Source organism: Cinclus cinclus, chromosome 12 (genome assembly GCF_963662255.1).
Source record: "Cinclus cinclus chromosome 12, bCinCin1.1, whole genome shotgun sequence".
Classification (NCBI taxonomy): domain Eukaryota; kingdom Metazoa; phylum Chordata; class Aves; order Passeriformes; family Cinclidae; genus Cinclus; species Cinclus cinclus.
Genome location: NC_085057.1, coordinates 15,719,857 through 15,857,036, shown reverse-complemented (window position 1 = coordinate 15,857,036; position 137,180 = coordinate 15,719,857). Strand labels below are relative to the sequence as shown.

Here is a 137,180-nt window from a genome sequence, read left to right as displayed (position 1 = left end):
AAGGGCCTTATCCGGCGGCTCCAGAAATATCCTGTCAAGGTGGCCCGGGATGAGCGGAGCCACCCAGCCCGGCTTTACACGGGCTGCCACAGCTACGACGAGATCTGCTGCAAGACTGGTATGGATCCGTAGGACCCATAGGATCCTCTGCTCCGTGTGGGCCCCAGGGCTGGAGGGAGAATGGGAATGTCTGCCTACCCACAGCTGTGCACTGGTCCTGGGTTCTTGCCCCTTCGGGAGCCTTCAGATTGCAGGGGAATAGGAGTGTCGGCCAGGCTCTTCTCCAAGTGAGGCTGCCGAGCCCATGCGGCCGGGGGCAGGGCTCGGAGACCACACCCAGCCCTTGGACAGTGCTGCCATGCACCACGCTGATACCCTACTAACACTCCACTGTCTTATTCTCCAGGCATGAGTTACAAGGAGCTGGATGAGCGCCTGGAGAATGACCCCAACATCATCGTGTGCTGGAAGTGACGCAGCGACAGCCCTTTCTAGAGCCGTGTCCCCCCACGCGTCCCCTGTGCGTGTCCCCGTTGTCCCCTCCACGTGTCCCCGGCGCGCCCCGCTGGCTGCGGCCACTCCTCCGCGCCGCCAGGGGGCACCACAGGCCGCCCCTCTCCGCTGCTGCGGCCGGCCCGCGGCGGGTCCTCCGCGCCGCCAGGAGGCGGTAGCGACGGCGGCGTTGCCACAGCGACGCCGACGCCATGGCCGCCGTGCCCGGGCCGCTGCAGCCCGCCGAGGCTGAGGCGCTGGTGCGGGCCCTGCAGGGCTCCGAACTGAGGGACATCGGCAGTCAGGGGTGCGGGGACACAGCGATGGGGTGTCTGTGGGGGGAGAACCTGAAAAAGGGACTTCAAATTTGGGGGGGTACCCTGTGGGAGGACAGGAAGGGTCCTAGTTTTGCGGCTTTCCCTGGGGTTACAGTAGGGGTAAGGGGGTTTACGAGAGGTTTTGGGTAGACAGGAGTCTTGTTTTTGAGGTGACCCGAGGGACTTGGGGTGGGGTGAGAGAAAGGGCTGCAGTTCTGGAGCATTCCTGGAAAGACTGGGAGAGATTGGAGGGCCCAGGGTGAAGGGGGTGAGGAGGGGTCCCAGATCTGAGGGTCTGTGTAGGTAAGGGTGATGGAGAGGCTCCCTCGGTTCTGTGGCGATCTCAGTGAGAGTGTTGCTGCAGGCAGGAGGGCAGGGCTGTCCCAGGGGAGCTGCAGCCCCAGGCTCAGAGCACAGCGTGGGGTTGGGGGTTACAGGAGCAGGTTTCCCTGCACTAGGGACCCTCACCGATCCAGTGGCCACACGTCTGTGGCACTGATGTCCTCGCCGGCTGCCCCACAGATGGCTTCGGCAGCACGAGTATGTGGAGAAGCTCAACATGCACGGCATCCTGAGCGCCTCAGCGGGCCAGGAGCAGCTCCTCACCGAGCTGCTGGTCACCCATGCCAAGGTGAGCCTCCCTGAGTGCAGGAGCGATACCCATGCTGGGCCTTCAGCCTCAAGCTAGGCTTATCCTGTGGGCAGCGTGCAGTTTTGGAATTAAAATGCCGAAGAATCTGTTGTGTCTCTGGAAAAGATGTTGGACTGGTGGTGTGCCAGTTTTGTTTTTTAAAAAAATTAAAGGTCAAGCTGTGGTATTTCTATTTGCTGGTGTCTGGTTTCTGTCTTGGAAGTTGTTTTGGTCTGCTTCATGCACCAGCCCCTCTGGCTGCAGATCTCTGCCCTGTGCCTGAGGTGTCCCAGCCCCAGGGTGTGAGATTGCCTGGACCTGCCCAGCTCCTTGGGGTCACCTTTCCTCTCTGCAGCCCAGGAGCTCTGCCCTGTTGTGAGAAGCTGCTCACTTCTATTCTGGAAGAATACAGAGTGTGCCGCAAGGCCACCCTCCTCCCTGGGCAGCTCTGGTGTGAGTGATCATTAGCAACAAACTGGTTCCCTCTGCACCGGTGGTCTGAAAGGCTTCACTTCCCCATCCCTTCCCTGTCTAGATTCCTGTTCTCATTGGGGAGCTGATCTCTGTGGAGATCTGGAAGCACAAGATCTTTCCCGTGCTGTGCCGGCTGGAGGACTTCAAGCCAAGAAGCACCTTCCCCATCTATGTGGTGGTGAGTAGATGGGGTGGTGGGAATGAGCCTGCAAAGGGGTCAGGTAGTTGTGCTTGAAAATAAATGTCACCCTGAAGACCTCAGAGCTGAGGTTTTGTATCTCACCAGGCTGAAGTGGGTAGTGGGATACAGTGGGAAGTGCCTGGTTTCCCAAAGCCTATGCAAGCCTGTGCCCTTGCCCCCAGGAAGGACAGGGACTCACTCCCAGGGAAGCTTGGCTTTGTGGAGAGCTGTCCCCTCTAATCCCACACAGGGGCTTGCAGGAGCTGCTGGGGGGAGCAAAAGCCATTCCTAGAGGCAGCTATGTTCCTGGCTTATGGCTCCCAGCACTGCCCCTGCTCCCAGGCAGTGATATCCCTGGGGTATTTCCCCCCTCTGAGCACTGTTTTTCTCTAGCCAGAAACTCTCTTGGGTTACATGCCTCTGGACTAACAAAAATGTAGCTTTTTCTTACTGAGCTCCTGGGACCAGTGGTCCCTTGGGCCATTCTTGGCAAGGGAATGATCTCCACATGTGGGCTTCCTTGCAGAGGGATGCGGCCCTTAAGGGAAGAGTTAAGGGAAATCTGCCTGAGGCTTGTAAGTTTTAACCCATTTTCGGTCCAGGGTAACACCTTGCTGGGGCAAGGTGGTGTCTTCCCTGAGCAACCGATTGCCTCAGGGCAGGTATCCCATAGTTCCCAGTCTCAGACAAGGCTGTCTGCCCCAGTCCCAGGGCCTGGGAGAAGCACAGCCATGCAGAGCACTGTCCCAGCTCAGGCACTGGTTCTGTGCTGGTGCCAGAGCCTGCAGCTTGCCTGAGGGCAGTGGTTGTCCTGTCCCTGCAGCCCAGGCAGAGCCCTGAAGAGCTTTGCCTGCTGGGAAGTGTGGCTCCCCATCGGCATGTTGGAGTGTCACGGACATGTCAGCATAAATATTAATATGAACTGCATGTACTGGAGTTGTTTTGAAGGTTGCATTACTTGTATTTTTCTCTTGGACTAGTTTTTGGGCACAGCTACATAGGCAGCTTCTCAGAAGAGCCCTTTTCCCTGTCCCAGTGGCCATGGCCTTGGTGCTACTCCACTGTTACCTCACTCTTGCCATTCTCCTCCCACAGCTGCACCATGAAGCCTCCATCATCAACCTCCTGGAGACAGTGTTCTTTTACAAGGTGAGGGACAGGTTCAGCTTTCCTCAAGTGGAAGGCCGCTGGGGGTGGAAGACTGTGGGGACTGACCCTGTGTGAAACCCTTGTTGTGAAGGAGATCTGTGAGTCAGCAGAGGACAGCATTCTGGATTTGATTGATTATTGCCACCGCAAGCTGACCCTGCTGGCAGCTCGGAGCACCAAGGCACAAGCAGTGACCTCAGCAGAGCTTCGTGCTGAGCGTCTGGCCAGCCCCTCATCCATGCAGGTGAGGAGTATGTCCTGTAGTTCCCTGAGGATATGTGTGGTGGAGAATGTGGGCAGCCTGCAGAGGCACAGGGTTGCAACCCTGGCACCTCCTGCCTGCCTCAGAGGGTGTCTGGTGCTTCTCTATGCCTGTGACTGCATCCACCCCCCTCCATTCTGCGGCCTGGCTTCTGCCCTGTCTGGTACCAGTGCCTGGTACTGAGGCTTCCTGCAGGACATGCTCAGAGCCCTTGGGTGGGACATGCTGTAGAGTCAATGGGTAAAATATTCAGTAGAGAGGTTTGGCCATTTGCTGTTGCTCTTGGAAGCTGTGTGGATATCTCTCCCTGAAGTTTGGGAAGCCACCCTGGGCTAGGCTGCCACTATAGCCAGCCAGGGTTAACCACGAGAGAGTTCTCCTAACAATCGGGACTTGTCCTCATGTGCTTCCCCCATTTTCATTTATTCTCTGAGAAATACCTCGTCTGGGCCAGCAGTGACCCCAGAACTCTCTCAGCCAGGTGTTCCCAGGCTGACACACACACACACCTTCCCCGAGCAGGAGCTGTCTTTGCCTCTGGTGCTTCTCAGCACCTGGAACTGCACATCAGGAGGAGTATCTGGAAGAGCAGGGTTAAAGGGAGAGCCTGAACCTCCCTTGCCTCCATCCTTTGGCTTGTTGCCCAAGCACATACTTCTCTTTCAGAAAAGGGAAGGAAATGGAGGGATCTGGAGCACAATAGGGATGTTTTCCAGGAAATGTTTTCCCAGCTGGGGAGGGGAAGGGGGTGTCTGTTACTGCTTTGACACGAACTTAAAAACCCAGACCTTTTCTAGCCAATGGGGTTCTGAAAAGCTCTCATCTCCCAGGGAGCCTAGTTTCCTCTGATTCATTCCAGCCTCTCTTGACTCTGTGTACAATAACCCCTGTGAAAAAGCTGTTCCTGCCATCTCCTGTGCTGTGGACCCTGTTGTCCTTTGGAACTGTGTATGGTGGTAGCCCCTGTTCTCTTGGCCCCTCGAAGCACAGGCAAAAGATAGTCCCTGTCTCAAGGCAGCAGAGATGAGGTCTGGATACAAGGAGGAGCTGTAGGACAAACCTCAGCAGGGCTGTTTGGAGAGGGAGGAGGCAGGGAAGAGCCCACAAAACTCTCTGAGTAACTTGTGGGGCACCAGGACAGGGAGCACACAGCTGCTTACCACGGAAATCTGGAAGGCAACTGTTGCAGTGGCTCTTTGGAGAAATACAACAAGCTGAGGTCAGTGATCTGCACACCAAGTGTGAGCTGCATCTGGGACTGGAGAGAAGCTCTGCCTGAGCCAGGGAGAAGGACTTGGCACCTCTCAGAATGGCCCTCGCCATGGTCTCGAAGGAGGCTGAGTCAGAGGATGGTCATAGGGGATGAGTGGGGTGTCCATGCTGTCTGCAAAGGGAAGGAGGCTGTGTGGCTGGAGAGCATGGCACAGCTCTGAGCTGGGATAACCACAGGCAGATATTCTAGTGGCTGTTCCCAAACTGGAGGGAAGAGGCAGATGCAGGAGGGCTGGACACAGGACTGCAGGCGCACCAGGGCCAAGTTTCTCCCTACTCTTCTTCCTCCTCTGCTGATCATGCAGCTCCCCTGTGCACAGGGCCATGAGCCACAAGATGGTCCCAGAAAAGGAGAGAGGTGAAATTGGGGACCAGCCTCTTTCAGGGGGTGATCTTGTGCAGGACCACTGCAGCCAGTTACCACCCATGATCTGTTAGGGGCAGGGACATGAGGTTAGAGCAGCTGTGAGCTGCAAGCACTTCAGTGACTGTGCTGGCAAACAGGCAGTGCTGGCACAGTTGAGACAAGACACTGTTCTTCAGGGTTCTGTTTTCCTACCCAGATTGTGGTTACCAATGCAGTCAACATCCTGCCTCCCTGTAGCTCCTGGAAAATGGGGCCTGAAATCCCAAGGCTGATCCTGTCCCTCCACAGGAGCTGCAGAAGCAGGCAGAGATGATGGAGTTTGAGATTTCCCTGAAGGCCCTGTCCGTGCTGCGGTTCATCACTGACCAGGTGGGCAGGTAGGTGCCCAGGACCAGCAGAGGACGTGGCCAGCTCTCTGGATGGGATTCCTGTGGGGCCACAGTGGGTGCCTGGACTCCTTTCAGCAGCTGGCTGTGTCTACAGTGGCAGTGGCACTGTGCCCTGGGAGGCAAACACAGCAGCACTCCACCCTGCTCCATGGTACCCCTGGGAACTCGGATCATTGTTTCTTTCCTGCCTCTCCCAGTTGCCTCAAGGAGCATTAATAGACACAAATTCTGGCATTAATCTGCGAGTGCCTTTTCTCCCTTTCTGTCGTATCTCTAGTCTGCCCCTGAGTGCACTGACACGGATGCTGAATACCCACAACCTGCCGTGCATCCTTGTCGAGCTGGTGGAGCACTGCCCCTGGAGCTGTTGGGAAGCAGGTATGGATCATGCCTCATGGTCTCTGGGGAACCGTGGGACTGTGCTGGGAGGTGCATCCACTGAGGGATCTGCTGTAGGAGCCCTTGCAGAGCTGTTCCCCCTCTACCCTCCCCTCCAACTCCTCAGTGCCCCCGCCTTAATCTGTTCATGTTGAGAGCAGATGCAGCACAGCTGGGCTGGGGACCCAGCAGTGTTCCCAAAAGCTGATCCTCACACAGGACTCGGCCTTTTCTGAGTGATCACAGCCAGCACTGAAGTGTAGCACCTCTGCCAGCCCCACATGCTCCTCTGAGGAGGCTTCTGGGCACAGAAAAACCAGAGTGCCCGTCCCAGCTTCTCTGCACCTTTTGGGGCAGCACTCACTAGAGCCAGACATAGTCTGTCCCAGGCAGCAAACACTGCCCTGATTCTGCTGCTGATCCCTGAGCTTCACTCTTGCCAAAGGCCCCTGATTAGGCTGTGCCCCTTGGCCATCCTACCCCACCTCTGCAGCCAGGCAGGGCTCCCACAGCCTCCTACTGCCTGCCCTGTGGTGGGGCACAGCCTGGGCCGTGGGAACCCGCCCTGCCCCAGCCCTGCACGGCGGTCACAGCGGGGGCAGGGCAGGAAGAGCTCTGGGAAGCACGTGGCTGTTCCTGCCGAGAGCAGCCCGCTGGATGCAGGAGCTTTCCTCCTTCCTCCAGCCACGAAACACATCCCTTCTCCCTGCCTGTGTACTCGGAGCGTGAGAGGGAGCTTTGATCCAGGGCCCTGAGGGAGGGACTGGGAAGAGACAAGCACGAAGGCATTTCCAGGCTGTGCAGATGCACGGCCACATCCTGCTCCATCCCCTAGAGCCACACAGTAGCTGTTGGAACTTGTTTTGTCATATCTGTTCTATTTATGCTGCTTCTGGCATTGCCTGGCAGAGGAAACTCAAGAAGAGTGGCCATGCTGGTACCCTAAAACGGGTCTCTCCAGCCCCTCTGTTGTTGCAGCATGGGCTGCTCCACTACCTACCAGTGCTCTACACTCCTGGCCAGGTACAGAGGGAGATGTCTCAGGGATCTTTCTGTTCCTGTCACAGCACTATTTGTTTAATATATGTCCTTTCTACTTTTCATGCTAACATTTTGCCTCGGTACCAAGCAGGGCGCTGTATGGAGCAAGGGGTGGGGAAAATGAGGCAGGCAGAATCAGAGGGTGAAGTGAGGCAGTGAGCACAGGCCAGCATGTCCCCTCTGAGCTGTCTTCCCTAAGGCAGTAGTGTGCCTCCCTGGTTCTTCTGTCCCTCAGGCAAGCTCAAGAAGTTTGAGAATGGCACATGGCACGTGGTGCCCCCTGAGGACCAGGTGAAGATGACCAAACTTGATGGGCAGGTGTGGCTTGCCCTCCTCAACCTGCTGCTCAGTCCTGAGTGCCAGCACAAATACCGCTTCGATGGCTTCAACAAGAGCCAGCTCCTCAAGGTAGGACCCTGCAGCACAAAGGCCCTGGGCCCTTTCCAGCACTGGGCACCTCCGGATGTCTGTTCCCATCCTCACTGTGGGCTCCAGGGAGCCAGTGGTGGGAGAACAGCAAGTCTGTCACTGCAGCAGCAGCAGCAGCAAAGCTTGTCTTTGTGAGTGCCCCTCATGAGACCCTCATTTGTCTCTCTGCTACTGCCCCTAAATCCGTGCTCTTGCCCTGCTGCATCCCCAGCTCTGGCTCCCTTGTCGTGACTTCTGTCCCTTCACTCTTCTCTCCCCCTCCATGGCCACAGCTCCGTGCATTCCTGACAGACATCCTCATTGACCAGCTGCCCAACCTGGTGGAGATGCAGAGATTTCTGAGTTACCTTGCAGTGACGGACCCTGCTCCCCCCAAAAAGGATCTCATCCTAGAGCAGGTATCCTGTGGCTTTTCCTTCACCTCTACAACCACTCTGGTTTAAGCCTGATAGCTCCCTACTCCTTTTTTCTTCCACCAAGCTCAGCTCTGGAATGATGGTGCCCTGGAAAAGCAGCCAAGTACCCATTTCAGTTACACCCTTATTGCCAGCAAAGCTGCCTGTGGTTGACGTGAGAGCCTTGTCCTGCCCTGCAGTGGCCAAGCAATCACATCTAAAGGCATAAATACTGTGTTATAAACAGCTCTCCAGGTCACACTGAGCCCCTGGCATGGCAGCTGCATGGGGAAGATACAGACATTGACTTGTTGTGACAATTAACTCTTCATTTGACACATCATTGTTTTCCTGTTGAATTCTGGACTCTCCAGGGAAGTCCCCTTTTACAGCCATGATCTGAGGCTGTTTGTCACACTGTGTACAGTGTGTCACACACACAGAAGGACATCATGATCTGGTGATACAGTCTTGAGTTAAACTGGTCCCAGATGGTGCCTGGGCCTTTGGGAGTTAGGCCATGAAAGTTTTTAAACAGCCAAGAGGTTCCTGTGGGTTTTAATCCATGCAGTGGTAATCTCTGGAGAAAAGTGGTCTTGTGTGTTTCTACTGCCTTCTTGTGAACTGAGGGGAGAAACTGAGTCTGAGGGCAGATCTGCAAAGAGGCTGCTGAGAAGAACTGGGAGCACAGAGCCTCTTCACCACTGCCAGAGGCTCCTACACCTCTTCCTGGAGAAGATGGGTATGTTTGGCAGTGGCTGTCTGGGCTGTCCCCAGTGGGAGCATGCTGTCCCCATCACAGCTGGCTGTATGGCCTGGGAAGAGGGGGATGTACCCTGTCAGAGGTGGCTGTAGCTGAGCTGGAGGCATGCCCCAGGCTGGGAGCTGGGGAAGCTGCAGACTGGCAAGCTGAGCTGTTGGGGCTGGGGATGGCAGCAGGGCAGAGGTGGACATGGATTCACACCACATGCCTTGACTGCCAGCATGTTGGTGGTGCAGTGACAAGCAGCTACCATGCTGGGGACCTCCTCCAGCCTCACCCAAGTTGCTGCCCATCTCCATAGCTCTGCTTTTGTGCCAGTGCTGCTCCTGCCCCTGCTTTTACTAAGGGCTAGGGCTGAGCCCAGGGGTAGGCATGGGGAGCCAGCGGAAAGCACAGACACGGGCTCCCTGCTCTGCCCAGAGAGGGGTGAACTCACTCCTTGTTGCTCAGCCAAGCTAAGGAAAGGCCTTTTTCCATTTGGCTGCTCTCAGAGCAACCTCCTCCCCTTCCTCAGCTATTTTTACTCTGCTGGAGAAGACAGAGCTGTTTGAAGCGGCATCATCCACTCCAGAGCCTGAACTCAGATACACATGCTCTTGGCTCCCTTTGTGCTGGCCGGCCCTTCCCTGGGTGTTCATCTTCAGGGAAGTGACGAGCGGAAAAATCTGCTCAGACAAACGGCTCTGGAGCATGGGGTTCACGCCACTGCCACACACTGGGTGCTGAGGTCCCAGGGCTTTCTTTTCAGCAGCCCAGGCCTTGAGGCTGAACACTCATTCCCAACTGGACCCCAAAGGTTGTGCCTTGTTTCATCTCAGTGCCCATTGGCAAATGGATTCTTCCCCTCCATGTACCTGAAAGCACACCCAGACACCCTCTGCACTTCTGCCACTGCTTGCCCTCCTGGAGGGCCATGCTTCTTGTGCCCAGGGCTGGCTGCCTTCTCCCCAAACCACAGCACCTTTTTTAGGCTGTTAGTATTCTTCTTCCTTCCTTTTCTTCCCACGAGGTTCCTGTTATCCGGGACCATGTCCTCAAGAAAAACTCAGGGAAGTGGGAGGCCATTGCCAAGCACCAGGTGAAGCATGCCTTCAGCCCCACTGAGGAGGAGCTGAAGCTCCAGGCACGCAGGTGAGGCTCTGGTACAGGTATGCAGAGTGCCCAGTGGGGCCAATATCCCCATTAGCAGGGGTGGAGCTCAGCACTGGGAGGACAGAAGGGTCAGTGGCACTGGCTGGAGATGTCCCCTCAGTGGCAGGGTGGAAGAGGGACAGCTCACTGCCAGACAGCAGTTCCCTGTAAGCAGCCTCACCCCTCTCTGCCTGCACAGGTGGGCACAGACCTACAGCCTGGACATGATGGAGGCTCTGGCCCCTGACAAGCCCCGCTGCAGGGTGTGTGGTGTGGAAGCAGCCAAGCGCTGCTCTCGCTGCCGGAACGAGTGGTACTGCACACGGTAAGGGAGTCCTGCCACCCCCTTGGGGCCAATGCAGCCCCTCAGTGCTCCTCAGAGCACCACAGATCTCACTGGAGAACGCAATGAGAGGGCCAAGGAAAGCCAGGGGTCCCACTACTGCTCAGCACCACTAGCTCTCTGCTGGCTACGTACTTCTCCAAATCTTGTGGGGAGGCTGATGTGCTGGGCTGCTGGTGGAGGAGGCGCTGGTGGGGGCTGTGTTGCAGCTGTGAGGTGCTGAGCTGCCTCTACCCACAGTGACAGTAGTGACAGGTTGGGTTTTCCGTGGTGACACTCTCCCTCCTCTCCACCGTGGTGGGACAGGAGTAGGAAAGCACCTGTGACCCTGTGGGTGCAGGTGACAGGCTGGAATGTGGCAGCTGGGATGGTGGCAGTAAATTAAATCTCTGGTCCTGAACCATCTGGCAAGGTCTGGCATTAAACCTTCTTAACCCCCAGGACTGGGGCTGCATCCATCCCCCTCTTGGTCTAATGCTGGCCTGTATCAGCTCTCCCACAGCTCCCAGAGGAGTGTGGTGGTGGAGTTTGTCCTTCTTGCTACTTTGCCCCCAGGGATGGATGGATGGATGGATGGATGGATGGATGGATGGATGTGGCTCCACTGCCCCTGATAGCAGCTTCTCCCTCTGCAGGGCCTGCCAGGTCCAGCACTGGCAGAAGCACAAACCTGCCTGCAACCTGATGGCTGAGGTGTCAAGGAGTGTGGATGACCTGTAAGTGAAGTCGTGTATGGCATGTGGCCCGTGGCTCAGAGAGGCAGAGATTCCCCCAATGTGGAGCCCACAGCTGGAAAGAAGCTGGCAAAGGCCCCTTCCACCTGCTCCCTGCCGCAGGGAGCACTAGCCAGGGTCAGCCTCTCCTCTCCCACCACCCCACCATGCTGCTTTCCCCAATAAACCTCCTTGTGCATCCCAGAGCTGCTTTCCTTCTGCTTTTTCTCTCCTAGCTGAAGATAACAACTGCATCCTCCCCTCCCTTCCACACAGTAAGAGGCATGTGTCTATTTTCCCCTCTGCAACAAATTAATCCCAGATAATCCAAAAAAGCCTGTAAGGTTGTGGTTACCTTTACTGCAGCTGGAGAGGGAAGGGAGTGAGAAGGCCTCTGTGCTGCCTTGTACCATTGTTAGAGCAGTGGGGGGAGGAGAGGATGTGGTTTGCACAAGCACCTTGCTGTGAGAAAGAGTTTCTTGAGTATTTGTCATCTCCCACCTTGCAGGGACGATTCACCCCATTTCCCCTCCCTTGATGTGATATTAGCACCCAGGACTTCAACCCACCAGCATTGCCAGTAAACGGGTTTTACTGGTGGGGATGCCTTGGGGTGCATGCCCACCTCTCACTGGTCAGCAGCTGCTGCCAAAGGGCTGGAGCCTTGGTCTGAGCACAGCTGGGAAAGGTCGGCTATGTCCTCTTTCGGATGAGGTACCAGAGAATCCCTGCAAAGCTCTGGCTTTGCACCAGAGCTGCTGCTGCAGCAGCCACGGCAGCAGGCAGGAACCATCTCGGTCTAGCTGCAGCCCCGGCTGAGCAGCCCGTGCCCAGAGCTCAATTAACTCAGCCCAAATCCAGGCTGCAGGTCCCGGGCTGCAGCCAGCGGGAGCAGAAATACTCTCCGTAGCTCTCCCTCTGCTTCTCACCCGCTGCCAGAGGTGCCTCCAGTCCCTTCCCCACTGGGAAACTGATGCAGGGATTGCAGTTTGTCCTGCTCCTGCGAGAAGAGGCAGAGAAAGTGGAGCGGCTGCAGCGAGCCCCCCCTTCCCCCGCGGAGGCTCCGGGAGCCTCATCCCCGCCTTCAGCCCGCCCCGCCGGGCTCGCCGGGACCGGAGTTGGAGATTGCTCCGGGATATTGCTCCGTCCCCCCCACCTCTCCTGCCTCAGTTTCCCCGCGGTTCCCCACCGGGGCGGCTCCTCCCGGTCCCCGCCCCGGCCCCGGCCCGATGCCGGCCCCCGCCCCACCGCCGAGCAGCGGCCGCCGGGCCATGGAGCTTATCGAGCTGCGGGAGCTGCAGCCGGAGGCGCGGCCGGGCCGGGGCCGCCTGGAAAGAGCTAACGCGCTGCGCATCAGCCCGGCCCGCCGGCCCGGCCCCGGGGCGCATCCTGACCCGCGGCTGACGGCGGCACCGGGCGCCGGGCACCGCTTCGAGCCGCGGCGCCGCGGGCTGCACACCTGGTGCGATCTCTGCGGGGACTTCGTCTGGGGCGGCGGCAGGAAGAGCCTCCAGTGCCGCCGTGAGTACCCCGCCGCGCCCCGGGCCCCCCGCACCCCGCCGCCGGGCATCCCGGCACCTAGCACCCCCGCCAAGCACCGGGCGTCCTGCCACTCGGCTTCCTCAGCACTGGGCGCCCCCGGCGAGCACCGGATATCCCGCCACCGGGCATCCCCTCCACTGGGCATTCCCACCGGGCATCCCACCAACTGGGCACCCCTACAGGACACCGAGCATCCTGGTACTAGGCAGCCCCGCGGAGCACCGGGTGTCCCACCACTGGGCGTGGGTTTCCCAGCACCAGGCATGCTGCCGTGCACCCCCACCACCAGCGGGTACAAAGCATCCTGCCATCGGGCACCCCCACGGGCCCACAGCCATCCTGATAGTGGGCCCCATCACTGAGCACCAGCTCTCCCACCACTGGGCATCCCAACACCAGGCACCACCACCAGGCACCGAACATCCCAGCACCGGACTGGGTACGGGCATCTCAATACTGATTACCCCCACCAGGCAGTCTGGTGCCAGGCACTTCCATTAAGTTGAGCATCAGCATTCTGGGCAGCTGCACCAGGCACTGGGCCTCTGGGCACCAGGAACTGCCACCAAATACTGGACACCCTGGTATTGGGCACCTACATCAGGTACTGGGCAGCCCCATACAGAATATCCTCACCCAGCAATACATATCTCTGTATTGGGTGCCTGTACCAGGTACCAGGTATTCTAGCACTGGGTACTCACACTGGTCACTGCGCATCCCAGTACCAGGCACTGAGCATACCATGCTGGCCAGCCCAGCAGGGAGTACAGGCACAGTGGCACCAGCCAGGATGTGGCACAGTGCTATGTCCCATGTTGATGCTACCCCTGAGCCCCTGGGCACAGCATGACACAGCTGACACTGTCACCACGTGCCAGCGCTTGTTCCACCATGCTCTGGTGCCCTGACCCTGACAGCCATGCTTGTGCACAGTAGTGACACTGCTCCTATCTCTGTCCCCAGACTGCAGCTTCACCTGCCACTACCGGTGCCGGGCCCTGGTGCGGCTGGACTGCAATGGCCCCCCAGGTGCTGGTGATGAGGACAATGGCAACGAGCACGTGTTGGAGAAAGACACCAATGTGGTAGGGCCTGGGCCTATCTGTGAGAGAGAGCTTGGGCAGGGGGTGGCAAACCTGGGGCTATGCTGGGCTGTGGGGGCTATGCTGGGCTGTGCAATGTGAAGCCATGTTGTGGCATGCCAGGTTATGCCATGCCAGGCTGTGCCAAACCTTGCTCCGCTGGGCCTAGCTGAGCTGAACTGTGTAAGGCTGACATGCCAGGCTCTGCCATGCCATGATGGGCTGCATCAAGCCTTGACGGACTGCGCTGGGCTGGGCTGAATGAGGTCGTGCCATGTCGTGCCATGTGCTGTGCCAAGCCAGGCCGTGGCCGTACTCGTGGCGAGCTGTGCTGTGTTGTGCCCGTGCCGCGCTGCCCGTACCTCACCGCGCCCGTGCCCAGCTGAGCCGAGCCGAGCTCAGCCGAGGCAAAGCCGTGTCCGGGCGCGGGTGAAGTCACCGCCGGAAGCGGGGCCGCCGCGCCGCCCCCGGCCCGCGTCACCCTACGGCCGGGGCGGGGCAGGGACGGGCACCGCGCCGAGCCGGCAACGGTGCAGGGCGCGGTAGACGCCGCGCCGAACCGAGCCGCGACGGGAGCGCGATAGCGACCGGGCTGAGGCGAAGCGGGACCGGGACCGCGATCGCGATAGGGACCGGCCTGAGCCGAGCGGAACGGCGATAGGGACCGGGCGAAGCTGGGCCGGGACTGAGACCGGGACCGGGCGGAGCCGAGTCGGGACTGAGACCGGGACCGGGCAGAGCCGATCCGCGATAGGGACCGGGAGCGAGGGGAGCCGAGCCGGGCCGAGGGCCGGGTTGGGCGGAGCTGGGCCAAGGACCGGGAGCGGGCTGAGCCGAGCCGGGAGCGGACCGAGCCGGGCCCCGGCCCGGGGGCCGGCCGGGCTGGCGCGGGGCCGAGCGTGCCCATGTGCCCGCCGGTCCGGCGGGGTTGCGGGGCGGGCGGGCCGGGCCGTGCCCTCCGCCACCGCCGCCGTGGCCGGGGGGGAGGCCGGCGGGGCCGGGGGCTGCGGGGCGGCGGCGCTGGCGCTGCGGAGGGGCGGCGCGGGGGGCACGGGGGGCAGCACGGCCAGCAGCGGCTACTGCAGCCAAGAGGACTCCGACTCCGAGCCTGAACTCTTCTACACCGCCCGCACCTCCCTCGGCCGCCGCCCGCGCCGCCGCCAGGTCGGTCCCGGACCGTGACGCCATGGGGGACGCGGGTGACGTCATCGGAACGCATTTTCCCCGGGCTGGGTGCTGGGGAGCAGGCGAGGGTGGGCTTGGTGCGTGGGGAAAACTAGAGGTGTGGGTGGTCTTTTCATGGAGGTGAGCTTGGTCCTGCTGTGGGCAAGAGTGGGGTCAAGCATGACACGGTGGCCCTATGCGGTTGAATGTGGGGTGAGCCATGCACCGTGAGGTTTTTCTGCCTGGCACGGGCACCCCAAGGTCCCTCAGGGCTGGAGCTGTCCCCAGCTTTGGGGGTGCCGGGACAAACTCTCCGGGCAGCTTCAGAACTGTCCCCATCCTGCAGGGACCCCCGCAGGGTCCGGCAGTGCCTGCATGCTATGGGGTGGCTGTCGGGGCTGGGAACCCCTCAGTGCCGTGGGGACACGTGCAGCATTGTGTGGCAGCTCCACGGCCCGTGTAAATACTCATTAGTGGGTGCCGGTGGCAGGGACGCCGAGCCAGGACGCTCGGTCCCCCGCGTGTGGGGCCAGCACTTTGAAGTCGGGTGCCGGCGGCAAGGGCGGGCTGCACCTCCAGCCCGGCTCTCCTGCCTCAAATCTCAGGGCGTCCCCGCGGGCGCAGAGCCTGCCCAGACGCCCTGGTGCCGGGCTGGCGGCTGCCGGCGCTCTGCCTTGGGGACGCCTCTCTGATCTGGGGCGCCGGGAGGGGACGCTCGGCTCCGGGTGTCCTCGCAGTGCGTTCACACAGCCCGGCTGCCCCACGGACGGGCGCTTGGGGGGCGGTCGGTGCAGGTGTCCCCGGAGCAGGGCTGGTGCCGCGGTGACCTCAGCTGTGCGTCCCCGGCACAGCCTAGCTCAGCGCCAGCCGGGCTGATGCAACCCCGTGCAACCGTCCGCGCATCTGCCGGTGCTTCGGGGTGGGCTGGGACCCGGCGGGACACCGAGACAGGCGGGACGGTCTCTCCCGGTCTCAGTGCCGCTCAGCCCGGCTGCTGTCACGCAGGATGAGCCCAGCGAGTGGGAGAAGACAGAGCTGGACCAGGCGCAGGTGGAGCAGCGGATCAAGGAGTACAACAGCCAGATCAACAGCAACCTCTTCATGAGCCTGGTACGGGGTTGGCACAGGGCCGGGGGGATCACGGTGCCCTGCCCTGACCCCGCTCACCGCCCCACCGGTGTCTCGTAGAACAAGGACGGCTCCTACACCGGCTTCATCAAGGTGCAGCTGAAGCTGGTTCGCCCTGTCTCGGTGCCGGCCACCAAGCGGGTCCCCTCCCTGCAGGCGGGGCGGCCGCACCCTCAAGGGGTGAAGCGCCGAACGTCCTTCTACCTGCCCAAAGGAACCGTCAAGCACCTGCACATCCTCTCACACACACGTGTCAGCGAGGTCATCGATGCCCTCCTCCGCAAGTTCACCGTCATCGACAACCCCCGCAAGTTTGCCCTCTTCGAGAGGTCTGAAAAGGATGAACAAGGTAGTGCCCCTGTCACCCTGTCCTTACAGTGGTGGCTGTGTCCCCATATTGTCAGTTTCCCCTGGGTGGTGGCAGTTCCATGGTGGCGATGTCCGCAAGATCTCTCATGGTGGTGGCAGCATCTCCGTGGCAGTGGTGTCCCCATTGTGGCATTGTCCCCTGTGGTGGCAATATTACGGCAGTGGTGTCCCAATAGTGACAGCCTGCTTTAGGTAGCGGCATCCCCTTGGTGGCAGCATCCCTGTAGCAGTGATATCCCCCTTTAGTGACAGTGTCCCTTGTCACCATGACTGTGTCCCCCATGGCAGCAGTTGGTGTTTGTATGGTGCTGATGTCCCCATAGCAGCAGCAGCCCAGCAGCAGCAGTGCTGTCCCATCGCGGCAGTGTCCCCGTGGCCCTGTCTCCACGGTGACGCCTGGCCGCCGTTGCAGTGTACTTGCGGAAACTGGGTGATGACGAGCAACCCCTGCGGCTGCGGCTGCTGGCCGGCCCTAGCGAGAAGGTGCTGAGCTTCATCCTGAAGGAGAACGAGACCGGAGAGGTGAACGTGAGTGCAGGGACGGGGAGGGGGCTGACACCCGCATTGCCCGGGGAGGTAGCCACGGGGGCACGCTGCAGATCCCCGTTGTGATGGCAGCCCTTGTGCCTGCAGTGGGATGCCTTCACACTGCCGGAGCTGCACAACTTCCTGCTGATCCTGCAGCGGGAGGAGGAGGAGCACGTGCGCCGGCTGCGGCACCGCTACGCACGCTGCCGCCAGAAGATGCAGGAGGCGCTGGCCACGCGCACCCCTGGGTGACCACGACGCTTGCACTCGATGCCAGCCAGTGCAACAGGAGCCTCGCCCGCCGGCGGGTGGGGGCACCAGGGAGGGGGGTGGAACGGGGCACCACGGACCCACCGGGCTGTCACAGCCCCCACGGGGCTGGCCCAGCGAGTGAGGGTTCCTGGTGGGAGTTAGAGTGAGTGTCACCCGGGAGTGGGTGTCCCCAGGGAGCATGTGTCCTGGGGGAAACGAGTGTCACCTGGGGGATTGGGTGTCCCCAGAGGAGTGGGTGTCCCCAAGAGAGCGTGTGTCACGTGGGGGGAGCAAGTGTCACCTGGGGGATTGGGTGTCCCCAGGGGAGTGGGTGTCTCTAAGAGAGTGAGTGTCACCTGGGGGATTGGATGTCCCCTGGGGAGTGGGTGTCTCCAAGAGAGCATGTGTCCTGCAGGGAGCGAGTGTCACCTGGGGGACTTAGTGTACCCGAGAGAGCATGTGTCGCCTGGGGGATTGTGCATCTCCAAGGGAGTGTGTGTCATGGGGGAGCAAGTGTCACCTGGTAGATTGGGTGTCCCCAGGGAGTGGGTGTCTCCAAGGGAGTGTGTGTCATGGGGGAGCAAGTGTCACCTGGGGGATTGGGTGTCCCCAGGAGTATGGGTGATATGGGGGGAGCGAGTGTCCCCGGAGAAGTGAGTGTCCCTGGGGAGAAGCAGGGCATCAAACACCAATAAAGGCATCTTGGTGACGAGGCCTGGCCTGCGGAGTGTCCTTGGCAGGGCGGGCTGGGAGGGGACGGGAGAGGACGGGATAAGAAGTGTGTCGCGCAGGTGTCTGCGGGCCGTGGGTGCCTACGCGTGGTGCGGGGTGGCGGCGGCGGGACTCGAACGCGCGGCTCCCGCGCAGCCGGCGGGGAGGCGGGCGCGCCCCGCGCCTGTGTCACGTGATGCGGGCGCCGGAAGTGGCGCGGGCGGCGGCGCAGGCGGCGCTCGGTCGGTGTCGCCGGGCGGCTCCGGGCCGCCCCCGTCCCTTAACCCTCCCGGCCCCGCTCCCGCCGCCGCCGCCCCCGCCCGCCATGGGCGCCAGCGGCTCCAAGTCGCGGGGGCTGTGGCCCTTCGCCACCCCGGCGGCGGGCGGCGGCGGCCCCGAGGGCCCCGGCGGGCAGCAGGCCCTGGCCCGGGCGCGGGCCGCGCGCGCCGCCACCCCCTTCGTGTTCACACGCCGCGGGTGAGACGCGGGCGCGGGGAGCGACTGCCATGGGGTGGGGGGGGCTCTGCTGCTGGGCCGGCCCCAGCACAAGCACAGCGCGGGGGTCGGGAAGAGCCGCCGGCAGCGGGTGGTCGCTGCAGCTCCGCAGAGGAGCGGGAACCGGCCTGCCCCAGCCCGCGGCCCGTCTCGGGGCGCAGAGGACCGGCAGGATCTCACCCCAACGCCTCCCCTCTCCTCTCGACAGCTCCATGTACTACGATGAGGACGGGGATCTTGCTCACGAGTTCTACGAGGAGACAATCGTCACCAAGAACGGGAGGAAACGCGCCAAGCTGAAGAGGATCCACAAGAACCTGATACCTCAGGTAATGTGCGGAGAAGGGTGGGGGAAAGCGAGTGCAAAGCGCCGCGGTGACACTTAAGTCCGGACTTTACTGGAGCCCTCTCCCTCAGGGCATCTTCTTGCTGCAAAAGTGGAGGCTCTCTCCTCCCCCCAGTTTCTGCCTCTGAGCCAGGATTCCTGTGTGTCCTGGCTCACGCCTGTGTCGCCTGAGGCTGTGACAGGGAAGGGAGAGCTGGTGGCACCCTCCAGCTGCCCTTTTTTGGAGAGAAGCAGTGCCTGAGCTTTTCAGATCTGCCAGGAAGGGGAAGATAGCTCAACTGGGTGTATGTTGTGGGGCTCAGAGTGCTAGGCAGCCTTGCATGGCCACAGTGTCTCATTACCAAGCGCCTTCCACAAGGTGTAGGGTGCTGTGCTGCCTCAGCCAGTGTCATGTCAGTGTGGCGGGCCAGGCCTTGTGTTGGGGAGCAACAGCCAGAGCCCATCAACTCCTGACATGAGTATGCACGTCCCCTGCAGCTCTTCAGCAGTGTTGACAGCTCTGTGCTTTGCTCTTCTATGGAAAAGTCTCCTCTTTAAATAAGCAAGGGGTGTGGAGCTGTGCAGGGGCTGGGATGTCAAGTGAGGATCATGGTGCAGGGGCAGGAGAGCCTGCGTGTAGGAAATCTTTTGGGGGCATAAATAGAGGAAAGGGCAAATCAAACCAGGGCTGAAGAGGGCCCCTAATTAAGTCTTCCCCAATTAAGCAGAAAGGCATGGCTGTAGTGAGCAGCTGGGGTGAGCTGTCAGTGTGCTCTGAGGAGTGGGCAGCCTCTCAGCAGAATGGGACCCCTCTGAGTGCTGAGCAGGAAGTTATGGACAGAAGGATTTGGTGCTGCTTCCTGGGCTGGCATTCTGGCAGAGGCAGGCTTGGCCTGTGGAACTGACTTCTCGTTGATGTGAGTTGAAACTCGCCCAGTTGGAAAGCTTAGCTGAACTGGAGAGAGCAGGTACCAGCACTGAATAGTCCTTTGCTAGTGCAGGCTTTACTCTGGTTCTGTGGGTGCAGGCCCAGCCCCGAGCCCCTGCTCCCCACTCTGCCCCAGCCCCCCACCTGCCAGCGGCTCCTCGTGGTGCTGTAACAGGAGAAGGCTTGGATGGGGCATGGGAACGGTTCCTGTGACTGGTGTGGAGGGAGCGTGCATTCAGCAGCCTCCCCTCTGCACAGAAAGCCGCTTTTCTTGTGCGCCAGCTGCCCCGGCTGCATTCTCTCAGAGAGCTCTTTTCATTCTTCTAAATCCCGTGAATGAAAGGTGCCAGATGAAAAGCCCAGACAGCCAATATCTGCCAGTCACGCACCAGCTGCTGCACGGGTAGTGCCTGGCAGAGCAGCTCCCTCCTTTCTCGCCCTGCCATGTGTGGCAGCCAGCCATGCCGTCCTCGGCTCTCCGGGGACAAGTGCGAAGGGCAAAGTGCTGGTGCTTTGCGTGCTGCTGCTCAGGCATACCTGGTATCGCAGGCGATTTATGGACCCTGGTCCCTCCGGTTCCTGGAGGGCACAGTGTTCTCTGTCCCTGGGTGACTGGCAGGACTCAGGGATGTCGATTGGCTGTCCTTTCTGCTCACCACTCTGACGCTTCTTTCAGGGCATAGTGAAGCTAGAGCATCCTCGAATTCACGTGGATTTTCCGGTGATTATCTGTGAAGTGTGAGTCCCAGAAATCGATGCCCGCGAGCAGAAGGCCCTGCCCCAGCACCCCCAGCCTTGCCGGGCCAGGCTGCATCGTGTTCCCACCGAGGAGGACTCCAGGTGTTTGGTGGGACAGTGACTCTCCCCTCGCCTGGAGGTGAGGCAGGATGGAGCAGGCCCTTGCAGGAGATGGGTGACTCTGTGCAACGACTGCTTAAAAACATCCTCGCTTGAGTCAGAAGACTAAAATACCTTTTGTAGCCTCTAGCCGACACTTGATGGATAACTGGAACTGCAAACAAGCTGCTGTGATTGAGCTGTGAAAGGGAGAGCAAGCGTGCACTTCTCACCAGAGAGAATCCCCCGCTTCTCAGGTATGCGGCCCAGGGAGAGCCAGGGCACAGTAAGGGCCTGCCCTGCACCCTGAGGTCCCTGGAGCCCGCAGGTTAGATGGCCAGTGTTGCAGCATGTCCCTTTGACACCGGTGTGATGTGACGCTCCCATGTGTGGGTTTGTTGATGGAGGACAAACAGGGCAGGCTGAGGGTTCTCAAAGCACATCAGGCTGGCTGCTGCTCTCCTCTCGGGAAGGGGATGGAAATCAGATGCCGCTCTCTGAGATCTCGGTCTCTTCCCCCACTGCGTTTCCCCACGCTGGGGAGGTTGGCTTTGCTGCTGCCTGCTGGAGATCTCTGCAGCTCCTTGGGCACTGCTGGTGGCAGAAAGGTCCCAGCTCCGCAGCAGACTTGCCTCCCCCATTGTCTCACTGGCTCCTGCTGAACGCCGTCCCTCACCTGCTGCGGGGCTGGGCTGCCGGGCAGCTTCCTCAGCCCTGCTGCTGTTTGAACTTACCTCCCTGTAGACTGGGCCTCGACTGACCCAAGCAGGAAAGGAATCCTCTCTTCCTTCCCTGTGCCCCTGAAACAATCAATTGGCATATCTGCCCTGGCTTGGAAGTCTCCCTGGCGATGTGAACTGTGGTTCCTCCCGCATCCCAGCTGGTGGCAGGAGGAGAAATGCAATGCACTTTAAATGGAGGCTTTCTGCCCCACCTCGGAAGGTCCTGCTCTTTTCTCCTCTTTCCTCCCGCCTGAGAAGGTCCAGGTCTTGGCGGCACCGAAGAAACCTCTCACCCCTGCGTGTGTCCAGCTGCTGGGGGAAAGGCCTGACCCCAAATGCCCCTTGGCAGCATGAGGAGCCCCTGCCTTCCTGCTCGGCTCTGCCCAGACTGGGCAGGCAGAGGAGGACCGGCAGCAGGCACAGCTTTAAAGTGGGTCAGAGCCTACTCCCCACAGCAGCCAGCTCGGCTTTCCTCCTCTTTCATTCCAGAACTTGATTTACTTTCTAAGCACTTCAGATGTTTGCTACCTCGATTTTTAATTTAAGCTGCTGGCACTTGGCTGCCAGCCCTGTCAATGTCTATGTTGGATGTATCCATCTCCGCGCCCACTGAGAGCCACCCGGGCGCGGGGCCACATTCCCGGCCTCGGGGAGATAACAGCGACGTGGCTGTTGCTGTCTTCCTGTCACCACCTCTTCCCTTCACGTCCCTCTACCCGTGGTTCCCATCAACAGGAGTGAGCACACAGGGTAAAATGGATGTGCTGGCTGCCACCAGGCAGGAAAGCAGGAGGGCAGGACTCATCTACACTGTGATGCTGGGCGCTTCTTTCGACATATTTTGTTCTGCTTGCTTGAAAGTCTTGTCTTAAAACAATCCCTCACTGAAGTGTTTCTTATTTACACCACCTGCTCTCAAGTTTCTCCCTGGCTGGAGCAAGCTGGGAAGGGCCTCCCGTGGGCTCCACAGGAGAGCAGGAGCTGCTGTCCCCAGGAAGAGGAGAGAAAACCGTGGCCACGCTGTCTGTGCTGCCTTGCCCCACTGATGTTTGAGAGCACGGGAAACTGCACCGACCCTGCCTTGGGCATGGGGGAAGGAGGAGGAGGAGTGGGAAGGGGGTTGGCACTGTTTGCCTGTCCCTCACCTGGCTACCAGCCAAAAATCTGCTGGCAAGGCATGGCCCAAACCTGGGGGAGGGGGTAGAGACTGTGACCAGCTTAGGAAGGATGCTTTTGTCCTTTCTGATAGGCTGTCCATCCTCCCAGTGTATTAAACATGCTTCCCCAAAACCCATGTCTTCTCCCACCCTTCTACCTGCTCAGTGTCCACCAGAGTGGCAGCGAACCTTTGCAGGCTGCCAACAAGCTGCATCCTGCCCTGCTTAATCCCAGGCTGGTCCCCACAGCAACCAGTCCCCAGGACCCCAGCAATCCTGCAGCAGCAGGGCCTTGGGAGCACCTGGAGGGATCTTAAAAATGTGAAGGTCACTGTAAATAGTATCTGTGTCCACTGTGGTGTTGGAGCAAGCAAAAAAAAAAAAAAAAGTTTTCCTTTTGATTTTTTTTTTTTTTCATTTTCTGTGCAACATTGTGCTTTCCCCTGTGGATGTGTAGCTGAATCGTACTCACCAACACTAGGCTCCTTGCTCCTCTAGTGTGTGGGTAGGACTCATGGGTTTGGGAAATGTACACTACTTATGGTCCTTCCTCCCAGTGCATCTGTCCACTTTTGTTAAATTTCAATAAAATTATTTGTAGAGCCCACAAGTCCCAGAGCTGTCTTACTTTGGAAGGCAGCTGCACTTGAAGGGAGATTGGACTTTGCTGCCGGCGTTTCAAGCCCCGCGTTTTTTTGGGAAAGGCGTGTTTGTGCACATGTGGCTGAGCTGATGGTGAAGGACCCCTGAGTCACAGCCATTTCCAGGTTCTCCAGTTGGCACACGGGACTGGCAGGAGTTGGTGGCTTTGTCAGGCTGTGACTACTTGTAGCTGCTGTGACATCTTTTAAATATATAACTGATGTGAAATATATGTATTTTCTTTGTTCATTCCCGAGGGCTGGAGCTTAGGCCTCTCTCCCCTCCTGTGTGGGGACGGAGGTCTGAGGCCCCGGGTTTTGCAAGCAGCCCAGCCTCGAGCTGACTTCCCATGGCTCCGCCAGAGCCCCGCGGGAGGGAGGATCCACCTGTCTGTCCGCTCCTTCCTCGCCTGCCCTGCCAAATCAGTGCCTCATTAATCACGGGGCCTGACGGCTCTGGAGCCGGCGTGACCCTGTGCCGGGATGCCGCCCGTCCCTCGAGCATTGCCGGCTGTCCGTGGGGCAAGTGTGATCTCACTGCTCCGCGCGTCCTGTCCCCGACAGCCCTGCAAGTGTTTTCCTGCAGCCACCGTCACCTCTCATCATTTCCTCCACACAAGCCGGCTCGGAAATGAGCCGCTGATGAAAGCTGTCATGAGAGTGAGTGGTGTGGTGTGTCCTGCCAGCCCTCCAGTCTCGGGGGAATGAGGCTCTGCTCCATTCATCCATAGGGACCCCAGCTCCAACAGGGACGAATGGATCCTGTCTTGGACAGGGTGTCAGCGCAGGGTGGTACAGCCCAGCGAGGTTACACGAGGTGATGGCTTTGGCCCTCTGTGTCTGCCAGGGCCACCACAGTCCCCTCCTGCTGCTCATGGGGCAGGGCCATGCTAGGAATGCCCAGCCCAGGGTGAAGGCAGGTGCTGATGTCCCCTCCTGGCTTCATGGCTGCTCCATCTCCAAGCTGACCTCTCGCACCTTGCCGGACCTGTCTGGTGCGAGTGGCTGTGACTCATGCCCCGTTGTCTTTATCTGCCATCCATGAGGGATTCCCATCCTCCTGCTGCCTGCCTGGAGCAGTTCACCTCGGCAGGGCAAGGGGAGGCTGGGTCTACCCAGGTGCCCCTTCCCAAAAGCAAGTCCACCCTGTGGGAAGGAAGGAGGGAAACCGAGTCAGGTGATGAGGGGACAGCAGTGAGAATCTGCGTCACACTTAGCACTTCCAGCCCTCCCAGAAGTGGAAATCTGTGACCCCTCTGGCCAGCCCACTGCCGGTGGGGCTGGATACCTTCGAATGAGGAGGATGGAAAATTTTAGCTGCTGGCCGAGGGAGCCTGTTTACTGCCCAGAGGGGAAGGGCAGCGCCTGCAGCGCTGGGATTTCTTGGCTCCCCACAATCTCTCCCAAGGGTTTTGGCAGCCAACGCCCAGCCAGCAGCTGACCTTCCCAGCCCCTCTCCCAGCCAGTGCCTGGCATTGCCTGCAGGCCAGGCCAAGGTGTGGGGTGCAGCCAGGATTTGGAGTGGCTGGCCTGGATGCAGTGCCGATCCCTAGCAGGGCTGTCACCCTCTCGGTGGGGGCTTCACCACAAAAGCTGACACCCAAGTGGTACCACTAACTGGAGGCAGCTGCAGGTGCTTGGGGCCAGGGTTTGACACTGGCGGCACCAGGAGCTGACACGGAACAATGCTGGGCTTGGTGCTCCCGCCTGATCCTTAGGGAGCTGGCGGGTGGCTGGGGAGCACTTCCGTAGATTCAATCCTGCTTCCTTCCCCTGTCGGCCCCGACACACCCTCGCAGTCTGGCGCTTCCTGCGCGGGGGCACCCCGATGGCCCTCAGCCCAATGGGGCCAGCCTGGCCAGAGGAGGCAGGGGACAGGCAGCACATGGGGGACTGCCACACGGCTGGTCCCTGAGCCCTGCCTGCCCTGTCGCCTGCCAGAGGGACCAGCTGGAGCCTCAACAGCGCTCTGGAAAGGAAGCCCCCCCAGCCCTGTTACACCCATGGCCCCCTTTGTAATCTCCAGGCAGGAAACCCACGGGGCCATGGCTGAGTCAGCAGCACCGATTGCCCTAGCCCTGCACAGGATGTCCTGCCCGGCACAGTACCACCCTGGGGTCACCACTGTCCTGGGGACACTGCTCTTCTGGTGTCACCACCACCTTGAGGACACCACCACTGTAGGATCACCAACTGTTTAGGGACAACATCGTCCTGGTATACCATCCTGGGGTCACCGGAATTCCTGAGTTCCTATTTTGCAGTGATGATGATGTCGTGGACGCCGCCCTGGGGTCACCACCACCTGGGGACAGTGTCCTGATGTCACCACCAATCTGGGGTCACTATGGTTTTTGAAGTGACCACCCCCCAGGGGACAGCACCAGCCCTGAGACCACCCCCAACCCCGGGAACAGTCCCGCGGTCACCGTGGTTCATGGAGCCCCGGCCCCCTCAGCCCCGCCACCCGTGGCGCCCCCTGCCGGCCTAAACCGCGGCCCCACCCGGCCCCCTTCCGCCGCGTGGGGGGGGCGGGTCCTCCCGGGCCGTACCAATCGCGGCGGGACAGGGGGAGGACTCCCGGTGCCCGGTGGCCGGTACCGAGGCCCCACGGAGGTGTGTGTGTGCGGCGCGGCTTCGCCACCGGCTCGGACCCCGGGGCCCCGCGATGGTCGGTGCCACCAGCCTGGCGCCGCGCGGGCGGGGCGCGGGGGCGGGGCCGGCACCCCCGCGGGTGGTGCGTGCCGGAAGGTTTAAAAGCGGCGGCGGGGGGGGGAGGCGGCGGTGCTGGAGGAGCCCGCGGCGGGGGATGGCCTGAGGCGCGGTGCGAGCCGCGCGGGGAGCGGGAGCGGGAGCGGAGCGGGGCCGCCGGGGGCCGCGCCCCGGCGCTTTGTCTGCCCGGCTCGAACAAAGGCGGCGCCGCCGCGCCGGCACCCGGGGGAGAACGAGCGGGCGAAGCCGCTTGGGATCGGGATTCCCGAAAACCAGCCCCCACCCGGAGCTCTGCCCGCACCCCCCGGGAGCTCTCTGCCCCGGGAGGGGACTAGGATCAGGGTCTGCCTTGGGGGGTGCGGGCAGATCGACATCTACCTGCACCCCCTCTAGCCAGCTCCCCCTTTTGACTCTCCTCTCCCGCTGCCCCCAGGTCCTGCCGGGCAGGATGCGCGGGGGCTGCGCGGCCGCGGTGGCTGTGCCCTGGCTGGCCCTGCTGGCCTTGGCCCGGCAGCCCCCCGAGAAGCCGTCGGCCACCCCCCATCTTACCCGCCGGCCCTTCCTGGTGGCCTGGAATGTGCCCACCCAGGACTGCAAGCCCCGCTTCCAGGTGTCCTTTGACTTCAGCATCTTCGACCTGTACGCCTCCCCCAATGAGGGCTTCGTGGGGCAAAACCTCACCATCTTCTACAAGGAACGCCTGGGGCTGTACCCGTACTACACCCATCAACGTGTGGCCGTCAATGGTGGTGTTCCCCAAAACAGCAGCCTGTCCGAGCACCTCGCTCGCCTCCAGGAGGGCATCAACAAGTACATCCGCTCACCCAACAAAGAAGGGCTGGCCGTCATCGACTGGGAGGAGTGGCGGCCTGTCTGGGCTCGCAACTGGAAGCCCAAGGATATCTACCGGGAGGCATCACAGGAACTGGTGTTACAGCGTCAGCCCACCTGGCCTCCTGAAAAGGTGAACAAGCAGGCAGCATTTGAGTTCGAGTCTGCTGCCCAGGAGTTCATGGTGAGAACCCTGCGCAAGGCCAAGAGCTTCCGACCCAAACAGCTCTGGGGGTTCTACCTCTTCCCTGACTGCTACAACCATGACTACAGCAAGAACAAGGAGAGCTACACCGGGCAGTGCCCAGATGTGGAGAAGTCTCGCAATGACCAGCTGAAGTGGCTCTGGAATGAGAGCATGGCGCTCTACCCCTCCATCTACCTCGACCCACTCCTGGACTCCACTCCCAACAGCCGCAAGTTTGTGCGGGCGCGGGTGATGGAGGCCATGCGCATCTCACAGAAGCACCACGACGATTACTCCCTACCTGTCTTCGTCTACACCCGACCCACCTACATCCGCAAGCTGAATGTGCTCAGCCAGGTAGGGCTGCACCACTGGGACATCCTCATTCCAAGCCCTGGGCATGTGGGCTTTGGGGTCTGCTGAGGTGGTTCCTCTGCCTGTGTATTGCACCTTGGTCCCATGGAGCAGGGTGGCTCTGGAGGCTGCTGTCTGCACTCATGGTGTTGTGTTACCTGGCACCCCATGGTTTGACTTTTTCCATGTGGTGGGAAGGGCACCATTTGGCACGGGGCTAGTGGCTGGCCCCAGGGAGCAGGAAGGGTGCTTCTTTTCCTAGGACCCCAGCTCAGCCCCTCTCTGGGCTGGATGATGGGGTGCCACAAACTGTTTCCCTTATGGATGGTATGTCTGGCAGGAGGACTGGCACCAATGGTGACTGTCACCAGGGAGGTGCCTGGGAAGTACTGCAGGACTCGGGTCCTGGCAGCTGCAACCCTGGGATGTGTGAGCCCACAGCCCTTGTGCTATGCTGGCTTAGCCCCTGAGGAGGAGGGCAGTTTTGGGAAGCCTTGTCCGCAAGTTGTTGGGACAGTCCCTTTTCCCTGGAGCAGGGATTGGGTCTTGCCCCCCTGATCCTGCAAGGGGCGCTTGGGAGCACACTGTGCTGGGGCTGTGGGTGCTGCATGGGGTCTGTGGGCACTAACCGGCCCTGTCCCTACAGCCGGACCTGATCTCCACCATCGGAGAGAGCGCAGCACTGGGTGCAGCTGGGGCCATTTTGTGGGGTGATGCAGTTGACACCAAAAACCGGGTAAGTTTGGGGTCGGTATGGGAGGTAGATGGGTGGAGGGATCACCTGCCCCTAGGGGAGGACCAGTGGCTGAGCTGTCCTCACTGTCTGAGGTGCTTCTCCCTGGGTCACACCCTGGTGCCTCCCCTTCCCTAGGAGTTGTGCCAGTTGATGAAAAATTACCTGGAGGGGGACCTGGGACGCTACATTGTGAATGTCACGACAGCAGCAGAGCTCTGCAGCACGACGCTGTGCCAGGGCCGGGGACGCTGCCTGCGCCAGGACAGCCATGCTGATGTCTTCCTCCACCTCAACTCTACCAACTTCCAGCTGCGGCGCCGGGATGCTGACCACCCCGAGCGCCCCCTCTTCTGGGCCGAGGGCCAGCTCTCCTCTGCTGACATACTCTTCTTACGGACCCACTTTCACTGCCACTGCTACCAGGGCTGGCAGGGCAGTGGCTGCCAGACACGCGCTGGCCCCCGCAGTGATGCCCCTGGCCCTTTGGCACCACTGGGACTTGGGGTGCTATTGCTGCTTGCAAGCTGGTGCTACCCGCCCCTGGACTGAGCTGCCCCTTTGTGATGGTGTAGGAGGAGCCTATTTAAGATATCCCTACCCTGCCTGAGAGGCAGCTAATTACGGAGGGCTGTCCCTCACTGTGGTGGTGTGGGGAGAGAGCTATGTGGTTGTCCCAGCTCTACCGCCCTGCTGCAGTGCAGGTGCCCTTCACAGGGTTGGGGGGAAGAGGGGGACCCCTCTCCTGTTGTAAGGAGAGGGATGGGGGGGCAAGAGGGACACGGGGGTGGGGAGCGGGTGCTGCGTGGTGCTGATCCCCCCGTGTGCTGCCCCACACTGAAGTGCTTTACCTCGAATAAAGCTGGTCAGACTGAGAGGTGTGGGCTGATTTGAGCCGAGGCGGGCCCAAATCCACGAGTCGTGTCCAAGCGGCGGGAAGCGGTGTGCGTTGGTATGGAGCTCGGGGAAAGCTCTGCGGTGTTGGGAACTGCCCCGCTCGGGGAAAGGGCTGGAGGGGCGGGAGCGGCCCCGCGGAGCCGGAGCCGCAGCCGCGTGGGCAGCCACGGCCGGGCCACCCACGTGGAGGCGGCGTGCGGCCCCTCCCCGGCCCGCCCCCAGAGGGATTCCCCGCGTGGCCCTGCCCCCAGCCCTGGGCAGTGCCCGGAAAGCGGGGCTGGAGCCCCCGGTCCGGGATCACCCTCTGGGGACACCGTGCTACGCGCCACGGCCGGGGGGTAGGTTTAGACGCGCGGGGCCGGGGACACCCGTGTGCGGCGAGTGTCCCTGAGCTCCGCTGCCCCTTGCCTCGAGTGTCCCCCAGCGGTACCCTCGCGTGGCTCCTGTCCCCGACACTTCCCTGCTCTGCCTGTTCCCGTGCAGCCTCTCCGGCCGCTGCGCCGTCCTGAGGGCTGCCCCTGGTCGTGGAGCGGCGCCCTGTGGCACGGCCACCTCCCTGCCCACGCCCCTCGGCTGCTGTGAGAGTCCCCGTGCCGTGCTCTCTGTGGCTGCTGTCCTGTGCTGTGGGTGTCCTCAGGCCGTGCTTTCCTCTGCCCCCCGGCCCCGCGCGGGAGCGTCCCGTGCCACCGCGGGCCGTGAGGTGCCGGGTCCTGCCCGGCTCCGTGAGCTCCCTGCCGGCAGTGCCCTCCTCCCTCCAGGGAATGGCCGTCGTTCTCCACTTCCCGAGCGGCGCCCGTCCGGCGCAGCCCGCGTCCATCACCGTGACCTTCCTCCCCCCGCCCCGTCCGTGTCTGTTTGTCTTTCCAGCCCACTCATCGCCGGCCAGTCATGGGGTGTTGACTCTGCGCATTCCTTCCCAGCCGAGCTCGCCGCCGCCGCTCATTACGCGGGGCTGACGCTGCTGTCCCACTCCGGGGCCGCTCTTGCTGGGCTGCAGCTGCTGATAAATTTGGAGACTTTGAGGAGGTGGAAGAGGTGACCGACCCTGGGTGACTGCACCGCTTGGGAACAGAGGTGTGGATTAATGCCGATCCTGACCTGGGGATAAAAGCATCGAGATCTGCCCAGGTCTCAGCTCCAGGACTCACCCTAAGCACAGCAGCACCATGGCATCAGCGTGGTCCTGCTGGGTCCTCCTTCTGGTCCTGCCTGCCCTGACCCATGCTGGGGGACCCGGTCCTGTCCTCGTCAGCCGCCCCTTTGTCACCATCTGGAACATCCCCACCGAGCGCTGCACCAAGAAGTACAATGTCACCCTCAGCCTGGAGGTCTTTGATGTGTTGGCCAATGACGAGCAGTCCTTCATTGGGGAGGACATCACCCTCTTCTACAGCAACAAGATAGGACTCTTCGCCTACTACACATCTGAGGGGGTGCCAGTGAATGGGGGGCTCCCCCAAAATGCCAGCCTGGAGGCTCACATCCACCAGGCCACCCAGGACATCAAGGTGACCCTGCCCAGCCCTGACTACCGTGGGCTGGCTGTCATCGACTGGGAGAAATGGCGCCCACTGTGGAGCCACAACTGGGACTCCATGGAGATCTACCGGCAGAAGTCGGAGGAGCTGGTGCAGCAGCAGCACCCACAGTGGCCTCCCAAGGAGGTGGAGGAGATGGCCAAGCAGCAGTTTGAGAGGAGTGCCTGTGATTTCATGAACAAGACCCTGTGGCTGGGCGAGAGCCTCCGTCCCAGTGCCTACTGGGGCTTCTATGGTTTTCCTGACTGCTACAACAATGACTTTGATAGGCTGCCCTACAATGGGACATGCCCAGATGTGGAGCAGCAGAGGAATAAGAATCTGTCCTGGCTCTGGAGGGGCAGCCGGGCGCTCTACCCCAGCATCTACCTGCCCCTCCGCCTCAAAGGCACCAACAAGGTGCTCCCCTTCGTGCGGCACCGTGTGGCCGAGGCTTTCGCAGTCCAGCATGGAATCCTTGACAGTGGCATCCCTGTCCTGCCCTACTCCCAGATCACCTTTGAGAACACTCTGGACTTCCTTTCCCAGGTGATAGGGATGTGGGAATAGTGGGAACCTCTTGGGTTGATGGGTTGGCACGAGGGTGTCTTTGTCTCTGCTGGGGCTGTGTGAGGGCTTTGGGCACTGCTGACTTCTCTCCCCATGGGTGCAGGAGGACCTGATGAACACCATCGGGGAGAGCGTGGCTCAGGGTGCTGCTGGCATCATTCTCTGGGGCAGCCTGGACTACAGCACCTCCAAGGTGAGTGCAGACAGTGACATCAGGTCCCTGTCAGCAGGTACCCCCAGTTCCTCAGCTGGGCAGGGCTGTGACACCAAATGCCATTGCAGGAGATGTGCCTAAGGCTGAAGGACTACGTGGAGGGACCCCTGGGCCACTACATTGTCAATGTGACAGCCAGCGCTGACCTGTGCAGCCAGACCCTGTGCTCCGGCCAGGGCCGCTGCGTGCGCCAGGACAAGCAGCAGGGCTACCTCCACCTCGACCCCTCCCGCTTCACCATCCACCTGCATGCTGGCAAGCCCTGGCTGGTGGGTCAGAGCCTGGAGCCTGGGGAGGACATCTCCAAACTGGCCAAGGAGTTCAGCTGCCAGTGCTATGACAAGTGGCAGGGACCCCGCTGTGACACCCAGGACTCTGCCAAGTGACCCCCCCCCCCCCCCCCCAGTTTTCCCACTCCAGGGACTCTGGGGCAGACAGGGTGACACTACTTCAGCACCTTTGCCATGGGGTTGAGAACCTGACTGTGGGGCTCTTAATAAAACCAGAAATGATCAGCAAGTGTCTCCTTGTCTTCTGCTGCAGCACATTTTGGGGTGGCAGACCTGCAGCACCACTGCTGCCTTGTGATGCTGCCAAGGGCTGTCCTTTGGGCTGGGGGCTTGGGATGTAATGCCTCGGAAAAACCACAAGGAAGAAAGAAAATTTATGGGAAAATACATAGGAAGAGGGGATGATGGGGGAAGAGGATAAGAAATAAAAGAATGATGCAGAATGGTCAAAGAGTGGATGCAAAGGGGGAGAAAAGGTCTGATTGTGAGGCTGTAGTTGAGGGAGTGTGTTCTTCAATCCCTCACTGTGCACAGAGGAGTGGACTGAAACCAATGTCCCCACTTGGATTTTCCCCTGGCTAACGATGTGCAAAGTGGTTAAGCCCATAAATAATATGCCAAAGCATTGATTTCTGTAACCCAGGCTACAGACTTAACTGTACCTGTTTCAAAGCAGTTGGGAGAAGGCATGAAATTTTGGCCCAGCTGAGATAAAGATGTTGGCATCTTCATCTGGGTGTTCATCTTGGGGTGGGGGAATCACATATTCAATTCTCTGATTTTAGGTTCTAATTCAGGTAATCTCTCCTTGTTGGGACTGCACTGCATGGCACTGTATGTGTACTGGGGACTTACAAAGCTGCACTCCTGATTTTTAAGCTGGTTGGTGTAAACCATTGCAGAGCTACTACATTTCTTATGTTCATTTCTTATTATTACATTAAGGAGGATCTGAGAATATACCACTGGAAACATAATTAAGCCTTTGAATTCCCCAGTCACAGCTTTCAGAAACATACACTTTGCTATTACCAAGCTCTTTGACAAACTGGGAGCCCCTGAAAAAATTAGTCATAATTGGATTTTGGCCCAGAATTAATAGTTGTATCTAATTCTTATAGAGATAGCTTGCTAAGTGTTGTATGTAAATGTTGGAAACAATATTAACTTAGTATTTTTTGTATGTGAAATGTAATTTAACTTAAATGAACACTTAAACACGTTCCTCCCAAGCTGCAGGGAATCTGATATTTGCCCTGTATTAAACACTGAAACTGAAAGCAAAGTTCACCTCCCTATTCACACAAAGAAAATTACCATGAATTTCAAGTCCTCCTTATGCCTTTAAGGGATCAGAGCTGTGTGCTTGTAACTTCAAGTAATTTAATATGCTTCAAGTGTTCAGCTACTGGTGCCTAACTGGGGGCTGGTCTGAGGTTCTCCTGGACAGTATTATCTCAATCCATTAACCAAACTAAGCATTGAGGTGGGCATCAGGAAAAAGACACTTCCTTAGGAGTTGCAGAGGCTCTGGCACTGTCAGAAACCACAGAAGCCCTGCAGAAACCCTGTCTCTGGGTGTGGGTTTGTGGCTTTTCTCAAAGAAAAGTGAGGCTGGGAAGTGACTGACTTCCCTTATTTCTTGAAACTCCTTTTCTTGTTATTGAAATATTACAAACTTAGGCATGAATGCAGTTTGCCACTTTCAAATAATAGCTTTGAATGTGTAAGAGGATTTGCTTTATTCATCCTACTTACTGTAACTATTCTTCTGTCCCTGCCCCTTAGACTGTATCTAAAGACACCCAAGACACAGGATTTCATGTAATTTAGCTTGTCTTGCTCCAGACTGAGGAATGGAGACTAGAAAGACACTGCATGTGGTGCCAGCAGACAATGTGGAAGCACTGAACATCTGCTGGCTTGTTTTTTCCAGCTCTGCAAACCTGTACATGTGTCGAGCTGCACAAACCCAGCGCTGCTGGAGCCGGCCCACGCTCGGCAGGAGTGTGCTGGAGAGCAGCCAGCAGTAATCCAGGCACAGGCCTTTGAGTGGGTCACATTTCTGGCCCTTGGGTGGGATGTGCTCATGGTGGGGTCACAGCAGCTCCTGTTTTCCATGCTCAGGACGCCTGAGGAACCCGCTGTGTGCAGAGCTTGCTTGTCCACTGCACTACACTACATCAGTTTCTAGGCTTTTCCCATGTGCTGCTGCAAGAAATGAGGGAAGAATGTCGCTTAGAACTGTCCCTACATTGCCAGGTTTTTCATTTCAATGACTCATTATTTTTGTCTATGTTGCTTAAGCCTTATATCTCCACAAATAATCCTAAGTATTTACCATGGTTAACTATCCCAAACAGAGAAAATTGAGCTGCTGAGGACTCTGAAGATAGAATGATTATTTTACAATCTAGAATGAAGATACGTGTAGTGAGGAGCCTTTAAATGCTTTGATATAACCAGTATATAAGTAGTTCAGATGAAGGGTAAGGTGTAGATTAAGTCTTGCATAAAACAGATGGAAGGAAGCCCTTCCAAGCAATTCACAGGCTTTTCAGATACAAGCAGGAAATTAGTGGCCTGTTATTTATCTAGTAAGAAAAGTTTTTGTCTGCCTTGTTCCCCTGACTAAAAAACTCAGAATCTGTATAGAGAGAGGTATTTCCCACGTTGTTAGAAATCAGCTTAGTCAGACAGTAAGGCATTGTTTTCAGTTTTGTCTTGCACTAACACCCCACACCTATGGTTAGATGACCAAAGGGGTGATGGTATTTTGAGACCCCAGTAGTTGTTTTAGGACCCCACTAGCTGTCATTTGCTGTTGCATTTCACTTCATCGAAAGATCTGGACTGAAGCCATAAAACCTAAATCAGGAATATGTGAAGCAGATCCTTCCAGACCACTTCTCCTGCAGCTCTTGCAGCTGGATGCTGAGCTTCTCCAGATATACAAGTACAAACCTCTCTTGGAAGAAATAAATCTTTCCCAAAAGCAGATCACAGCAACTATATGGCTTGAAATGAAAGAGATGGCATGTGGGTGTTAAAAATGCCTTTTATTCCACTGACATTGCAGTGGAGGCTTGAGGCACACAGGGCTGGTCACTCAGAGCTCAGGTTGCTTCGTGGGCAAGCAAACACATGGCAGTTTAAAGGGAGAGGAGGGCCGGGTGCTCTGCCAGCCTGGGGCACGTTTTGGTCACTCTGTGTAGCTGCAGTTACAGAAAGCTCCCCCAGCTCCCAAACACACACAGTGCTCTGCTGTGCCCAAGGCTTCCAAGTGAGCACCTCACCCAGCAGGAGCAGCTAAGAGGACTCAAAGGTACCTCAGCGAAACATGAGACCGAGGAGGAGGAGGAGGCAGCAGGACAGAAACTGCCCCCAATGACACCTGAGCCTGTGAGCAGCTTGAGGTGCGACCCAGAGCAGCAGGGCTTTCACTGGCTTTGAATAAAGCACACTCCCCTACACGCCAAGGGCATGGAGGGTGTGCACAAGCTTCATTGCTTTCCTCTTAATGCCTTTAACTAAAACTTGCCACTTCTTTTTCACGTGCAATGTCACAGTTCACATCTGATTATTGTTTCAAAAGTGAAACATCAGCTCCTACAGAAACAATTTCCAGAGCTTGAATGCAAGATTCTGTATACCAACCCCCCCCAGTGTCACTCAGAGCAACACCGACTTGAACACTGCATTTTCAAGCTACCAGTTACCTAAAATGAAATGGCTCTTTCTTACAATATCTTTCTAGCTCTGTATCTGTTTTGTGTTTGAAAATCATCCAAACCTTTTCCCTTGCTCAGGCATTTCTAGAAAAGATGTGAAAAGATTCATAAAAAATAAACCATATTTAAGGAAGGTCTAAAGTGGTCTTCAGGGGCCACAGACTCTGCTACTGCCCTGGACCTGACATCCCTTGTTTCCAAGAACTAGCAGGAATATCAGCCTTCATTCCTCTGATTCATCAGATTGCCATTTCAGAAGTTACTAAAGAAAAATAAAACACTAAGCCCCGAAGCACTGTTTGTGAGCTCTCAGCGAGTACTTAAACATCCATCACAAACAGCAGACCTTGCTTTATGTTATATAAACAAAAAATGCCTCTGCACTTGAGAACTTGTCCCGCTTTGTTCCATAACTTTTTTTATTCTGCCATTACTGGGGCTGGGCAGCAGAGCAGGACTTTCACCACAAGAATGTGGGCGCAGCAGCAGCTCCTTTGTTGCCAGTGCTCCAGGCCAGCTTCAGGCAGGGCTGCTGTGTGGGGTGCAAGGGCTTCCATGTTTTCTGCTTGAGAAAAATGTAGTTTGTGTTTTCCACTGCTGAAGGGACTGTCAGAGGCAGAACATTTGTCCCATTTGCAGCATCTCCGCTGCTCTGATTTGGCAGCAACTTCCCTCCTAGTTATTTTCCACCCTGGGGCTTTAAAATTGGCTAATTAGTGTCCTGTGCTGGCATTAGTAAATTAGTAGGAGTGTTATCAACAGCCTGAGGAGGGTCAGAGTGAGGCCTTGGGAGTGCTTCGAGTGAAGCTGCTGGCTTGCACTGTATAAAACACCTTGTAAACTCATTTTCCTCCAGTTGCATGTTAAGCACAGAACCATATAGTGTTCCAAACTCTGCTCTAATCTGCTGGTGCAGACTTCAAGCAAACACCAAATAATATAGCAAAACATTTTGTGGGAACTGTCCTGCATTTGACTGTAATTTCTCAGGAGGAAAAATCTGATTTGACAGGTCACTGGTCCTATTCCCCAATTAAGACATAAACAGTTGTAATCCTCTGTTCTGTTGGGCAGAGTTCAAGGTTAGTTTTAAGAAAAACAAACCAAATTAGAATTGAAGCAGGGCAAAAAAAAGCAACCCAAAATTTGGAGGCAGAACCTGCCCACAGTGCAAAGCATGTATTTTTTATTATCTTATTTGTTTTAACACACACCACCCGATACCTGCACACGGCAGATACCAGCTGAGATAACAGGGAGTTCAATATTTAAGGCTTGGCTTTTCTCACCATAGCAACAAATCTGTAAGGAAGTAAGGACATGGATAACAGGCAGCATCCAGCACAGCAAGGGCAGTGGTGCTGTGTCTGAATCTCTCGTGGTGCCCGATGCAGAACCACTGTGGATGTCTGAACACAAGCACCCAGCGTGCCCTGGGGAGTGTGTGCTGTGCAAAGCATCAGCAGAATAAACACACGGGTAGGTGTTTGCTTCCTTGTCTTCAAGGCAGCTGGGAAAGAGGGTGGTCTCTATTTAATCTCATTTTCCTTTTCTAAAATAGTGGAGGTGGTGACCCTCGAATGCGGGTCTGTTCTCCCTGACTGCATAAACCAGCTCCTGGGGCGCAAGTGACTCTTCATAGTCACTGGCCTAGAAAAGAAGAGCCCTCCAAAGTCATCCTTTTCTCTCTGCACCTCTGCTATCCTACCAAAATTAGTTGGATGAAACAGATTCTCCGTCATAAATCCGTGCTGCATTTATTCACGTGGGCAAACATCTATGTTGCTTTTTATTTCATGGATTAACACTTGTTCATCCAGGCACAGAATTGGTTGAATCAGTAATTACATTCAAATTGAACAAAATAACTTGAAAATGTGTCATCAGTGTCCCATCAGTGTCTGAAACCAGGTGAGGTCAAGAATTGCTACCAAAATCTACTTGGAGCTAATCTCCAGCATGTTGATCAGAAGGGTCATGAAACCTTTTCCACTTCAGTTGTGACTGGAAAGCATAGTATGAATACAAATACCTACCAATAACCAAGAGCAAGGGGATTCATCTTTAAAATGCCCTGATCTGGGTTCTTGGTAGATAAAGAGATGTTACAGTTATTTTAACAAGGCAGTTAATTGATGAGGAATCCCCAAGTTAGAAAAGGCACGCTCCAGAGTATTCATTTCCATTATGGTCCAAGCTTATAATTTATTTCTTCTATCACCCAGACACACTGGTGGAAAGAAATGCAGCACCAATGCAAGCAATTTGCCAAAATATGTGCTTAATATAATATTTATATAATCTTCTTACATGCTGCCTGTTGTGAAGGGGAGCTGTGATTAAAGATACATTTTTTCTTAGTCAAAAGTCATGGAAAATCTCAGTTGTCTGGGATCAAGAAGCAACACTTGACTACAGCTGCACACACAAAAACTGAGCAGTGCAAAAATAGCACAAGCACTCCAGCAATGCACATAACAAGATTTCCCTCTTCCAAAGAGCCTGAGAAAGGCCAGACAAGCTCTTAGGGTCTGACCAAACTGAAGATGAGAATTCCCACTCAAAAATATAAGGCTTTACCAAACAAATCTCCAATCTTGAGGTATCTTAACATGTTCCTATGCTTCAGGACAAGGATACACCTGATTTTTAAAGATTTATAGTCTAGACAAAAGAAACAGCTCAGAGGATGGAAAAAAAAAGGTACAGCATGAGCAGTGACTACAAAGTGACTACATGAATAATTGTATAAATTTTTGCTTGCTGGTTCACTTCTTGGTGTCTGCCTTTTATTCTTCTCCTGCACACTTACAATTTGGGTAAAGGCTGCAAATATATCTTTAAGAAAGAAGTGTGTTATCTGGCTGAACTGAATGCAGTGCGATCCTTCACGTGGCAAATTTCCAAGGAATTTAGCAAAGCACCCAGCAGCCTAAACCTTCCAATGAAGCTGAGGAACAAAAAATCCAGTTGATTTACTCATCTTTAAATTATTGCCATCCAGAGGTAAAAATTATTGTCTCACGCTAGAGCAGGAGGAATGTGACTTGTGTAAAACACAGTCCATAGGATTGGTGTCCCCAGGCAGTCCAGACCTGCCCTAGCCACGTTGCTCTGATAAACCTGATCAGATGCTTTTCCTTGCCAAGCAGCTGAAGGAAAAATGTATTTTTGTGGCCTTCTCTTCAGTTCTTTGAAACCACAAAGCCACATGTAGGGAAAAATATTTTCCAAAGCCTGTAAGTGCAGCAATTTTTCCAATTTAACTATTTTTGAGGAAGGCACAGGACTAAGTCAAACATTTTCCAAATGGATGACCCTGCTTGCTCAGTTTATCCAAGCACAAGCTAGGGTCAAACATTGCAGGCAAGAAACTGTATTTACCTTGAACACTCTTCTCTCCTGCTGAGTTCTCCTAAATGCAAATAAATGATCAGATTTATTTTTTTCCCCTCATGAGTCTGTTCCTAGTTCCACTCGCCAAATTAACTACACCTCACCAACTTGGACAAAATCTCAACAACCTCATCGGTGGTTGGCCACACAGATCTTGAGCAAAACCCAAGATTTCTAGCAAGTTTTGCTCTTAATACTTGCACTGGTTTATCAGTGATCTAATGTGTTTTGCTTTTAAGAACACCGAAGTCCTCTGCACAGTTAGGATCCTTCAGTGCAGCTTTTGGAAGGGGCAGCTGCTGCACACAAAGGACAAGGTGTGCCTTCCCACCTTGAAAAAAAAAACGCTGTGGAGAAGGATAAACATGGTTAAGCAGAAGGGAAAAACCACTGAAAGAAAAGTCTGTTTGATGCCCAGTGAGGCTCTGCCCACCAGCCCGTGCAGGGTTACAGGCTGCCTTCACCACTGTGCTCTGCACCTTTTGTTCTGCCAAAAGGACTGCAAGTTTCTGGCTGGCACTGAGCCACATCTCGCTGGCCAGTGGGACAGGGGGCTCACTCTGAACCTTTTTTACCAGCATCAGGAAGAAATCCTTGCAGATGGGTGGTTTTGTTTGGTTTTCTTTTTTTTTTTTTTAAGGCCAAGGACAGGAGGGTGAACTGCTGCAGTGAGCTCCATTTCTGGCTGTGCTTCACTACCTGCTGCTTGAAAACCTCTTTTCTTTTCTTCTTGATTTTTTTTGTTTTTTAAGAAAACATGGGGATAAGGTTTCACTAAGCCCAGAAACTGTGACTAAGAGATGTTTCAAGGGGAGAACAGATGAAACCAAGGGCCTCTCTCCTATCCCAGGGCTCAGAATTATATGATATTTCTTTCAGAGAAACAACTCCAGTGGCCCTTGCTTCAAGCTGGAAGCAGTTAGTGACCAAAACCAGAGTTAACTAAATCAAGTTTTGAGCTATGCCATCTGTGCCAGTGACATCTCTGCTCCAGAGCAGCACAGGGACTTGGTGGCTCTGAGTACCAGCCATATCATCCCTCTCCTTCACACTCTTAGCAGTGGGCAACAAAGCTTGCTAATGTAGAAAAGTTATGGAAAGTCACCTGAGCTCCTTAAGAAGATAAAGCAAACTAATCATTAATGCTTCAGATGAAATCACAGAGAGTTAATAAGGATTAAGTATTGTCCAGAAGGTGGACACAGGTGACTTCCACCTCCACAGAGCCCAACACTTGCACTACAGCACCTCGAGAAGCCGTTCAGCTCTAGGGGCTGCACAAGGAGTTCCATCTTACTTGGACAGTTCCCCAAAAGAAAGAGAAGCATTCCTCAGCATTGCATCAACAGTGAAACACTTTTCTCTTGTGTCTGCTCTCAGTTCCTAGAAAAACAGACTTCCAGAGGGGCTGTTACAGCCTAGGATTGGAGAAGCAGTAGGGGCTGGTCTCTCAGACCAAAGTAACTCCAAGTAACTTGCTCTGAGTCACCACACACACACTTGAAGGAAGGGATACCAGGAATCCTGCTGATCTCAGCTGCTGAGTTTCCTCATTGCAGGAGGCATCATCAGCTGGACATAAGCATGCAATACTCCTTGTCTAAAAAATCCACACCAACAAACCACCCTTGCTCTCATGTGGCTTAATTTCTCTGAGCAATTCAGAAGTTATACTTTATTAACTAAAGTTTTAAAATGTCAGGTGATGCCCAGGCAGAGCCAGCATAGTTACAACGCTTATGTTGCCAGTGGGGGTCTGAAACCAGGTGCTCTGACAATGAACTTAAACTTGATATCACTTGGAGACAACTTGGGAAGAACGATGGAGGTGTGTAGGTATATGAAAAGACACCCTAAGAAGCTGAAGAAAATTTGCATGTGAATTTTATGCAAAACAAATCAAACCAAAACAAATCTTAACTCCATTGCTTATGTTGACCATTTTCCATCTTAAAAAGAAATTATTCTGATTTTTCACTACTAAGTGGCTTTGGACTGATGTTTCCTTAGTCTCCTTTCATTTTCTGTTTGGCCCCTCTCTCATCTGCAGTGGTGTTTTCCCCCTCCCCAAACTTGTGTTAGCCTATCTCTGCAGGCCAAAGGCACAAAAGTCAGATAACTCTCCTGAGCAGAGTGCTGCCTCTCCAGCTCCTCACCCTAGTGCAGGACACATAGTGAGATAACAGCTCTGAAGTTCTACACACACCCATTTAGTTCATGCCTGCCTCGGGGGGACAGCTTTACAAAATTGCAAAGCTGTGAGGAAAGGCAACCACAAAAATAACCTGCCCCAACCTGAACAAAATAACGAACACGCTTCAGCATCACCCCAAGGAGGGTATAAAGACGTAGAGGATTTTTGTCATTAAGCTCGAGCTTGTGCTGGGGGGATGCTGTATGGCAAGGGCAGCAAAAAGCTTTAGCCCAAAGCAGGCTGTGCCCTGAGCGCACGTAGAGGCCGTGTTTGTCCAGGCTGGCTTCACCTGGGACCGGTCTGGCTCCCTGGGAGGGGATCCCAGCCTGGCCTGGGGCTGTTGGTGGGGTGAGCTCTGCTGGGTCACCCCTGGGGTCACCCCTGGCTCCACGGGTGCCCCTGAGCCTGGCTGACGGCTGGCTGCTGACCTGACCAGACCAGACCCCCATCCCATCCCATCCCATCCCATCCCATCCCATCCCATCCCATCCCATCCCATCCCATCCCATCCCATCCCATCCCATCCCATCCCCACCTCCTGTCCCCCCCGGCTGCCTTCACACCCCGCACTCTGAAATGGCTGTAGTGGCCCCGCCTCCCTTGTGTCCACTTCATTTTTACTTATTAATTTATTTGTTTATTTTAAATTTTGACTCGTTTTAACAAAACACGAAGACCATGGAGAGCAGAGAGCAAAGGGACGGCTGCGGTCCCGGCAGGGAGAGAGTGATGAGGTATGCAGGGGTGCGGTGTGCTGTGCTATGCAGTGCTATGCAGTGCTGTGCAGTGCTGTGCAGTGCTATGCAGTGCTGTGCAGTGCTGTGCAGTGCTATGCAGTGCTATGGCAGTGCTGTGCAGTGCTATGCAGTGCTATGCAGTGCTGTGCAGTGCTGTGCAGTGCTATGCAGTGCTGTGCAGTGCTGTGCAGTGCTGTGCAGTGCTATGCAGTGCTGTGCAGTGCTGTGCAGTGCTGTGCAGTGCTATGCAGTGCTGTGCTGTGCTATGCAGTGCTGTGCAGTGCTATGCAGTGTGGTGTGCTATGCAGTGCTGTGCAGTGCTATGCAGTGTGGTGTGCTATGCAGTGCTGTGCAGTGCTGTGCAGTGCTATGCAGTGCTATGGCAGTGCTGTGCAGTGCTATGCAGTGCTATGCAGTGCTGTGCAGTGCTGTGCAGTGCTATGCAGTGCTGTGCAGTGCTGTGCAGTGCTGTGCAGTGCTATGCAGTGCTATGCAGTGCTGTGCAGTGCTGTGCAGTGCTGTGCAGTGCTATGCAGTGCTATGCAGTGCTATGCAGTGCGGTGTGCTATGCAGTGCTGTGCAGTGCTGTGCAGTGCTGTGCAGTGCTGTGCAGTGCTATGCAGTGCTGTGCAGTGCGGTGTGCTATGCAGTGCTGTGCAGTGCTGTGCAGTGCTGTGCAGTGCTATGCAGTGTGGTGTGCTATGCAGTGCTGTGCAGTGCTGTGCAGTGCTGTGCAGTGCTATGCAGTGCTATGCAGTGCTGTGCAGTGCTATGCAGTGTGGTGTGCTATGCAGTGCTGTGCAGTGCTGTGCAGTGCTATGCAGTGCTGTGCAGTGCTGTGCAGTGCTATGGCAGTGCGGTGTGCTATGCAGTACGGCGGTTCCTCCGCCCTGTGCTCGCACAGAGGTGCAGCAGCCGCTCCCCCCAAACCCCTCCCGCCCGGCCGGGGCTGCGCGGGGCGGAGCGGAGCGGGGCTCCCGGCGGGGCGGGGTCTGCCCGGGGCCGGTCCCTCCGCCCCGCGCGGGGCGCGCACACCGCGGGCGGCTCCGCGGGGTCCCCGGGGCCGTGCGCTCCGTGCGCTCCGTGCCAGCCTCCGCCGGAGCGGAGCCCAGCCCGCCGCCGATGTGGGGCTGCCGCCGCCGAGGCCGCTGCCCGCAGGGTCGGCGCTGCCGAGGTAGGACCCCCCGGGCCCCCCGGGCCCCCCGGGCCCCCCGCCCGAGCGGGGCCGCGCCGCCGCTTCGCCCCTCCCGCCCCCGGCTTCCACCCGCGGGGCAGCCCCCGAGAGACCCACGCGCGTTCAGGGCAGGGCGGAAAGGGGAAGGTGGTGTTTTTCCTGGACCTCTCGGTCGAGGTTTCCCCTCCCGGCTGCACCGAGGTGTGAGAGGGTGCCCGGCATCCCAGAAAGCTCGGCCGGTGGAAAATGGGAATTGCGGCTTCTGCTGGAACAGCCCTGGGTGAAGGAAGGTCGGGGAGATGTGGCGTGGAAGGAGGGAATCGTAGTGTACCAGCAGCTGTTTGCTTGTTGAGTTATTTTTGGAGATTGCTTTGCTGTGATGGACTTTTTTATTTTTTTTTTTTTAGCTGTCTGTAGGAAGGCGGGTTTACATCTCACTCCTCCAAGCCTTGGTGCTCTCCATTTGCCGAGGAACGGTGTAAAACCACTGCTCTGGCAAATACTGATCTAACTGGGTAGCTCTTCTTCCTTTACTCCTAGGGGCAACTCCATAAAAAGCACATAATCTGCGCCTTTTTTATCTTCCTTCGTGAGATTTGGCTGCTGGCTCGTCGGGGCCCTTCCTTGGAAAGGGCTGGCTCTCCCTGGGGACCGAGGTCTGGCGTGTGTGTGAGGCACTTTGTGTAATACAGGGTGACAGCTGTGACGCAAGTGCACCAAAACTTCAGAACTTATCCTCAGTCGTGGTTACGTTTGGATATCTTTTCCCCACTTTCTAGGAAAATTGTGCTATGTAGGCTGGGAGATAAACCAGGCGCTGCTGCTGCTGTGGGGCAGGACGGAGAGGCAGAGATGGATGTGGCAGTGAGGGGTGTTGTCCTCAGCTTTCCTAACGGGACCTGGACCTTGAGCTGCCTGGTGCCACACAGAGCTGGTGTCACCCGGTGCAGAGTGGCTGTGGCTCTTGCCCAGTGAGTCACAGACTTGCTCTTGTTTACAGCCATCACTTTGCTTCTGCCAGCATTATAGTAGGCAGCTGCCTGCTTCCACCACACTTGAGCCCAGCCCAGGGCATGGAAAGGGATTTCGGTGAGGCTGGTGTTTCAGAACCTCTTAGACTAGGAGGGGGACCCCCATTCAGCTGTTGAAACGTGGTGATGGTCATTGCTTTGTGGCTGAACTGAAACCCCTTCACTGCCCCTTTGGTCATTCCCACGAGGCTCGTCCTGGTGTCTTCCATGAGCAGGGATTTGTTGGCTGAGCCTGGGGAATTGGATGCTGCCCTTGCTGCTCTTGTCAACACCTGGCGCTCCTTGTTGGCTCTGTAGCAGGTTCCATGGTGCTCGTGTGGCTCTTGGAGATGTGAGGAGGATAAATAAAGACGTTAATGCCAAAAAAGCATGAAGACTCTTTAAGATTTTTCCATTCTTAAATACATTAATTCTGAATTAAAATTTTTATGTTGGCAAATGCCAGAGAAACTACTTCATTTGAGGCAAAAACATACTAAACCAACTACAACTTGGAGCAATCCCGTATAGGGTTGATTGATTTTGTAGTGCTTTGAGTAGAGCTGAAGATGGGACTGAATAAATGCCTGTTGTGGGACTCCTTGTGCTCCTCCAGTGTGTTGCAGAGCAGTTTGCAAAGTTTCCAATAAGTTTGCTTAATGTGACCTTACTCAGTTCCGAGGCACTCCCATAATTATGGCTGCCATTAAAGGCAGTAACATCCATTTACATAAGATGCCAGTCCTTTTAAATCAGTGCATCATCTAATGAGAGCATTCATGAAAGGATAGCTGTGCAGGATGAGGACCCAAAGCTGAGAGCATTCTGCGGAGGATCTGGTTTCAGAACTTTCTTGAGGTCATTCGAAGGAAGGATCTTCTATGAAATAGGACATTTTGTTATGAAAATGTACTGATTTATAAATACAACCCTTACCAGTAGCAGGATGTTGATGAACTGAGTGATCGTAGACTTTATTTTTTTTATGTATCATCCATCCAATTAAAAAAAAAAATCAGCCTGGTTGCACCAGTATTTTCCTTAATTTGTTTGCGTCAATGTTCCTTCTGCTCTTATGAGTAAGAGATTTGGTTAATCCAACTTGTGGACAGTATTTAATTGCTGGTGAAGCACTATGGATGTGTTCTGAATGGCTCATTGGACTTGAATGATTTCCTTGGGGCTTAGCCTCTGCATATGATGCCCACAGATTTCCCCTTGAGATAAATGTAGGTCTTAGACTCGAGGTGCTGGAAAAGATAATGTATTTGGGGAATTCTTTGGCATTTTTCTGAAAGAAATTACCTGCTGGCGTATTCCCACCTTCTCACTCTATGTGTTTTGTTCTGTTTTTTAATTTGTTTGCTTTAATTTACTGAATATGGTGTAACCTTGTGGCCCCACACCCTGGGTGGGGCTTCTTGGGAAAGAGTCACAAAGGTAGTGTAGTAGAAAGGGTAAAATTTCTCAAAATACAAGTGAGGAGGTACCAGCTGTGAGTCTGAGAAGTGCAGGGTTCCTTGGGTCTGCACTGGTTTCCCCCAGAAGCCATTTTTTCCCATTATGAGAGAAATAATTAGTCTGCTAACCTTTAGCTGCTTGGCTTTTGGTGTCGGAGACCATAAGAGGTTAAATAATTAAATTGTAAAAGGGAGTAAAAGAGAATAATCAACTCCAAACTCCCTAGTCTGTCTAGCTGGGCTCTCCAGCATCTAAAATTAAGTAATTGAGGTTGATTCCTGATTTCACTAGATTTTTAGCAGCAGCAGCAGAGAGCCCCACGTTGCTTCACACAGTGTTATTTCCAGTGGTGTGGATTGGTTTTGGGCACAGTTTGGTCATGCAGAGGGGCAGTGTCAGGGGCAGCACTGGCCTGGGGTGCTCTGACAAGGTTCCAGCGTGGGGCCAGGGTGGTTTATAAGCCAGGCTTGTTCCTGGGTGCCTGCCAAAACCTGGCCCTAAGTATTGTAAACACTCACTGATTATGAATCCTAATCTCCGGACGTACTGAACCTGTTGCCTGCTGAGGTGCTGACCTGGTGAAGTAAAATCACAGGATGCCTTAGGTTGGAAGGGACCTTAAAGTTCATCCCATCCCACCCCTGCCGCGGGCAGGGGCACCTTCCACTATCCCAGGGTGCTCAGGTCCCATCCCAGCTGGCCTTGGACATTTCCAGGGATGGGGCAGCCCCAGCTTCTCTAGGCAGCTTGTGCCAGGAACTCACCACCCTCATGGGGAAGAATTTATTCCTAATATCCCATCTAGCCTCTGTCAGTTTAAAGCCGTTCCCCTTGTCCTGCCACTGCGTGCTCTTGTCAAAAGGCCCTCTGCAGCTCTCTTGGAGCTCCTTTAGGCACTGGAAGTTGCTGTAATATCTCCCAGAGCCTTCTCTTCAAAATCACTCTGATGTGCTGAGCCTGTGGATTGGCATCCATGCAAAGAGAAGAAAGAAGAAAACTTGGCGATTTTTTTTCTGTAAAATGTGTCAACTAACCCGTGCTATTACAACAGTGCAGTTTTAAGTGCCTTTGGGGTTGTGTTTTGATTCTGCCAAACTTAACTCTCATTTGAGAAGCTGCTGAATGAGGGGCTGCCATGAATACAAATGATGAATCTCTTAATTGCAACTGACTTGTATCCATGTGATGGATAAAAAAGATGTTTTCAAATGTTTTATTAATAAAATGGGATGGATTTGTCATGAGTCCACTTGCAGAAATAATGTGCCTGTTACACTGAAACATGGAATTTAAAGCTGTAATTTCTGCACTTGGATGTCTGAAATGCCTGTATGGCATTAGTTTCCATGTGCTTCAGTATGTATATTCAGTGTATTGTTTACAGGCAATGCATGAATAGAAAAATGTAGGAAAAGTTTTTTAAAAATAGGTTAATAAAGGGTTTTAAGTTCTTGCCTCTCTTTTTGACTCTGAAGGTGAGCTACAGTTGCCTGAACTCCTTCCTGAGTACTTTAAAAAACTTCTCTTCTGTTTCTGCATCACACTCTGTCTTTGTGTGGAGTTGGCTTGACACATGTTGAGCCTTGGCCCTGGGCACTGCCAGGGGAGCTGTGTGATCCTCCAGGGGAGCTGTGTGATCCTCCAGGGGAGCTGTGTGATCATCCAGGGGAGCTGTGTGATAATCCAAGGGAGCTGTGTGATCCTCCAGGGGAGCTGTGTGATCATCCATGGGAGCTGTGTGATCCTCCAGGGGAGCTGTGTGATCATCCAGGGGAGCTGTGTGGTCCATCCAGGGGAGCTGTGTGATCATCCATGGGAGCTGTGTGATCTTCCAAGGGGAGCTGTGTGATCTTCCAAGGGGAGCTGTGTGATCATCCATGGGAGCTGTGTGGTCCATCCAGGGGAGCTGTGTGGTCCATCCAAGGGAGTTGTGTGGTCCATCCAGGGGAGCTCTGTGATCATCCAAGTGAGCTGTGTGATCATTCAGGGGAGCTGTGTGGTCCATCTAGGGGAGCTGTGTGATCACCCAGGGGAGCTGTGTGGTCCAGGCTCCCTGGCAGTGCTCTCCTCCAAGGCAGAGTTCCAACAGCCCCTGCCAGCCCTGGATCTGCTGTGGGCTTGGTGCCTGTGACCAGAGGGACACCTAAAAATGGCTTGGATGTGCTGTTGTGCTATTCCTGCCTCACTGGGAAAAGCCAGTCGTGGTGCTGCTTCTCTGGCAGTGGATTCCCATGTGACAGATTCCTCAATGTGCAGACAGCAGCACACTTGGTGAGTTGTCTCAGTCTGAGCTGGTGCTGCAGAGACTGGGTTTGATCCTGCATGTTTTAGGTGCCTAAATGGGGAGGTTTCCCTAAGCAGCAAGAAATCTTCATGTCTGGGTTAGGTACAGTTTGCCAGTGGGTTTAAATCAAAACACGCAAAGACAAAATATTTCTGTTGATTTATTATTGCTAAATCTTCTGGATGACTACACCCCCTGTTTTGACTTAAGGAGCACAATCACCATGAGTGGTTTTAATACATCTGAAACTGCTTCTGACCAATGACCACTGACACTCTTTGGATTTAAGCCTGGCTTTTCCTTCCTTTTAAGTTTCCTTTTATGGTCATATATCTCTGGAAATCTAATTGATGTTTGTTAATAACAAGTAACATTTGTTTGTGGGAACCCTGTTGATATCCTTGAGCTGTGCAGCATTTACCTTAAGAAGAGCTTTGTATTTTTTTCTGCTGCCCATGTGCAACTGGTTTCCCCAAAACAGTGAGGAGATTTCAGGGGTTCGTGACCTCTTGCAATTAGAAAATGTCAGATGGCTTGTGAGAGGTGGACTGATGGAGCAAAAGAGAAGAGGGAGCAGCCCTGTTACTGCTGAAGTCATTATTCATTTTTGGTGGGAGATTCATCTAGCAGATTCTTCTTTATTTTTCCCTGAAAAATGCTCCATCTGGGGATTAGAGTAGAGGAGGTTAAAAATCCAAGCAGTTCTGGAAGAGGTATCTCCCACGGATCTGGGGCTTTAACTGATAATTCTTCCCCAGGCTGGGCCAGTTCCAGGGATTTGGGCTGGTCTGGTGCCAGTCCCAGGTAGCTCAAAGCACTGTGTGTCCTGGGAGCATTGGTAGGGCACCTCTTCACTCCTGCTAGCCAGTTTTCATTAAAATGTGGAAGACTGATGTTTCTGAGACCTCTGTCCTGTGTGAAAGCAAGTTCAGATGTCCCTGGTGGTGCTGGGGGACCCGAGCAGGCACAGAGCAGCCCAGGGTGGGGTGTCTGGAGCCAGCAGTCTGGACAGCTGGTGTTTCACTGGAGGTGGTGAGTGGGAGGGCTGGTGTGCTCATTTGCTTCTGATTCCCTTGCTTTGTTTTCTATTTTTGTATCCTTTTTGGTTTTCAACTGGTATTTAAATTTTGGAATGTGTTTTTACACATTCTGGTGCCAAAGGCTGTCCCTTATGCCTTATGTGGTGGAGTATTGCCTTCTGTGCACCTGAATAATTTTTTTTTTCATTTTCTCTAGGGACACACTCGTGCTGAACCAAAGTTATTTTTTCAAAATATAAAGAGAATTCAGGTGGGCTACTTTTTCTTTTTTTGTCTGCTTGTTTTAAAGAGAAGGCTTCTTTACTGATATTATGCTGTAGCCTAACTTGGTGAATGTTTCCCCTTGAAAGAGTTTAACGTGCAGCATGCTGTTTAGCTTGTCTGCATTCTGTAAATTTGATTATTTTGGCTGTCATAATTTTATTACTCTTATTAAGCTTCCTCATTTGCACATTGATCCTGTTAGTCTCAGGAAGCTGATAAGCCATCTAGGTCTACTTGCAAAATGCACAGAAAATGAGAAATCTGCCCTGGAGGCTCTGAATACTGAGATTCACTGTGATTTAGATCTGAGTGTCTGGCCTGCATTTTTTCCCCTTCGGTGCTGTTTTAGACTACCTGTCTTCATTGTAGTTTGCCAAATTAAGATTAATTTTTGATTTTATTATAAATTCTGTCACTGGTGGCTTCTGAGAAGCTTTGCTCTGGTTTGCTTGTATTTTTATTTGGATGAATAGCCTCCTTTTTCACAGAGCTTAAGAATATTTCCAGCAGCAGCTGGCGTCGCATATGCTGTGAGTTGTTTTCCTCCTTGTGTCAGTGTCAGTTTTCCATGCTGGTTTTCCAGATGGATTTATTCTTTACTTTTACAAAACCTGCTTTGCCGTTGCCTATGGGACATGCAGGAGCCCACGTGTAACTGAGAGGACTTGGGGCACATTTCTCTTTGCTCTTGCTTCCATTGCCATGGCTTTTTCCCTCAGTGACCTGTTCTGTAAGGTAGGCTGGACTATCCTCTGTTGGACCTTTAACTCCTGTCTCCATTTTTAAATTTGTTCTGTCTCTCAGTGAAGTCTAGTCCCTCTTACAAGGTGAGGTTGTACCTCCTCTCCCTCAGCCTCTCCTGTCCCAGGTCTGCTTTGGGTGCTTTTCTTTATTTACACGTTATTTATGTCACTGAAATATTTGCAGACCCTGTTTTGCTCCTATTCCGCACGACCTCTCTGCACTTGCAGTGAGCTGTTCTTTCTTTGGTGATGTTCTTCCCCCATCCTGGTCCAGCGTTTCCTCCTCCTCCCAGGGTTTGACCTTGCCTTGCTCTTGTCCCCCTGTGCCCTTTTCCAGGCGTTCGCATGGCTTCAACTTCTATTAAGTGCTGATGACTCAGAGATTCACTCTACACCTCCGAGGGTTTGTCACCCAGCCCTGTGGCTGTTTGCCTCCTTGCTTTTTCCCCTTTGTGTTCCCCATCGAGTCATTCAGTATTTCACACCCCAAACCCCGGGTGGTGCTTCCCAAACTCTCTTATCTCTTGTCTTTTAAAGTGCTGCCATCTGATAGGTAGCTCTGTCCCGAAGCCTTCAAGATTTTTAAAAAATTAATTTGGTGTACTTCATGCATTTGGATCGCATGCAAATTTTGTGTACTCTTTGTTGTCAGTATATTCTCCTTTTTCATCTCATCAGACAACTTCCCTGATGCATGTAGTAAGTCTTTGCAGATGTTTTCCTTTGAAGTGACAGCTCTTGTGGAATTGTACTTCTGAAGTCATTTGATAGCGTTTGGTTTTAAAAGTGTTTCAGTTCTACTCTGAGAAGGCAGCTGCCCTTGTTTAATCTTTTTTTTTCCCTTAGCAGCCTAGACCTACTGTTATGAGCAAGTGGAATTCATAGGATCCTAGCTGAATGACAGGAGAAAAGATGTGTATACACCAGAAATGTTCAAATATCTAATATAAAAGTAGCTGAGCATAATTCATAAGCCTGTCAGCCTGGATAAGGGCTGTCTGTTGTACTTAAAACTGTCAGTCCTTTCCTTGTGCTCCCTTTAATTGCGTTACTACTCATACCTGCAAACTCAGACTTGGAACTGGGGAGGTTTTCTAATATGTCTGGTGATTGAAAAGGAATAGAGAGCTTGGAGGTGATGGAGGCACTTTCAGACTGCTTAGCACAGGTCGCTTGTAAGCAGATTCAAGAGGCACAAAGACAGACATCCCCATGGATGCTGTTGTGGTTTTGTTTTTCCTTCTCTTTCAAACACTACAGATTGATCCAGCCTTTGTTTTCCACGGTTAAATCAGGGATATCAGGGGACTGGAGTGGACTTGCTGCTGTATGACCCTTGCAGGGAGGTGGGGAGTGTCTGAGGTGCACCCACCATGCAGGGCTGTGCCAGGCTGTTCGTGCTGTTGCTGTAGAAACAACATCAGGTTCTACCAGAACAGTGTGCAGGAATGACTCTTCTCAGTGCACTTGCCATCTTGGAAACTCGGGATTTTCAATTAACCCCTGGACATGTGAATGTAAATAGGCAATTTGTGCAAATGCTGTGTGTTTTAATGTCCTCTTTCTGCACTTCTTATGAGCATGGGCCCCCTCATGTACATAGTTTGAAGTCCCTAGTGTACAGCAGGAGGGTTTGTCTACAAAGGGCTTTTTAACGTGGGGTTGCACTCAGAAAACATGAATAATGGATGTAATCTTTCCTTTATGTTGCATCATAACAGGAAGATTTAGAATGTTGCTCAACTTTGTGATGATGAGAATAGTTTTAAGCAATACCTGGAAGCACCACTTGAGGATCTTGCCTGTTTTTCAGGGAAGTGATTTCAGTGTTCTCTCTGAGGTAAAGATGGGAGAGGACTGCTTGGACTGAAGGTATAAAGATTTAGTGATTTGTTAATGCAGGCTAGCCTTAAATCTACCCCTAATGCCAGATTTATCACAGGAAACTTCCTTGTGTGAAAACAACAGCATCTCTTCCAAAGGGTTTATCTCCAGACATTAATTTTCTCCCACTTTTAAAAGAGATCAGTTATTTCTTCTGAAACGTGATAAACATCTAGACTAATGTATTTATATACTTAGAAATAAGGAAAATACTCAGAGTGTCCATGCATTGAGGAGCGGTTCACATAAAGATAACAAAGAGCAGAGTGACAGTGTGTCAAGATATATATTTTTTTTAGTTGATACTGCTGTGTCTGTGTGTCTCTGTTTGCTCCGGGGTTCTCATGGAGTCCTTGTGTTGGTGAGATGATGTTCTGCTGATAAGCTGTGTCCCCCCAAGTAATCTTAGATATCTCTTCTGATACAGTTTATATTCCTGCAATGTAAGGAGTGAGTTCTGTAGAAGGCAATCCAAGAGTTTATTGGTACAGTTCTTAAAATAAAATCTCTGTGTGGCTGGTGCTTGTTTCCTGATGGTTGGGTCGTCATGGTTTGGAAAACAAAACCATGCTGGAATCCAGCCACACATGAACACTGCTGTCAGGGGTACCTCATTGCTTTGCATGCACACTGAATAGCTGTGGTGATGTTTCAGTAGACAATGAGGAAAATACCATAAATGCAAATTGCTGGGGGAATTATCTGTCTCTCCAGTTAAACAAGTGTGGTGTGAGGCTCCTGAGTGCCTGAACCCTGTCAGATCTTCCCCTGTATCAGACATGTCAATGGTTGTTGGAATAGATAGGAACTTGTTTTCTTGTTGATTTACCTGACACAAACATTTTCTGTTTGAATGAATTATTTTCTTTATCTATGCTAAGGAATATTTTGTTTCTGCTCAAGGAGTCTCTGTAGTATCTGTAATTTATATGGCTTTGTCTGTGTGGGATCTTGGGTGTTGTTTAAATCTATTCCCCAGTTAGCACTGAAGAATTTTCTTGTTCTTAGTAGTAGCTTATTCTCATCTAAAGCATGATTACATCTGGGCATTTGTTATCAATCTCTTTAATAGATTGATCTGTAGCCATGAAGTCTGCTAGTAAAATGAACTCTTACAAAGTGATTTCTGAAGGTGTGTCTTGCTGAGGGCAGATTCTTGTTTTACTTCTGAATTCTTAATAGCTTTTTGCTTGTCTTTGGGGTAGCAGGGAACATTTTCCCTTTAGGCAGTGATAGGAAATAAGATCTGGAGTGGATGGTGCTGCTAATAAAACTTACTTGTTGCTCAGAAGAAATGAAGGAAGTGCTAGGGCTGTGTATCACAAGGCCTGGCCCTTGTGATTTCAGTTGCTTTGGAATCAAGTGCCAAATGGAAGGACCTGTGGGGATGGTCTGGGAGACCTGCTGAACCTGTCATGTGGAATTCTTCAAATTTCTGGGGGCTTAGTGGGCTATTTGTCATTTTTGGTGGGTTGATTGCTGGGACATTGGACTGTGGGAAAGCAAAAAGGAGGATGGCACTTTGGGTTGAGAAGGGAACCATAGGTGGCCTTGATGTGATGGGAAGTCTTCATTTAAGAAGCTGATGTAACAAAATATCCTGAGAGCCTGAACTGAGAAGGTGTGAGTCAGGGTATGTCACTCTGCTAACCCAGCAGTGCAGCTCTCTGCCTTGATTGCTCATTGTGCTTGCTAAGCTCTGAATGGGAAAGAACTTTGTTCTCTGTGGGAAGCTTTTAGCTCCTGAGGGATCTCTTGTGGAGGATGACTGTTCCCAAGGCATACTCCGTGTCATCATCCAGGAGCTCAGGAAGAGAGGTGCATTTTTTGGTGCAGCTTCTTTCCTCTCTGGGTTTCTTTTTGGAAATTGAAGAGCAAGGCTGGGTTAGTGCCTGGCTTACAGGGGTCTCAACATACTGAGCAGAAGGGCATTGTGTTTTAGGCAGGTTGTTAGGGACTTCTCTTAGGAAAAACCTGCCAGGCTTGATCTGCACTTCAGGAATATGGGAATTACCTGTAGGAGAGAGCAGTTTGTTCCCTGCTGAGGCCTTAGTGCAACAAGGGATGGGACACAACAGGCCAAGTGTCCCAGCTGCTCTGCAGTAGCTTTGGTCATTACAGCAGAAACTGGGTGCATTTACAAGTCTTTTCACCGTGTAAGAGCACTCCAACAAATACTTGGTTAAAAAAACCTGTCAGCAGTGTGCCTCATATCAGCTGAGCAGGGAGAAATCTCTCCCATTCCACCTGAAACCCAGTTTTGAAATGCTGGGCTGTTGTTACTTGTGAACAGAAAGGGTGAAGCATAGCTGTGTGTTTGGTCACTGACTCCTCTCATTGGCTTGCAGTGTTGTAACAGCCTTATATAAATTAGATAGCTGCTGTCCTGGAGTGATGCTTCCAGCTGCATAGATTTTGGCCAATGAAGGACTGCCACCAGCCTGCTGAAGGTACATTTGAAATCTTTTCTGTTGCTTTCTTTTCATTGGAAGAGAAAATCAATTACCAGTTCAACAGGAATTATCCTGTCTGCTTTATACAAACGCTGTGATGCAGTGTGGCAGGCTGACTGTTAGCTGAGCCAACCAGTCCAGGTGAAACTGGGGAGCTTTGGATTGGTGTCAAAGGTGGATATGTAAGATGTGAGTGGCTGAAGGCTGTGCTGGTGTGTGTCTGTTTTTTTTTGAATAACAGCCATATGTAATGATCATTGCAAGGTCTGTGTTCCTCTGTGTCTCCTCAATTTGTGCTGAAACAAAACTGGTGCTGTGCTAGGGGCGATGTCTTTTGGAGTACTTATGAGTGGGGAGCCTCACAGCCCTGTCTCTGCATCTTCTTAAATGGGAATAAGAACTTAAACTCTGATCCCTCCCCCTCTCACTGTTGCCAGATGTAGAAAATGCAGAATGCCAATCTTGAGATGGGATCATTTAAACTAGTTCCTGTTTGTCGCTTCGAGCTGGAGCAGTAACCTGCCACTTGCAATAGAGGGGGTTTGGATTTAGGTTTTTCCCTGCTGATTATTGCCAGCTGTGTGTGTAGAGGTCTGGGACTGTGGGTTTTGTCAGTGTAGGTAGCTGAGAATGTGGGACTGCAAAGTATGTCCCATGACTTATGGGAAGGAGAAATACTTTAGGGAAATTGAAGTCATAGATTAATGATTAAATATAATTCATTCACGTTTAATATCTAGAAAGAAATGCAGGTATTTAGTTCTGCGTGTGGGCTCACTCCTCCCATTTTTTTTTTTCATTTGGGTTAAGAAATAATTCAGGGCTGGTAGATGAGCTTTCCTCCTTTGTAGCTTTCTGTAAACTCTGACTCTACCACGTATGCTTCAAAGCCAAGTCCTGATGTATTTTACTTCAGCGGAGCTTCGCTATCTCCTGGCGCGGCGATCCCGGTGTCACTCGGCTGTGACAATGCCTTTCTCAAGGGTGACAGGGAATTCATTTTTCCAGAAGAGCTGTTTGGGCTCGGGCGGCTCTGCGGGCCTGGAGCAGTTCTCGGCTCAGGGATGGCCCCGACGCGCGCCCCCCCCCCCCCCCCCCCCGACGCGCGCGCCCCCCCCCCCCGACGCGCGCCCCCCCCCCCCCCCAAGCGCGCGCCCCCCCCCCCCGACGCGCGCGCCGCCTTTGCTCGCCGCAGCCACCAGGGGGCGCCCGCGGAGGGTCCAGGGCGCCGCCTGGCGGTGCCGGGATCCCGAGGGATGAGCCCGGGATGTCCCCGGGATGTCCCCGCAATGTCCCCGGGCCATGCGGGAGAGCTGCCGGAACGCTCCAGAAGCCCGTGAGTCACCGCTGGCTGTGCCGACGTCTCGCTGTGGTGCCGCAGAGCCCTCCTGGCTCTCAGCTCTCGCACACAAGGCCCTGTGCGCGGGGCTGTGGGGAGCGGAGCGCGCTCGGGGTGCTGAGGGCGTGGGCCCCTGCGAGACTGGAAAATCCTCTTTCCTTGTTCCAAATGTGCTGCCGGAGAGATGGTGGAAGGACGGGAGGAAGAGATGTGTGGTTTGTGCATGTTTTATGGGCTGTAAGACTAAAAAGTGGTATCTTTACTAGGGAAATGAGATACATGGAAGTTACTTGCACGTATTGTGAAACTGGGATTATATGGCTGCCGTATGATACAGCGTGATCACAGATACTAGTTGGCTTTCTATAGGATCAAGCAGATACCTTGTTTCAGTCTCTTTTTTTTTTTTTTCTCCCTGTCTCTATATAATTACCATTTGCAGTTGGCATTAAACCCCAAGTTTCCTGTCTTGTCAGTCGGTTGTTTGGAGAGTGAGTGTAACTTTGTCACTTGGCTCACATTATTTCCATGCTGCAGCTCATTTTCCAAGGCTGCCCTTCCCCCTGATGTTTTGCCCCTGGAGAGAGGTGGTTCCTCAGGTAAGCTCTCTGCTCACCAGGGACCTGAGAGCAGATTCTTTGTGTAAAAGCCTTCCCAGGAGGAAAGGCTTGTTCATGGTTTCCCTGTAGCAAACAAAATTCTTCACCTTCAGGCATCAGCTCTGCTCCTCGAGCCTTTGCGTTAAGACAGCAGCTGATGACAATGAGATCATGCAGAATAAATCTTCATTTATTGGGAATCCAACCAGCAACACTAGTTCTGTCATTTTCCCCGGAACTGAATGTAGTGCCCTTGTAAACTATGTTTTGAAATGAAACCTCAGGAGTAGCACGAGATTTCTGTATTTGTTTTCCCTCTGTCCTTGATCAAATAGCTCATTACTGCGCTGAGGTTTAAAAACAAACCATGACACACCTAACCCTTGAATACAACATAATAACATAAGCTTGTCATCAGCCAAGCTGAACTCTTTGCCTTGCAAAAACAAAGGCTAGCAGGTGTCTCTGAACACCTCTAATGTTATTGCAGTCACCTGAACAAACCCTTAACTGAAGTTTTGTGCAGGTGCCACTAGTTTGAATCTGCCTGAGCAGAAGGGCATTGATTAACTGGCCCTGTGCCTGGTGCTTTGAGGAGCAGCTGTAGAAAGATGGTCATTCACTTCACAGACCTCTGAAAAACGGCTGTTCTTGTGTGAACAACTTCAGGTGAGTGTTCTTGGCTCGAGGCAGGTGTGTGACCAGACTTCCAGGTCTTGTGCAGGGTGTGGATTTGCAGAAGGGAAGTACAAATGTTGTTTCTAGAGGCTGGAAGGATTTAATAAGTTTTCTACTTATTGTGTGTAAAACAAACCTGAGAAGTGTGGTTTATAAACTGGCATTCATGTTAATCTCCTGTTTCTGTTAATATTGCATCTGTTGTGGACTGTCCTGGCTTTACTGGAGGCATTGTTAGGAAAGCTGGAGGCTCTTGGTGTTGGCCTTGCTGTGATCACAGGAGGGAGAGATGGGGACATCCTGGCTCTGGACTCTACCCTGGAGTCCCCCATCTGTGTATGCACAGGAGACAGACTTCTGGGATAAACCTGAGACAGATTGAATTGTTCCTGCTCACACCTCTTTGGACAACTGTTGGAAGTAAGCACACAGTTGACAGAAGAAACCAAGAAGCTTTTACGCATTCAAAACCTCCTTCTCTTTGCTCCTTGTCTTCTGACCCTTGCAATAGAACTCTTGTAGCACCTCTGCCCATCCCCATGTCAGCTATTGACCCAAAACAAAATCGGGAAGAAAATCTTGGGTAAAAATATAATGTCGGGCACCTACAGTGGAAAACTAATCGGTCTTGGAGAGAATGAAATAAGTTGGAACAGAAGGAAAAGCTGGTCAAGCAAACATGGTTCTGGAAAAACAGTACTGACCGTCCCAGAGGTCAAAATGTCTTGCCAAATGCCTCTGAGAACTGATTTTTTTGTTGTTTAGAAAGGTACATTTTAGTTTGTAATAGAGCAGAAAAACTAAAAGTAATCCTCAGGTGATCAGAGTCTGGTTAGTATTAAAAAAGAAACTATGTACTGGCCTTCACTTGTGTTTAGGTCAGTGTCATAATAATGGAGTGATTAATAATGAAAGTGTGTATTGCACTTCACTACCATATTTTCATTGTGTTGCATTTATTTTCTGTAAAATATATAGAGAGCTGTATATATGTGAAATACTGAGCTTTTTTTAGGGCTTTGCTCAGGCCAGTTAATGAACTGGGTATCCTCAAGCTGTAAAGCTGATAAAGGTGATGTAGAAAGGTAACAGCCAGGAGTTGTGTTCAGTCAAACCACTGCTCCCACTTCAGGTTCCCCGGGCCATTTGTAACAGCGGCTTTTTTTGGGGACCCAAATAGGATGTAGGACACCTACGATTTGCTTATGTTTTTCTGCATTGCTATTATTTTAGGCTTCAGGCCGCAACAGAGTGTAATTGGACAAGTGTATCACTCAATGCATGACTTAAAACACACTGCACGCTCCCTGGGCGTTCTATATTTAGTGGTTTTTTTTTTGTTTGTTTGTTTTATTTATTTATTTATTTATTTTAAAAAAAAGCTTTTCGGTGCAGCGCGGCGTTCCCTGCAGCCAGAGCAGCGCAGCAGCAGCAGCACGGAGCGGAGTCACCTGCTGCCGGCACGAACCTTGCCAGGGCCTGAACCTTCCCGCGGGGGTCTCGGTGATCCCGGCTCGGCTTCCCCGTGCCCGGGACACCGCGGGGCTGCGGCTTCCCCCGCCGGCCCTGCCCCGGGGGCGGCCCCGGCGCGCCCCGCCCGCCGCCGCTGCGGTGGGAGCCGGGAGCGGCCGAGGATGGCGGCGGCACCGGCGGCGCGGGAGCTCACGCAGAACCCTCTGCAGAAGACGTGGGAGCCCTACGATAACGGGCTGCCCGCGGGGCACAGCGCGCAGCGCGGCGGTGAGCGGCACCCGCACGGGCCGGCCGGGGGGGCGAGGGGATGATGGAGCCCGGCCCCGGCGCTTTGGGTCGGTCACTGCCGGGTCTGCGTCCCCCGGGCAGGGTCCAGCCCCGAAGCTGCTGGCCCTGTGCCCAGCGGAAGGCAGGGAAAATGAGCTGGGACGAATGTGTTCTCTGGTTGCTCTTGGTGTTTTGCGGGTTTGTTTGGATTTTTTTATTTATTAGACGCTTTGGTGTCAGGGAGGGTTTATATTCAGTATATTCGTCTCGGACAAAGGCCTAAAAATGTCACAGTGTTCTTGTTTTGGTTGTTGTGTTCCTTTGTGGGTTTGTTCTTTTTTTTTTTTTTTTTTTTTTTTTTTTTTTTTTTTTCCTTTAAGGCCCATGCTGTATCAGTCCATCTGTTCTATGAGTTAATGACTTCCCATATTTTGAGGTGCAGCCAAACAAGTCATCAGCCTCCTGAGCCTTTGGCTGTGGCGTTTGTAAGCCATAGTTCATTAACAAACTTTGCATCACAGGTTGTTTTTTCCCCCTCTTCCTTTCATTTTCCCCCCCTGACTTAAGTGACTGAGGTCCGGTACGCGGCAGTTTTGCAGACAAAAGGAGCTTTGTCGTGTGGAATTGTTTGTATTTGTCATGCAGAGAGGTTGTGCTGACAGAGCTGAGGCTCTGCCGGTGTGGCAGGAGTCCATGGGCTGCAGTCTTGTTGGCTGTCTCTGCTCATGCTTTGGTCCAGACCTTGATAAAAAAGAAAACCAAATACATCTCCCCCTCCCCCCTGCGAAATAGAACCGAAATAAAAAAATCCTCAAAAAACCCGAACCACCCCTAACTCTCTTGTTGTGTGCTGGGCAAGCAGACAGGAGTGCTTTTCTTTGGGAGCTGAATTACTGCAGCATCTGACTGGACCACGGTAGGTTGAGATGAATGCTGAAATAGGAAGAGGGTCAGAAAATGTGTATAAGTGCTTTATAAACATGCTAAGAAGACTTTCATTTTAGCCTTAATGTGGCATCTCTTTTCCAAACAGAGTAATATCTGTTATAACTCTGACACAGATACTGTTTTACAAAAAAAAAAAATCCTCCAAACCCAAGAACAAAATTGCATGTGAGTCATGTGTAATCTGATGATGTACATTATCTTTCTGGCAGAATTATTTTGCTTCACTTGACTATAAATTAAAAAGTATTTCACATGCCTGTGGGGTTTTTTGTATGGCTCTATAAGTTTAATGTCTAAGATCCCTTATAAATGAAAAAAACCTTTTGCTCAAAAGAGAGATGGCCTTTTTTTTTAAAATCCTTTTGCAGCCCTACCCATAAAAAGTCTGCAGTCATTTATGATATGTAAGAATTACAAACAGCCTTCAAATGAACACAAGTTGCTTTTCCTTGATAAAATTATTTATCTTGTTTCAGCAAACTGAGAACACTTCATAACTTTTCCCATGCAAGGGTGTTGCAGACTCCTTTTCCCTAAGATTTCCATATATCTTGTGTTGCCCTGTGTTCTGGTGAGGCAATTTGACCTGTGGCTGCTGTAGCTGTGCTGTGGCAGCTCAGGATGGACTGCCCAGATGGGTGTTTTGGGACTGTGTTGGGCTGAGCAGTTCCAGTTCTTTGCTGCTTCAGGTAGCTGTGTTGGATGTTACTGGTCCAAAAATACCATCTCAAGGTGGAAGTGGTTTTCTTGTCCTCAAGTGTAGCTTTGCAGTGGGAAAAGTGAAGTTAGTCACTCTGTGTTCTGAGTTTCTTGGCCAAACAAGATGAACTCTTTTAGCCCCCTGTGGTTGGTGGTTTTTTTAATTTTCTGCTCCGTGCTGCTGGCCTTTATCTGCACTACCTTTAGTCTTTATCCTTTTAGAAGGTGGATGAGCAGAATTGTGCACTCTTCCAGTTGAAGACTCAGCTTTTTGTCTACAAAAGAACTTCCCTGTATTTAGCTGTTTTTAGTGTGATTTTCTAAAAGTTGTAGCAACTGCAGTTGTCTTGGAAGGAAGAAATCTGTTGAGCTGTGCCAGGGTTTAGCTGTCACAAGGCTTTGAAGAGCCAGTTCTTTCAGTCTGTGGGGTACAAGGTCTGTAAGGAGGAGCTGTATCCATTTACAGCCTACTGAGCAGGTAGCTTTTACAGCTGGTGGCACAGGTGCAGTTGAGGTAACTGTTCTGGTGTGACCTTCCAAAGTCATACCTGTGAAGGCACTGGATGTTATTGTTATTTTATTTTTATTAATAGCTGTGGCTTGCCTTTTGCGGTCACTTGTGAAAAGAGTTGTCTGTGAATAGGTTGAATTAAAGCTGTTCTTGGCATTGGATGTTCAGATTGCTTTAACCTGTGAATCAAGCAGTTGGCTGTAAACATGGACATAAAAAACCAATAGCTGAGTAGGCCCCAGTGAAAGTTGTTTGGGGAGGCCAGCAGAGGATGTTTATAGTGAGAGATAAATAGTGAACTTCCTGTGGTTAAACATTCCCCCCACTACAGATAAATGCTTTGTTTCCCTACAGCTGCTGGAATTTGGTCATTCTAACAATTGTCATTTGCTGTTGGTACAACAGTAAAAATGTACATCCAAAAAAAAAAAAAAATGGAATTGTTATCTCTGCTCTGAAGAACTTTACCCTTTGAGCACATGCTGCTTGTGTGTATTTATTATCCTAATCCTAGAAACTGAAAATAGGAGAATGAATGAGGTGAGGATGGTGCCTGAGGAGCAGGATGTGTGATGGGATCATTGCTCTTGGCATCAAAGCTGTAGGAAGCTAAAGGTGACCCTGAGGAAGTGAATGACAGAGTGGCTGGAACAGCTGGTGGCACAAGGCTGGCCAGGGAACAAATGTGAATTCTTAATCCCAAGTACCACTGTGATGTTAAAAAGTGGTGGTTTGGACAAGAAGAGGAGAGACAAATTAGGAGATAATGGGCTTCTTCAGGTCTAGGAACAGATGCTTTTCAGGAAGAACTGCAGGATGGGGAACACATCCCCCTGGGATGTAAAGAAGGGAGACTGGTTGTCATCACTGAACAAGAGGATATGATGGATTAGCAATGGTTAACTTGGATAAGTGATGGGTAAAACATGTAGAGCTAACCTTACTTGGAAGGATGGTTGTGTTGGCTTAAAGTCAGAGATATTTCTGTGTGAGCCTCTAAATAGTACAGGATTTTTGGAGAGCAGGCCTTGTACTGAAGGCCATAGAAACTGCAAGAACACTCTGTGAACTTCACATCTCTAGCAGTAACAGCTTGATACAAAAAACATCTGTCCTTAACACATATAAGGAAAAAACAAAATCTAATTCTGGGTCAAAGGAAAGGACAGCTGATGATTTGTTTGGTAGTAAGTGAATCTGGAAAATATCAGCTCTTCACTCTGATTTCACAAGATGCAAGAGACTTTTGAGGGCTGATGAATTGCAGCACAGCTAATCTAGATTGTTCCATGTCCCAGTTTGGTTTCTCAACCTTCCTTTGCATTATTTCACAATAGAGTCTAAGAGGCAAGAAATAAGCATGTAATTTCTTTTTCCTTGACTGTTAATTATTAAACCTTAGAAGGGTAGGCAGCCATAATTTTACTCTTGCACTGCAACTTGCTGTGTTCTAATGTTTTAGAAATATTAAACTGGGGTGATGACTTGGCTTCAGTTGCAGCATTTCGTCACTTGTCCATTTTCCCTCACTGATTGGTATTTTGGGTGTGTTCTTTTTCTGTGTTCTCTCTCTTTGCCAATGCTGTTTATGAACATGCACTCTTAAATGCATGTATTACAAGAATCTGTTTCAAAGAAAAAACTGACTAAAGTCTTAGAGCATCTTTACCAAATGATGGTGTACAACCTATCAACCTAAGTTTTGTTTTACTGTTCTCAGTGCTTGCGTTCCTCTAACAAAATTAGTGTTGATGGCACATCCACAGGTTGGGGCTGTCAGAAACCCTTAGGAGTTAGATATATGAAGCAGTAGTGAAAAATAAGTTTGTTTTTTGGACACTAGACTGTGTAGATATATTTCTGGAGGTAAACTGGACAATCCAGTGGGTAGGGAGTGGAGAGAAAGCTGCCCTTAGGAGCCTGCCTTGGCTCTAACTCACACATCTATAACTCACACTGGGATTTTTTTTTTTTTTAATATAAATTGGATGATGGTGTGGTGCTGTGAAAAGGGGGATTGAACACTGTGCCATTGGGAAACCAGGAGTTACATATATGTAACTTGTGGTATGTTTGGCTATTTTTATCAGCCTACTTCCTCATGTCAAGATTACACTTCTTCAAGGGAGAATGTAAGCCATGAAACACTGCTGTTGAAAATACCTTTGTGGGAATGACTATTCCTCCCTGCTTGCAGTGAGTGTTGGCAATAATCTGTTGAGAAAGCTGTGGTTTAAAGTGAAAGATAATTTTGGCGGTATTTGATACATCCTCAGAACTTTGCATTCTGTTCAGGTCTTAACTTTTTATTCTGCTAATGAACAAAATTAAGCCTTGTTAATTACACAGGATCATAAGGGAGGAAATAAAGTGTGCTGTGCTGAGTCTTTATGTGTTGATAATGCTACACTGAGGTACAGAAGAAGTGAAATGGCTGTTTTGTGTGCTTTTATTTTTAGACTTGCTATTTAGCGGTGAATGGGCTGTTTTGGCCTGCACAGGTGCCTTTGGCTTCTACTTGCCAATGCACAGGTGTGTTTGTCACTAAGTGCCACCTGTGTAGGTGGCATGAGGCTGCAGCCACTGGTGGCCATCTAATCCAGAACACCAAACATTTTTTTAGGGCCCTGAATTTTAGACTAGGAGCTGCCACCCTCTTGTTAAAGACAAGCACTGAGGGATGGCATGTGCTGTAGTACCATGTCCTGTGTAGTATTGTTCACAGGGCTGTGGCGTTTTGTAAGAGCAGAGTATTTGGGATCATTGGCATCAGTGGTGTTCCTCCTCACAAAGATGGGGCATCTGTCTTCATAGAGTAAAAGCACTCTTGATCAGCCTGCCACCTAATGAGACTAGGATTGCCACTTGTTTAATTGGGATATTTCTCTTGGTTTCTGCTCTGTGGTTACTCACCAGAGTGATTGGAATAACAGGTGAGATGTGCCTGTTAAACTGAACACCTGGGTTTCTGACAAAGGCAGATTTGCTAATGTTGTACTTTGTTTGAGGAAATACATGTAAAAATGCAGGTGGTGGCAGACTGGCACACTGAATGTCCCTTGTGCATGTTGTAGTTGTGTTGATCTAGTTTGCTGCTTGGTTAGAAAACCTATTACAAACCCATGCAGGCAGTAGGACTTCATTTAGAAATTTAGCTGTTGGTATAATCTGTGAAGCAACCATTTAAGTGGTTTGCAGCTCTCTTCATGGAAACTTCCCAGCCTTTAGTTTTACTCCAATATAGGTTTATTGTTGCATTACCAAAAGACAAATGTTCTGTGAGAAGGTGAAATTCGTGTGGCTGACCCCAGCAATGGAAAAAAAAAAGGGGGGGGGGGAAGGGAAGGAATAAGAATAGAAGGCTGTTAAATTCTGCTTGGAATGGGTAGAAAAACCTGTTACAGCACAGTTTCTTGCAGAGCAGAAGGAGTTGGGCTGTGTATGGAGCCTCTCTGTACAGATCCTGCTTTGTCTTTTACAGCTCTTACTTCACTGCTTGTACTGAAAAATTCAAAACTTGAGCTAGGTGTTCCAGGTGAAGGACCTTTTGAACAGGCTTTGAAGAAAAATGTCTTCTCTTAAAATTTCTGAGGTCCCAGGGGGTTTCTCTCATGTCAGTATTTTATTGTACTGTCCTTAAAGCTGGAAGCAAGGCTGTTAAGTTTAATAAGCACTGTGCTTTTGGCACTCCACAGACTTTGTTGCTTCCCTAGAGACTTCCCTCACCCTCTTGGGGCAGGGGCTCACAGCCTAAACTTATGACAAAGAGGAAAAGAAATGACTACCTTTCTTGTTTATAGGCTTCTGCACAGAGGAACTTACTCTGAGGGCTTTTATCAGTGTCCTTCAAGAGACTTGGTCGTGGTTGGATGGATCTGTTTTGCTTTGTGTTTAGTTCCCTGTAGCTTTCATTACAGGCAGTAGTTGTTTCATGAATTTGAGGTTGGGTGCCATTTTGCCTCCTCTCCCTCATGAAAAGTGGTGTGTTGTTAATTTTTTTATGTCTTTCAATGTGCGTTTTAAAACAGCACATCTGCTTTTGCTAATCTGCTTGTTCTTTTTTGGTCTGTTATGTGAACTATCTGCACCAGATTTGTGCAAGTGACTTTGTGGGATGGGACTTTGGGAATCCAAAGTTTGGGAATCTTGAGCAATCACAGTCCTTTGTACCACAGTTCAGTTATGCCTTACAGCTAATCACTGATATTTGATCTTTTGGAGTGAATTGATGTCTCATCTGTCAGGGCACTGAGGAAATTGATATGTGTGTGGATTTTATGGAAATCAGTTTCCTTAAAAGTAGAGGGTGGATGGAACTGGTGGTATCTGCATGACTTTAATATCTTCTTTCTTTTTAGGCAGTTCCTTGTAGCTGTGATAGATTAATGCAAGGTATCCTTAAATTTGTGGCATTAAAATGTTCAAAAACTTGTGATTTGAAAGGAAATGCCTCAAGGTTTTCAGATTATATTTACAATTCATTCAGGCTACTACACTGTTAAGTTTTTTTAAAAATTAAATGCTCTGGCTTTGATTAAAAGAGTGTACATACATCAGATTATTGTACTTGATTGTATGGAATACGTATCTTATTCTTAGTAACAGCCAAAATGAGCTGTGCTCAGGAGAGATTTTAGTGTTAATTATACTTAAAGGACAAATAATCAGTAGTGAGCAGCATATCTTACTATAATGCATTAAGCTGCATCTGTCATGCTTCTTTTGCTCAAAATCAAGAAAAGATTGAGCAGTGTGTACGCATTTGTCTTAAAAATGTAAAAATTATTTAGAAAACTGTATATACCTGCTTGGTTTTTTTTTTTCCAATGCAAGCACTGAACCAAAGTACACAGGGGCATAAGATGTCAGTTTCCTTTTTTTTTTTTTTTTTTTTTTACAGTTTCTGTGTACAAATATGCAGGTTTTTTTTTTTCTGCCTGTTTACACCTCACATGTGCATCATTACACTACCGCTGACTCCCCTTCCAAAATTCGGCATAAGAAAGGTGGTCAGGTTCACTGTCCTGCAGTAGAACCCCAGCTGAGAGGGGTTTCCCACTGCAGCAGCAGCCTTTGCTTTGTGGGAATGTCCCTGGTAATTCCTGGTTTCCTGTGTTTCTGTTCCAGTATGTATGACCAATTGCCCTACTCTGATTGTCATGGTGGGTCTCCCAGCAAGAGGAAAAACCTACATCTCCAAGAAGCTGACCCGCTACTTAAACTGGATTGGAGTGCCTACGAAAGGTGATGGGTTTGCTTTTGTTTACATCAGAAGGACAGGGCACAGCGTTAGGTGGTTTATAAACCTGATTTCCAGTACTTTTGTTGCCCTGTTTGAATACTTAAAATCCTTCTGCTTAGTATTTTTAAGTGATAACATCCACGGGGACATTGCTGTTTAAAATGTTAATGAATCAAATTATGTTGACTGTCCCTTTACTTTCTTGTTCTGCCAGGTACCTAAATCAACCTTTTTCCCTTATCATTAAACACTGCCCTTTTTTGTTGATTTAATTTTTTCCATTTTTCCTTTTCCTTTTTACATGTGGATGAAAAGGAGTGTTGTTTATAAGCAGTTGAGCAGTCGGCGCTTCTGAGTTAAACTTACCAACTTCTACATCTTTCTTTCCTCTGTGAACTTTGTGCTACTTGCAGTTCTCTACTTCTTTGTGTTTGTGGAATGACTTGTAGTTCTTTGTCTAAATAGTAAGAGCCCAAGGACTGAGGCAGCCAGTTGCCACTTGTTATCACCCTCTTAGGATTTGTGTGTGTTTTTTGGGCAGGAAATGGCTCAGATTGGCTGTGCCAAGTCCCTGACTGGGCTCCTGAGGTATCTTGTGAGCCCAGTAAACAGCACCTAAGTCCATTTTGAGGTTCTGAGCCGGCACTTGCCTTTCCTTCTCTCTCTCTGTAGAAGAGCAAGACACTTTTGATGTGCTGGGATTCTGTGTCCAATGTAGTAGTAGCAGCTTTATGCCTAGTTAATAATTTAAAAGACATTAAACACATGAGATCATACTAAAGTGTGGTGTTTTGGCTGGCTTTCAGAGATGTATTTCCTAGTAGCTCTAAGAAGTCAAGATGAAAAGTTCTGGCCTATATTTAAATTGCCTTTTGATTCTAGGGTAAAGCTTTTTGTGTGGGTGTTTTCTTAAGTTTTTAGGAACTTGTATAATACGCTTTATTTAGAAGAGAAGTTATGGGGGATATATTGTTTAAGTATGAGAGTTTACAGGATTTAAATTATCACTTAATTTTGACTGTTTTCACGTTGTTTAACCCAGTATCAGCTAGTTCAGAGTTCAGTTTTAACCATTAGGCTGAAACAGAATAGCAATCCAAGTAGTTTACCTTATATCCAAGGTGACAAAATGCTTGTATATTAGATATACATGAAACTTAAATTAATGAGATGTCTTATGTATAAATGTCATTGAGTTTGAGCACTTCACTGTGTGAACTTTGACGAACTGAAATCCAGTATTGGACAACAGATAAAATACTATCCATTTCTGGCTCATGCTTGGTTGAATGTATCCCAAATACTAATTTTACTGTAGGTGGGGTTTGGTTCAGTTGTAGGAAGAATTCCGTGCCCTACTGTGAGCAGCACATCAGGAAACTCACACATTTGTGCTTAATGGAAAACAGGTAGAGCATTGCTGCCTGATCTTACAAAAATATGCAACATGAAGTTGCCATATGATGTTCTGTCCTTGGTTTCTGGGTATTGTTTGTCTTTGCTAGAAAGGGTGACTGAGATTTTCTCAGAAAAACACAGAGCCTTTCTGTTTGTGTCTTCAGTGATGACATTTTACTGAAGTCAAAGCCAATGTAAAACACCTCACTGCCTGGCTAAGGGAATAGAGGACATTATCCCTAGTTCTTCTGGTTGGTGGGATCAGTATCAAGTAACCCTAACATCTGCTACCTTTTGGCTCTTAATGTCTTAAAATTAGTGTCTGCTTAATTTAGCAGGAGTTCTTGTTCTCTGAGACAGATGGTTCAAATTTTAAGGTTATGTAAACCAGAGAAAAGATAAATGCCATTGTTTCATGTAACATTAAGCAAGCTGGAGAGCTCAAGAATAAAGGTGGTGGTAAATAGCCCAGGTTGATGGTTGAATCCAGCTGTTATTTCTCTGTTGTTTAGAATATGAAATGGTTAAAAGTGCAGGGGACTTTTGTTTTTTGTGCTTTTTGAAGGAAATGAGGTCAATTAGATGTCTGAATAGAATTGTGTTGCAGTGTGGTTTTGAGATAGTAAGCCTTGGAAACTTTTTTGAATAGTTGTGGTTGTGATATCAGTTAGCTTTGGGAAACTTCCATAGGCGTGCTTGCTAAGATTAAAGGCTGAAGATTATCCCACTAGATAGCACTTTTTCCTCTCCTGTGCGTGGCCCTCTGGCAGTAAATATTCCTTCTCATGAAATTAATTATTTTTGATTGTTAAAGTGTTTTTGTCTGACAACACTGGCCATCTGAACTTCTTGTACCTACTGTTTTGCAAGGACCCACCTTTTCATGTAGCCCCTGTGGCCAGTGCTCATTAAATCACAGGATCACCTGATAATCTATGTCATGACTAATTCCATTAACACTTGCTGAGCTCAATACTTGACTTTTGGGGGGGAAATGAAAATTATATCTTTATCCTCTGCCTCCAATCCCAGCAGCAATCTGTATACAGCAGCTGGTTCTTGAGCTCTTTTGTTCCATGTCTTCTTTCTTACGCCAACCTTATAAATGTCTACTGCTTTTCCTCTTTCCAGAAATGAAGTCTGGCAAATAGAGTTGTACCTTGGCAGCATCTCAAACAGCATACTTCAGTGTGGTTTTAGCAATTTATCTTTTTTTTTTTTTCTTCAGTAAGTGGAACAAGGGTTGTGAAATACTAATCCTTAAAGAAGAGAAGTATTTGAGCAGGGGTATTTCTGAGAAAATGTATCCACTACTGGAATTTTAAGTTTTGTTTACCTAGAGCAGGATTATTTAGTTCTGTTTAGAGCTCTGTCTTGCTTAAATAAGAGCTGTTAGTTTTGGGAGGTGCTATCTGAATAGTGTTGAATACTGTTTCACTGTACATATACATAGCAGATAAAGCTAGTAATTATGAATTATTATTAATACTACTAATAATTACTAATTCTTTATAGACTTTGAATAATCCCTAGAAAGGAGGAAAATAATTTCTTTTTGTTATCCAGGCAAGCTGGCAGACAAAGGCATTACAGTATGGCTACTGAAGTGGAGTGACTACAGCCCAAATGTTCTTTAGCTATTTCCAAGATTTATTGCTGTCTTGCTGTTTAAACCTCACAGAACACAAAAAGTAGTACGATACATTGACTTCTTACAGGCCAAGTTATTTTATCTTTGCAGGAAGCTTGGCTTCAGAGTTGTCTTAACTTTTGTCCTTCTCACGTGACTGTTGCTAACTCTTGTTTCTCTTGGCAGAATTTAATGTTGGTCAATATCGTCGAGATTTGGTGAAAAAGTATAAATCCTTTGAATTCTTCCTGCCTGACAATGAAGAAGGCTTGAAAATCAGGAAGTAAGTTTAGGTTGTAGTTGGTACACCATACTAATCATATTAAAATGATACCCTGTAATTTGCTTTTAGAGATGGCTTGAAGTTGTATTTTTGTGTGATCAAGAAGATCCTTAGGGAAACTGCAGGAAAAGACATTCTAGAGAAGGTGGAATAGTGATTTCTTTATGCTGTTAAAAATTTGAGAGTCTTTTTTTTTTGATTGTTTCATCTCAAGCATCAAAAATGGAGAGAAGTCCCTCTTGATTCCTTTTCATTAGGCTGTGACTACTGTTATTCCTGTAGATGCTCTAGGATATTTTCACTCAAAAACTATTTTAACAGATGGTTACAACTTTTCCTACCTTTTTGTAAGGTGTTAGCTAATAGATGTGGCTCTTTCTGCTGCATAATTCCTAAAATGCCATTTCAGATCTTTTGTTTGCTTCATAAAGGCAAAAAACCCATGAAACTGCTTTTCTGTTTGATTTGCATAGTGAAATTGTTCATCTGGAGTGCTTTGAATGTATTCATCATTATCTGCTTGAGTGAGTGAGAATCAAATGTGATAATTATCTCCCTGAAATGGTGTTTTTGGCCACCATGCAGGTGCCTCATTCAGTTCATCAATGCACAGCCTCAAAAATTGCCATGTTTTGCTAATGCTGTGCAAAGCAAGGAGAGAACCAGAGTGAACTTCTGTGTCAGGTGAAGCATTTGAGTCTCTGCTCTTGCCTGGAAAGAGGCTGTGCTTTAATGCAGGGACAGACCTTGAGAAGAAAGGGTAGATGAGGAGAAAGGTCAGAGCAAGAGGGAGCAGCTTCTTTCCTAGAGGAGATCAAATGAGAAGAGGGCCTTTTGATTTTCTTCAATGTTCACTGTACTTTTTAGGGTGTTCAGGAAAGCACTTAGAGCGTGCAGTGTGAAATGAGATGGCAAATGAGAAATTCGAGATGGATGCAAATAATACTTATTTAGGCTACTTAAAATGTGAACTGCCTTGTCCTTAATTCAGCTTCATCTTATGCATCAAAAATGTCTGGACTTTCCTACTGTGGGACTGTTTTCTGTACTTTCTTTTGTGGCTGTCCCTTGCCTTGTCCCCTGTCTCTTTTCCCTTTCCGTCTCTCAGCAGCACTGAGTGTTGCTAAAGCCAAAGGAGAACAGCTTGCATAAGAACCTCCCAATCCTTGGGGTAAAGAGCAGTTATAAGGTGCATTGGCCTTGCAAGCCACTACCTTTTGCTTACAGTTAGAGCCAAACCTTTTAAGGTGCCTCTGTGTCACCTATTAGGCTAAATGGTGAGGGATGTAGCATGAAGTGGGCTGTGTGAGATAATCTGCCTGGTTAGCAATGAGTAAAGAGGGTTTGTATTTATTCAGTGAAGACCTGGGTGATGAATCTCAGCTCCTGACATCTGTTAACTGTGCTAATGTGGAAATACTGTCAGGATCCAAAAGCCTTCATTTCTCTTTCAAGATAAAGCTGTGCTTGCAGAAGATGGTAAATAGAGGAGTTACGAATTTCAGTCTGGCAGTCAGAATTTAGGAGTAATGCAGGGAAAGGCTGTTAAAATGGGCAGGTTTTTATGTTGGTACTGCAGAGAGGTTGTACTTACTGGGAATAAATGGTGCTTTGTTCTGCTAACAAGTAAATTGTGTACAATGTTGCCCTGCAGCACTACTGATGTGTTAGGAATCATAATGGACTTTGAAGATAATGCTAATGCTGGGGACATAGGAAAGTTGCATATTCGTGTATTTTCTTGTCCAAATTTAACATAAGTGTGAAGTATGTCAGGGTGGGGATTTTTGCTGTTTGTGTCCTCAGCTGTCTCCTGTACTAATTACCCAGGGTTGGTCACTGCAGTGGGATTTTTCACCTCAGTCACTAATACTTGATGCTGCCTTTGTTTTGCTCTCTGTTTTAACTTTTTTTTTTTTAACCATAAGCAGTTTTCACACAGGGGTTCAAAAGAGAGTAAGTAGATTACTGAAAAATAGTTGTCACTCTGCTTCAACTTAGTGCCACAAGATAAAGGCCTTAAGTTTGGTTTATTTTATTTATTTTTTTGCAAATCAAATTCAGAAGTAGTTATGTATGAATAGGTAATTAGGAAAGGCATATCGTTGCAGGAATGTTTCAATGATGTTATTTTAGATCAGTGGAAGTGTATCCTGGTCAGCAAAGTTGATGGGTGTTCTGTGGACATGTGTGTCTGTGTCAGTGACACAGAGGAGCAAGGCGACATGACCACATTTCCTCAGTGTAGCTTGGCTGACCTCTGTTGGTTTTTTCCCATGTTTGGAGGGAGGTCTGTGTTTTTGAGATAAATTATCTAATATTTTCAGTGCACTTTGTTCACAAGTGCATTAACAAAATGCCTCTAAGTATCATTTGACTGTGATTGTTTCCTTCTGAAGACAGTGTGCCTTAGCAGCGCTGAACGACGTCCGGCAGTACCTCAGTGAAGAGAACGGGCACGTGGCTGTAAGTTTCTTGTTGAAGACACCTTTTTAAGATGCCTCTGCACTAAACACTGTGTGTCTGCTGGCTAATACACAGCCTGAGTGATTACAGTAGCTGTCCAGTATACCAGATCTCTTTTATTTGGCAGTTAGATCTGCCTTGTTGCTGCAATGAAGTGACTGCTGAATTTCAGGGTGATGATGCCATATTGAGCAAGTACCTTTGATTGAGGGGTTAGCTGAGAAGAGGATAACAGCAAGAAGAAGGTCCACCTTCTTTCTACATTACTATAGGACAGTGCTCCACAATGTACTGTTAAACACATCTGCCATTTTGCTTGCATGTCTATTTGATAGCTTAGTTTCCAGGTGGAAGGTAGAGACTTGCTGAACAAAAAATATCCTCTGTATTTCTTGGCAATTGTTACTGGCATTAAAAATGTCTGAAGAGAACAGGAGAAACTTGTAAGTTGCTGCATACCTGAGTATTTAATAATGGGATGCAAAACACCAGTTCTTTGACTATTAACATTGCATGTTGAGACCTATCTTTAGAATTTTTGTCCTAAGACTACTGACACCACTCTGGGGGATTTTATTAACTAATCATGGAAAGCCGTTAACTAGAAGTTCTGCTGGATACATGAGGAAGACGTTATGCTTTGGCAGACTTCATACTTCAATAAAACACTGGTGCTTCAGAGCTAAAGTGAGTTCCTAGAAAAATGGCTGCATTGATAGTGTTATTCATGGGCAGCATTTACAACTCTTGCAAGTTTTACACTTGCATATTGAACTGCAGCATCTTTTTTCTGTAGCATAAGTTCACTAAAAACTTGTGCATTAGTGTTTAATGCTGATAATGGGCAAGGAGGAAGATTCTCTACTGTATTATGTGCTAGGCTTAAGTTCAGATTTCTTTTTCCAAATCTAGAGTTCTGCTCGAATTGCTTTCAAAATATTACAGAATTTTAGTATTTAGAAAATAATATGTTTAAATTAGTAATGTCTTTGTTTTCTTGTTGAGCATGTTGAGAGATTGGGGTGGAGGGAAGGGGAAGTGTTTCCACTGCTTTCCTTCAAACTGAGGGACTTTGAATCCTTATTTTTGTTGTTACTATCACAGTGCTTTCCACAGGCTGTGCTCCTTTTAAAATTCCTTTTTCTCTCTCCCTTTATTTGTTCCTAGGTATTTGATGCTACAAACACAACACGAGAACGTAGAGAAACTATTTATAAATTTGGTGAAGAAAATGGCTATAAGGTGAGTCAAAGCAAAGCAGTTCTGAGCTATTGCATGGCCGAGTAAACCAGTGGTCGTTTTGCCCTTATCTGTACTCTAAGTGCATTGGCACAAGCCACATCCTTGGATGTTTAATCAATAATGTGTTTTGTGTTCCTAAGCATTGTTTGTGATTAGAAGTCATTCAGTCCTTGTTTTTCTCATCTTTAGTGTTTGTACTGTTTGGAGCTAGGCTGTTTTGTGCTACAGCTTCAATTTTGTCTTGCTGGACCTGTGGTCATGAGTGCAGTGTCAGAAAGAACATTTCAAGTATGGTTCTTCATGCATTTCAGATACTTGCTGCAGGAACACGAAGGGGGTTCTGTGTTAGTTCTGTACAAACCAAACACTTTGTGGTTTACTGCCTTCTGGTTTTATATTTAGCTGTTCTCTGGTCATCTTTCATTTCCTCTAAACTTAATCTCTGTAAGCCTGTGACACAGCAAAACATATCTTTATAAACAAGGCTACTCCATTTGCTGGGAGGCTTCTAAAATGTTATTTCAGAAATCTTAATCACTGTTTGTGGGGCTGAGCTTGCATCTTCTGCATTTGTTTCTTCCTCTTCCTTCCTATTTTTTTCTGCTGCAAGAATTTTCCACTTGCAAGCATTGTTGGGGAAAAGAGTACAGAGCATGATGTGTCATGGAATGGTGGGCCAGAAATATTTGATGAGAGGGTTTGGAGAAGCTTTGAGTAAATGGAGGGAAAAAGGCCTTGGCATAGAACTGGGTGACATGCTGCTTGTATGTGTTAGTATCCAGAGGTGTCTTCATGCATCTTCCTTCTTCCTCCCTTCTGTTCATGTGGCTCCCATTGGGACTGAAGACTTTTTTTGTGGAGTCTGTGTGTGTTGATCCAGAGGTCATTGCTGCAAACATTGTGGTGAGTAAAGGAAAGTTTGCTTTAACAGCTTGACATTGGGAGGTTTAAAGTAGCTCAATATTTTTAGAAGTACATTGTAAGAACTTCCAATAGCAAAAACCCCATGTTAGCTCTCATTAATGGAAAAAAATTCATTTTTCCCTGTCCATGTGAACGTTACTAGCGCAGAAGTTTAATTCTCTGAGGAGTAGGGTTTTTTTTTCTTTATTTTAATGAAGTTGCAGACAAAGCTTTTTGTTGTGTTCTCCCAGTCCTTATTTTTTTAAACATCCATGAAGAAGGGAAGGAAACTTAAATACTGTTCTCCTGGTTTTATTTTAAACAGCAAGTAAAGCTGGGTAGTCCTGACTATGTTGATTGTAGTAATGATGAAGCAACAGAAGACTTCATGAAAAGAATAGAGTGCTACAAGAACTCGTATGAGACCTTAGATGAAACTCTGGACAAGTAAGTGATGAAACAACATTATGATTACAGCTGGTGATCACAATACAATTAAAATGTTATTTTAAGGGTCAGGCCATCCTGTATTGTGGATTAGGACTTTCAAGTTGTTATTTTAGTGGCTTGAACTCTCTGTCTCCTTTGGCAAATTAGAGAGTTGACTCTGGGGGTGTAGCATGGAAACTTCCTAGTTTGAGAAAAGTTGACCAGTGAGTCTAATTTGGGACAACATTCTTTTTGATTTTCCCACTTGGAGGATGGTATTTATTCTTCTAGGATAGAACCAGAATTTAGCAATTATTCCAGACCTTCTGCAGTGGTTGGTTGGTACTTGTTTTTTGGTACATCATGACATGAGTGATTTGTAAGATAATGTAATTGGTTGGCATGGTTAAGGTTAATTATGAACACATCCGTCTTAAAAATGTGACTTCTGAATTAATTTCTTTGTGCTTGCAAAATTATCCTGCAGATGCAGGGCTGTGAGAAACTGTCTTAGCTACATTATTTATCCTCATGCTAAAGCAATCTTCTAGTTTTTATTAACTTTGAGCTCTTGAAAATAAGGTAGGGATGAATCATGTGAGGAGGAGCCCTATTGCTGCCAGCAGACAGTGAGACCGGACCAGGCCAGCTGGGAAATAGAAACATGGTGTAAATACAGAGAGGGAAGGATGGAGTGGCCTCAAAACATAAAGGCTTTAATGTAACAAGCATAGAAACCACACAGCTTGAAGGCACACAGCCAAAGACCCTAAACCCCGAGATCATACCCATGTATAGGATGGAGGGTGGAGGGCACAGGATCCACTTGATAAGGAGGCTAAGGATATATATAAATATGGATTATAAGGACATACAAAATCATATATGTAGCTGGCAGCCAGCCAAGCATATACTGAAACTAAGAACAGCACCTTACTTGTAGCTGGTTAACATATTAGTACCTGTGACACAACTCTTCTTTCAGTTCTCTTGCCACCACGTAAAAGGATGTCCTTCCTCCTAGCTAGGTGTCCCCCAGGGTTTGAAGCTGAAGCTCTCTGCAGGTGAAGCCAGTTCCCTGTCCCTCCCCACCAGGCCTGTTTCCACAGAGCCCCTTTCTTCTTGCTACAGCCCAGGATTTCAGAGTGGGATTTGGAGCTGTAGCCCCCCCAGGTGCTCCTGGTTTGCTCCAGGCCAGAGCTGCAGAGAAGGCTGAGCTGCATTTTAATGTAATTGAGCGTGAGCAGCGTGAAGCCGGTTCAATCGGCTCAGTTCATGCGTGTAATTCCTGTGATGGACCTAATGGCTGTGCCTGGCTGGAATAGTAATGATTAACTCCAAGGAACATGGGCAGAAATGAGAGTGCTGATGTCTGTTTCTCACTACCTCAGTTTGGTTTTATTATCAGTTTTCTTGTTTTATTGCAGTGTGGTGTCTCAAACACGTCAATAGAAACCAATAGTGGTTATTTTCAGCTTATGAAACATTTTTCCTTGTGTGAATGAGAGGCTGCTCTAGAATTATAGCTCAGATGATAAAGGATAAGTTGTGAAAATTGAAATTACAAGCTGTCTGATGCTGAGAGAAGGTAGTGGTGGGGTCTATTACAGTTCTCTTAACAAAGGGTTGCTCACAGAGCAGTTGAGAAAATGTCTTGCTTCAGACTATTCCCTGGCTCTTCTGGTGCCCTAGTTTTTCTGGAGGGATTAATTGAGATGGGTAATTAGTGACTATTCCTTTTGGCCCGTGGGTACAGTCAGATAAACACGTCGTAATGGGAAGTGTTTGTGACCTGGAAAGAAAATCCCAAAAGGTATTGTAAAATAGTTGTATATCTTATTCAGCTGTGGTAACTTAAGTGACTCCACTGAATCTCCCTTTCAGTGTGTGCACTGTATTTTTCCAAGAGTAGGATCTAGATTTGGATGAAGTGCAAGTAAAGGAAGCAGAAAAGAAAATGATGTGAGCAGCTCCACATGAAAGGAATAGAGTTCATCCTGTACTTTTGGAGTACTGTGCTGTTCCTTAGGACTAATGCATATTCCATGGCTAATTAAGGATCTTGTAATTTCTTTGGCTTGTCACCCCTTTGTTTTATAATGAGAGGGTGGAAAAAATGTGGTATGTGCTAATAGCAGCAATGTGGAACCTTTATTTATTTTTTTTTTAACTTGCTCATGAAAGGGATCTTTCTTACATTAAAATTATGGATGTTGGAAGGAGTTATCTCGTGAACAGAGTGATGGATCACATCCAGAGCCGGATTGTCTACTACCTCATGAATATCCATGTGACTCCTCGGTCAATCTACCTCTGCCGGCACGGAGAGAGCGAGCTCAATCTGAAGGGGAGAATAGGAGGAGATCCTGGGCTGTCTGTCAGGGGGAAAGAAGTACGTACCTCCAGCCAGGCGTGCCTCTGTTCTCTGTGTGTGTTTTGTTGGGCAGTTGCAGCTTTCCTCCTCTACAGCCTTTTCCTCTTAATGCATTTAAAGGACTTCTTTTAGTTCCGTGTTTGGGTAGTGGAAACAGGATGGGACACTTGGTGTGTTGTGGTTTGTACACTTTTTATCTGTTTGTCTCTCTGTTGGCTGAAATTCCTTTTTATCCTACAGCACAAAGCAGTTGGCAAGTGGGCTTTTTTTTTGACTATATTTTTGTGAAATCATGACTAGTTGGGTAATTGGGAAAGTGTACACAATTTAAAGCTGAAAGGAAAATTCGTGGAAGGAAAGCTAGGAACTGCTAAAAACTTGTATTTTCCTTGTACTCCTTTTCTTTCTCCTGTCACTCTTGGATAATGGAGTGGGTTGTATTTCCTAGCAAAAACTTTGACAGTCTTTTGGAAAAGCTACAGTGAGCTTACAGAGGCTGGAACCCATGTATTCTAAACTGAAGGCTGTGTGTTGGCTCTGAGCCCTCATCCAGTGTCTTTTGGTTTTTCTTCCAGTTTGCCAAAAGCTTGGCGCAGTTTATTAACGAGCAAAATATCAAAGATCTGAAAGTTTGGACCAGCCAGATGAAAAGGACAATTCAGACTGCTGAAGCCTTGGGAGTGCCTTATGAGCAGTGGAAAGTTTTGAATGAAATAGATGCAGTAAGTTCTTCTCTTTTAAATGCCTAATAAGTTGCTTTTATTGCTAGGGGTGAAGAAAGTACTTAGTTTTTTAATAATAGGTCTTTTATGGGATAGAAAGTCATTGAAGCTGCTGCTGAAAATAATTGTCATTATCTGTAAACAAGGCTAAACATTTTATTGAATTTTGCCATTGTTAATTTATTCTTCTCTTGTTCTTTTCCAGTAAAACATTCCTCTGTAGAAGAAATGGTGTTTTGGTTAGTTAGTTAGGGCTTGGAAGGAAGTTTGGCCGGAGGGGGGGGTTTGCTAGCTAGTAATTTCCAGCTGCAGCTGTAAGATATAATAGGAGGTGCAGTAGATAAAACATGGCTTTGCTTTGTCCACAGATAGGACTTCACCTGTACAGGGATTTCATGATTCCTGCTAACTAACTCTGAGTCAAGTTGAGTGCCCTGTTTATCATGTGTGACAATTTTAAGTGTCAGAGTAGCAAAATGAAACTGTTAAAGGTTATTTGTATATGGTTTTATTTAGGAGTGATGTCTGCTTTTTTCATTACTGGAAGTATATGTTTTTAAAATTACTTTCATTACTGACAGGGAGTATGTGAAGAAATGACTTACGAAGAAATACAGGAAAATTACCCGCTTGAATTTGCACTGAGAGACCAAGACAAATACAGATACAGATACCCTAAAGGGGAGGTATGCTATTTTTAATCTCTCAAGTTGAAGGGCTTCCCTGTCTTCTTGCATACGTGCATGATGGCTTTAGGAAGGAAAAATAATTTTTTAACATGTTGTTCCTTTCTGCGGGGAAAAGCACATAGGATCTTGCAAGGATTGAGCTCAGACCACTTTGATTCAGGGCTTGAAAAATAAAACCATAAATTTAGAAAAACAATGGAGAGCTGTGATCTTATGGACATCGCTCCTGTGCTGATCCTGCAGTGAATAAAGCAGGAGGAATTATTGCAGGGCCTCAACTGTTGCATATGCAAACATGCTACTAAGATGCCCAGTTTCTATTCATCCCTGCTCTTGGTGGTGGCTGTTTTGCAGGCAGCTCTGGCTGAAATGCTGGGGAAATCTCCAGCTACATTAAACTCCTTGCCTCTGGGAAAATAAACTTGCTAATGGCTTTTCTAAAGCAGCCCTAATATAGTGCAGTGATAGCCAGATGGTCAAAGAGCCATCCCTGGGAGCTGAGGGTCTGGGCAGCAGGGAGGAGGGATTGGCTCAGCTGCAGCTGCTTGAGCTGTGAGGAATCAGAGCTCTGCCTTCTTCCTCAAGGGCAATCACTGTGACAAGAGTAGTGTCCCTGGCAGTGTGACCCCGGTCCTGCTAATGAGGCAGTCATTAAGCTGCAAAGTTCTCATGCATTTGGACAAGGAATGTTAGTTTTTCAAACCAGTGCAGTCCTGAGGATGGTGACTGGCTTGTCATGCTCCCTCCGTGCCTTGTGGGGATGAGTTGGTCTCATTTATCCAAGTGCCTTGTGGGGATGAGTTGGTCTCATTTATCCAAGGGAGTTTTGTGTTTGGTAACAGCATGAAGGGTTTGCACAGCTCTCTGAGGGCTGGGGGCTTTCTCTTGTCCAGGGCTCAGTGCCACTTGGTCCTGCCTGGGGAGCAGGGTGAGAGCTTTCTGCTGTGCTTGGTCCTGCCCTGCTGGGCAATGTGCTGAACTCTCCATGTGTGGTACATGACACATTTTGGAAGCAGTCTTTACCCTGCATGTGAAATTCCATTCAGTCGTGCCCGTGCAGGAGCCCTGTGTTCACCTGCAGCAGCAATTCCCTGGGCATGGTGAGGCAGGACAGGCCACCAGCAATTCCTTGTGCTGACTCTTGGTGGGATGGTGCCTGCTGTCACCAGGCCAGTCCAGCATGCTCACAGCTTGTTTTGTAAAGGCAGCCTGAACAAGTCAGGCTTTGTGAACTCTTTGCATGTTGGCGGGCTTCTTAGATTTGGGCTTGGAAAAGAGATGCTTTTGAAGATGAGCTATGGAAAATAATGTGCAAGACTCGTATTTGCAGATGTGAATTAAATCCTAGGGATTTTGTGGAAATTCTTGATCAAAGTGGCTAATTCAATAAAGCTTTTCTATGAGGGAGATTTGCTTTATGTGTATAATAAAATGTGTTATGTATATGCTCAGGTCTGAACTGTGTTCTTAGTTGAATAAAAATTATTACTGCAGTATTTCTTTGTGCACTAAATAACACTTAGAAGATGACTATTATGAAAGTAAGATCCCCTCTATATATACATATGTTGTTCAAAGAGTTTTCCCTTTTTAATGTACTCTGTGTTTCTCATCCCCACCCAGTCCTATGAAGATCTTGTTCAGAGGCTGGAGCCAGTAATTATGGAACTTGAAAGGCAGGAAAATGTGCTTGTCATTTGTCACCAAGCTGTCATGCGCTGTTTGCTTGCATATTTCCTTGACAAGCCCGCAGGTAAGTCTTGCTTCATACATTCCAGTCTGGTTTTTTGAAAATTAATGCTAAATGTTCCAAACAGGAAATTCTAACAATTTGCTGTGTCATCAGAGGCTGGTTTTGCTAGGCAGGTACCTTAGTGTATTTTTTTTGTATTTGACCCCCACGTGAAACCTGGTAGTTGATGTTATTCCTCCTTACCTGAAATACTGTGATATTTGTTTTTTTGCTCTGATTAGCATCTCTGTTGCATGCTAAGAAAACAGATCTACTGCTAGGTAAAAAAGTCATTCAAGTAGTTGACCTGAAACATAACACAAAAGTCACTTGTTAGTTGTATTTAATGTGTAATTTGTGGTTTGATTTCTCAGAACAACTGCCCTACCTAAAGTGCCCACTGCATACTGTCTTAAAGCTAACCCCGGTGGCTTATGGTAAGTGCAATTATATATATTTTATATATATATGGCTATACTGTCTCTGTCATCAGGAAAGGTGGTGAAGTGTTTAAAACACACTTGATCTTGCTTTAAAATAGTTAGGTTTCATATTCCTGCAGAGCTTTGCTGGAATAAATGAATCCTCTGGATTACCCTTGCTTTTCCTTGTGCCAGGAAATATATATGTGTTGCTGAAGGCCTGAAACCACCAGTGGCTGTAACCTGCTGGAGGGGACAGTTTTGTGCTCAGTTCATACTCTATTTCACTAATTTTTCTGGCAGATCATGCATTTGCACGTCTCCTACAGCAAGATTTGAGTTTTTATTCATGTTTTGGAGGGTGTTGCTATTCGGAAGAGCACATACATTTGCATTTGTATGGGTTTATAATCTTGTAAAATGCGTTCCCTTAGCCTTAAATAACTTTCTTCTCTTTTCCTGAAGTACTTTTTCCCCATGGACTATGAGAGTACCCCATGAACTCACCTTGTTTGTTGATGCTGGTGTTTGTTTGTCTGCAGCTGTTCCTGTGCTTGGCTCGGGGTCTTTCCCTGGGCTCTGTGGGCAGTGTGGGGTGTGGGTTGCCATGTGCCCTGCTTGAGTTTTAGGCTGATTGCTGATGGAGTTTTGTGCGTGTTCCCAGCTCAGCTTAGTGTGTGCCTGCTATTCATTTTCATTAAGTGATGGCTGAGTCGTATCTGCTGGTATCCCACTTCAGAAGATCATCTCAGGCAGAGAATTATCTGCATAGCTTATTAGGAAAAATGTAGTTCCAAAAAATGCTTGTTGGTTTAGTCACTAATTGGAAGTTGTTTTTGATTATCAACTCTGAAAAACAGCGGTCCAGATCTGTCCTTTGTTTTTTGTTAAGTTTCAAATGAATTTGAAACAAAGAATATTATGAAACAAAGAAGCTGCTACACTGGGAAATCTCTTTGAAGAGATTTTCAACGTTTGGTTGCAGTGTTGTCCTGCAGCCTGTGCTGTAGTGACATCTGGTGTTCCCAGCCTTGCATGACAAAGCTGGGATTTTGAAAATAAAGATTCACTGCAGTTGAAACTTAGGCTTTTAAAAACTGGGTTCTTCTGATCTGGTGATATTTTTTTATTGTTTTGTTGTTGTTGTTGTTGCTTTCTTCTTTGTGGGGGGAGGGAAGTTGGGTGCCTGTTCATAAATTTTAATAGGGTGTGGATATTTGCAGTGTTTGCTCACACACTAATAGAGGAATGAAACAGTGGTACGAAACACTGTCCTTGCCCTTTTGACTTGAGGGAAAGAAATGCCATTGACCTTTATTAAGGTGTTTGATATGTATGTCTGAGCACATTTCAGCCAACCTACTTTTTGGAATTCAGCCATGTAACACAAGGACTGTGTAAATGATTTCTGCAGTACTGGTCGATGGCGCTGCTCCAAGCTGATGTGTCACTTGGCTCCAGCCAGGCAGGATGCAGGATCAGACTTGGTGTGTTTGATACCTCCCAGCTAAGCCTGTTCTGGGGAAATGCCTCTCCTGGGGCTTTGCTCTTCCTGGTGTTGGAGAGGAGCATCATTCCTACCTTAAAGAGTCTGATCTGCGGTAGAGGAACATCTGTTAGAGCCTGACAGCTGGATCAGGGTAAATGAGACCTTTACCCAGCAGTCCAGGGCAGTGGTGGTCTAAGGAAAGAGAAACTGCAGCTTGCTGTAGGTATGAACTTGCTCATCAGTAATTTAAAATGTGCTGGGAGTATGCATGCAGTAATTACTGTGGAGCAAGGCATGTTCCTTTAGTTTATGTTTAAAGCTTTCCACACCATGCTGTCTTTGGATTTGAAACTCTGCTTGTGGCAAGGACTGAGAGGGCTCTGAAGTGTCTGCTGTGTAACAGTCCTGGGTAATGACCAGCAGCAGGGCTCAGAGCTTGCACTGGCTTTTCTCAAGGGTCACAGTGAATTGTGGACAGAAGGATGAGTAAGGAACCTGTTCTGGTGGGAGATTTGTGCTTTTCCTCCTTAAAGTTTGTTTTATGGTTCACTATTTCTCTGAGTTCTGGCCCTCCAGCAGCGTTTGCTCACAGTCTTCCTGACAAATGGGCTTTAAAAGGACAGGCTTCCCAAAGGGAAGGCAAATACTGGCCTTACTAATTTATTTTTATTTTTTTAAAGTGCAGTGGCTTTCTAAGGAAGTCCTTTTTCTGTCATGGAGCATTTCTGTGGAGTGTGTTATGACTTTAGGGAATAAACGAGAAAAAAATCTGGAAACTTGCTTGTGATAGAGGATGGACTCTGGTGTGTCAGAGGAAGTGACTATTAATGAGTGTTGTACAGAGTAGTGTTAGCTTATAAAAATCATATTTGTGGGAGATCAGCCAGGGTTTGGCAATCAGAGATTGCTTAAAGTGTTGTGTGTGCTCCATGATGTGTGGAGTAATAATATAATTCACTAAATGGATCAGTTTATACTATCTGGGAAATAATTGTTTCTTCTCACTGTTTAGTTTTTCTTGCCTCACTGATGTTTTGAATTTTTGAATGTAAAGCAGAAGTTCCTTTTCAGGAGTCAGCTTTGAAGGTCTGTTTAGCTTGGGGTTAAAACCATTTTGCATAGATAGAGGAATGGGGGTTGCTGACAACACACTGTACCTTCATGTAGTTGTTTTTATGTTTAAGAAATGAGAGCAGCATTTATGTTCTTATAATTTTGCTGTAGTACAAAAATCTAGCATGTTTAAAACACAGAAAGTTACAAATGAAAACTTTTTCACTGAATGTTTGTGTATGTTTAAAAAAGTAAGGTTTTTTTCAAAGAAAATAATGATAACGCTAAATTGAGATGGATTATCAGATTGACAATAATATTTATCCAGGTGGAACAGATTAATTTATATAGCTTTAGCTCTTCAGAATTCAGGAAATTCTGGTATAAATCAGAAGAGGAAGGTGATGAACCTTCACCATCTCAAAATTAGATGGCATCTTTATTATAACTTCATTTTCAAAGCGGATATATCTAAAAATGTGTTTTCTATCAACAGGATGTAAAGTAGAATCTATATTTCTGAATGTTGAAGCTGTAAACACACACAGAGATAAACCTGAGGTAAGAATATTTTTCAAATTGGAGAACTTGATGTAATGTACTGTCTGAGCTGATTTCCATTGTTCTTGTGGCTAGAACTGATTTGATAACTCTGAGTGTATTTTATTTTACATATGAAGCTTTGCTACCGGCTTACTGTGAGGGGGGAGAAAACTTTTCTTTGTCTGAATTTATGTTAAACTATTCTAGCTAGAACTCATATATATCATTGAGAAATGAGAAATTTAAGATGTGATGTCAGGTTAAAAACCTTCTAAAGTTCTGCCAGGCTTTGTCACTTAGCAGAAGTAGGTGTAGTCCACAATTGCATTATGAATGCCACACTTATTCTGGGGAAAGAAATCATCAGCTTTTTCATCACTGCGGTGATTGCTGTATGAAAAAGAGGAACTGATGATGTCACCTGTGTTTTAAGCCAAAGCTGGAGAGGAAGACTAGATCTCAGGAAACAACAGGACAACCAGGGGAAGGAAATTGAGCGTGTTTGTAAAATGTAAGTGCAGAGAAGATGTCAGCCCATGGCAGCTCTGTGCCCTGCCTGCCTCAGGCTCTCTGTGCTCCTCCATGTCCACCTGAGCTCAGGCTGATTCTGCTGCTTGTGCCAAGCTCTTCCTTTGCTTTGTCCCCAAAGTTGTGTGAAACGTGTCACGGTTAAAGCTCTCTGGTTCCCTTGCAGGTCCTCAGGCTCGTGCCACCAGGCATGGCACTGATTCCGTGCCGAGGTTAGGAGCAGTGCCTACTGGTGAATTGGAAGTCAGTTTGATAACATGAGAAAAAAGGGCTTTGTTTGATGGTTTTCAGAGCAACAGTTTATGGTGAAAAGGAGTATAGTGAGAAATGAGGGTTTTTGGTGTGTATTCAACAAGGCGCGTGACATAAAGTGCCTCTTGTAACTGAGGGTTCACTTCTGTGCGGAATTCATTCCAGAATTCTTTGGTGAATTCTTCTGCAAAGTTTTGTTTTAATGACTTGGGCGTTCCAAGTTCTGAAAAGACTGACTTTTTGGATGTTTTCTGTTCAACAACTGCATTGTGTTATTTCCTCTCTCCTCCTTTCCCTTTGTCAGGGACTTTCTCTCCAGCTTTTTCTGCTTGTCATTCTGCTTTGCCATTTTGTATCTTAGTTTGATTATCATGTTTAGGAAATTCAGTCTGTTTTCACAGTATCTAAGGCTGAAGAAACAGTGACAATCCAGGAGGGTGTCTTGTAGGTTATTTGTGTTAAATAATGTAGATGAGCATCTTTAGTTTGGCTGATCAAAATATCAGTGTTGAATTTACAGCTTGCTTAAATGTTGCTGAAAATGCCAGCCCTCTAACTGAAGGGGTTTGTTTCAAGGGAGAAAGCTCTGCCTGAATCACCAAATGACTTTCCACATGTCTAGCAAGTGATGTGGCCATGCTGGCACTGGGTGCACGTGGAGGATCATGAAGACACTTCCATTGCAGTGAGCTCAAAGGCACAAGACAGATTTGAACAGAGATAAATTGAGTGAATGAATTGTATAAAAAGAGAAAAATGGAGTAGCAGCATTTTCCTAAAAACCTCTCAAATTCTCTTCTCCCTCTGCCCCAAAGGAAACCCAGCCTGGTGAATATGGATGATGTTACACTGTTTAGGTAATGGGTCTGAATGAAGGACTGAGTTGGTCCTGTCTGCATTTAATTGCTGCTCAGAGGACTGTGAAAATTTCAAAAGCTTTAATTTATATCACCTATGAAAATGTTAATTCCTTCTGTAAAATTAAGTTTTCAAGTAGTCTGTTGAAGTCAAAGCATTTAATTGAATACAGTGGCACATAGCAGCATTGTTAAACAATGAAACTATTGGATTGAGAATTGCCCAGTGTGCTATTCTGTGACCCACCAGTCACTTGTAGTCTGTGCTCCAGTGCCCTCCTTTTGGGCTCAGCTGAAAATGTCTGTTTTCACATGGCTGAAATGCAGGCAAAGCTCTGGAGTGTTTGTTTGTGGTATGAGTGAACCTCAGAGTACCATGGTGACTTGTCTGGAGCAGATTGAAGCCTTGTGTTTCTCAGCATGTAGTGGCTGAAGTTCTGACCTTTTCCAGTGAAGGAGTCTATGGTCTTTTACAGAAAATAATTCAGGGGAGTTGCTTAAACTGTTATTGGGTTCCTTCTTTGGGTCAGAAAACAAGTGCTGGAGTGAAATGTCTGCTTTACACATCTGGTTTAGTCAATGAATGACAGAGAGGGGATTACTCATACCAGATCTCCTTTTCTATTTTGTTGAGGGACATGGGGGAGGGAGATGTTAGTGCAAGGTGAGCTGGCTTACCACAGTGCAGAACGAGCAAGACTGATGGAACCCATCACTATGAAGCTTGAAGAATTGGCAATGGTTTGGCCTTAAATGGATCTTGTAAGGAACTTCAGAGCAGTTTTATCATGCTCTGATGACTTGGTAGGAGGGAGAATACCAATTGCACAGGCTTTGGGACTGGCAGGAGTTGTTGCCATTGCAGATGTGATTCCTTGGACTTGGTTTCATTTGATTTTGAATAATTGAGTGCTGCACTGAATGTTGTTGTTCTTCTGCAGACTTGGCAAAAGGAGATGAGATCTAGTTGGTGTAATCAGACTTAAATGGTTAAGGTGTCTGAGAATATATGTTTTGTTAGAGGTGTTACATTGCCTATAACACAAACACATGTTAAAAGCCTTCTTTTGCTGCAGAAGCATGTGACATATTCAGTGAAACACTGAAAATTTTTCAGTGAGAACATGTGTATGTGCTGAAGCACAGGATAAGGTGGATTCCTACTTGGGCCTGTAAAAGACTTCCTCCTAGATGTGACTGACTTGAGCTTTTGGATAGTGCTGTCAGAAAGGGACCTGTATTTAATTGTTCCTCAGAGGACTATGACACTTCCTAAAGCTTTTCTTTTTTCTTTACTGTAAATACATTTTCATGCTGTCTCATTCTGGGGCCAGTGCTCAGCCTGCTGCATTCTTGGGGAATGGCGGGCTGAAACAATCTCTGCTTCTCAATCAAAACAGCTGTGTACTTATGAAGGGGTCTGATTGGTGGTGGGTTTTTTTTTTTTTTGGTCTAACTGCTGCATGATAAATATTCTCTGTATTTTTATTATCATACAGAATGTAGACATTTCCAGACCTACCGAGGACGCTCTTGTAACAGTCCCTGCTCATCAGTGAATTCTGTATGCTGACCAGCTATCAAACTTGGGGTGCTGTTTTCATCCTGCTGCTTCAAAATAAATTGAAAAACTAATCATTCCAATCACTTTGAAATAATAATAAAAAAATAGCCATATCCAAGCCAAACTCATAATCCAAACCAAATGTTTGTACAGCACATGACTTGAAAAAATTTATCAAATCACAATAAAACTGTTGCACTGGCCAATTTATTGTGGATGAATTAATCAAACCTTGATCGGCTCTCACTGGAATGCTGGTTTTGTAAATTGCTGTAATTTAAATATCCTGCAGCATTAAGCTTTTTTTTGTAACAGCCAGCAATCATTTGGTGTTAGTTGCAGTGTATTTATGAAAGCCATGAAACGCAACATCCTGTGTGAGATAAGAAAGTCAGAATTTGTTTTGCCCAGCAGAGCAGCAATATTATCTCTTCACGGCCCTTGGGAGTGATTGGACTGCCCTGTAGTGTAAAATGACAACCCATAATTACTGTAAATCCATAGTCCCACTGATCTGCAGCACTAGTGCTCTACATGTGCTAATTATTGATGTGCTATTGGAGCAGAGTAGCAAGTTTTCACTTAGTTCCAGGACGATTATTCAAAGAACAGGAATGTGTATAAATGTTTCTAATATACAACTTTTGTTAACAGCTGTTCTGCATTAACCAGGCTTTAGGGTTTGGCTGTGGGCAGAAGGGATTTTAAATTCCCTCTTTTCCTGCTTTGTGTGGATGTGAGTGATGGAACATGCTCTGCCCCAGCTGCTCTGTACCCAGACTTTGTGTGGGCACCAATAAGCAGTGCTGACCATTCCAGAGCAGGGAAGCAGAGGTAGCCAGAGGATTTTGTAGCTGGGTAGTGGCTCCAGTAGATGCAGATCTCAAGCCAGCAGGGCATGAATTCCAAACTGTGTGATAGGAAAGCCTCTTGCAGGAGAGAGGAGACTGCAGGCTGTGGGAGATGTGGTGCCTTGGTGCCTTTCCCGTGATGTTCTGTGGGCACCATAAGGCTGTAGGAAGCACCTGTGCCATGGAGCAGGTACCATTGAGGCAGGGAAAGGCAAAAAAATCACTCAGCCTCGGAACTCTCTTCCTTTTAGTAGTGAAAATAAGCAGGACCGTAGGTTGTATAAATCTTTTATCTGTTAGGTTTCTCAGGTGGTATGTTTTTCCCAAACCAGGATTTTGGGGAAAAAAAAAAGTTGCGTAGCTGCACTTCTAAAATTGTATTGAAGTGTCTTCAGAAGTTAATAGCGATTGGGAATGTTTGCCATAACCAGATAACCTTCTGGCCAGACAGCCTCCTGCTGTGGTGCTTGGTGCTTAGTTAAACCACTGTCCCTGGGCTGAAACTGGGAGACTTGGATCATTTTACTGTTGCTGTCATGACTGTGATGTAGGAATGGTTGGTCACTTTTCCATGTTTAATTGCTCCAGGGTCTGGGCATGAGCTTTGTTGGGAAAGGTGCCCCAGAGGAGCACCTGAGCCTGCTGTACCCCCTTGCACACCACGGTGAGTCTGGTTGCTCTTACCTGACAGCTGAGGTGACATTCCTGAGGGAGCACAGGGATGCTGGCCATAGTCAGGTATTGAGGAGCCACATGGAGACAGCCTGGAGTGCTGTCACCTCCACAGCTAAGGAAATACCATTCAAATGAAATTAAATGTATTGCATTTCTGATGGAGTCAAAATCTGTGCAGGCATCTGCTGTGGAAAAACTGAGTTTTGCTGCTTGCAAAAGGATGACTTGGGCTGTCAGAGAAAATTGAGGGGGGAGGATGACAGGAGCAGGAGCTTGGCCAGAGAGGAAAGCAAAGTTTGCCTAGTCTCTGGCTGGTGGAGCTTGCAGAGGGAAGGGAAGCAGCAGGAACATCCAGGACCCTCCATTCCTGCCAGCTGCTGCCAGCCAGATTTCCTGGGGCCGTGTCTGCATGTTGTTCTCTGCTGAGCACAGCACTCACTGTGCTGATGTGTGCAACAGAGTGAAGTGGATATTCAAAAGCAGAATGCTCTAAGGCATCTCCTCTCACAGCAGGATTGCTCAAGAGCCCTTGCTTTGCTGATGCTGGATGGGAGGCGTCAGGGGTGGTTCATGGCACAGATTGCTGAGGGGAAGCTGGATGATAGAGTGCTGGATGTTTATATTGTGCTGTTTATTTCTATGTTTATGCCTGTGCTGGTTCTTGTCTCCAGAGGTTCCTCCTTTTGCCTGTGGGAGTCTTCCTGCAGGATCTGCAAGATCTTCCTGTTCTGCTCTGAAGATCACATGTAGCTGAGTCAAAGTAAAACTGAAAACAGGACCTATTGTATTGGAGACCCACAGCACTTTGCTGGGGGAGGCTCTGTCCTGTAGGAGAAAATGTACAAAGGCCGGGGCATAATGAGAACAGCAACAGTGGTATAGGAGGGTATTTGAGTTAATCTGTGTGCTTTGAGTCTTTCCAGGAAAAACTGAGTGCACTGGACTCCTGTGCAAGGCAGGCTCAGATTGCTCCTGCCTCGGGGAGCAGGCTCTGGAAGCAGCAAGCTCCTGCTGGGGCTGGCCAAGGAAGAGGGTGTATGACTTGGTAGAAACAGTATTTGGGAAAGGTGTGTGGTTTTTATTCCTCCTCCTGTGTTTCCTGGGCTCTCCAGACTGCGTTGCTGGTGTGGGGCTGTTCCTAGCACGGTCATTTGTCCAGGTGTGCTTTGGTGCCAGGCAGTTGCAGGGATACCTTCTGGTCCCAAAAGTAAGGCTATAATCTCTGTCACCTTTCTAAGCAGCAGCACTGTCCTTGTCACATGGCTTTTCCCTCACAGTGCTCGTGGCTGTTCTGAAAGTGGGTACAATCCCAGCTGCCATCATCTCATCTAATGGGATTCCTATAAGTAGGAATCTACTTACAGTTAATGAGGATATTGGTCCCTTTCTAAGCCCCTGTTCATCTGCTCTCACTGCTGGTGGTTGTGTATATTTAATAAGCCCTTGGGGGTGTTGATCAGGGTTTATCCCAGTTTTGTCCTTCAGTGTGACAGCTCAGCACACTTTGCTTCCACAGCCTGTTTGCATTTACTCAAATTTGAGCTTTTTTTGGTTCCAGCTTTCTCTCCTGCTTATCAATATTCCCTTTGTGTCTGTTTCAGTTGTTATAATGCTGCTTTTGTCCAGTACCTCTCATTGAGTGAAATAAGCTGTATCTTCTGCCTTGCCTTAATTACCTCATTTCCTTTTAGCTTTGTGTTTGAGCTTCCTAGCTCTTTCTGCTTGTGGACTAATTTTCAGTACCTCTGTATTCCTGCATTTTGGATGCTCCATTTCATGCTCCATTTAATTTTCTTTGAATCAACATCAGATGTTCAGCTTAAAAGATTTCAGCCAGTATTCTGGGAGTGCCTGTGGAGACCTCTCTGCAGTTGCAGGGAAATTCTGGGTATGTTGCATCAGTTGCTAAGAAAAACACAAACACGCCAAATGCCAGCATGTTCTGTTGTTATGTTTTTTTTTTTTCCCCTATAACCATACAGAATATTACTTGTTTTGCCAACTCCTTGTGTTCTTAGCAGATACTGATGCTTTCCTCTTGCTGCAGAAGAGATGCTTTTTGTAGAAGCTTCTTTTTGAAATAGGGTCGTTGCTTTTCTTTCCTTCAAAGAGAAGTCAGAGTGGTCAGGCTGTGTGCTGGTGGGTGCAGAGATTTCCAGTAGTTTGACTCTGTCCAGCAACCTTTGCTCTGTGTGTGTTCCCAGAAACCTTGGGATGGTGTTTTTGGTGGAAAATAGGGATTTACCCAAGGGCTTGAAGGCTGATGACAGAGGAAGGGGCTGATGTGGATGTAGAACTGGTGAGGTTAGAGCAGTGTTGGCAGAATTCAGCCTCCAAAGGGAATCTGATGCTGCTTGTTTATGTCCTGTTTTCCTAAGAAATGGCTGAAAATCTAGAAACTGGGGGTGGGGAGGGGTTTGAATTGCTTTTTGAATTGATGAGTTTTGACGGATGGAGTTGCATGACTGCATGTGCTGAGAGGGCCCCTCACTGTGGGCTCTCCTTTCCCAAGAGCTGGACTGGAAAGACTTGTTTGGATTGTAAACTCTAATAAATGTGGTTATAAAACCACTGGAGCATTCCCGGATCTCAGTGTGACATCTGCCACATGCCATGTGTATCCCAAAGTGCATTTAAACTTTGTTACCAGCTCATCAGGGAGTTATTCAAGGGTTCTTCCAGTGATTTGGCTGCTCCCAGATAGGATCAGGATTGGCTGTTATGGCTGTTGGTGTTAAGGAATTATTTCCTGGAGTGTGCTTGGAACAAGGAGAGGTGGGCTTCCCTCTCTCAAGATTTTATTGATTCCTGTGTGGTTTATAGGCTTTGCAGGGTTCTGTTTTTCCTTACACTACACGCATAAAGACTGGGAGAGACAGTTGGTCAGAAAAATGTGGTTAAAACAGTGTTTAAAGGAAAAAATGGTTTTAAAAGCTGTAACACTGAGACCTGCATATGGTGTACAGGGACCAATTACCCTGCCAGACCTGGTGTGATGCATTTCACTGGCAGCAGAGATCCTGCTTTTGGGTGTCTGAGGGGCTCTGTAAAGCTCCTGGCACTGGGATGAGGTCCAGGCCTGGTTCTGACTCCTGCCCAGGGGTTGGGACCTTTGCTTGTGTTTTACAGAACATTTTGAGTTACAACTTGCTCACCTTTTGTGTCATGTAACAGCTTGGTGCTGAGCAAAAACCGCAACTGCCTGAGACCTTTGCTTTAAAATTTATTTTTTTTTTTTGTCTTTGAATTTGCAGAATGTAGGTGTGAATAGGTCGAGAGAAGAAGCTTTGAGGACAGTCCCCACCCACCTATAGCTGCAGCTCCCGGGACAGCAGCCCTTCCTCCAGCAGCTCAGGACCCGGCGCTGTCGGATCGGGACTGGGACGGGGTGGACGCGCCTCCCCTTCCCTTCGGGACATTTCGAATGCGATTCCGCTGCTTTGGATAAAACCTGTGCTCGTGGATAACTCGAAAGGTATCAGTAAAAAGATTGTGGGAAGCAGAGCAGAGTTGGTTTTAGATTTTTCTTATGTAAATTTGTGCAGTTTCAGTGGGTTTTTACTGTTCGTCTGTGGATAATGCAAGGTGGTTAATTGCCCGTGTTGATTTTACTGTCAGATTTTAACTAGATTTTATTTTCTTTTGTAAGTGTTTTTTTCTAAGAGCTCTCTTATTTTTACTGTGAATAATTGCCCAGAATTATGTGGAGTTTTTCTGATGGTGTATTTAACATGGGCAAAATTCTACCTTTTGAGCACTGGAGACTTCACACTGCAAAGCTTCTTTAAATGGGGAAGCCCATCAGCTCCGATAATTGTCCTATGTTTTAAATTGAACATTTAAATTTAATTGAACATTTGAATTGAAATTGTGGTCTGCCAACCACAACTTAAATTTTTTCTGAAACTCACAAGGGAGATGTTTCCTTTGGAAAATCAAAGCATTAAAGCTGGATTTACTACCTGGGAAATTCTGCTGTTTTAGCAAGATTTTAACACTTTCCAGAGACCAGGTGTATTTTGGGGGGCAGTGGGAGCTTGAGTGTGAGTGACAGCTGGGGAATGAATCATGAGAGAGCTGGAGAGAGACACATCCTTTCTACTGCAGTTATGGGAGGGGATGAGCAGCTTTTCTGAGTCTGGAAGGGAGGGGGAAAAGGATTCAGCCTGACAAGGGCTGGAAAAGCTGCTTGTGTCTTGTTAGTGTTGTCATTATACTTTTAGAGAATTTTTGGAATGAATTTCAACATAAGAGTATATGTTTCTCTTTTATAGTCACATTTAATACGTACATCAGGAAACAGTACAGAAAGGTTAGGTGAGTTTAACCATCCTAACAGCTCATGCAACAAAAATACCAGGTAAATTCTGAAATAATTTTTAACATGGCACACCTGCCTTGGGGTTTTTTGTATTGTTTTTAAGCACCTTCCATCATCCCAATTCTTCATGGCCCTTTTATGCCTAGAGAAACTCCAGTGCTAAAAATGGAATTTTCTGTGTCGGTCAAGGTCACAACCTTTTAATTGTACTAAATCAAAGTATATTTTGTATGTGTGTTACCAGACAACTGAAGTGAGCTGCCAGTACTGCTGCTGGCTCTAGCTCTGCAATGATGAGAACTACTCTTTGGTAGCTGGACTGTGTTTTTTCTCAAGATTCTCTCCAGTTATTTGAGCTTTTAGCATGTGAGTTGTTTGGGTTGTTTTGTTGTTTTGGTTTTTTTCTTTCCTGAATTCCTGTGTGAAATACCAGGCTCTGGTAACATAGTTTTGCAGGCTAAATTGTCTTTTGTTTGTGCAGGGTTTATGAAATAATGTGCTGCTCTTGTGATTACTTTTTTTTTTTAATAAGCTAAATTCAGCAATATATTCAGCTCTGGAAGTAAGCCATAGTGCATTGCTGGGATCTGTTTCAGAGGAGGAATGTGTAGGGTGCAGAATGACCAGGAACACTTGCTTCAAGCGCTGCTGTCTAAAGCTCTGTGTGTGTGTGTGTGTGTGTGTTATGGTAATGCCATTTCAGACCTTTATTAATTCAGCTGTGCCCCATAGTTGTAGGGTGAAGAGAGCCTGCCTGGAAGTGCTCAGAGGAGTGAATTTATTGATGTGTGGTTAACAAGGCCACCTTTGTGGCACAACTGGAGGAGCAGTTCTCCCTCCCACTGTGGTGTGGGAAAACTGGGCTGTGCCCCAGGCAGCCCTTGCTCCTCTGCTGGGACAGGAGGGATGGTTAAACAGTTTTTACACTGAGAATGTCAGGCTTTATCTGTAAAAATCCCAGGAGGCTGCAGTAGAAAAGGGGGATTTTACTGGCAGATTGAGCTCTGACCTGGCTGAAGAAATGTGGGCAGAAATATTTCCCCCAGTGAGTGCTGAGCCCAGGGTTGCTTCTCTTTGCTGGGAGCACAGCTTGAAGTGTCTCCTCTTCCCCTTTGTTTTACCTCTCTGATCTGTCAGAGGTGCTGTAGCATCCTTGAGGCTACATGTTTTATGTACAGTAGGTATTTTTATAGCCTGCTTTCAGATATACTGTGATGATTGTTTTACTACAATGGGCGTTCAGTAAAAAGAGTTGTATACAAGTGTAAATAAACTGTTGTGCTGATACTTGAAGAGAAAATAAAAATGAAGTTGTTGGTTCTAAGGTAGGAAGGTACTAAATCAGTGGCTGCATCTGACCCTGGCTGGAGAGGGCAGGTCTAGATGATGAATGTAGATTTGGAGTGCTGGGTTCTCCCAGGGTGTAACCCTAACTGCTATTCTGGAAAGGCACAGTTAAGAATTGCAGTTAATTGTCACTTTCTAAAAGGTGTGTGTCCCCCCACTCCTGACAGAATAGTCACTGGCAGGGGAGGGGAGAACCCTTGTCCTGACCTTCCGTGTTTGTACCATTTGACTGCCTCTGTTCTGTGTGTGCCTGGCTCAGATGCAGTCTCTCAAATGGGATTAAACTGTCCTTTCTTAAATCGTTGGTCTTTGTTGTGATCTTTCAGACAAATGTAATCATTTGACCTTTGATCCAAGTAATAAAGATCAAATGCTACAAAGTGTACTCGTGTGTTTCTTTCCATGTCCATTTCCAGTGGTTGAAGTGCCAGGTTTGTGTTCCCGAGCCTCAGCAGGGTTCCACAGCTTCCACAAGCTGCATTTAGGGATCTTAGATAAAAATATAAGGATTAAATTAATTCACCCTGTTGTTGCTTTACTGTGACAAACAACCATAATTTAAGTAGGAAACTCAGTAAGGGAGAGAGTTGGAAGAAGTGATTAAATAAAGGCATGCCAGAATTTGCACGCAGTGGAGGAGAAAGGTAATAAGACTTTATTAGCTTTACTTGGTCACTGGGATTAAGATCTGCTCCACCCTCTCAGACCTACACTGTTCTTACACTGTCTTGAACATGCTGCTGGTGTTTTGAGAAAACTGAAAACCAACAGCCAAATGCTGCTTTGTCAGTACAAGTTTGGATGCAGAGGGAACTGGGGGGCATTACATTTGCAGGGGGATGATGACAAGGACAAAATTAATTACTGCTTTGTGCTTTTAGAATTATGTACTCACATTTTCATGTCTTGCTGCCCCCCAGGTGCTAAACCACTTGTCTCTTCTCTGCTATGTGGGAGAAGTGTTTTCGTAATTTAACTCCACTGTGTATTTCTGTTTGGGGAGCAGGTAACTTCTTTGTTTTAGAGCTTTTAGGCTTATTTCTGGACAGAATCCTTTAACTGAAACTTGCTGTAGTATGAGGATGAACCAGAGCCGATGGGTGAGTGAACCCACATGGAGCTCCCAGGTAGCCCTGGGATGCAGCAGTTCTGCACAGGATGTGGAGCAACTCCCCAGGCTGTGGAGCTTTCGTGCCTGTGCCATCAGGAGGTAACAGTGGTGCAGGGCAGGGCTCTGTGCAGGGGCTGAACAGGACAGGGAGGTGGAGGAGCTGCCTTGCAGAGGAGAAGAATCTGTGTCCCTGTGTCATGAGTGCAGTCAGGCAGAGCTGTGGCAGCAGGAAATGCTCCTGGTACATCCATCAGATGCCATCTGAAAGAGTTGCTGTGTGAAGCTTCTTGAGCAGATCTGGCACTTATTACTCCAGAGCAAAGCAGGTGAGTACAGGGAGCCAGCGTTCCCACAAGGAATATTTACTACTATTTATAATTCCTAACAGCTTCTTCGTGGGCAAATATCCACTGCTGTTGGCACACACATGTAACTTTTTACCTAGAAATGTGTTTCTGCTCAAGTGCAAGGGCCCAGCACTCACCTTGGAAAGCAGAATCCCTTCCTGGTGAAAAATAGCAAACCAGAAGTGATGCTGTAGGTTATGTGAAGTGGAAAAGTCCAGGTTCCTGCTCTCCCTGCAGCACCTTGCAGGGCACTGCTTGTTCCCCTTGGACTGGGGTTGGTAAAGCAGGCCAGCCCTGGCTGTCTGGAAATGCCAGCTGTGTTGTGCCCCTTCCAGCCTCAATCTGCTGCAGGCTCAGATGGCATCCGAGTCATGCTGGCATTACTTGAGTTGTAACAATAAGCTAGAGCTGATCTTTAGGAGCAGAACAAAGGCAGCAGTGTATTTTTTTTTTTTTGAGTCTCTGCAAAGTATTGCAGCTTTCTGCTGCTCTTTCAGCAGGATTAAGAGTCTGAAAATACCCAGAAGCTCCAGGCTGCTCCTAAGAGTTCTGTAACATTCCATAACTCATGGATGAACTGACACATGTACGTTTTTCCTGCCTGCTCAGTGTTGAGCAAATAAAATCATTTTCAATAGTGTTACAAAATATAGAAAGCTCCTGAGAAGCAAGGAAACCTTGCTTCAGCCTGAATTTTAGGAGCTGACTGCAAGGAGAAGGTTTTGGAAGGCTGTGCAGTAACTATATTAGTTTTTCTTTCTCAGCACTGGCTAAAAATCAAAATTCAGAAGATGTTGCAAGAAAACAGGATCTGGTTTTGTGCCATTCTAACAGCCACAGCTGCTGTGTTACAAACAAGCAAAAGTGGAAGAAGTATTTTGTGTTTGGCAGTTAAACAGAATAATTCCTCAGGCAGAGCAGACAAGAAACTCTACAGTCAGTACCTGGCTTCTGTCCTGCCCTGTGTTGTGGCTGTCAGCAGGAAGTGACAGTGGCAGAACCCCACATTCCCAGGTAGGAGGGGGCTGCTCTGGGATGCTGAGGCTTCTTTGTCTCATGCTTGGACTGCCCTAGAATAAATATGTAGCATTTATTCAGCAAAAGCAGCCCTGAGCTATTTCCCACAGCAGCTGGTGTTACACTAGGAATCTCAGCTTTTGCCTGACACTTCCCTTTTGTTTAATTCACAAAAACAATGACTATTTTAAGCAAGTGATCAAGGCTGACCCCGCATTATTTTTTCACTGTCGTTTAAAGACAACTGGAGTTGAACTATGTATTGTTAAAAATCATAGAGCCATGAATAAAAGTTACATTAAACTTTCTTTTAATTGAAGACAAACAAGAGAACCAAGGGCTCAAACAAATTTTAAAAAGATATCTTCTGTTCCCCAATGTCTTCTCTCGAGCAAAATATACAACACACACACACACAGACACACACACATATATATAAAACATAACTACATTCAAGTACCAAACAGAATTTACATTTTCTCAAACAGAAAAAATAATGCACATGATTCACATACTTTAAACCCAACCATGCATAAAACCACTCCAAATAAATCAGGAGCTGAACATAATTCATCACACTACTGTGTATTATTCTGGAGTATCAACATCGTTGGAATGCATTAACACTTGGGAGTCTGGGTTTGTAATGTGTAACCCTGCTTCAAGTCCAGCTGTTCAGAGACTTACTTGTTCAAGATCTGTTCAAATTTTGGGTTAATAAAAGAAAATCCATCAAATGCAGACTGATCCATGGACTCAATCAGGTTTTTGTCACTGTAAGACAATTTTGGCTTCTCGCTCAGAAATTCTCTGTCAAAGTTGTTGTAGTCACTTGCTGATTTCTGTGTTAGAGGGAAGGCAGTGTGAGACAAACTTTGCATTTTCTTCCAGAACAAATTTCATAAATACAAAATGGTGGAAAGTAGTCTTTTAGCTCCCCCCTCCCTCTGCTTTCCCTGCTTTAAGGAGGAAAAAAAAAACCCTCATTTTAACAAGACTGTAAGCTTGTAACTGGGCACTTTCTTATTGTTAGTTGGAAACCAGCAGAAAAACCAAACCCAGGTTGCTTTGGAGAAGAAACCACCTGGATTTGGGCTAACACTGGGTCATTACCCAAAGATTATCTGTTGACAAAAGACATGCAGCATTAACTTACACATCAGACCAACATTTCTTGCCATTAACCAAAATGTTTAAATTACTGAGAACATTTTACAGGCTGTACTTGTTCAGAGAGTAAAGCAATGCCCTATAGCAGCTGTTCTGTGTTTCATAAATATTTATGTAACTAGAAACTGTTTTACACTACGAACCACTGAAGATTGCTGCTTGTAGGATCCTTATGTTTCCAGATTTCCCACTTTTCTGGGAACAAGCAACACAAAACCTTGTGTCTTTCAAAGGGACAGCTCTCCTCCCCAGAGTACATTTTAAAGAGACTGCTGCCTCCAGACCATTTCACCTGTCCCAGTAACAGGCTGGAGAAACACTGGTTTGGATTTTTCACCAGGTGAGCTGAAGCAGCAGCATCCCACTGCGACACAGATTTGAGTTACATTTGGTTCTGTATTTTTTCAGGTAACATCAGGCATGTACATGAATTCCCAGTTTAGTAGCTTTGAGAATGCTGCTTCTTGCCCCCTAGGACATGCCTGGGTGAGTTTGAAGCAGCAATGATTTAATGCTTGCACAGAGTCCCTGCAGTCAGGTGCCAGCTGAGCAGCCTGGAGCTACTGCTGCTCCTCCCTGTGGCATTTCATAAAAGCAAACTGCAATGAACTGTGAACATTCTAATGCAGAGGGGAATGGAGATCAAAGCTAGCTGTTGGTTTTCCTGAACATTTTATTCATAAAGAAGCTCCTTGAGTGCAATGGGAAGATAATCTTAACAGGAAGATCTCAGGGCAGTCCAAGGAGTACAGTGCACCTGTGTAGAAGTGAACCATGCCACAACAATGGGCTTACAGATACACAACTTTCTGGTTTGCAAAATGTGAGGAGAAAATGGCAGTAGGATCGTTTGTGCAGGCATAGAATTCACCCCTTACCCCCAGGCTGCTGTTACTGGAAGAACAAAGAACAACCCACGTACCACTTTTGGCCTGAAGGGAGGGTCCACCTCCCTCTTCTCTAGCGCTGTCCAGTTGATTGTTTTGAAGAAAGGATGATCTCTGATATTCCCAGTCACCCCAAGTCGTTTTGCTGGGTCCCTTTCAAAGAGCTGCAAGAGAAGACACCCAGCAAAGCATTAGAGCTGCTCCAAAGGTGCACAGCAATAGAAGAATTATAGGTATGGTGCTAAAACAACTACGGGTGCTGACAGTAAACAGAGCATTAGGAATTAATCTGACCTGACTTTCCCTTTGTAAGAGCAATTTTGTTGATAAACAGCTCCTTTTTTTGGAGATTTGTCTCTCCCTGCACAGAGACAGTAGCGAGGACCCCAAGCTAATCATCAGTCCTACCTTTTCTAATATATCCTTTGATTCCTTGGTAATCCAGCGTGGGTAGTGAGGGGTATCCACCCGGATTGACTCAAACAGTTCATCTTCATCATCCCCATGGAAAGGGGACTGGCCAATCAGCATCTCATACAGCAGCACCCCAAACGACCACCAGTCCACAGAGAACGTGTACCTCAAACCCTGCAGGATCTTGGGCCGCACAGGAGGGAACACAGGTAAGAGAGAAGCAGCAGCAATACAGCCCAAAAAACAAGAGAGGTACTTCAACAGAGAATCTTTAATGACTAGAACACTTAGGGAAAAAATAAAAATCCATCAAACTGTGGACACTGATGCAGAGCTGTGGTTTTACCCATGGCTGCTGTTTGTGGGAATGTGGCCAGCTCCATGGATAGGTCTTAGCTCTCATTCAGGAATTTTCTCCCTTAATTCTAAATAACCATATAGTTAAAAAACATCCTCTCTAGTTACTTTACATTTACAATATGAAGGGAGAAGTAAATAGTGATGAAAACCAGATTCCTACAGAAGTCTTTGATGTAATTCATAGCTTTAAAAGCAAAATACCTTAATTGAGCTGCTTTGCAAGTGAGATTTTTAAATATTGTAAACTTATTTTTTAAAATAACTGTAACGCACAGAATTAAACTCTCTGAGATTCCTCTCACAAGCTCCTTTTGTTTTGAATTCTGGTCCTTTGCACAGGCACGAGTCTCTTCTCCATCTGCATTGCACACGCATAGATTCATTCTGCAGGAGCTTCATCATGGGTGTGCTGGCTACACCTAAACCTCAGCTCTTACAAAAACTAAGCATTTTAACTTTCCAAACCCACATTGTTTTAAAACTTACAGCTACAGAATATTTCAAAATCTCAAGTACCTTCTATAAAAAAAAAAAACAGATACAATTTTTTCCTCTGATTTTACCTCTAATCAGACTTGGACTTTTCTGAACTATTAGGCTACAAAGAGGTGATTAATCAGAGCAGCTCTTGTCCCATCAGGGCACTAAATCCATGCCAGCAGTGTGTGTGTGCCATACTGACCTCAGGAGCAATGTAGTCAGGGGTCCCACAGAAAGTGCTCGCCTTGTTGTCACCAACAACGTTTTCTTTGCACATCCCAAAATCAGCTATTTTGATGTGGCCTTCTTTATCAAGCATCACATTGTCCAGTTTTAGATCTCTGCAAAAAATGTTTTAAAGATGCTCTGCTGTAAGTTGCTTTTTTGTCATCAGTTGCACACAGTTTCTTCACTAATAAACACCTCCCCAACTGCACATACAGAGGCTTTTCAAGAAAATCATCATCCATCAATACAATCCATCCAAAATGCTATTTTTGTGCTTTGAAGGCATGAGGGGCAAGGGGAGAATTCTCTCTTGTCAAAGAAAATAAAAGGCTGAGGTGCATACACAGAATGTGACCTTATAATCCTCCACATTTGCTTTCAGATACAGAAGCACAACCAAAGCTTCTGTTGCTGCTGGAAGGTGGCATGAGTTAATGCCCCAGCAGCTGACACAGCAGTGCTGCACCAGCTCCAGGGCTCACAAGGAGGATTGTGTTGGATTCTGAGAGCCTTTGGCAGGAATTTGATTGTTTGAAACCTGCCCATCTCTTAACACTACCTGTGGCTCGTTCCTGGTTACAGCACAAGTTCATGTGTTGTGGCATGGCCTGTGAAGGGTCCTATTCATGTCTTTTCTCAGAAAATCATTATTCAACCAAGAAAGAGCTTTTTTCTCAGCAGTTTCCAAAAGCTACATTCCCTCCCTTTGACCATGCTGCATTTTTTGTCCATCTGGCTGCAAATGCACATACCAAGGAGGGTAGGCTGAAGAGAAACGGAACAGCCCTCTGCTTACCAAGGGCTGAAATAGAGCAGAGAATTTCACATAAGAACAGGGCAGTCCTTTCTCCTGGGTAACTGAAGTTCTCAGTACCAGCAGTAGATCAGGGCCTGGCCCTTTATGCTTCAACCTGGTGAGGCAGAAGCATCAATGTTGTGGTTTCATCAGAAGGCAAAAGCTTTCACCTCGGTGGTTTGCTCTCCCTCTCCCTCACCTCCACATTAACAGACTCATGACTGGAGGCAGTGCTTGAAAATAACTGAAACAAAACTGCTTTTGTGTAATATGAATCTCATTCCATCTTTCCAGTTGCCAAGGAAAAACCACACAAACAGAGATTCATCTCGGGCATGTGAATTGCCTTGGAACTACATCAGATCTCTGACAGACAGCTTCTGCCTGTTACATCAGTCAGGAATTCAAAGATGCATGAAGTGCTAGGACAATTCCCAGGTCCCAGCCTGGAGCTAGCTGGTACTCACCTATAAATAATGCCTTTGCTGTGAAGAAACTGGAGCCCACATAAAATCTCAGCTCCATAAAACCTGAAAAGACCAAAACATCTTTTAATCTTCACCCAGTTACGACATTCAATGCAGGTAACCAAAAAAATGCTGTCAGCTTCTTTTCATGGAGTGAGAAGCACTGTACACATCTCTAAATCCCAGTATCTCTGTGTTTATGCAGCCAGATGCAGTAATCTGCAAGTTAATCCCTTCACCACACATCGGCAGTGTCCAACACCAAACAGCAGAGGGGACACGGCAGCAATTGCTAAAGGCTTCATCCCACTTCCCTCAGGGAACATCATCCCTTTCCTCCTCTTTAATAACAGTCTTTGATGTGGTTTTAGTGATAGGCATGTGCCTTTTGAAAGAGAACTGCTGGGACCTCAGCCCTCCAGGATTGCTGCAGGAGGCACCAATAGCAAGGTTAGAACTGGGCTTCACCTGTCCCCTCTGCACCTGCCTGGTCACAACAGACTGAAAAGTGCCATCACTTCAGGGGCACTCTCCTCAAAAAAAAAGAGGTGATAATCTAGGTGACATGAAGGAAAATCTGAAAGAATGCTCCCCTCTGCCCCAAAAAGCATTTTTTTTTTAAATTGGAAAAATACAAAACTATTTCCATTTCTGTGTATCGGACGAATGTTGGTCCAAAACAAATAGGCACAGAATATACCCAGAGAGGATTCCAGATGCACAGATGTTGGCTGAGATGCAGGTAAGCTGCAGGGGCTTTATCCACATTTCTGCTGGGAGGAGTGGGAAGGGAGCTGACCTATACAAGTGGCTGCTGTTGATGTCAGACTTCCTGCCACAATCCCATCCAGTCAGCAATCCAAAGTGCAGTGCCAGTAACAGAAGGACTTTTCCTGGGGCTTACAGATAGGTCCAGTACTCTGCACTATTACTTTTTAAGATTTACATGCCAGCCCTTCAATGATGCCATTAAAATGCCCATGGGTTTAGATGAGAGAAGTAGAAACTGACCTCAAACTAAAAATGATAGCTAAAGTAACAACAATACAATGTTTTTGCATTCTTTAAAGATCACTGGAGCTGAAAACTTAAAGTCACAGATAACTGACAAAAGTGCACTTACTAAGCAAAGTGCTTATCCATTTAATTGGCATCTCATGGAATGGACAGCTTTTTGTACTATCATATCAATTTAGCAATAGCAGTAAGTGTTCAATTTTCCCCCCCATGCTGTTTTCCAATTTTTTCTATCAGAACACTGTCCTAAAGTACACTGAAGCTATGCCTTTTGCTTTTCAGTGCTGGTTCATGTTGCAATTTATTTTGCATGTCTAGGAACAAGCATCCCATAAAGTGCAACATCACACTGTTATGTAAATTAAGAAAGCCCAACTCCACACATCATTAAGTGAACTTCATTGTATTCAGCCAGTGCCTAGAAACATCTTCTCAACCATCAGCCACTGAAACTTGACTGCAAGTAAGGAGGGGCACAGGACTAGAAGCCATAAACTCAGAGATCAAATAATTCATGGAGGTGGGGAATGAAGGGATGAGGACTCACGTTGCCCTGTAGAGGTCGAAGCGCCCTTTGTCTTGGATGTGGAACATCAGGTCTCCCCCATTCAGGAACTCCATAACGAAGAACAAATGATCCTTTTGCAGATAACCAGGGAATGGAAAAATTACTGATGCTATCCAACCATAAATGAAATAGCAATGTGCCTCCAGGGGACCATGCAGACCCTTCCCTCTTCTCCTGAAGGATTTTTGGTTTCATGCACCCCCATGAGGCTCCTACAGCGTTGAGTGGCCTGGTCTTGTAAATATAAATATCTGATTCTGTGGGTTTCTAGACTCAATACACACTGAAACAGACTTACTGATTTCAATCTGTGACAGTCATCCTATTCCACTCACCAAGTGTAAAGCTCAGATCAAGGACTTAAATTACTTATTCCAGACTGCATAGATGTTTTTTCTGATTTTACTCTGTCCTTATCAAGATATGTTTGGGTATACTCATATTTACTTTCCATTAGGCCCATGGATTATTGCACAGAGCACAGGAAAAGGACATTTAATTCTTGCATCACTAAATTACTTTCATTTGACTGCTGGTATCAGCATACATTAAAACGCTCAATCTGTTGTGTTGCTGCCACCATTTAAATTTTTCTTACCTTTGTCTGAAACGTGCAGTACAGATGTGTGAGAAATGGATTTTCCCAGGCAAGAGCGAGGACCCTCTTTTCCACCATGGTACATTCCACATCATCATCAATTAGCACCACATCCTTTTTCAGAGCTTTGATAGCAAAGAATTCATTCTTCCCTTTCAGCTCTGCAAGGAGAACCTACAAAAAATAAAAGATGACAGTAGAGCAAGTGCAGGAAAGACTGGTGCTGATGTATCAGTGAGGGAAAGCCAAAGGTGTTCATAGCAGGTTCACTGACAATTAAAAATCACATTTAAACGGGACAGATGGGGAGGTTTGGGAAGGTGAAGCTGCTGGACACGGATGAGGGGATGAGGCTCAAGGACCACGTAACCAAAGGCACAGCAGTTTTTCTGTCAATGTCTTGTGAGTGCATAAACAGCAGCCACGTAAACCTGGTCTGTCACTAGAACTGCAGTTTCAGAGCCAGCAGTGGACAGAGCCTGTGGAGATCCCACTGCTCTCCCACACATCCCCTGCCACTGCACTGGGGCAATGTGAGGCTGTTTGTATGTGGAGGGAACAGAACTAAAACATCTGCTTGTCCTGGGCACATTAAAGGGCAATTCCTCTGCCTCAGTACTAAACAATGACAAACTTCTGTGCATGATGAGTCACTTTTGGGTTTACACAAGATCCAGCTGATGAAGTTTTACTGTCTTTCATAAAGATGTCTACATACAATTCTGTTAGAAGGTTACTGACCCAAGAAGCTGTGAGACCTTTCTGGTTAAAGGAAACAGCCCATCACATTGCAGAGATCAAGTCAGGCATACACTTGAACTCTCTGTTTGTCACACACCTTTCCAAAGCTGCCTTTCCCCAGCACTTTGTGGAAGACAAAGCTGTCTATGTTGAATTTTCTCCTTGCAGTTCTTGGCACTGGCTTGGTTGTGTTTCCTTCCCAGAGCTTATCATACTCGTTGTTATCTGCTGATCAAAAGAGGAAGGGGAAAGTTCAGTGGATGCAGGAACACTGCAGGACTCAGAGGTTTGGATAAGAATTAGGTACTGACATAGTATTTCAATGCATCTGCTGCTGGAATTACTGGTGAACCTAAACTGTCTAAGCTTTTCATGTGGCCAGGAGATGGTAAAAAGATATACATGCTGCTTTTTTTTTAACAGCACTTAATTAAAAAAATTGTCTAACACAAGGCAAGAATGCGTAACTTCTTAAATTGTCTGGTAGGTAAGTGGCTGTGTTGAAATACTGTTTCCTCACCTGTTGTGTCTCCTCCTGGAGTTTTATGTTTCTTATCAAAATCTTGATAAATACCAACATTTTCTACAGATCCAGAATCAGACCTTCGTGTAGATTTCTGGGGAGAAGGGGAACACTTGAAATTATCTTAGCACAGTTACTTTAGAAATAGAGCAATAACTTTAAATGTAACATGATGGCAGTGTAAACCTTTATTTTTCATTATTAACTCCCAGTATGTATCTTTTCTCAAGAAGTCTGGTTCACAGACTATTCAGTCACCGTTATAACAGCTTCACATCAGCTGTTTGCTTTATTTCCTTCACTGAAGAAAATAAGTCATTGAAATTCCTGAACAGTCTATGTTCCATTGTTCATTGCAAGATTATTAAGGGTATAATGGTTTGAACCACAGTGGAAAGAATTTGAACTGTGGGAAAATGTCCCCTTGGATGTCTGTTCATGTGAAAGAGGAGATGGGAATTACTGCTTTATTGGACATGCTGAAATCATATCTGGATATGACATCTGTCCTCAGCACAGGAAATCAACTTTTACATTTGGAAGACCCCTGAGGTCAAACTCCAGTAATGAAAAGATTGAGCTCCTGTGTCATGAAAGAGCTGCCACAACAGCTCTCACTGTTTTCCAAGTAAATATCCTGTGAAAGCTTAGGAATACACACTTCAGAGGAAGCACTGTTGGCTTGTGTGATATATTTTCCTGTTTTATTTCAGAGCTTGTGTCTGAATCTTTATTTGCAGAAGCTGACCACAAAAGAATCATGCTGCAGCAGATGATGAACAATGCAAGCTATGGGACCAGCATTAATTCCAGAGGGATTTTCTGTGTGTGTACATAATATTTCTATCAGATGAATAAAAAAGGAGACTACCTGGTATGTTTCTCCTTATTCACTTCATTTTATCATTCAAACGCAATTGTAAAGTTGAAGCATATAAAACCAGATTTCAGCATTATGATGCCACAGATTAATCCATTAAAAAGAAAGGAACAGAATAATCTTGGCACCACAGAAGAACAAAACTGAATTTCAGCAAACCACACACCTTTTGAAAAATTGTTTAAGTGGCACATCCCCTCCCCTATTTCAGTTGCAGACTATTGATACTTCTGTCAGTCTCTGTAAGTGTCAAATTAAAAAAGAAAAGGCTATTTGCATTTCATTTTTTATAAATACAGTTCCCCATAAAAGTAATGCAGAAAAGATGATGAGAAAACCCCAAAATGCTCTGAAAAAAAGTAATTACCTGAAAAAGGCCAATAAAGCTTACCTGGCTAACTTGAGTTAAAGCTTCAGCTAGCAACTTCTGGTTTATTCCACATAAGTTTGCCACCTTCTTCTGGCATTTATGATGCACATTCATCCCACATTCTAAAATAAATGTAAAGATTATTATACAAGTATGAGGAAAATACTGATGTTACAATAAACAGGGCTGTTCTGTGCAGTTCAGAAACCTTTTTTTAAGACCAGACTGGACATGGACCTGTCATTGCTACCAAAATTGCAGTTTTTGTCCTTTAATACAATGAAGGCTAAAAAAAAGGTTTCACAAGGAAGAAACCTCCAATCATCCTTACTTTAGTCTCAAAATCTGTGACAATAAGGATAACATTGCCTTTTTGTGGGAGAATTATAGAAGCAATATTTACAGTAAATGATTTGAACACACTTTGAGATGCTACGTTGATTCAGCCTCCAAATTTCAGCCATTCCCAGAGCAGTAATTTTGATAATGCTCAAGATTATACATCTGCAGTGTTTCCTGACTCCTTCAGCAGCTCACCTTGGCTGAGCTGTCCCATGAGCACAGTGTCTCTGTCTCTCTTTTGTACAGAAGCTTTTTTACCTCATAGGGAGGGGATGAATCCCACCCTACACAACACCCACAGAAAGGCACAGTGTGCACCACCAGCAGTCTCCAGTGGAGAAGCACAGAGAGCTGATAGCTCCCTCCTCTTCCTCCTCACCTTCACACTTGAGCCCTTGCCTGACCAGCCCCCAGAGCAGGCTCCCACAGTGGTCACAGAAGGTGGGGCTCATGTAGTTGTAGACTCGGAAGCGGTGGGGCATGTCGATGTTGAAGCGCTCCTTCTGGAACTGAGCACAGCCACAAGGATTTCACCTCAGCACAGCCACAAGGATTTCACCTCAGCACAGCCACAAGGATTTCACCTCAGCACAGCCACAAGGATTTCACCTCAGCACAGCCACAAGGATTTCACCTCAGCACAGCCACAAGGATTTCACCTCAGCACAGCCACAAGGATTTCACCTCAGCCTTGGCTCCCTCACTCAGCAGGAAGATGGATCTGCCCAGCACACAGCACCCACCCCTCACAGAGCTTTCAGCTGCTTTTCTTACTTGAAAGCTTTGTTCACTGCATGATACAGAACTTTACACAACTTTAAGCAAAGATAGAGCCTTGGGTTGTACAGCCAAGCGTCTCCCAAATGGAGTTGTCAGCTTCTGTACAAGGTTTTGTTAGTTCAGCAATGTTTAATCACATAATTACACTTTAAATATGTTGTTCCAGCTCTTACCATTGTGTCCCTGCTGTTAGCTGCAGTACCAGTACACCTCCCAATGATTTTATCGATGCATTTCTTATGAATAGCAGCATTGCATTCTTCAAGACATGCACAAGAAAAAAGAAGGATTCCTTCAGATAACAAATATATGGGATGAGGCGTTTGCATTTAATGGCAGAATGTGAAAGTCACACTCCTTTTGCATCATACAACATACACCACAAGTCTATTTTTTATCAAGATAATAATCTTTTATAAACTGATTCCACCACCCCTTTTCTTTCGCCATACACTTTATTTCTAAACTAAATCAGCAATGCCCCTAGCATTTGATAACAGAAGAACAGTATGCTTTTGAGTTTTACCCTTTGATAGGTCTTCCCTGCTTGGAGTAATGCACAGATCTATGCCAAGTAACAAGTGATTTTAAATTCAGCTGTAAAACCCCTCAGTTGTAATTCACCTTAGAAAAGGTTTCACAAAAAAACTGCTGTCATAAATGAGTGCAACTTTTCAATAACACTACATATTTTTGAGAAGAATAGCTAAGTCTAAATCTTGATATTGAAATCCCAGGTGGGAATCAAAGTCAGATTCCTTTGGTTATTGTGCAGAATTGATATTTAACATCTACTACTACCCATAGTGATGGTGCATTGGGCCATGCATATTTACAGATTTTTTTCAAGAGTAACTATTAGATCTCCAGATTCATGTGGAAAACAGCATAAGAAGAAAGTTCTTTGAAAAAAAATCAACTTACGTCTACATTTGTATCCCTGCTTGTTGAGTCCCCTGAAATAAATTAAAATTAAAAAGGAAATCAATACATTTTCTGGAATAAAAGATGGCTGTTTTTTATTTTATTTTAATAATATCAACCAATCAATTAATAAGTTGGTCTGAATTCTGGTAATCAGAATCCTGTCTTAGGAAAGCAGGGTTTAGAAGATAAGGTCCTGTATTTGACAGACCAGCAAATGGAGGAAAACCCAGAAACAACAATGTTTCAATCACACGGGAAATCCTCCCAACCTAACTTAGGACAAAACCAGCATTACTATAAAAGGAATCCAACTTCTGGCTCCCTGTGAGTCTCTAGTCTGCCATCAGTCACTTCCCATCTCAAAGTGTGGCCATTATTTTCTCAGACCCACCCCTCTCATTCTCCTGTGACAGCTGCTGATGATCATGGCCAGATGCTGATGGAATTTCTGCCTATTATTTCAGTGGCAAAAATGTTCAAGCTCTATTTCTCAATGTGAAGGATAACAATAGTTCTTAGGTATAAAAATGCTCTTAGTAAGTATATAACTTCAATTTCCCAATACAAATTTATTTCTCATGTTTTGTCTGAATATATCCAAAGCAAACTTTGCAGTAATTTGGCCCTTGGAGCTGGGGGAAGCTTAGATTTTCTTTCTTACCATACAAAGTCTCTGCAGACAGAGCAAAATGTAGGCTGTCCAAAGAAGGTGGCGATAAATTCATGGTTTTTGATGTAGTGGATTTTGGCTTGCTTGATAGCTCCTCTCCTGTTGATAGTTACTGTCCCCTCCTCTTCTCTCATTGACTGTCTGCAGTCTGAGGGGGACAAAAGAAGACACACTTTTAATACTTCTAGGTATTACAGAGGTTAATGTCTGCTTCTCCCAAATGTTCAGTTTGCGTTTCTGTTTCTGACTCGTGTTTCTGTTCATTTTACACCTCCACTCTGCAAACTTTCAGTCCAACAGGGTGGTACAGGTACACATGCTGCTTCCCAAGGTGTCCCTGTGCAAGCACTTCCCACTCCTGCCCATGCAGAGAAAGCCTTAGCTAATGAACTGAGAACAAAAAGCAGGGATGGAGTACAGTTCTGATAGAGAAGTGGAAACCACCACTGCTTCTTGGAAAAAAAAAAAAATCTATGTTATTTCTGTTTAATGTAAGTATTTTAGTGGAAGCAGGAGGGTCAGCAGAAGCCTGTCCATGCTGCTGCTCCACCTGCCCTCCTGAACCAGGACTACAGCAGAAATTCAGATGAACTGCTGCAGGACCTTCTGGGTGACCACAGGACCATCCTATTGAAGATTACTTTCTTCTAGCCTCCAGGATCATTAAGTAGCAAGGACAAATGAGATTTTCAGTTAGACATTTCCATTTTGCTGTTTAATAACATTCATATTTTATCTTTCCATAAGTCTCAGTCTCATTCCTTTCCCCTTCTAGCCCCCATGGAGTCAGATTATTTACTATTATAATATTAGTGCCTACTCCCATCTACTGTAGCATCTAACACTGGATCACATAGAAATCATATGTAGCATTAAGCCAAGAAATAAAACAACAAAAAACTTCTCAGGCTTCAAGTCCAACTGGCTCATACCAGTCCTCATCAGAGGTTATGGTTATTTTCACTCATTTCCAAGGAAGCTTCTAAGGTTCTTTTACAAATATGTGTATTTCTGGCTACAAGACTGAGACACAAACTCAGACTATTTAGTTTTAATTAGGCATTTTTAAAGTCATGGGGGTTTGTAGCAGAGGTAACCCAATGCAAGCGAATGGGAAACTGGTGATTTAACCTGAGAACACATTTCTTGTCAACTGAAAGAAGCTGTTAAGGGACAATCCCACCCACCAGGAAAAGATAAAGGGTTGATCTGGCAACGAGGAGCTGATCAACTGCTAGGTCCATCAGCTCTGGCCAGCAGCTTGTGGGTCCCAGACTGGAAAAAATGTGAACGTGGCTCACATGTCCAAAGTGCTGTGAAGCTGAGGGCAACGGGATCTTGCCGTTTGCAGGCTGGGAATTTCCACAGCAATGGAATAAGGAGAAAGTCAGAAGAGCATTTCCCCCATTGTCAATATAATAGTTTTTTTTAAAATTTGCTCCGTTGCATTGCTGCCTTTTATCATTACCAGCGAGAGCCTTGCTTTTAGCACTGACAGAAGCAGATTTGTTTCCTTTGCCAAGTCACACTCTGCAATGCCTGAGATTACTATAAAGTTGCCCAGGAGCTCTGCTTCTCTGGCTGCTAGATGCACTTGGTTGGTGTCAATTTTTTTTAGCTGGCTGCCACCATTGCTATTCCAACAGACTGCTGAACCTGGAATACAATCTGTCATGTGACACCATTCTAAGTGTCCTAAACTAATTTATCTGTCACAGCCAGCAGAAGCATGTGCTGTCTTAGAAAAGAAACGGCACCATCAGAACAGAGATTAAGGGAAGATGAAGCATATTCGTGAAAAGGAAGTTCAAAAAAGGTCTCCAGGTTTTGCCACTAGGAAGTAATGTACTTTTCTGAGAAACTGGCCACCTGGTTCAGGGAAAAGTCATCCCGAGAGCCCCTGAAAGGACCTTCCAGTGGGCACTGTGACAGTCCCTGAGTTACCCCTGCCCCTCTGGGAACAGGATTCGTTTTCCTTGTTCAAACAGGCTGCTGAATTCACCCAAGACAAACTCATCAGCTGCTGCACTTCAGCTTGTGGCAGTCTGCAAACTGTGCTATCTCTCTGTTTAATCCTGCTGAGCAAACACACAGACCTCACCCACTGCTCCCCAAATGCTTCAGGGAAACCACCCTTGTGTGGTGCAAGGAAAACAAGGTGCTTGAGAAGCACACACATTTCGTTTGCTGCAGTAAAGGATGTCTTCGTAAGGGAGATTTAATCAGTAACAGCAACAAAGCAGAGAAAGGGCTTTTGCTTTATGGCAGTATTCTGAGATCACCTGTGATGCAGACAGAAGCCTTTCTAAAGTCCATAACATAAGCAAACAAAGTGTTTAGTGAGGAACGAACACCTCATGCTGAAATACTTGGAGCAATTTAGTACTGCTGATACTGCCTTCAGAAGTCTCTGACAAAACTTGATCAATTTATGGGAAACACTGGTGTTTCCTCCCTGTCTGAAGCCCTGATATCGAACTTAAAGAGAAATATGTGAGACTGACACTTATTTCTTTGAGAGGGTAATTATATAAACTAATCACTTCAGGTTTTGTCCTTTTTTTTTTTTATTTTGCGTATTTTCCTTAAGTATACTGTAACAGGGAAGAATCCTTGAGCACAGCAAAACCTCCAAATCTGCATGTGAGGACATACAGAGTTATTTAACAACCAGCTGCCTTGTTAGATGCCTTTGCCAAAACCAACCAATATAACAAGGAATAGCTGAAAACATTTTTGTCTGGTTCAGAAGCAGCCAAGAGGTTTGGAGAGCAGCTGCGAGTCAAGTTCATCTGCAGCTGAGGTAGCTCTGAAATTCTGACGTAATTTCAATTTACTATGGGCATGTTAAACAAGTTATCTTTAATGTATAAATTGCCTTTAATGTGTATTGGTCCAGAAAAATTTTAAGCAGCTCAACCAACCATGGAGTTAACTGGAGAATAACTAAAGCTTAGCTTCAGAGATGCAGAGACAATCAATGATTGCAGGGAAGTAACTTTCACAACAACTGTATGGATGCAGGATGGAGATGAGGGGGATGGAGAAACACAAAGGGAAAAACTTTGATTCCCCCTCCAAGAAAGCCAGGATTCCCAAAAATGAAATGCTTGTCATGAACCAGCACATGGTCAGAAAGAGCATGTACAGAACAGCTGAATCAGCAACCAGGATCCAGGTGACCTCTGCAGCCTGGACTTGACATTAATCAGTTTGGACACAGCACACACCATTAAACATAATCTATTTCCTCTGTTGAGAGCTGTGGTTAATATTTATCACTGGCACATTCACGTATTTCAAGGTCCCTTCTCAAAGCTTACAGCTGATCGGACACAAACCCCCAGAACTCCTCTGGGCTGTACATTCATGAAGAAACCATGAAGCAGGGCTGTGAATAGACAGTGCAGCTCTCCAGACTGCTGTAAACACCCCCCTGTATTCCCTGTTCAGCTGCAGTGCCCATCCAGCTGAACACTTCTCAGTCCCCAAAGCCACTAACACAACACCCAACCCAATGCCTGGAAAACATTTACTAAAATAATATTGCTGGGGTTCTGCCGAGCTGTAATAAACCTCAAGGTGAGGTATCACACTGTCTCAAGTGAACCTCAAAAATCCAAGGACAAAAGAATACAAGCTCAGGATAACCCTACTAGTTTTTTTTTTCTTTAAAGAAAGAATTGAAAAAAAAATTTACCATCTTCAGAGTTCATTTTTCATTTTAACCTGTTCATTTCATGGTGTTGCTCATGAAGAGGAAAGATAACAGTGCTACTGTCAGAGACTGGGAACCAGGACCTCAAACAGGGAAGGAAAGGAATTTTCTAAGCTGATTGCTCAGGCTGAGATTTGCCTGAAACTTTGTAATAAATTACAAACTCCACTAACATTTCTGTTCAGTGTCTGTCTCCTGCTGTTCTGCAGCCTTGCACTTGGCTTTGTTTGAAAGTTAAGTGCACCTTCAGGTCTAGAAAAATATTAATCTCTCAGAGCAATCACTAAAAGGGAAAGCTTGTTCCTGACAAAGGAGACTTTCCCAGCACAAACCATCTCAGAGGCAAACTGCTCTTTAACCTGGTCCTGGAAAAGACTGCTTTAAACATCACCTGTTAAAAACAACCCCAACCCAACCAAACCCAAAAATCCCAAGAAAGCACTTACAGAAGTAGAAGTTTCCCAAAAGCCTTCAGTTCTGTGACATGAAATTGCTACGTTAAATCATTCTGGTCTTAGTGCTACCTCTCTGTAAAGAGGACCACAGGTTTGGGCTGGAGCATTTAGCTCCAATGTCTACCACAGGCAGGGATAACTTCCAGTAGATCAGGTTGCTCAGAGCCCATGCAGCCTGGCCTTGAACAAATCAAGGATGAAGTCCTGCCCTGGCCCCTGAGCCAGCACCTGCTGCTGCTCTGACACAGGGGCTGCTCTGCAGCTACTTTAGTATGCATGTATGGAACCTCTCTAGGCATTACTGACACCAGTGGCCTGGTAGAAAAGTGTAAAACAAAACACCATCTTTAACAAGCCCTGCTTTTCAATCCAGGATTAAAAAACCCCAATACCAAACACACTCCAGCCTTTGTGGTGCTCCCACCCACCCAGAGCTGCAGTGTGAACGTGGCCCATGCTCAGCAGACAGAGAGCTCTTGTTTTACAGCTCAGTGTTTTGGTAAATGCTTCTGCAGAGACCTCTGGTACCTCATTGGTGGTGATAGAAGCAGGAATAAAGTGGAAAACAGGTCTTCTTTCTTTCCCAAATTACACAGTAAAACCAACCTTTAAAGATACAGCAGATCAATCAAACTTCTACTGAAGGTACAAACTATATCAGATTTTGTGTGCTCCACACAACATGTCAGCTACCTTGGGAACCACAGACACACCAACCCAGTATCTGTGAAATCACTACATCTGCATCTGTCTGATTCTTCTAGAAAAAAATCAGAAGATAAAGCCTGCAGATGTTCTTGTTAAATTCATGCAATTGCACTTCTGGCGCATTAAATCAGATTAAATCAGATGCAAGGTGCCACTGAGTAACCCCCATATTAGCCACATTTCTAGAAACAGCATTTTCTCTGTTAAATGATCAAATCATACCAACATCTCCATGTATACAATTATAAGATTCAGTTCTGGCTCTTCAGCCCTCATCACTATTATTTATTAAAAATGTGACCATCCTTCCACAACACACCTCATCCATAGAGATACTTTCTTCAAATCTTACTTTAGGCTCATACAATATACATACTGAAATGACAAATCTGCTATTCACCCTATTATTTTTCACAGGTAAGTCAGAAAAATGCTGAAGTCTCATGCTTCCCTAACACTCAACACAGAGAACAACATACTCAAAATATATGCAGCTCTGTGGTTCATGTCCCTCTTCCAGAAGTCAGACACTTGAGTTATTCAAAGTTACCATGCAAATTACTTACCTTCCGGTACTTCTAATGGCATTTTAAGGAAAAAAAATTCACTGCCCCTTTCTGCAGCAAAACAGCAATTCAGAATTCAAACCTAAGACACAAGCACACTCCCAAAGCTGCTAACACTGCATGAGACACTCAGGAGAGTGAGGTTATGCATTTTCTTACTCGAGGAGGTCATTAACCACATTTGAATAAACAAAGATCAAGCAAAGCATTAAACGTATTTCAACTCCCACCTATTAAAACTAAAGCTGCTTTACAGAAATATAACCTAGTTTCAATACTACAGCAAGAGAAGGAGGGGTAGAAGGAAAACAATTTCAAAATTAAAATTGATGTTAACACCCTGTTCTCACGTTTCACACATCAGGAGAAAAGCTTTTGAATTTCCAGCTCAAGTTCATATTCAAATCACAGGACAGAAGACAAAAAAGTTCTTTGACAACTCTAAGTCAGGCCTCTGCAGTCCCCATTTTGTAGGGTCTAGGAAGAAAAAGTCCTTTAAGATTGGTAAGAGTTTTCATATGCAGCCCTAAATTAACTGGTCAGGCCTCAATCTGGAAAAAGAATATTTAAATGAAAAGTCTTAGTGTAGTCTACCATGGAAAAACCATTAATACCAGCTAATTTTGTGATTTTTTTTCCTCTAAGAATATACCTGTTAATGGAGCAATAACATTCTTATTGCTCTGCTCTGCACCACTGCAGCAGAGGAAAGCAGTTTTCTCTAAAGGTAGCAGAATGTTTGCAACTTAGAAGAAAGGTTTGAAAAACAGCAGCTTCAGTTTGCAAAGCAAGCCAAAGAAAGAATTATTCATTTTTGTGAAGTGTTTGGAGATTTTCAAACAAAAGGTAGCACCTATACTCAGATACAAATGGCAGCAATACCTTTGAATAAACCAGGGAATAACTGAAATACCAGTTTCAGAGCAAGCCTTTTTTAGTATTTTAAAATGCAGCTAGCACAGAGCTCTGCATGCAAAGGCAGGTCAGAGGGAGAACAAAATGACAAGTGCACAGGAAGGAATGTGAACTGTCTCTGAGCTTTCAGCTATTAACTGAGGGTTTCAGCAATGTGGGGAACAGAGGTTTACACAAACATCCTTGCAATGCACCAGCAAACCTCTCTGCTCTCACACTCTAAGTGCTAATTTAACTGGAGAGAACATTTACAGCAGTGCAATTATGAGCCAAAAATCAGCGTTTGCCTATTTAGCAGCATTAGCAACACTGACATAAGGGAGGTTTACAACCTTGAGGAGGAGTAGTTTGTTAAAATGTATTGCTATTTGCAGTGTTCACATTAAAATATCAGATTGAGTGACTTTGCTTCACAATATTTAGATGCATAAATGTCTTGAAAGGCAAATTCCATCACCTCTGTAGTTTAGTTACCAAAAATGTATCTGTGATTAATTTCATATAAAGCAGAAGGTAAATAGGAAGTCATTGCGAATTAAAGGTCAAAAAAGTGCATTAAGATGTGAATATTAACTTGCCAATTAGAATATAAATGCATGACTTAATGATCTGTTTGGTATTTAGGCTTCATCCATCACCATCTGCAATCCCTAATAAAGGCAATGAAACGAACTTCAAGAACACTGTATCTATTTTAAAATTATTTTGATTACTGAGTAAAATTAATTTAGTACTTTCAGCTTAGAAGTATATTACCTGCCTACTAACAGCTAATAATAAATTATGGAAGGTTTTCACTTATGCCATCTCCACTTTTCCACATGTCTGCATGGAGAGGAAGGGACATGCTTCTGCCTCATTAAATGAACAACTGAAAATACAGAAACTGGGTTTGTACAGGTTTGCTTGAGAAACTTCTGGATGTCCAGGAGAAATGGATTTCTGTATGTCTCATTAAATATATATGATCATAGTACCACTGCCCCATGAAACAGCCTTGCACAGGAAACTATGACTAAGACCAAGATAAATATTTTCTAATATAATGGCTCACACCAGTTTAAATGCAAACCTGAGAAAAATTCTCACTTACAGACTCTTTAGAAAGTCAAAGTATTCTTAAAATTTTTGCTCTAAAGTGTTTACTTCACAGACACCAAAGCAACAAACATAGAGGTTGGATATTTTGCCATCACAAAGATAAAACATCACCTCTATGCACATCACATTCTATCTTCAGTATCTTCTGCACAGGTGGTGCAAAAATGGATGATACCTTCACAATGAACTTATTCTACAGAGCAGAACTGCGCTCCTATAAATGTCTATGGGGGAAAAAACCCACCCATGCTTCAAAACGTCCCACTTAGTCTTTTCAGTTACTTATAAACACATACTATTAAACACACTACCTTATTAGACTGGTAGGCTAATCTGGCAGACCAGTTATATTATAATTAAAATATTATTCCCAAGAAATAAAGGTTTTATGACTTCTAGTATGGGAAAGTCTTAACTACAAGCTAAGCAAGTTGTGAGTTTTACAGCATTTCCTTTAGGAAAGGACTCCCCAAATACCCAAATCCACGCCAAAATTCTTGGGTTTATTATTGTACTTGAAGCTTCCCTCCTAGCTCATTCCCAAAGAGCCTGTGTAGGTTTCTGACACAGACAGGCTGTTCACTTTTTAAACTGGTACACCAGATCATTGACTAGATTTGCATTTTAACACTAAACCTTTCACTCATTCCCACAATCAGTTTCTGTAATTTGTGAATAGGATGTCTGAATCCCAGGCAACTCAGACCCACTTCTCCAACCCACAAAAAAAGTTTCCCACATAAGCTAGAGTAAGAGATTCACCTTCTTTGCACCTAAAAAGGAACAAATAATGTATTTTCTATCACATCAAAACTTGAGAACAGACATTTTAAAGATCCAAAAGTGCCCAAATGTAACAGCACTTAGAAATGAACAAATCCTGCCATGAGTCCACATAACAAACAAACAAACCCAAAACAAAAAACAAAAACAAAAACCCCTCAAATCACACACAAGAGAGCAAATTAATGAAATTAATTAATAAGATTCTACTCAGTACAGCAGATGATTTTTTTGGTAACCTACATTGTGTGTTCTGCAAAGACCCCTTTTTTTCACATAACTGACTGAAAATAACCTATTAACATTACCTGCATCTTCCAAAAAATACTGCACAGCCATCAGCACCTTCCCCTGAGGCTGAAGGTCAAGCTGTGAAAAGAAAGATAGCAACAGTGAAATGTGTGGTTGACTGCATCTCTCAGGAATTTAAACAGCTCTTTCTAGGGTATCAAAGTAGACTATTCAATAACTATTTGATTACAATCCTCTTAAATATCTCACTATTGCAGTTGAGTCAGGGGCTTTTATTCTCTTGCTTTTACTTGTGTGCTGCATTGCTTTGATGTGTCTCCAGGAGTTCAGCATGGTCAGAGTTTACATTGTTTCCCCATGTCCCTTTCCCGTGTCTGCAAAGTTTGTTGGCTTCTGTTTTTACTGTAAGTAAACTCAATCTGCACAGGAACCCAGTTTTTAAAAAAGTCTATACAATCCTTCATGTTTTTATTGAGAGTACAAACCACAGTGATATCAAATGCTGTTGCTGGCAATGAAATAAAGTGGTATAATCAAAATTTGTTTTCCTTTCCTCCTCAAAACCATTACACATGGTTTCTGTGGCAAATGCTACAGACCAGAAAAAAAAAAAAAAAAGGTGCCTTTTAAGCCAACAGCTGAGGTCAGTTCCTGTGCTCAGAAAGTAGCCACTAATTCTTAAACTGCTGCCTTCATAAAAGATAAGGAACTCTTAACCACATCAGTGACTCAATCTTCACTTCAGCACAGAGCAAAGTACCCCTGGGTTACACTAAATACAACTTGGGATGAAAAATCCAGTCTCCAGGCAAAATCAAACCACATTTACATTAGATACCCATGAACATATGCCCACAAATCCCATCATCCTACTGGGATAATGAGTGAGTTCATCTCTAAGGCAGTGTCTGACACTCAGAACATTTGCCCAGCAAAGTTTACAGAAAGCCAAGACCTCAGTTACATCTAATAATGCCAGGCTGTCTCTCCATACACAAAAATAACCTTACAGGCTATTATAAGTGGTCTCTTTGCTGGCCATGATGCTCTGTCCAAGTCATGACAGGTTGTACAGAGAAAGTTTAACACTGATGATGTCAATGTGGTACCTGTTCTGTGGATAACAAGCAGAGGATTTGAGACCACTGAACTGGCTAAAACTGATCACTATTAGCTTTTACTCTTCTGAATAATTTTCTTGTCTTAGAAACCAAGTTAAGGTGTGAAAAAAAGCCCCAAGTGTAACAGGAGAATACAAACTAGAGAGTTTCCACTAACCTAGGAAAATCTGTAAGCCTAAAAGGCACAAAGCATTCATTCAGCTTGAAAGAAACAAAACTAGGTCAGCAATTTGGAGGAATTAATCTTTTTCCTTACCCAGAACTCTGCTTTGCCATTGCCTTTCTTGCACCGTTCTGCCAGCACTGACACACCCACAGTCACTTCAGACAGTGGCTCTTCTGCTGCTTTCATCAGCACAATCTGGATCACCCGACCCTCATAAATGTGGGCATCAAAAGTCGATTTCCATTCGGGATACATAGTGGGTTTCTTCTGAATCAGAGTTTTTCCTCTCTCTGAAAGCCACAAAAAAAAAAGAGAACAGGAACTAAAATGTATATAGATCCAGCATTTAAACTCAACAAGATAAAAGAGGGAATACTTTCACTGAAACTAAAAGCAGAGTTACTTTTACTGTTGTTGGAGCAAGGTTTAAATATTCAGTTCAAAAGTTCATGACACGGAAGGCAAAGCCCACCCTGATGAACATGCAAAGGCAGTGAAGGGGTTAACATGGAGCCAGAGAGCAGGAGGGACAAACCCCTATGTGGGATTCATAAGCTGCTTTAGTAAGTCACAACTTGACAGGAAATACTTGCATGGCTCCTTTCTGGTATAAATCTCCATGAAATGTCATCTGATCATCGTGATTACCTACTGCTGTAAGATAAATTTAGATAAACCCCACATTGACCCAGTGTAAATTGAAAGCAGTGTCTGAGAGATGAAAGGTTTCACATTTCATTAATCTACTTCCAAGTTTCCCCAACATCTCACTTGTATTCATAAGTCACTCTCCTTGGCATTGTACTCTACTATATGACTGTTACTCTTTAAAGGCTATTTCAGGGGCTTGTAAGTCTTCTGTAGTACATGCAGACCTTGTGTAGTTAAAGAATAACAGAAAAGCTAAATTTACCTCAAAAATGCCCTTTTCCCCTTCTTTTTTTTTTTCTCTTTGGTTTCCTTTAAGATCATCTCAGCGCACTCCTTTGTTAGGAGTTTTACAGTGCTGCATTATTCTTATTAGATGGAATTTTCTTTTCCTTTTTGCCAAGAAAGGCTGGATGATCCTTGAAGCCCTTTCCAGCCTGGTATTCTGTGACTCTAATACACAGCTTCAGTCTGTCTTGCTACCCATTACACTGATTTCATCCTGTCCATATCTCAGACATAGAAAACAGCCAGTGACTGCATAATCTATGACAAGCTTTGGCATATTTCTAGATGTGGGTCTCTAAGTCCCATCAACACACCCAAAGTGATGGTGCCTCCTAAGAAACCACATCCAGCTCTTCCCTGTGACTCTGGCACACAGTGCCATCTCCCAGTTTTCCTCTGATTTGCTGCCAAGCCAGTTATTCTCCATTTGTGCCCACGTAACTGAGTACAATTTTCTACATTCTAAACAATTTCTACTATATATCAAGTTTGTTTTTTTTTTTTTTTTTGCAGTAGCTGTTCTAAGTGTCGCTCCAGCTCTGAATGATCCACTTCCTGTTATCACATCAAGGCAGTACTAAAGCAGATTAAATAGTAGGACCCTTCCTCAGAAAGCTACAGCATGGTCTGTTAGATACTTAATATTTTAAAATCTTCCTGGAAACTCAAGGCAAAGTCAGGAACTTCAATGCATTCATTAAGAGCTTGCTGGATGCACTCCACTCAGCTGTGCTGAGCTCTGCAGGCAAGCACAGGGAATGGTGTCCTTGCACTGCTTTATTGAGGAATACCTGCCAGCAGCAGCACTGGAGTTACAGCTTGGACACAGCCTTGAGCCATGTGCCAAAGGACATTCCAAAATGCTCAGAAATGGCCACCTGAGGACTTCTCCATGGCAAACCAAACTTGAGCATTCCTCCTCTACTCAGTCAGCAGCTTTTCTCCTGAATGTGGGGAACTCTGCAGACAGAAAACTCGAGACCTTCACAGTGCAAACCTACTTGCAGAGCCCTGTTCTATGAAAAAAAACCCTGAAAATATTGTCACAGAATCACTGAATTGTTTAGGTGGAAAAAGACCTTCAATATCATCAATTCCAACTACCAAGCCAGCACTGCCAAGGCCATCATTAAACCATGTCCCCAAGTGCCACATCTACACATTTATTTGAAGATTATTAGGAAAGACAATAAAGGCAAGGAGGGGGATAAAAACCAGGCTGTCTGCACAGCAAGGCTTTTACGATTGCTAAAGCCAGACCCCTTCATCAAAAAGGCACAATTCAGGAGGAATCCTTGGCAATAGGAGAAATTGCATATTTGCAGAACCTTTGACAGTAATTTAGGTTTTGCAGAAACAGCAGCAATTTGTAAAGAGTTGCTAATACTCTTTGTAAGATTCTTAGAATGGGGAAGAATCATTCCAGTCTGTACACAGATGTCTCCCCTCCCTGCTCCCATGTCCCAGTTAATATCTGCTTTGATCAGTCAACTCTATACATTTTTACCCTACATAAAGAAGGTGTCTCAGTTACTGGAAACAGCTTCCAGCCATGCTGTTTTTGTAATAAAATCATACTAATCAATATTTGTCATGGATCACAATCCCTGACTGCAAATGAACACTGAAGGGTCAGCAAAGAACAGCCTTCAACACTGCTGAAGCCTCTGTTGAAGCCACTGTTCCTGCCTCTGCTGTCTCCAGGCCTCCCTGGCTTCTCTGCTCACAGTCCTGACTTCAAAACACATCACATGTTTGCAAACTGGCTCAATGCCCAATCATTGAGCTCTATGATTTTCTTCTTCCTATACAATAATTTTTTTCCTTGTGTTTCAGCCTTCAAATCCAACAAAAAGCTGTTCCAGATCTTGTCAAACTGACAACAGGAGCATCAGATTGTTTTCCTGATTGCTCCAATCACCAACCTCTCCAAGCAGTTGCCTCTCCTCCCCTTTCTTGGTATGTCAAAGACACATGGAAACAAAAACTGGGAAATACTGGGGAAATTCTACTTTTCAAAAGCAAATGGCTGGGGGGAAAGAAAGTGGATTTATTTAGTTTACTTTCATTTCTCCACATATTCAGGCAGCTGCAACACCTTCAGCACCATTTCTTCAGAGCTTCTTCCAGCAGATTAGGAAACACTTTCTTTGGAGCTTAGTACATTTGCTGGATGACAATGCTTTCTGGAAAAGGCACCATGCCTTGTATTTCAAGTTTAAATGCAGCTTCTACCCTCAACAATAAGGGAGCAGACCAATCATGCTGTGAGGAAGAAGAAACTTCACCTTTTTCTGCACTCTTTGATGTTTTGTTGATCTCTAGAGCCATAATGCAGGATTAGAGAGCTCCAGTCTAGCCCAATACAGCAATCCCCTCCTATCCTGTTTGGCTACAGTGGTGCATTCTAGCCAAATTTCAGAAAATATTATAAACCTTTGGACTAGTTTCTGTAAAGATTAGGTGTTTGAAGGCTGAGTGCCTAATGAGTCGCTTGGTCTGTTCAGTTGAAGACTGAAGAGAGACCTCATTGCAGTTTACAACTTCCTCATGAGAGGAAGAAGAGGGGCAAGAACTGATCTCTGCTCCGTGGTGACAGTGACAGAACCTGAGGGAATGGCCTGAAGTTGTGTCAGGGCAGGTTTAGGTTGGATATTAGAAAATGGTTCCTCCCAGAGGGTGGTGGGGCACTGAAAAGGTTCTCCAAGGAATGGGCACAGCCTCAAGGCTGACAGAGCTCCAGAAGTGCTTGCACAGCTCCCTCAGACTTTTGGGGATGGTACCATGCACGGCCAGGAGTTGGACTCAGTGATCACTGAGGGTCCCTTCCAGCACAGCTTATTCTGTGTTTCTGTGCTAGAGGACCTTCGGTGTGAGTCATTTCAAGCAAATAATTCAGCCAAAGTACCTCAGTTACTACAAAAAGAAAATTGCACCTCTCATCATTACCCATCCTCCCAGCCAAGAGCATTTGCTGCTCTGTACTTGAGGACAATTCTCTCAAACCTGCTGCAGTCCAGCTTCCTATCCTGTATACTAAGAAAGAAGCCTTGCTTTAAGGTGGGAGATAGAGAAAACAGCCATTATTATTTCTCCCATTCCAAAAGAAAAGCTCACATTGAAGTGCTTGGCATGACAGGAAGAGGACTCTGCAATTCACAGATTAAGGAGGATTACAGTATTTCTCAAAAATTTACTGATATTCAGAAAAGCATCCCCATTTGTAACCTCACCTGTAGTAAGAGCTTCCTTCATCTTGATAGCACAGAAAGGCTGTAGTTGCTCTCCTTGGTTCTGCACAGGTCCCAGCTCAAAGGAGTTGAAAGATATCCGTAAAAAGGGGGCCATTGCTCAGGATGATACACAGCCTATGTGGAAAGAAAGAAAGAGCACAGAGTAAAACACCTGGTCTGAGATATGTAATAAAGAGACACATTTGTCAGCAGCCACCAGAGCTTCTACTGAAGCTACAATCACATGGCTTCTATTCCTGTATTGCTTTCAGGACGCAGTTCACAAGTCCTAGGAAACATCCAGAGCTAGTGATCCAACCTGTAAGCCTCCAAAACTGCACATGCTGGGCAAAGAGAACAGGGACAGGTAGAAAAAGCTCCAGAGCTATTGTGTCACCTATTTTAAAGTGTCAGGAATAACAAGAATTCAAAACACCTGTGATTTCTAAATCAGCAAACAGGTCTTCCCTCATTCTTAAGAGCTCTTGAATTTAGAGCAGATTTCAGTTTACAATTTACAGCACATGTAGTAATGGAGCTTGTCCTGTATGTCACATTGTTTTGTGACACAAAAAGGATTTATTCAAAGGGAAAGAGAAAAGAATCATTTGAAAGAAAAGCAATGCTAGTGCATTTGGAGAATGAAGGATGTGAGGAAGGAAGGATCAGGAGGAAAGAGATAACAAGGTAACAGGAAGACATGGTGGAAAAAAAATTAAGACTTGGAACTGGGCTGAGCTGGCCTTTTGACTGTAGACTGTCAACCAGCTCAGTCAAGCAACACAAGGAAGAAATTTCAAGCAATCTTTCACATGCTGGCATTTTTAAATATAAAGACATTGACCTGAGAAACAATTAACATTTCACTTTTATCTCTAAAGGCCCTTACAGTCATTTAGATAAAAGACTGAAATCAAGTCTCTGCAGTAAAACAGCATATAGCTCCTGACAGCATCATTTGCACATCTCACACTCTCCCCATGCGGGGACAATTTTCCATAAATGGAAAAATTTTATGACTAACTTTTACTGAGCTAGGTTTTTTTAACTGTTTCCCCACTTTCTTTCTGTAGAGTAAAACAAGAGCTAGAAAACAAGTTTAGGACTACTTGGCACCATTGCTCATCCCCCTGAAGAACAGAAGGCCATGACCATAATTCTCATTCACACAGACTCATAATAAAGCAATAACCTTCCCACACTAATCCACTGCTTATTGCAGCTTGGGGCACCATTTGATGAGAGTGGAGACTGAGGTGACCTCACAAAGAAAGAAAAATAGACAGCTTTTGTAAAAATTAACAAACACCATCTGACAGCTCACTTTCACAAACACGACTTAAGCACAATGCTCATCAAGAGCTTTAATGAGGAACATATTTTAGCTGCTCAAGAGACCCTGTACTCACTATGTTCAGAACTACACCTCAGTGATCAGCTACAGGACTTGCCAACAGCAGATCACATATCATCACTACTCAACATGGTTGTAAAAGAAATCAGATTTCAGCCTTGTTCACTTCTGGGAAACAGTTCTAAGTCTCGGTGAGGCCATAGGTAGAAACAAGCTGGGTTGGTCAACATATAGCTCCCACTGGAAGGTTTATTTAACAGAATCACAGGAGAATTCTGCTATAAGGGATAGCCCAGCAAGAAGTCAAAATTTCCAGTAAGCCAGTGACTTTACGAACAAAAAATTGGAAAGCACTGACAAAGCTGAACTAACAATTGCACTGATTCCACTCAGCCCACATGACTCAAGCCAATGTTAGTCCTGAGGCAGAATACAGGGATTTACAACTTAAGTTTTTTACCTCCAGGTTATCAGATGCAATAAAAACAGGTACAATGCACACGTGTTTTGAGTAATCCCACAATCTTGCTCATTTCCAATGGCCAACTACATTTGGATGCCATATTTTCACCTCTGCTTCATTCATTTAAATATGGTTATTGTAGTTTCATTGTACCCAGCTTCAGTGCATTTCCAGGGCTCACTTCTTACTCAGAAATGCTACACACAAGGAATTCAGCAGTTAGGAGAAAACACCAATAGCCCAGATTTTCTGACAATGTTCAAAGTCCAAGGTCACAGTGAAAACCAGAAGATAATTGCTTTTACATTTAACAACAGCTCAAACAAACTCAGCAGCTGCCTGGTCTTGCCAAGTTTCTCCACTCGTACACATTATGCTTTTTTTCACAGAAGTAGAGATCTTAAATGACTGCATGCAATCCCTTCACTATATGTTGTGGACTATATTGTGACAGAGAGAGGTTAAGTGAGAAAGAAGGGTTTGGATTTGCTCCTTGAATACATTTTCTGATCCTTTCCTCTGCTAAGATGTACTGTGAGATAGTTAACAAGTATCAGCTGCACTGCTGTAAACAAAAACATACCCCACTAAAAACTGTTTTTGGCAGTGAAACTCAGTGAAAGAGATTAATTTTAAATCAACAAAGTTTCTCAAAATCCCTGCTGAGTACACTTATGCAAGAACACATTTGAGAAGGAAAGACACTGAAAGCAGCACACAGGCTTTGCTTGTTGCATTTTAGACAAGACTCCACCTCCAGTCTCTGTGACTGTTACAGAAATGACAGCACAAGTGCTGACTCTTGTTTTAAGGGCTGTATCTGTCAAGAACTGAAACTGCTGCAAAACACCAGCTCTGAATTGAGTGAGACTGTAAAATCTACTCATTTAATCTGCATTGCAGCTATGAAGTCTTAAAGCCAAACTGTTTTCCCAAAAGGGCAAGATTTTATCCAAACCAAATGGTGGAAAACCTGAGATGTGAGCTCCAAGTCTAAATGACAGTTTCAATACCTCAGTTTCACAGTACAACCCAAAAAACGAACAAAGAAACAAACAAACACCTAAGGGAAAAAACATTCTAATAACATTACTCTATATGAAGTACCTGGTGGTGGCCACAGTGGTTTAGAGCACACTAGCAGATGCAGTCCTGCACAACATTCATTTTGTCAAGGATCCCTGACCTTCTCTAATCCAAATTAAACCCATGTTCTATGTTATCTTGGAGAGATTCTGCAAAATCCACAGTACTTTCCATGGAGCTTTAAAACTGAGAGGTTTTGATTATTTAATATAGAAAGAAAATCGACAGTGTTATTATCAACTGCAGAGAAAGAGGGGGAAAACTGGAAATATCTTCACATCGTCAACGTCAACACCTGCCAGATGAACAAATGTCCAATTTTCACACTGATGTGATTGTAACATGTGGTTTTAAAGAAAGCAAATTAAAATCTTATATATACCGAGAAGAATTTCATCAAAATTTGCTGGCACTGAATTCAGAGTAGATTAAAAACCACAGAGACCAAAGGGGCAAAGGGTAAATTCTGCAATTTCTCTCCTTCCAGCAGTGCCCAGCTCTCAGGGGCTGGTGGCAAAGGCAGTGCTTGCCAGGGTTCCTTTGTGGCTGTAATTCTGCCTCCTTACAAACAGTGAGGACAAACCAGCCATAGTACAGCCCAGAAACAAAGACACAGTTGTAATTTTTACACAAAAGCAGGAAGGCACATCAAAACAGTGGATGATCTGGAGGAAAAGCAGTCGATGATCTGGAGGAAACACTGATTCTGGATGACAACAGAGCATTGAAGAGACTAAAATCCAATGAGCCCAAACAGAGCCAGGCTGTTCCACCACTGATAAGGACCATATATCCAGGAGAAATACAAGAAAACTCCCCTGCTGGTTTGTGCCTCTGATTTCCTTATATTAGTGTGTGAAACATTCTGCAGATGGATGTAAAGCTGCAACACATCACAGCTGCTCCATGCTGTCACACAACTGCTCTGGGTGCCATGAAATGCCTGATTCCTGCTTAGCTCCTTGCTCAGGCTGTTTCCAGGGCCACACTACTGCTCTGGGAATCACCAACAGTACCACACACACAGACTACCAATGTATTCTTCCCTGAAAAGATGAAGCAGTACCTTTTTCTTCTTTAAGAAGCAAAAATATAGATTATATCCAGCCTTTTTTTACACAAGGGTTTCTTATCCTCTATTCTGGTAATGGACAAGAAACACAACAACAAATTACTGTCCAACTTATTGCCTCCACAGCACTTCCAAACACACAAACAAGGTTCTCAGTGGTCCTTGTGTACAGCCTGCAAAGGTGAATTTGCTGCTTGCATGGCAATCATACCAAAAGCCTGCAAATAAAGATGCTGGAAGAGGGACTAGCATCCTTCACCTGTGCAGACTGTGTGTTTTTATTGTTCCCATGTGGGACAAGCCACGCTCCCTGCACTTGTATCCTTTCAGGTGATGATCCAAGAGAGAAAAACAGTATCTGTGCTGTAGGACAATTCACTGAACCAAAGCAATGTGGTGCTAACCACTTTCTACATTGCACATTTAGGATTACCCTACAGAGACTTTTTGCAGGTTCTGTTGCAAGCCCTGGCCTTTATTTGATGCTCTGTAGGTGAAAGTCAATCTAAAAATGAAGTCAGTTTACAAGAGGCTTATTATATTTACTGTTATGAACCTTGTCAAAAAGAGACATAGCAGCAGCCTTCAACTGCTGGACTTCCCTGGGCACTACTGCTACCCAAACAAACCATAAAAGCCCTACTTATATCCAAACTTAAATCACTTTACATCGTGATGCTGAACACTCACAGCCACCAGGGACAGCATAACATCCCATTATCCTCAGGTACTGCTCTGAAAGCTTAAAATCCACAGAGGGCTTAACAAGTGCTCTTCACAAAACAGGGCTAAACTGACATGTTGCGTGAAGGTCCCTGCAAAACAAAAGAATAATTCCCCAAAAATATTGCTCCTGCAGCAGCATCACTTGTGCTTTTATTGAGGTTTAACCATTTGTCATTTAGTTTAGCTATTAAAGTACAGCTATTTCCTATGAATGGTTTAATTTAGAAATTAGATCTGTGGGACTACACTCATGAAAGCAAAATATATGCATCTGGTGATATTTAATAAGTACAGTTACCTTTAGAAAGACAAGGAAAAAAGAACACTTTTAAAAGAGCCCAACAGCCCAATCAAGTAGAATTTCTGCAGTAACAGTTCTAAACCAGAGTATCTTCATAAAACGTTTTAAAATAATTACACATCTTTATGAAAAGTAAGAAAAGACAACAAAAAATTTAACTCACAATTCAACTTACTTCCTGTTAAACTTACTGCAAATGATTTTTTTTCCTGGTTCATAATTTCAAAACGACAGTACATACATTGAATTCCAGTCTAAATTAGGGAAGGTTTTTTTTTTTTTTTTTAATAGCACAAGTAGAGTAGCTCTGAGTCCTAAGCTTAGTTTGGAAAAAAGTGTAGCTACCATTTCCTTCCCTTCCTCCCCCAAGTATATTTTCTTTCAGATACTTCTGCTTTTGCTGGGCTTGGCCAAGTCCAGAAACAGAAACAATTACATAACAAAATCTGTCACTGTGTTGCAACAGTCTGGAGAAGAATCCATCCAGATAAGCCATGCAGCAAGAGATCTTAGTTTCATCCCACTTGGCGAGAAGCACAGATATTTCCAAGTTTCCACCCTTTTTTTGCATGATCAGCAGTCCCCAAACTGCCCAAATTTGTGGCTGCTGTCTAAACTGCTGGTATTTTCCCAACACTCTTCAAGGCAAAAATAATTACTGATATTTTTCCTTATCATTACAATGAGAAGCTTTTCAAAACATGAGCACCAGAAATATTTTTCTAAACAGGGAAATTCTTTCAGTCTTGGCAGCATAAACCCCTGGAAGCTCAAGGGGATGCAGATTGGAGGCAAGCAGGAGGTAAAGCAGACCTGATTTTGGGAGCTTTTAGGAAGACACAGTGCCCAATTTATTTGAGCACAGGATAACATGATTAGCTAAGTAACAAGAATTGACTATTCTTAAAGTGGTTTCAAGTGTATTAAGGATGAAAAACCTGAATTTAACACTCAAAGGTCAGAAAGTTGAGGAAATTGTGGACTCCGAAATAGGCAGCAGGCCAGGCTATCACATAGCACATGCTGCAACAGAAAAACAGCATTTTACATGAAACATCCTTTATTATGAAATGGACAACACTTGGAGCAATGAAGTTGGCTTTTCCAATATTCCACAACCACTACTTGGTGGGGAGAAGGAGGAAGTACTGTCAGCTTTTTTTTTTTTTTTTGTTTACAAATACGTAAGAAATATCCATTTAAATACATTTTTGAGAGTCTCGAGTTCTCCTTCCTCTGTGAACACACAGGACTAAACATGAAAACACAACGTGTTTGGCCACTGTTTGCCACCATTGCCAAAATCAGGCTTGAAACAAAAGTGTAAATGAATCCCCTTCATTAATTTCAAACCCAAACATCAGACATTAGAAACACACAAGAGAAGAAAGGCTGCCTGAAGCCCAAAGACTTTGTTAATTATTTCTGATAGCACGAGCCTGTATCATTTGTTAAGTGTAGCTGAACTGACATATGGAAGGATTTAATACAATGGGGCTGACTGGCCTCAAAAGGATGAGGCTCCAGGTGAACAAAAAATTCATCAATATCAAATCACATTATGAAATGGGACAATGTCCAAGATATTTTGATAGGAGGCAAACCATGGCTTTCCTCTATGCAATGCATAATTTAAGTCTTATTAGGAAACTTTTTTGTTTTTTTCTTTGACATGGGGAGTAAGTAGAGGCTGAGGTTTTTTCCCCCCCTGCAAAAAAAAACTATTCTGGAAAAGGGATGAAGTTACACTTCTCTATAATAATACAGCCTGTAGCCAAGCTCTACACCAGGTCTGGCTCTGTGTCATTAAAGAGAGCACTGGAGGAGCTGTGCTGAGTCTGAGCCCCTGCCCAGCTCCCACTTTCCCAACAATGCGTCAAGAAATTGGGCAGTTTTTAATCAGCACGACTGAATTGCAAAATTGCACATCAAGTTTATCATGTGAGTATGAACTCTCCAAAGGAAGCAAGACATTCTGCAAAAGGCTTCACAGACTTTTTTGTAACAACCAGTACATGAAGACAGTTGAGCTACTCACAGCTTTCAGAAGGACCAAAACAAAGGAAAATAGTCAAACAAAATCCAATGTACAGTAACTGTTTAGGTACCACCTAATCAAGTGGACAGGGACCCACCTTCAGGCATAATCCAGTAGCACATTTCTCATCTGACAGAGGAGATACATGCCAAGCCCATCTTCCATTTCATTCTTAATGAATACTTTTATCTAGGATCCATTATAACACCCAAGATTTTCTGGTCTTCCAGCACCTAAAGGGGCTCCAAGAGAGTTGAAGAAGGACTTTGGACAAGGGCCAGGAAGGACAGGACAAGGGGGCTGGCTGCCCACTGCCAGAGGGCAGGGTTAGATTGGATATTAGGAAGGAATTCTTGGCTGTGAGGGTGGTAAGGCCCTGGCACAGGTTGCCCAGAGAAGCTGTGGCTGCCCCCTGGGTCCCTGGAAATGTCCCAGGCCAGGCTGGCCAGGGCTTGGAGCAACCTGGGACAGTGGAAGGTGTCCCTGCCTATGGCAGGGGGTTGCAACTGGGTAAGCTTGAAGGTCCTTTCCAATCCAAACTCTTACAGAATTCTGTGATTTCTAGCTCAATTATAAGCTTCCTGGAAAATGAGATGTATTTCCCAGAAAGAATAATCAATAATACCAACATATTTTCAAACCAAACAGAAAACACTGCCTTCTTCTTCAAAACACTGAAGGAGTTTTATGTTTGGGTTGTCATTTATATTTTCCACTGAATTCCCTTCACACTGAAAAAGCCAAATACCAGAAAGACACTACATCAATTACAGTTTAAGAAATAAAGAAATTTTTAATTTGTCTTATTTTAAATGTATTGGGATGTGCCTATGTGAACCAAGAAGAGGGAAAAATGGACATGAAGAAACTGGACATTCAACAGAAATATAAAAAATGCCTTCTAAAACACTGCAATAAGAAAACAATTTTAGTTTGCTCTTCTGGAAACATCACCAGATCAGGCAGTGTAAGTGCCTCTCAAAGAGCACAAGCCTCCAAGTCAGAAATTTATACTGCTGCCAGCACTTATGACCTAATCTTCCAAGTATCTGGAAAACTACAATATTCATTAGCTGAGAGAACGATATCATCATTCATACATGCTGGAAAGCTGCTGCTCAGATAACCTCATCAGAGGGAACACAATTCAGCCCATGGATATGACCAAGGCTTTTATACTACAAGGGGACAGGAATTATGAACCAAAAACTTTGCTCATTAATGGTGTGTGGAGTTGTAGGAATAGATCCAATCCACCCTCCTGACTGCATCTGGCATTATTGGGGTTGTTTGGTTTCTTTTTCTGAGATGACCTTGATGGTCCCTCCCACCCCAAAACATTCTGTGTTTCTAAGATAGGCTGGATCTGCCTTTCTGAGCACGATGCTCCTCTTGCTATTTCCTGGTACTCAGAGGTTGCTCAGGGCAGGTAGGAATCATCCTTGTATTCTTTTGTTCTGGTTGTTTCCTTAATGGGAATGTGAAGGCCAAAAACCACAAAACAAATGTAAACAACCAATCTTAGTCAAATCAATCAAGACCTTTTTCTATAGTTTATAAACTGAAAATAAACAGTGAAGCCATACATGCATCACTACCTGTGACTGTATGATCTCTATTTTGCAATGAAGAGAGAAAATAAGCACAGCTCTGTTCCAGTGAGGATGTACAGGATGATGCTAAATAGTGAATGGCCAGAGGGGTTGATTAGGAGAAATTGGAAAGAAGCAAACATAACCAAAACTTCTTTTTAATTAATACAGCATTTCTCCTGCTGTAATTTCAAGGTTCAGCCTTCGACTTGCAAAAAGAGGTAAGAAAATGGAATCACAAAGGACTTTTAACTGTGCCCTCCCCTTTGAATCACCTTCTGGAAGAAATAAGCATATAAAGCTCTACAGCAGACCTGGCATTCCCAAAAATACAGAAAACATACACAGTTCATTAACAGAAAGTTGAATTTAAGCATAAAGACATCTTAAGAGAAATTTGGGTTACTTAAAGATAGCACAGAGTTTGCTTAACAAGTTGTAAACTCAGGGTGAGATGTACAACTTAATACCGTTTAAAATTTCTTCTCTTTTTTAATCCTCCCAATAAGAAGTTAACAGCAAGCATTTAATTTTTTGCCTTTTCCTGAATTTTGTGGTTTAAACATATAAATTCCACACTGATGGATCTAAACATTTAGGATTCACGTCTGCTAATAGCCATATTGAATGATTTTCCAGTAAATGAAAAAAGCCCATATCATTTCTGTACCCTTATGGGGCAAGAAAACATTTCAGCATTGAAACGTCTGGAACACAAGACAGTAAATGAGAAAGAAAAAGCTAAACAAAAATATCTGATAAGCCAGAACGTTGTTTGTAAAGACAACCATGTCAGGACATGCTCAACTGTTTTAGGTTTTGAGAGCATAAGTTGTGTGGACTGGGTGTTGTCAGGAACACCCTCTGGGCACCTTCCAGAAATGTTATTCCTACTGCCTGAAGGACTCACATTTCTGGATGGTGAAAATCAAATTATTAAGTGTGTATTGTTTACCATGGTTTTTTACAGCTTCCACTCCAGTGGTCATCCTACTAAAAACTAGAGAATCACTTAAAAACGAGCATATTGCTTTTCATATGCAAAACACTATACACACAAAGAAACACAAACCAAACACTCAAGAACTTTCCAACACTGCAAGTCAGCACCTGTTTTGTTACTTTATTGGGTCATTGCACTGATGAACATGCTGGTAAACAAGACACTTAATTATTTGTCTAAATAAATACTTTCAGGAAGATATGGGCACCTGACCTGTCAGGACACCTACAGATTATCCAAAAAGTAGCTGAAGACAAAGTCTTTGATTACAGTTGTACTCCCGTGTCCCAGTTAATCCACAGAAGCAACAGAGTGTTTAATGATTTTCCTACAGACAAGCTTTCCTGGCTCATTATGGCCTCTCACTTTCTCCATCACTAAATGGATAAACGAGCTAAAGTCTTGGTCACTTTCCCTGCACCTTCCAATTATTTCTGACTTTTTTGCTGCACATTTCTTCTTCACTTCCATAGAAGTGCTTCTTTACAGTAATTTTTATAGAAACTTTTTTTTTATATAGAAATGACACGTCCTAATGGTCTGTTTTCCAACCATGCTGGGATTCTGGAGGTGACAGCAGGCTGGTTTGTTTTTTTTTTTTTTTGTTTTTTTTTTTTTTTCCTGTGAGATCATTCAGGTAAAAAGGATGGGGCTGCTACTGGTACAGAAAAACTCAGCAGGAAAACCAAACAGCTGTGAAGCCCCAGAGCTCCTGAAGGCAGTAGCACACACCATGGACACAATGCTCTTCCCAACCCTTCTGAAAGGGGACAAGGAGGTCATGGAATGAAGCCCACAGGGACCAGAATGCTCCCTGCACTTCCAAATGCAAACGTTCCTGCATGGAAAGATTGCTTGATCCCAGGCAGCCGAATGGAAATTCTCTTTCCACGTGGTGTGATTTGTTTGAGTAGATCTACCCTTAATGGTCTGCCCAGTCCTGCCTCCAAGCCTTTCCTCTGTGAATTAGTGCTGTCCACGCTGCCTTAATTCTTTCCCTTCTCCAATGTCAAGAGGCTCTTTCACACTGTTTACCATGCAGCTTGCTTAATCACAGCTTGCTTAATTATAACAGCCCTGGCATTCTGTGTATCTGAAATACCTTTCACTTCCACAAAGCAGCAAATGAATGAGTAAGCTAATGCTGGCCGGGAGCTCTCCTGGTGTTTACAGCAAACCCAGCACAAATCAGCCCAAAAAGATTTCTTTCTGCCTCGTGGTTTGCAGCACTCAGCAACTTCCTGGGCCACAGGATGCTGGCTTTTCCCCACAGGTCTGGATATTGGCTTCTACTACAACACTAAGTACATAAATGCTGGTCTGAATGATGTTTTTTCCATATTAGCTATTACTGCTGAAGCCACTGACACATTCTGTGACCAGAACTGAGAAGCAATTCACACAATTAAGAAGAGGCAAATACATACCCATAACCCACTTCTTATAAAGTTAGTCCACATCTTGGATAATTTGAGAGTCCCCAGTACTGAGTAAACAGAAGTTACATCAGCTTCAGTCCAATGAATTACAGCTTTGTGGGAAAGAGCTGCAGAGAGCTACATTTTTAGTCTTTAACAGACAACCCCATTCTGCCCCTGTGGGACTATTAAAAAATTAAAATATTTACTCAGACCTGCAAAACAGCTATATTGAAAAATGAAGTTGCTTGTATTTTGAAAATGCTTCATTAAAAAGTGATCTGGTAAATATAATTTTTATGCTCCTATGATGTATCTCCTTGTCCTAGATGCAGTTTTCCAAGCAGAGCATTAACATTTCCTTACCTGCTCTAAAACTAAATTTCACCTCTGAAAATGAAGTTATGAAACCTATTTCTGATAGAAAAAAAACCCCAGCACTTAAAATTCATCTGAGGAGATATCAAAGGAGAAAAGAACCTCACTATTCTCTCGCAGCTGTCAGCACCCCACCTTCATCTAAGATGTGCACTGAGAAACTGCATCAGGTGAGATGTGCAAATATGTATCACACGCATAAAGATCGGATTTCCTGAGGAAGGAGAATAATTTTCATAATTATCTCCTCTCATTAACATTTTGTTCCAAAGCAGTGGAGCTTTTTTTAATTTTAAAAAGTTATGAGGAAAATATCACATAAAGCCATCTTGATTTCCAACATATGTCAAATGAATAGTAATAAAGCTTGATATAATCTTGACTATCAAACATATAAAACTACTATAAGCATCTCCCTTGCCAAAAGGCAAAATTAAACTTCCAGATCTTGTGTAAGTGAAACTGAGGAAAGTTCCCAGTATACTGGAAATAGTGTTTGTTCAGTGGTAAAACTACTTCCAATAGTTTGTTAGGATTACAGATTACAGTTAAGTATAAAAAATACGGTATTTTAAGTAACAACTTACAGGTTTTTTCCCCCACTTCTCTCTGAGGAAGTATTTTCCTGAACCAGCTGGGAAGGGGCCACTTGAATCTGTTTCCTAAAGGGACCCCACTCAGGTTTCCTCCCAAATTTACCCTAAACCAGGACAAATACATAATAAATACTACAGGTATTTAGTATGGTTCTGGAGCAGTGATACATAGTATAGGCACTACCCAAGAAATAAATTCTTTACTCTCCCCAAAAGTAGATCTGAGCAATTCCCTAGTTTTACTTTCAAACTCTGAACACAAAATCAAAATAGAAGCACTTTAAGCATCAATCTGTACTATTACATAATCCAAAAGCAGTTTATGAGGCTTTAACAGTCATGAGGTAGAATTGTTTCCATTGTTTGTAACTAACTTCCAACACCATGTTAAATTTTAGGACAAGCAAGTACAATAAACTCTGCCTACAGAAGAGAAAACACTGTTCAGTTCAGTTTTCTTGACAGTAAATATTTTGTGGCCCTTGCTTAATTCAGAATAAACTTGCAGTAAGCTTTACAATGGAAACATTGATTTCTGTTCTCCAAACAGAGAATGGTTACAATCTCTACACAATTTTCAGGAACACCTTTAAAAGACACAGTTTGAACTCTTCCAGCATCTCCTAGTGAAGTTACATGCACACACAGAGAAAAAACTACCCCAGGCAGTTGTATGGATTTCAGTGGAACACAGCACTATATTTAAGATCGTGGCATGAGACAGTCAAAAGATCAAGGTTTGGGTTTGTGACCCATTTACTGCTGACTTCCCCTGTTCCCCTTTCCTATCACCACTTACCTACTGGAAAGTGAAGCTGCACAAATGGTTATAGTAGTAATACCTCATCATAGCTAAAGAGTGTATCATCTAAAGTCTCATAAGTCTTTCACCATTTCTTTCAAAAACACTCAACAGAAAGTGCCAATATTGTACTTCCAGCAAGGTGTTGTGATGGCCACTTACAGGCTCCTAACAGCAATTCAGCACATTTCTGAGGCAATGAGTGACTGAGTTTATACTCAGAACTTTTCCTCCCATCTCCTACAGCAAAGAGAATCAAGAGTCTTTCTGTAATTTTGGAAATATGCATTACGCATGCAGCTTAATTAATTTGCTTCCGTGGTCAGACAGGGACGAGGCTCTTAGGATTCCTCCTTGATATGAGTAATTCTTGTGGAAACTCCCAACTTCCGTGCTTACTCATAAACCAAGGAGTAAGAGTGCTGAGTAAGGACACAGCTCAGAACTGCACAGACAGGTAATCTGCCATTACAAATGCTCACTAAAGCACAACACTTACTAAAGCTCCCTTTCAACATCCTTTTTCAATCTGAGACAAAAATACCAAACTTAATTTCCAAGGGGCATCTCAAGAAGTTTGTAGACACCTCTGAGAGATATCTTTATGAAATTATAACACTCTTTTTTTCCTAAAGATTTTCCTTTTGATAATTTAATAATAGGGGCCTTTCCTTTTGATAATTTTGATAATAGGGGCCTTTGAAGAAGTGGGATGCTTGATTCAAACTCAAGAACAATCTGCTGAAGAGCTGAAGGGTAGATTAATGCAACTGCATTTTAGTTTGGGATTAGAAGACTACAGGCTAGGCTTGATGTAGAGGTCAGTAGCACCTTAAATGACAAGTTCTCTGTTAATATCTTAGTGTTAAGTGAAACCTATTTTTCCTACAAAATTGTTACCCCAATAACCCCCAGGACTCCCCTATTATAAATACTGATAAGTAAACCAAGCTGAATACAAGGAGTGATGGAGAATGGAAATACCCAGGGAAGTGAAAAAAGAGAACTTAACATAGAAAGACTAAAATTATTCTATTCTATTATATTCCTGGTTTTTTACCCATCATTAGCAAGGGTTTCATGTTATTGACTCACCTACCTGTCTAGAGGGTATCCAAAGACAGACTGATGACAAGACCAGCCTTACAACATGTTCATTCTTTTATTCATTCCCTTACACAAAAGTGAGGAATCATTTTGACAAAAGTTTCACAACACCTCAAAACCAAAAAAATCTTTTACCTCAAGGAACACTACAGCCCAGGTTCTTTGTTTTTCCTCCTGGTGCCAAGGCCAGCTTGCCTCAGTTTCAGGAGACACCTCTCAAGTAGGAAACAGCAGCATTCTTTCAGGTTTCAACATTCATTGGACTCACTACAAATGATGACTGAAACCTCCTTTTCACGTTCAAACATAAACAATGGGGAGAGATTAGATTGCAGAGAAGCAATTGGTGACTTTTGGTATTGCAGGGAGGGGTGTTAGTTACCATAAAAGTAGACAAAGTCCCAAGTTGAATTGTACTGTTTTTCTTTGAATCTGATCTTGAGTGCACTATGACCCTGAGAAACCTTTTAACTTCTCTGTTCCCTAGTTTGCTCTAATAAAACTATATACACTTGACCAAGTGTTTTACTTGCGAAGACTCAGAACAAAACCTTTAATATTAAAAATAGGTTTTGTTAACACCAACTCTCAATTCAATTTTGAACAAAGGGCTTATATTTACAGAGGAAAGCAAAACTACTGGGTCTGAACTAATCCTACAAATAACAGATATATGGGAGAGCCTACATTTTTAAATTGAGCTTGTCAATCACAGCTGTGTCTGCAGAACAGCTATCACAAGTCATCTAAGTGGTGGAGGAATGGCAGATAGGGAGCAGTAACCTCTGGAGGCTTTGTGGCATTAACCAGCTGTCAAAATACAGTTCAGCTCCATGGGAACACACCAAACATTCCCAGACACTCTGCCTGTAAGTTTACAAACACTCCATAAATAATGCTTAAGCATCTAACAGGAGAGAGACTCACATACGACATTGAGAGCCAAGAGTACAAGCAATGGAAACTACAACTTAAGATGAACAAATAGAGCTAACCAGAACTCCTGAAGAGCTCAAGATTGTTTCCTTACAGGTATTTACCAGGTGAAATAAATGCTCTGGACCACACAGTGGGCAGAAAGGAGTCAGTAACAGCCAACCCACAGAGCAAAGAGGAGAGATTTAGATCTGGAGTAAGTGACTCAAACATGTTTGAAAGCCAAATTGTTAAGAGAGTTTGGATCACTACTTCTCAACTGTATATAGCATGGGATTAAAAACAGGCAACAAGTGGGAGGGAAAGATGAGAGGAACTTGAAAATTCTTACTTTTGTTGCTAGCTTTCACCTGTGTTTTAATAATCCAGAGCACAGACCTTGATGGCCTGGATTTTGGGAAACACACAACATAAACAAATTTTCCTTCTCAATCAAACTAAAAGATCATAGATACAGAGTTCTGGATTATTAGAAATTTGAGTCTTCTTATGATTCTTTCAAGTGACAAACTCTAATTAAGTATATTTAGAAGAATTCTTTTCCTCTCATTATTTCTTAGCTAGCTCCTATAACTTCTGGAGAATTTTAACCCCTCTTTTCAGCATAGTTTACAGACAAACATGCCTGCTCAAACAAACTATGGGAGAGCATATGGGAACACAGAGTTTACTAAAAAACACAGTAAAGAACAAGAAGCATCAACACCATGAGTGCACTGATACGATACTGGAAATTCCTAGGTCTTGAAAATAGGAATTAAGTACTTTGGGGAAAAAAACAAAACCAGTTGTACTGCAACTTGGCAATGAAGCACTCCACAATTATAAATAGCTCATGTGTGAGTGTT

At 46.5% G+C, this 137,180-nt stretch overlaps 8 protein-coding genes across 19 annotated transcripts in view; 7 read left to right on the top strand and 1 right to left on the bottom strand.

Annotated features, from left to right (window-relative positions):
• The window catches only part of NPRL2 (NPR2 like, GATOR1 complex subunit), a 3,406-nt gene extending 2,860 nt beyond the window's left edge, over positions 1 to 546 (top strand). Inside the window, exons 10-11 of the mRNA XM_062500754.1 lie at positions 1 to 118; positions 407 to 546. The exon at positions 1 to 118 is cut by the window's left edge and continues 25 nt beyond it. Coding sequence (XP_062356738.1) covers positions 1 to 118; positions 407 to 474 — 186 coding nt within the window. The 3' untranslated portion in view covers positions 475 to 546. The remainder of the gene's footprint in view (positions 119 to 406) is intronic.
• A 134-nt stretch (positions 547 to 680) lies between these two features.
• Positions 681 to 11,072, top strand: ZMYND10 (zinc finger MYND-type containing 10). Of its 2 annotated transcripts, XM_062500753.1 has the most exons (14): positions 681 to 799; positions 1,332 to 1,440; positions 1,976 to 2,092; positions 3,191 to 3,244; positions 3,336 to 3,434; positions 3,715 to 3,721; positions 4,246 to 4,256; positions 5,413 to 5,522; positions 5,812 to 5,912; positions 7,189 to 7,361; positions 7,655 to 7,780; positions 9,550 to 9,671; positions 9,871 to 9,996; positions 10,650 to 11,072. In XM_062500753.1, exons 1-14 carry the CDS (start codon positions 705 to 707, stop codon positions 10,732 to 10,734), a joined length of 1,335 nt encoding a protein of 444 aa, XP_062356737.1. In that variant the 5' UTR covers positions 681 to 704; the 3' UTR covers positions 10,735 to 11,072. The 2 variants fall into 2 exon arrangements, with proteins under 2 accessions (XP_062356737.1, XP_062356736.1); XM_062500752.1 differs by lacking the exons at positions 3,715 to 3,721; positions 4,246 to 4,256 and having other exon boundaries at positions 3,336 to 3,488; positions 5,434 to 5,522.
• A 189-nt stretch (positions 11,073 to 11,261) lies between these two features.
• RASSF1 (Ras association domain family member 1) lies at positions 11,262 to 16,840 on the top strand. Of its 2 annotated transcripts, none has more exons than XM_062500610.1 (6): positions 11,262 to 12,248; positions 13,236 to 13,357; positions 15,524 to 15,628; positions 15,707 to 15,995; positions 16,428 to 16,543; positions 16,649 to 16,840. In XM_062500610.1, exons 1-6 carry the CDS (start codon positions 11,957 to 11,959, stop codon positions 16,793 to 16,795), a joined length of 1,071 nt encoding a protein of 356 aa, XP_062356594.1. In that variant the 5' UTR covers positions 11,262 to 11,956; the 3' UTR covers positions 16,796 to 16,840. The 2 variants fall into 2 exon arrangements, with proteins under 2 accessions (XP_062356594.1, XP_062356593.1); XM_062500609.1 differs by having other exon boundaries at positions 11,262 to 12,249; positions 13,225 to 13,357.
• A 991-nt stretch (positions 16,841 to 17,831) lies between these two features.
• TUSC2 (tumor suppressor 2, mitochondrial calcium regulator) lies at positions 17,832 to 22,574 on the top strand. The gene is made up of 3 exons (XM_062500585.1): positions 17,832 to 17,983; positions 18,210 to 18,330; positions 19,931 to 22,574. The coding sequence occupies exons 1-3, from the start codon at positions 17,832 to 17,834 to the stop codon at positions 19,994 to 19,996; spliced, it is 339 nt and encodes a 112-aa protein (XP_062356569.1). The 3' UTR covers positions 19,997 to 22,574.
• A 3,197-nt stretch (positions 22,575 to 25,771) lies between these two features.
• LOC134048729 (hyaluronidase-2-like) lies at positions 25,772 to 27,980 on the top strand. The gene is made up of 3 exons (XM_062500690.1): positions 25,772 to 26,698; positions 27,342 to 27,431; positions 27,567 to 27,980. Exons 1-3 carry the CDS (start codon positions 25,772 to 25,774, stop codon positions 27,978 to 27,980), a joined length of 1,431 nt encoding a protein of 476 aa, XP_062356674.1.
• A 1,511-nt stretch (positions 27,981 to 29,491) lies between these two features.
• HYAL1 (hyaluronidase 1) lies at positions 29,492 to 31,012 on the top strand. The gene is made up of 3 exons (XM_062500789.1): positions 29,492 to 30,391; positions 30,516 to 30,605; positions 30,695 to 31,012. The coding sequence occupies exons 1-3, from the start codon at positions 29,492 to 29,494 to the stop codon at positions 31,010 to 31,012; spliced, it is 1,308 nt and encodes a 435-aa protein (XP_062356773.1).
• An 11,002-nt stretch (positions 31,013 to 42,014) lies between these two features.
• LOC134048948 (6-phosphofructo-2-kinase/fructose-2,6-bisphosphatase 4) lies at positions 42,015 to 93,192 on the top strand. 9 transcript variants are annotated; one of them, XR_009933577.1, is made up of 16 exons: positions 56,990 to 57,643; positions 64,929 to 65,045; positions 68,258 to 68,354; positions 70,754 to 70,820; positions 71,988 to 72,062; positions 72,909 to 72,965; positions 73,291 to 73,412; positions 75,579 to 75,786; positions 76,344 to 76,490; positions 77,072 to 77,176; positions 78,803 to 78,932; positions 79,286 to 79,348; positions 82,372 to 82,436; positions 82,852 to 82,929; positions 90,400 to 90,620; positions 91,420 to 93,192. XR_009933577.1 is itself a non-coding variant. In XM_062501061.1 (15 exons), exons 1-14 carry the CDS (start codon positions 42,097 to 42,099, stop codon positions 82,912 to 82,914), a joined length of 1,368 nt encoding a protein of 455 aa, XP_062357045.1. In that variant the 5' UTR covers positions 42,015 to 42,096; the 3' UTR covers positions 82,915 to 82,929; positions 90,400 to 93,192. The 9 variants fall into 9 exon arrangements, 8 of the variants coding, with proteins under 8 accessions (XP_062357045.1, XP_062357042.1, XP_062357038.1 ...); XM_062501061.1 differs by lacking the exon at positions 56,990 to 57,643 and adding an exon at positions 42,015 to 42,148 and having other exon boundaries at positions 90,400 to 93,192; XM_062501058.1 differs by having other exon boundaries at positions 75,615 to 75,786; positions 90,400 to 93,192.
• A 2,779-nt stretch (positions 93,193 to 95,971) lies between these two features.
• On the bottom strand, positions 95,972 to 121,575 carry PRKCD (protein kinase C delta). 2 transcript variants are annotated; one of them, XM_062500401.1, is made up of 17 exons: positions 121,461 to 121,575; positions 117,382 to 117,581; positions 116,061 to 116,121; positions 107,498 to 107,654; positions 106,834 to 106,865; positions 106,083 to 106,168; positions 105,509 to 105,638; positions 104,809 to 104,909; positions 103,535 to 103,631; positions 103,112 to 103,242; positions 102,274 to 102,447; positions 101,655 to 101,746; positions 100,091 to 100,153; positions 98,802 to 98,940; positions 97,754 to 97,942; positions 97,381 to 97,509; positions 95,972 to 96,130 (listed from the first exon to the last, which is right to left on the bottom strand). In XM_062500401.1, exons 1-17 carry the CDS (start codon positions 121,573 to 121,575, stop codon positions 95,972 to 95,974), a joined length of 2,055 nt encoding a protein of 684 aa, XP_062356385.1. The 2 variants fall into 2 exon arrangements, with proteins under 2 accessions (XP_062356385.1, XP_062356386.1); XM_062500402.1 differs by having other exon boundaries at positions 103,112 to 103,239.
• Between the last annotated feature and the right edge of the window lie 15,605 nt (positions 121,576 to 137,180).

What these genes read in the sequence shown, in the direction of transcription:
- HYAL1 (XM_062500789.1), top strand. Translation starts at nt 29,492, where the DNA reads ATGGCATCAGCGTGGTCCTGCTGGGTCCTCCTTCTGGTCCTGCCTGCC. An exon ending in CTCTGGACTTCCTTTCCCAG is followed by an intron (nt 30,392 to 30,515) that starts GTGATAGGGATG and finishes CCATGGGTGCAG; the next exon opens with GAGGACCTGATGAACACCAT. An exon ending in TGGACTACAGCACCTCCAAG is followed by an intron (nt 30,606 to 30,694) that starts GTGAGTGCAGAC and finishes ATGCCATTGCAG; the next exon opens with GAGATGTGCCTAAGGCTGAA.
- LOC134048729 (XM_062500690.1), top strand. Translation starts at nt 25,772, where the DNA reads ATGCGCGGGGGCTGCGCGGCCGCGGTGGCTGTGCCCTGGCTGGCCCTG. An exon ending in AGCTGAATGTGCTCAGCCAG is followed by an intron (nt 26,699 to 27,341) that starts GTAGGGCTGCAC and finishes CTGTCCCTACAG; the next exon opens with CCGGACCTGATCTCCACCAT. An exon ending in CAGTTGACACCAAAAACCGG is followed by an intron (nt 27,432 to 27,566) that starts GTAAGTTTGGGG and finishes CCCCTTCCCTAG; the next exon opens with GAGTTGTGCCAGTTGATGAA.
- LOC134048948 (XM_062501054.1), top strand. Translation starts at nt 57,109, where the DNA reads ATGTTTTTCTGCATTGCTATTATTTTAGGCTTCAGGCCGCAACAGAGT. An exon ending in AAGAGAACGGGCACGTGGCT is followed by an intron (nt 70,821 to 71,987) that starts GTAAGTTTCTTG and finishes ATTTGTTCCTAG; the next exon opens with GTATTTGATGCTACAAACAC. An exon ending in TGTCTGTCAGGGGGAAAGAA is followed by an intron (nt 75,787 to 76,343) that starts GTACGTACCTCC and finishes TTTTTCTTCCAG; the next exon opens with TTTGCCAAAAGCTTGGCGCA.
- TUSC2 (XM_062500585.1), top strand. Translation starts at nt 17,832, where the DNA reads ATGGGCGCCAGCGGCTCCAAGTCGCGGGGGCTGTGGCCCTTCGCCACC. An exon ending in TTCGTGTTCACACGCCGCGG is followed by an intron (nt 17,984 to 18,209) that starts GTGAGACGCGGG and finishes TCCTCTCGACAG; the next exon opens with CTCCATGTACTACGATGAGG. An exon ending in ACAAGAACCTGATACCTCAG is followed by an intron (nt 18,331 to 19,930) that starts GTAATGTGCGGA and finishes CGCTTCTTTCAG; the next exon opens with GGCATAGTGAAGCTAGAGCA.
- PRKCD (XM_062500401.1), bottom strand. Translation starts at nt 121,575, where the DNA reads ATGGCCCCCTTTTTACGGATATCTTTCAACTCCTTTGAGCTGGGACCT. An exon ending in GGAAAGGCAGCTTTGGAAAG is followed by an intron (nt 102,448 to 103,111) that starts GTGTGTGACAAA and finishes TATTTTTTGTAG; the next exon opens with GTTCTCCTTGCAGAGCTGAA. An exon ending in TTCGACCTCTACAGGGCAAC is followed by an intron (nt 100,154 to 101,654) that starts GTGAGTCCTCAT and finishes TGGTCTTTTCAG; the next exon opens with GTTTTATGGAGCTGAGATTT.
- ZMYND10 (XM_062500752.1), top strand. Translation starts at nt 705, where the DNA reads ATGGCCGCCGTGCCCGGGCCGCTGCAGCCCGCCGAGGCTGAGGCGCTG. An exon ending in CCAGCCCCTCATCCATGCAG is followed by an intron (nt 3,489 to 5,433) that starts GTGAGGAGTATG and finishes GTCCCTCCACAG; the next exon opens with GAGCTGCAGAAGCAGGCAGA. An exon ending in ACAAGAGCCAGCTCCTCAAG is followed by an intron (nt 7,362 to 7,654) that starts GTAGGACCCTGC and finishes CCATGGCCACAG; the next exon opens with CTCCGTGCATTCCTGACAGA.
- RASSF1 (XM_062500609.1), top strand. Translation starts at nt 11,957, where the DNA reads ATGCCGGCCCCCGCCCCACCGCCGAGCAGCGGCCGCCGGGCCATGGAG. An exon ending in TGGAGAAAGACACCAATGTG is followed by an intron (nt 13,358 to 15,523) that starts GTAGGGCCTGGG and finishes GCTGTCACGCAG; the next exon opens with GATGAGCCCAGCGAGTGGGA. An exon ending in GCAACCTCTTCATGAGCCTG is followed by an intron (nt 15,629 to 15,706) that starts GTACGGGGTTGG and finishes GGTGTCTCGTAG; the next exon opens with AACAAGGACGGCTCCTACAC.